Source organism: Dipodomys merriami, unplaced genomic scaffold (assembly GCF_024711535.1).
Source record: "Dipodomys merriami isolate MVZ:Mamm:240054 unplaced genomic scaffold, mDipMer1.0.p SCAF_6, whole genome shotgun sequence".
NCBI classification, from domain to species: Eukaryota; Metazoa; Chordata; class Mammalia; order Rodentia; family Heteromyidae; genus Dipodomys; species Dipodomys merriami.
The window spans coordinates 21,925,191-22,047,086 of record NW_027206179.1 but is presented as its reverse complement, the minus strand read 5'-3'; the positions used below and the strand labels follow the sequence as shown (position 1 = coordinate 22,047,086).

Below are 121,896 nucleotides of genomic sequence, written 5' to 3'. Positions count from 1 at the left end.
AATTCAAACCCTAGTGCCATAAATAAATATATTTCTGATCCCTGTACCAATACTTCTTTGAAAAGAAACCAGAAAAAAAATAGTTCTTATGGAAACCAAGTATCTTTGCCTAAGATTTAAAAACCAAAGTACACTAAATCTGCATTTGTTAAGCAGAAATTAGGAGTCAAATCAGCTTGTAGAACCCAAGGAGTTGAAAAATTAGAGTACACTCCACCTAGTCTAGAGTCATTTCAAAGCTAAACAAAGTGATTCCCCAGTGTTGATACATGGTGTTCGCAAGTTTAAATGGGTCCCACTTGGGAATCCAGAAGGTTAATATGTACTATTGATGAAAATGCCCATTAAGACAACAAGGAGTCATTCAAGAAATGTAAACCCATAATCAACGTTTAGATGACCTCAACTCCTCCAAGACCCATCAATATGTTTTGAATACAAAATACATAGTAGGTGGTTCTGTGCTGGCAAAAATCTTTACAGAGATCAATTAACATACTTAGGGCGAGAACTGATTGATGGAAATGTGAAGACACTAGGATTGTAACTTTTCTCTCTCCTACGCACTACTGAGGAAGCCAGGAAACTGGAGTCCTATGGGAAGTCTTGTTGATTACTGGCTGGGACTAGCACCCACCACTTACTAAACCCACCTCATCTTCCAACCTTTCAAGACCGTATAGTGGTTCCAAGCATGGACTTAGAAGCCAAGCTCATTGCATTCAAATCCTGCCTGTTCCACTTCCTGCCTCCATGATAACAGACAAGTTCGTGAACTCCCAGTTCCTTCTATGTGTCACATAGTGTGGTCATGAGAATTAAATAAGCTACTGTACACAGAACTCAACACTGTGCCTGTGCCATAAATCAATAGCTATCCTTGAAGCACAGGCCCAACTTTCAATGTGTGCCATTTGCAAGGAGTTCCTCTGTGTGTATCATTTCCCAGACGGGGCAGTCCCTCCACACAGCTGGCAGTCCTGCTCTCTGGACAGTCAGGTCGATCGCCTTGCAGCGGAGTTGGGTAAATCAGGGCCCCAACACTGGTTTAGCTCAGCGGACAGCTCAGCAATTTATACCTCACAGTCATGAACATCCCAGACTACTATTTCTTCTTTGCACAATGGAATGCATACATTGAATGAGTCTCTAGAGGAGAGTAGGAAAGACAGCTGGATAAAATATTACAAATATTTCTTTAAGCACCGTGGTGCTCTAAGGAAAGGAATGAATGCTTAGAGACTGAAAAATCCAGATAATTATTTAATACGAATTAGCACCAAATCTACATTCTGCTTCATGGAATCTGCCCGACTTCAGTAAACTAGAATTTCCACGGGGCACACCAGACACAGGAAGATGGCCTGTGGCAGGCAGAGAAGCAGACCGAACTGGGCTGATAGCTTGATCTCCAAATGGCTGCTCTGACTGGAGGACAGGTCAGTCCCCACTAGCCTATTCCAACATTTAAGGGACCACCAAAAATATCCAGAGCTCAAAGAATAGCTCTAGTGTAAGGATGTTTAAAATTTTAAAAAGGATGTAAAAAGTCCAAGGTGAACAAAAATAACAAAATTATTAGTAAAGATTATCTGGTATTTATTTAATATGCATCCTAGGCATGGGCCAACGTCACTAATAAAATAGATAATTAATATATTATCAGCACAATGGGACGTTGTCTGCCCAAACATGCAAAAGTATCATACATAATAATGTACATCCATTTAAGATAAAATAAATAAGATAACGTCCACTTATGATAAAAAAAAATCTCTTGGCAAAAGCAAAGAATTTGCTTATACCAATAAGAGATACATATCTCTGTGAACATAACAATTAATGGTAAAATGTTAAAAAGAATTTAACATCAAGAACAATGCAACTTGCAAACCTAATTGCTTTAATTTAACAGTGTAAGGGAATCCCTTAGCTTGTAGTGTAGTACAAGAAAAGGAAATAAAACCTATATTTTTAGGAAAGAAAATAAGCCAATCACATTAGTTCCAGATGATTTAGTATTTGGTGTGGAAAATCCCAAAGAATCAACAGGTTAACTATGTCAATTAGTAAGTGTAGATATCAAATTGCCAGGATTGGCACTAATATAAATTAAGATCATCACATTTATTGCAATGTGTACATACATCCATTGTAGCAGCTTGAGGAAAGAAAAAATATAGTTTTTCATTGAGTAAGGCTAATTGAATGGGGACCGGGTATAAAAGGAGTCCTGTTCAACAGGGTCACTGGGGAACCCAGCTGATGGAGAGACCTGCCCCTTATTCAGCATGTGACTTACAAAGCTGTCTGGACGTGAACTTTCACCACCAAACAAGCAGGGGGGTTTGTATATCAGAACTCAGTGGTGAGAAACGTATCTACTCACATTCCTTTCTCAGCAGTCACTGTCCACAGCCACCTGAAAGGAAGGCTGGGAAAAGAGAAGCAGTTTTAAGAACAGCGAGGTGGTCACTGCCACAAAATAAATAAAAATGATCTAAGCATACACAGGAGCAACTTCAATATCAGCTTAAGCACAGAACCAATGACATCAACAAACATGTAACCCATCTTGGAATTAACATGACAAAAGATTTGCAAGTGGTTTTTGAAAACATTGCAACTTTGGTGCTTTTCTTTTCTTTTCTTTTCTTTTTTTTTTGGGGGGGGAGTTGGTTTGCAGTACTGGGGATTAAAGTCAGGGCCCTGAACTTGCTAGGCAAGTGGTTATTTTCTAGGTAGGGTCTCATTTTATGCCTGAGCTGTAATCCTTCTACCTGTGCTCCCCCAAGGATGACAGTGTGTGCCACTGTGCCAAACTGTGGTGCTTCCCTGTAGCTGGGATTATAGGAGTATACTATCACTCCCATCACTCATTGATGGAGTCCAGTGAACTTTCATGCCCAGGCTAGCCCACACTGCTCATACTGGATGTTCACCTCCCAAGAAGCTAGGATTACAGGGTTGAGCCACCACAGCCATCTTCATTTTCACACCTAGCTTCATTTTCAACCTGTTGGAAAGAATTATATAAGTAGAAATAAAAAATAAAGCAGCACAATTAATATGTTTTTTCTCCTTTTATGTATAACTTTAAGGCAATTGAATCAAAATATTAATAAAATTGTTTGAACTCTATGGAAAAGCAAAGTGCTAGGCATAGCTAAAAACACTTCGAAATGAGGATCAGAGTATTCTTAACTTTACCAGGGCTAATTAATACATGGAGATAACTATGACAGTATGGAATTGAGAGTGTTAGAAAAAGTCAGCCATGGAACAAAATTAAGCAGCCCACGCTAATAAGAAAATTTTGATTCATGACAGTGATGGATGGATACTGAAGAACAACACAGGCAGAGAAACTGTGCAGGAAATAGTACTCGAGCATTTGGTTATCCAATGGTTATAAGAGAAATGAAGTTGAATTCCCACCTCTTACCATACATTAAAAAAATCTTCAAACCTGATTAAAGTTTGCATACAGCAGGGCACTGGTGGCTCATGCCTATAATCCTAGCTATGCAGGAGGCTGAGATCTGAGGATCACAGTTCAAAACCAGCCCAGGCAGAAGAGTTCATGAGATTCTTATCTCCAATTAACTAACAAAATGCTGGAAGTAGAGATGTGGCACAAGTGGTAAAGTGCCAGTCTTGGATGAAGAATCCTAGCAAGAATGCAAAGCCTTGAGTTCAAGCCCCTGTACTAGCGCGCGCGCGCGCACACACACACACACAGAGTTTACCTGTGAAGAGCAAAATTATAACTATTTGAGAAGCTAGTAACTCACATCAAGAAGTAGAGTAAAGGAATGGTAGATGTTTAAGCTCCTTTAATGAAAGAAGTAAAAACACAAACTAAAAGAATGTATCTGATATATTTATAAGACATAAAAATTAATGTTTAAATATGTGAACAACTCCTATAAATCAATAAGAAAAGAGACAACCTGATATAAAAATGAGTGAAAGACATGAACAGACATTTTATAAAAAAGAAAATATAAACATCCCACAAACATGAACAATTCTCTACCTTATTAATCATCAGGTAAATACAAGTTGAAACCACAATGAGATACCCTTTTACCCTTATAAGATCACCACAAGATTCAAACATTGAACAAAAAGTGTCCTAATACTGGGATTTTACAATGATTTTGTCACTTGAGTGATGGACATTATTAGCTGTTATATGTGACCATGGGCATGGGTATATGTCTGGGGTATAAGCCCCACTTACCAGCCATAGGAGAAGCCAAGAATGGTACAGGAAATGTGACCAAGTCTGCCTGTATCAGTAGCTCATGCCAAGGCTGAATACCATCAAAAACAAGAACAGGAATGGCAGGTGAGGAAGATTAAATGTGAGCCCTGAGCAAAACCCTTTACCTCTCTGTGCCCTTGTTTCTTGCATCTCAAAATGGGAATGAGATTGACCATTTAGTGAGCAGCTTTTCATTACATTGGTAGGCATCACTGGAGAGGAAGGTGGAACTTCAATAGGACTGAGGATGGCTCAACCTGGAATAGCCCCCACACAGAACATTTAACCTTGGCATTATCATAGACAGCAGGTTTTGCTGTACATTCGCCTAGCCATGCCTGTGCTCTCTTAGCTAGAATATGTCATGTTCCTAACGACTTTTTGTACAAGCTAAAAAAAAAATCCCACACATCTATGTCTAACTTCCAAGCCGAAGTGGAGAAAATGAAGTCGCTACTATTTTAAAAGCTAATTACTAATAAAATACTTTCAGATTTACATTTCCTGTGAAATAAAATTCTGCCTTGGAAATAAAGTTCTCTGGGAAAACTGTTCAACAACACCTTTGTTCCACGCAGCAATTTTTCCCTTGGTACAGAACACACTGTACCCAACTCAGAAAATGACTGATTGAATTTTAAAGGGGAGACGATTCAAATGTATAATTGTTAAAACACATTTAAAAGTATCTGAGAGGCATAAATGTGGGTGATCACTTTCATTTTTGGAAGTTTTATGGTGAGTAGATGTTATAGAATATTGATATATATATATAGTTTAGAGTCTAAAGTAAAAGATAATAAAAATTTGACCACAAAAAAGTCTACCTTTGAATTATGGGGTTTAAGAACTCTTCAAGGCATTGAATGGCATCGTGGATAGAATGTTCCTTACTAATATTATAAATGACTCAGTGTTTTTTTTAACTTTGGTACTTTTCTATGTGATTCTTTTCAGAAAAGAGAAATTATAGATAAGAAGGTATGTTTGGTGTTGATTTAATTGAATTGTGTTGATTTAACTGGGGTGAAGAATTAGAATGCATTTTCTTCTCTTCTCCCCTTCCTGTTAACACCATCTGTATTTTCTCTGCTCTAATCTGCTCTTTTTATTATAGAAACCTATTATGCAATGTTAACAGGCCAAATGGGCATGATGGTTGATGTCTATACTCCCAGCATTTGGGAAGCTGCAACTTCCAGGTTAACCTCAGCAACATAGTAAAAACTTACCTCAAAAAAAAACCCCACAGGGCTGGGAAGGTGGCTCAAGGGTAGAGCACTTACCTTGCATGCTCGAGGCCCTGGGTTCGATTCCTCAGCACCACATAAGCAAAAAGAAAAAAGCCAGAAGTGGCACTGTGGCTCAAGTGGTAGAGCGCTAGCCTTGAGCTGAAGAGCTGAGGGACAGCGCCCAGGCCCAGAGTTCAGGCCCCATGACCGGACCCCAAAAAAAAAAACCACAAATGAATAAGTAAATAAATAAGCCACAAATCAGATACAGAAAGGTATGAAGAATTTGAAAGAACAAATGTGTATGTATCTACCTCACAGCTTTCTTACCAACATATTTCAAACTCAGCCCAAATCTCCATACACATCTTGATTCTACAACTCTTCCTCCTGAATTAGCACAGTGTTGTTTCCCAGTGTCTTCACCTAATTTTATTTTGTGAGATGCATCTCCTCAGACTACATGGACGTTATTTTGCATTTTTAAACTTTATGTAAACTGTGGTGTGGAATAGGAATCTGCAACTTGCTTTACCCACTAAGCATTATGTATATGAGATCATTCATATACATGCATATAGTTCATATTCATCCATTTTCACTGCTGGATAGCATTCCACTATATGAATATTCTTGTAACATAGGTCCCTAACTCAGTCCATTACTATAAATGGACATAAATTGTTCAGATTTTTATGCCACATCCTCTCCTTAAAGGTTATATTGACATTTGTATTTACCTTTTTGGTCAGTATGGTGGTGATTCATTCCCTTTTCTCAATCACTAATGTAAGTAAACTTCTTTCCTATAAGTTACTAGATATTTGAGTTTCTTTTCCTGAAACTTGTTCTAGATACTTGTTCAATCTCTTTAAATTTTGGGAGCCTTTCTTCCCTTCTTCCTTCCTTCTTCCCTCCGTCACACCTCCATCTTTTTACTTTTAACACTATCAAGGTTATCAAGCTTTTTATTTATGGTTTAATAAATTCTTCCATAGCCTAAGGACATGAAGATATCTTCCTATATTTTTGTCTATAATAATTTTACCTTTCAAATTATTCTACTGAGAATTGATCACTATATAGAGAGTAAATCAGGAATCCAATTTCATTTTGTTTTTCCCTTGATGATAATGAAATATCCCAGCACCATTTATTGAACACCATATCTTTACCCACAGGTCTGCACACCTATTCAGACATAAAACAGTTTTCTTTATGTATATGTCCAGATTTCCTACTCTGAAAGGAATTTCAGTTTTATTTTTACTTGAGGTGAGCCCTTATCACTTCTTTCCCAAAGAGTCAGTCACTGGTAATTTTTCTTAGAAATATATAAAAATGCTTGTTTTTTCTCTTGAATGACATTTAACTGAATAACTAATTAATTTTCCCCTGCATTGTATAAGCCATTGCTTTGTCCCGGATATTCACAATCACAGGAATAGCACATAAATAGGCAACTCCTCATTAAACTTTCTCCTTTATACATAATCTTAATCTCAGAAAGTATTGGGTTTTTTTTCTTTTTATCTTTTGTATATTGCAATTTTAACATAAAATACCTAGTTTTGAATTTATTTATCTTTCCTGGGGAATCTGTGTGCCTTTTCAAATTCAAGATTTTTTAAAATTAACTCTAAAAAGTTTTAAATAATTATATGTAATACTGTTTCTTCGCCTTCCTTCCTAGTCTGTAATGTCTGCCAACTATATACTGAAGCTATTCATTTAACCCCGGTCACTTTGTTTCTTTCTTCCTGTGGTGCATTCCATATTGTTTCACCATATTTTACCTTCCTCCAAGTTCCTCTCCATCTGCATCCACTCTATGATTGAAAGATCTCTATGTTGATGCTTTTATTGCTCATAGCTTAAAAATGTCTGCATCCTTTTCCTTCTGAGAAATCTGCATGCTCTCCGCCTCCAATATCCAGTTCTTAAAATAAAGAGCCTGCTTCTTCTTGTATTTCTTTGAGCACTTTGAACACAGAAAGTCTCTGAGAATCTGCCTTGTTTGGCCTTCCCATGCAGGTGGATCTCCTCTGGGCTTTGGCCTTCTTTTGAACGTGTGCTCGTCACCTTTGGCTGTGGCATTTCTGTGGGCTGCACCTGGGAGATTCTTTTCCAGCCCAGTGTCCAGGGCACTCTAGAACCTTTGCAGCTTTTGACACCAGTGGGTCAAGCGGTTCCTGGGAGCCTTTACTGGAGGCTGGTTCCCCACTAACACCAGCCAATTATAGATTTGACTCTGACCCTGAATTTCTAAGACACGCTTCCTTCCTGTCCTTGACTTGCTAAAACATCCTTCCTGTCCTTCAGGTCCTTGATCTGGAATCTCTTGCTCATCCTTGGTAATACCATTCATTTCTTTGGAATAAATAGTAATAGCACTGTGTCTCAACTTATGTTCACTATTTTCCTTGAGTTCCTAGCCGCCATTTTCATGTGTCTAGATAGAAATTGGACATAGTTCAGTCCAACTCATGTAACCTTTCCTAAAAGAGGATTCCCAAAGGCCACTCATGAAATGTACAAAGCTGAAATAAAGTTCAAAGTCCTTGGGTGATAGAGTCAAGAAAAAGAGCGCATACAACCATTCAGAGCAGCAGAAAGAAGCATTGGTCTACTTCCATTGTCTCCATACTACTAACTGACTCAAGGATCTTATCACCCAAGCCACTGGGCAACCAGTCCCTTCTGCAGAATGCCAATTCAGTGATTCTGGGAGAGTCAAAAAAAGGAATCTTTAATTAGGAGGATTTCACTGAGCTTAAAGAGGAAGAAGGTCAACCAAGCCACTATCAACCAAGCCACTAGGCAATCAGCTTCTTCTTCAGACAGTATTTTTTTAAACAAACTGAGAATCACTTTTCTTGCTTCTAGATAATAAAGTCCATTCTGGCACAGCCAGTAGAAATAAGCCAAAAATCTCTAGAAAGTAACCGTCTCTCACTACCTCAGGAGAATAGAATTCCAGCTTCTTTTTTAAGCCACACAGAACAAAACTTACCAAAGGTCTGGCAAAGCTAGCCTTTTCTGGGCAGATTCTATTTACAGAATCAAGCCCTGCTCAGTGTAGCATTTGAGGTCTACTCAATAGACAGAGTCAACCTTTATCATCTTATTCTCCCTGATAGCTCCCAACAGTAACAACTCTAATTGATCGGTATTAACAAAACAACCTCTGAGCTCTTACACCTTCTCATCTGACCTTCTTCCTCATTAAACTCAGTGAAACCTTCATTATTGAAGATTCATCTTTTGACTCTTCCAAAAATCTCTAAATTAGCATGACTCTCTCCCTGCCTTGTCCTCCTACAACATTGTATTTAAGTTTCTCTCTAATACTTAACCACTGTGTCTTATATTCTTAGCCACAACTTTGCTTCTCCTGTTAGACTGCGAATGTGTTTTTATTAGCTAACAAGACACACAGTGCCATCTTCATCAAAGATTCCCAATAGACAAGCATTGACAAATCTGCATGCTCTCCTCCTCCTATACCCTGTTTTAAAATGGAGTTAATTGAGTTGAGTTCATTGAAAACAAGAAATGCAGATCTGCACTTTTACTACACCATTATGTATTTTTAATCTTTCAGACAATAACTCAGTGTTATCACTAAACTAGGCAGCAGGTTGAAAAGGAACTTAATCTTGAGTTTCCTTAGTAGTTTTGAAGAAGATACACATAAGTGACATCTTCCTTGGCAAAGGATGGGGAACTAAAGGCCACAAAAGGTAAAGATCCCAGAACAAAAGGAAATCCTGTTTCTAATGTCTACAAGTTGGTGGGGTTGCTGATCTCCCCTGCTGTTTGTCATGGGTAGAGAGAAGCCCAGCAGATGTTATGATAGTAGGATAAAGCACCATGAAACAGTGATCATACCAAAGGGTCAGCTGTCTTCTTGTTGAACAACAGAAAGTTGGTGTCTGTTTAGAGGCAGTTGTGAATTTGTTGCATAACCATGACTCCTCCATCTCCTGTAGTCATTTCCAGTTCAGCTGATCACTTCTATAGTAATCCCAGGGCTTCAAATACCTTTCTACTACTCTCAGGAACAAGGATATCAGAGCAGAAGTTTCCATTCCTTTCCTCACCAAATTCGAAAGCCAAATCATTCTTGCTTTTCAATCACTGAACCACAGATATTAGCTGAGGTCTAATAGATATGCTCTAAGCATTGTGCTAAAAACTCGAGGTAAAGTGGTGAGAAAAAGTAGACGTGACTTCTGATCTCCTTGGGTAAGACAGACACCAATAAGAAAATTTCATGGATGAATGTAAATTTTGATGCTCTGAAAGAAGAATTGCAGAAAGGATATGAGACTATAGAAAGGATATGAGACTATAACAAAAGGACCTGAGCTCATGCAAAGACTTCAAAAATCCCCAGATTTAGAGGTTAAGACAGTGTGTAGTGGGGGATGCTCTAGCACAGGGAATAGCACACCCAGAGACCTTACTACATGAGAAATGCTGTTTAGGAATCCTTCTGGGAAAAAAATAGTTTTAAAAGCCAATCATAATAATAACAGTACACCATCTTTCCCCTCTCGTTTGTCATTGCTAAAGGTTCTGACTCTACAAAGCACTGAGTTCGTACAAGTTAGTTGTATAGCTGTTTGGAAAGCTTGAAAATGACTCTTAAGAATTGGGGTAATCAATATAAGTTTATAAGACATGAGAAGATATGAAGAGCTGTGTAGGTCCTGAAACTAAGTTCAACATCATATTCCCTACCCCACGAATCTCCTTTTATTCTGCACTTCTGAATGAAGGACAGCTGACCCAAAACAACCTAGAAAAGACGCCATTATCAGTTCTTCATAGCACTTTATCACCAGACTTCTAGACAAAGCTAATAAAACAATCGGGTCCATTTGGGGTCTTAGGATAGAAACAATATAATGAAGGGGAAAAATCAAATTAAGAGCATACTAGTAAGTTTGGGCACAACTAAAATCTTCATTTTTCAAAATGTCTAGTTTGTTTCACTGACTAGAAACCATAGGGAACAACTGGAATTGGAAACCATTATTTAACTCAATGTTTTTCCCTGCTGGCCCACTTGTTCTAGTTTCTGCTGGGCAGGAGTGATACATTAATATCCTCCCATAATTCTGGCACCTGAGAATGGTACAGTATTTATTAATTCACCTTTCACTTAAATTGGTTTTTCTTTTAGCTGTATTGCCTCCAACATCAGGGCAAACCATATCTATGTTTTTAGCATAATGTCAGATGGGGTCAAACCTCTACTTCAGGAGTAGGGCTTAATAAATAAAACTAATAGCTGAGATTGATTACCCATTTAGACAGCAAACTACAAAACCGAAGATGGATCATGTAATTTGCAACTGTGTGACATGTATTAAATTTCCAGACATAAGATAAATAATTCATGGAAATAAGCAAGAGAAGAGACCCAAGGATAAAGTCTGTGGTTAGCCTTTTATGATAGTGAAATAAATGGCAAATTTCATTAACTCTTAGCTTAGGATATCCTAGAAATGCATTTACAGATTACTAATTGACACTGGGGTTATAGACTAAGGAAATCCTGTATTTGTAGGTTCTTAAAAAAAACCTGGAGACTTTTTAAATTAAATACATATCTAGGCTCCTCTTCCTCTAGAATGTCTGTATTTTTTCTTAAGTTAACCTATCATGCTGTGATTTCAGGAGCTGATGGAGAGACAGGGAACCAGGTATAAAGAACATGAACACCAAATTCCTTCTTCAGAGCCTCCTGAGTAGAACCTGAGTGGGAAAAATAGGGAGTGATTATTGCATTGCATTTCTACACTTCCTATGCTTAAATTTGCATACTTCTAAGTGACATAATTAGATTGTCCTCCAAGTTTTTTATTCAACTGGTAAGAGGGATAATAAGCTTACCTCTTTGTAGAGTCACTTCATGGTTTAATTAGATTTGAGGAAGCCAAGCAAATCCTGATTCCTCTGCAGAAGATATGGAAAATAAGAGACCAAGTGGTTGTTTCTCCAAGCCTTTAAATGATAATACCCATTAGCCCAACTGTTGAGATCACACAGTGGCTAGATTACTAAGCCACGGAGGAAAGATAGGTGTGGAACACATATCTTGGCCTAGAGATGCAAAGGTGAGGCATGCCAGGCTAGTTGAGAACTTACTTGTATTAGACACAGTATTGGACACAATGCTGTGGTCAGACAAATTCTGAGTGTCTGTCTACAAGGCAGTAGATTCGATTTTTCTAGAATGTTAGAGAAATGAAGAGACTCCCAGTCTTGTTGGATTTATGTTTGTAGGAGAAGGGGGTAGATGAATGAAGGGAAGAAATGGGAGGGAGAATGTATTCATAAAAGTCAATGCATATCCTACAAAATTAAGAAAATGGAAGGGAGAAGTGGGGTTAGGAAGGATGGGGGAGAATGATGGAAGGTGTGACCCTGATCAAGATGCAGTATACTCATAAAGTGCTCCATTAAATGGCAATTCCTTTGCACAAATAAAGACTGAAAAACAGAAAAAAATGTTTATTAAGGAACTTTAAAAGCATAAATGATAGATAGTTCAAGGAAATGAATAGAGGAGCCACCGTCAGGGTAAAAAAAAAGAAAATTTGGTGAAGAAAGCATGCCAAATTTAACTCCACATTGTATTCACCTGAACCTGCAATAAAAGCAAATGCTAAGATAACTGAATGAATTAAATCAATAAAGTTCATTATTTAAAAAATAAAGATGGAGATTGTAAACAGTCAAGTTGATTGTTTTTAATCTTTAGAAGGTAAGTATTATTATTATTATTATTATTATTATTATTATTATTATTATTATTATTATATTATATTATACACAAGTAAACAAAGGCACTGGAAAAAGTTTAATGATTCCCTGCCCCAGCCTTACACACACACACACACACACACACACACACACACACACACACACACACACACACACACACACAAATACAAGATAAAGACACAAAGGAAGCTCAGCTGTCATCTTTACCTCATTCCCTACCCTGTGTATTGAGAAGCAGAGTCCTGACGCCCAGACTGTCCTCAAGCTAAGTTTTGTTCCTCTCACAAGATTAAAAAGAAGCTAATGAGGCTTTACCAGGGATGACAGTTTGAATATTGGAAATGTCTGGGGTTTTGTGTAAAAGCACTGAAATGAATTCTGAGTGTGCCTTTTCTTTAGGAACAGCTGCTTAAATGTTCCCACGGATGAGGACTCAGCTATATAACCCAGGCACCTTCACTACATATGGGTGGGATCAAAGTGATCTTTGACAATTTTCTGTGAACATTAGAAAGGAACAATGAGGTAGTACTAGGGTATACTGGGGTACCTTTAAGCTGAAGCCCGGGTTTTGTGGTGATGCCAGGGATAACCTTTGAGCCTCTTCCAGCAACCACAACAATCTAGGGCTACTCTTGAGCCCAAAGACCAATGGGTACTCACCCCCAATGGGTACTCCACTCCCCATCAAATCTCCAATGTCAAGTTTTTTATTGCATCCTCTCCTCACCCCCCCCCCCACTGCCCCATGAGTTGCTGCCAACATCGCCATCTTCATCTCCCAGTCTTGGAAATTCAAACAACTCACACTTGGTCATTTGTTGGGTATCAAAGTGTCCCAAAGCATTTGCCTTATTTCCACCTTCCAGAGACTTAAGTTGGTGTCATCTATCTCAGCCACAGTCGTAAGCTGCACCTAGCAGAAGACTTAGGGAAAAGTGAGATTGTTCTGTTTCTTTTTTCAGTGACCGTGCCATGTCTTTTCTTTCATTGTGACAAAACACATATAACATAAAAGCTACTGCTAACCATTTTAAGTATATAGTTCAATAATATTAAGTACTTTTACAAGGCTATACAGCCACTACCACTATCTCCAAAATTCCTTCATTTCCCCAACCAGAATTTGGATAGCCATTAACACCAATTCCCATTTCTCTACCTTTCCCCAGGCCCTAGTAACCTCTAGCCTACTTTATATTTATGAATTCTCCTGTTCTAAGAATTTTGCTTATTTGTCCATTTGTGATAGGCTTATTTTACTTTATATAATATTCTTCAAGTTTGTCCATGTTTCAGCATGGGTCAAAACTTCTTCGTCGTGGCTGAATAAATACCTCCTTATCTAGATACATAAGATTATATTCTGCTTATTCCTTTTTCTATGGGTAGACACTTGGGTTGTTTCCCAACTTGTCTTTTGATGAGGTAGTACTGAGGGTTACTGTGAAAATCTTATCTGTCTTTATCCTTGCCCCTTCTCTCAGTACTATTAAACAGTGAGGAACAGAGTTTGACTCTTAGGATGCGAGTCCTTCAGGGAACCTGAACAAAGTTATTTGGCATCTCATGTACTTGGCAGACTGATGCTTAATTTACTTTAATAACCTTCCAGTATGGATTTATTCACAATGTAATCTGACACTTTTTAAATGCCAAGAAAAGAGAAAAAAACAATATTGGGAGTCTGTGCAGCAAGGGAGTGAAAAAAACAAAACTATTGAGCGTCTGCACAGAGAGGAAAAAATACTGCTGGGAGTCTGCATAGAGAGGAAAAAATACTATTGGGAGTCTGTGCACATTTCTGCTCCTTGAGTCCTCATCCATCCCTGTCGGAGCCCAGCCCTGCATAGACTGTCCAGTCCTGTCACCGCACTCAGAGAACCAGCCAGCCAAACCTACAGGGAAATCACAAATGGGAACCTTGCATGCATGACTGTTTGCCAGTGCTTTTCCACACTTTACATTCTGTCAGCTTTTGTCAGATGTCACAGTTGAGGCACCAAGTCCTAGAATTAAAAGTATCAGATAAAGTTTGCTTAAAGACAGTGGAACCCAAGGGATGGAGAAGAGCATAGTCACCCCTAGGAACCCTGACACTACAAGGGCAAGCACATATCTGCATCCTGACCTGCACCTCATGTCCTTAAAAGACTGCATCCCTGAAGACCAAACTTTGTGGGGTCCCCCACATCCCTAGTCAAAAACAATCACATCTGATATATAACCTTTAATAATTATTTCTGGGGTTAGATTTGGATTGTAAATGACCTCCAAAGTCCCATACCCTAAAGGCCTGGTTACCAGCCCAGCACTATTGGGAGGAGGACTCTTTAGGAGAAAGAAGAAAGTTAGGCCAATGGAGGTATTTCCTTGACGGGCACACATAGCCTCTTCTTCCCTCCCCCTCCCCCTACCTGGCCACTATGAAGTGAGCAGTGTTACTCCACCATGTGCTCCAGACATGAAGCTCAGCTTTGTCGCAGACCCCAAACCTCTGACCATTGCTTGACACCCTGAGCCAAAGTAAACCTTTTCTTCTCCTGAGATGCCTATTTAAGGTATTCTGTCATAGTACCAGAAAGCTGATGAACTACCCATAGTAAAATAAATAATCCCAGTTCCTCCTCCAAGTTTAAAATCTGTAGTCTCATTGCCCTCAGAGCTGTGGCTTTAATTCAAGTTGTGAAATATTTTAGGGTAGGAGACTGTTTCGTCTTATTCTGTTTTCCCAGACAACCGGCAATAGCATGATGGAAATCCAACACTGGTTTTGGTTTCCTTTGTGTTAGCTCTAATCATGACAGGCATTAGATTGGATATCATAAGAGGTCTGAAGAGAAGGAGAAGGCAAATCTTCACACATACTGAGCTATCAAGACTGAGCTGATAAAAAAGAGCCCTCAGCCTCATTCTAAACATTTGTAAAATGAGAGATACTAACAAATATAATTATTACATCATGGAGGACAGAATGAGAAGTCACTGAGTACAGAAATAGAGAAGAAATTCCACCTAGGGTTGAAAATAATGATTGAGTTTGAGGCCATCCACAGCAACGTGGAAAACTTACATAAGTCCGGGGCCCAGGAGTGAAGACAGAGTAGAGTTTTAGTACCACAGCATTCCCTCCTCAGTCAAAGAGGCCAAAAGCTATTCCAAGAATCACTGAACTCCTCAAAAACCTGTAAAAACTATTCTCAACAACTAGCTTCAGAATCCCTGAGTGTAAACCCATAAATAATGTGATGTATTTATCATCTGGTTTATCTGGACCAGTCCCAAGGATTGCTACCCTCGGTTCATTATTAATAGTGACTCTTTTGACTCTCAAAGTTGTTCAAATTCAGATGATTATTGATCTAAGAGTTTCATCGTAAAATTTGTTTAAAATGTTCATCTAAAGCTATTTCAGAAATGACAGCAAATTTATAAATATGACCTAGACAATCATGCAGAAGACCTGCATCACTCTTGCTGCAGTAAAACGATGCAGAATTCCTAGCAGAAACTCTGCCTGGTTTTGGTATAGCCAGGTACTGTTTGAAAGAGGAGCTAGATCATCTATATTACTTTTTGACCAGAAACCTATTGTATATAAAAAAAAACAAAACAGAAAACGATAAATTGAAGCAAACCACCTCCTTCTTCTGTATTTGTTGAATAGTTGCCGGGAATTCTCAAATCCTCCTAGACTGTCCACCCTGTGGAGAGCTGGCACCAGCTCTAGGCCTGGATGTGTGAGATAAGACAAAGCCCAGGCCTCACTCTGCATGACCTGGCTATTGCCTGGAGCACCTTCACTACATTTTGTTATTAAATCGGCATGAGAGAAAATATTTGCATCATTACATAGGGACAAAGTGTCACCTCCAATGAATTTGGCAGGCCACATAAACTAACACAGCCCCACAGCAGCTCTGAAAGCCATTGGCATCCGCTCTGTACAATTAGGTTCTTAGAAATGCCTGGGTCACACAGTATACTTACTGCTGACAAAATGGCAGTAGAATACCATCCATTTCCAATGTAGACCAAATGGGATGTAAGGGAATGCATTCTAATAGAATGACGTTGACTTCGTTGGGAATCTGGTTGCAAGTATAGACAACTACTGGCATTAGCTTAAAGAAAAAATTAGCATATGGTTAGAGAGTAGAACTCTCATTTGCTAATAATAGAAAATGCAATTGATCCCCTTGTAAGGTAAAAGAAAACTCCCAGGAATAATGAGATGCCATCTTTGCACCTAGGTAGGCTACTACTGCTTTGCTCTGACTCTAGGAATCTACTTTTGTACATTTCTCTGTAGACTGACAATCTTGTGTTCATGAACACAATTAGAAGAGGCCTCAAATGTCTTTCCTAGTATCACTGTCTCATATTTCCTAGTGCAAATGCTCAACCCTCTGGATTCCAGTTCCAAATTTCTAAGCAGAAACAAATCTGATCAATCCATGAGGTACCAAGGCTTAAGCAAAGGAATACTTCCACTATAAACCCAGGTCATCTGGTGCTGTCAAAATGCACAAAGGAACCTACAAAGACAAATAAACAATCGTGGACATTTTAACTTAATGTCTCAAGTTCCAAAGATCTTATTTTCCCCAGTTACATTTGGAGTAAGTTGGGCATATGGACATACAGAAGTATCATGTTCTGAGTAGGTAGTAATACCATTTTAGCACATTCAACTGTGCCTCTAAAATCTTCTGCACAAAAGTAGATCAGATTGTATAATTTGTGTGCATCACACCAAAGCCCCCTGGTGTGGGGTAGACTCACAATGAGAAGGCAAGCATCCTTTGTCCTCCACCCTCTCTGCTGTCATCTGGAAAGTCTTGCTGGAGCCTCTATGCTCTTTCTGTGCCACCTGCCATCTCTTAGCTTTCCTGGCCTAGCTTCACCAGCTTTCAGGATGAGATGAAAGAGAGGGTCCGTAGTAAGGAGATTGAAAACACAACATCTTGTCAAGTCTTGCCACTCAGATACTCTTGATTTCTCTTATTATGTCTATGTGAGTGTGTGGTGCTGGTAGTGGGGCTTGAATTTAGGTCCTTGTGCTTTCACTCAATGTTAGCATTCTACTTCCTGAACCACACCTCCATTTCCAGTTTCATGCTTGTTAACCGGACATAAGAGTCTCATGGACTTTTTTATTGGTATTGTTCAGCAATATTGGATTTCCCGTCAAGGCAACCATGATGTCAACTTTTAATGTTACCTACTTCTTCCCTATATACCTTGGTTTCTTCATTATATCTTAGCTGAAGTGCGACTTCCTGAGAAAAACTTGTTTGACCTTTATTTTTTTCTCAAATTCTTTATTGTGATTAAATGATTACATAATTTCCCAAATTTCACAGTATTGTGGGATAGTGATGCTTAGTTACTAAGTCACAAACACATTTTAACTTTCATGGAGCAAGTTTTCTATCGTGGCCTATAACATTTATGAGTTCTATGAGCTTTGACAATACAGTTATTTCTTCCACATTGGGTGATCTGTACATTTCTTTTGTTTCGTATAGCGTCAGCTGTTCCCTCTTTCCCACTCATTCCCTCCCTCCCATCACTGAGTTGCTTAGTTTGTTTTGATCAATGTCCAGTGCAGCTGATGGGTCCCAGTGTTGTATGTTTTTCCCTGATTCCCTCTAGTTCTATGTCGTCCTCCTGGTTTCCCTCTGGTACATATATACCATATATGTGATCAGCAGCATGGGGTTATTTAGTAGTGATTTGACCAGATGAGTGGAAGTTCTTTGTTTCTTAAGCCTTGTTAACTTTGTTGTATCACCTTACATTTTGGATTTAACATCCACTTATCAGAGAGACCATGTGCCGTTTGTCTCTTTGCTTTTGGCTTACCTCTCTCAACATGATTTTTCTAGCTCCATCCATTTCCTTGCAAATGCCATTATTTTGTCCTTTCTAATGGCTGCATAATATTACATTGTGTATAGATTTTTGGATCCATTCATCTGTGATGGGACATCGGTTGTTTCCATATCCTGGCTATTGTGAACAGTGCTGCAATAAATATGGAGGTGCATGTGTCCTTGTATACTAGTTCCTGTTCAGGATAGATGCCTAGAAGTGGTATGGCTGGGTCATAGGGGAGGTCAATATTTAGCTTTCTGAGAACCCTCCAAACTGCTTTCCAAAGTGGTTGTATAAGTGTACATTCCCACCAGCAGTGTAATAGGGTTCCTCTTTCTCCGCATCCCCTCCGGCATTTGTCGTTGGCTGACTTTAGAATGTGGGCCATTCTGACTGGGACAAGATGGTATCTCAGGGTTGTCTTTATTTGCATTTCCTTTACAACCAGGGATGGTGAGCATTTCCTCATGTGTTTCTTTGCCATTTTTATCTCTTCTTCTGATAAGTTTCTCTTTAGTTCCCTTGCCCATTTAATAATTGGTTTGTTAGATCTGGGAGGGATTAGTTTCTTGAGTTCCCTGTATATACTGGATATTAACCCCTTGTCTGATATATTGCTGGTAAATTTTTTTCCCAGTTAGTTGGTTGTCTTTCTAGCTTGGTTGCTATAACTTTAGCTGTGCAGAAACTTTTTATTTTGAGGTAGTCCCATTTGTTGAGTCTCTCTTCAATTTGTTGCGACCCTGGGACTCTGTTCAGGAATTTCCTGCCTGTGCCTATAAGTTCAAGTGTCTCTCCTACTCTGTCTTGCAGTAGTTTCAGAGATTCAGGTTTGATGTTAAGGTCTTTAATCCATTTTGAGTTGATGTTGGTGCATGGTGATAGGCTGGGGTCCACTTTTAGTTTTCTGAATGTGGCCTCCCAGTTTTCCCAGCACCAGTAGTTGAAGAGGCTGTGTTTCTTCCACTGTACATCTTTGGCTCTTTTGTAAAATATCAGCTGACTGTAGGAATGGGGTTTTATTTCTGGATCTTCTATTCCATTGGTCTTTGGGTCTGTTTTTGTGCCAGTACCATGCTGTCTTTGTTATTATGGCTCTGTAGTAGAGTTTGAAGTCTGGCATCGAGATCCCTCCCATGTTGTCTTTTCTTGCCTAGAATCATTTTGGCTATTCTAGGTCTTTTGTTGTTCCATATGAGTTTTTGGACTGTTTTCTATATTTCAGAAATGTACGTCATTGGCACTTTAATAAGAATTGCATTGAATTTGTATATTAATTTTGGCAGTGTGGCCATTTTCACTATATTAAGTCTGCCTATCCAAGAGCATGGAAGGTCTTTTCATTTCCTGGTGTCCTCTGTAATTTCTTTCTTTATGTTTTTATAGTTTTCATTAAATAGTTCTTTTACATCTTTGGTTAGGTTAATTCCTAAATATTTTATTTGGGGGGGGGGTTATTGTGAATGGGGTTGCTTCCTTTATTTCCCTCTCTGTTTGTACATTGTCAGTGTACAGGAAGGCAACTGATTTTTGTGGGTTGATTTTGTATCCTGCTGCTTTGCTGAAGTGGTTTATAAGTTCTAAGAGTTTGGGGGTTGGAGTTTTGGGGATCATGAAGGAATAGTATCATGTCGTCTGCAAAAAAGGGATAGTTTAACTTCTTCTTTCCCTATTTGGATCCCTTTAATGTCTTTTTATTGCCTATTGTACTGGCTAAGGGTTCCAGGACTATATTGAAGAGGAGTGGAGACAGTGGGCATCCTTGCCTTGTTCCTGATTTTAGGAGAATTGCTTGTAGTTTTTCCCTATTAAGTATAATATTGGCTATTGGTCTGTCATAAATGGTTTTTATTGTTTTAAGGAATGTTCCTGCTATTCCTATTTTCTCCAGAGCTTTTAACATGAGTGAATGTTGTATCTTATCAAGAGCCTTTTCCAAGTCAATGGAAATAATCATGTGGTTCTTGACCTTGGATCTGTTGATGTGTTGGATTACATTTATTGATTTATGTATGTTAAGCCATCCCTGCATCTCTGGGATGAAGCTTACCTGGTCATAGGTTGTAGTGTATGATTTTTTTTATGTGTTTCTGGATTCTGTTAGCTAAAATTTTGTTAAGGATCTTTACATCTGTGTTCATCAAGGAGATTGGTCTGTAGTTCTATCTTTTTTGTTGGGTCTTTGCCTGGTTTGGGGATAAGTGTGATATTGGCATCGTAGAATGAGTTTGGGATAGCTCACTCTTTTTCTATTCCTCTGAAGAGCTTGAGGAGTATCGGTATTATTTCTTCTTTAAAGGTCTTATAGAATTCTGTTGTGAATCCATCTTGTCCTGGGCTTTTCCTTGTTGGAAGACTTCTGATTGCTTTCAGTATCTCATTGTAAGATATTGACTTATTTAATTGATTTATTTCTTCTTTACTCAGTTTGGGCAACTTGTATTTCTCTAAAAATGCACCCATTTCTGCTAGGTTTTCTTTATTTAGAGAGTATAACTTTTGAAAATAGTTCTTTATAATTGTTTGGATGTCTTGGGTATTTGTTGTGATTTTTCCCATGGCATTCCTGATCTTGTTGATTTGGGTTTCCTCTCTTCTTAATTAATCTTGTCAAAGGTACGTCAATTTTATTTATTTTTTCAAAGAACCAATTTTTTGTTTTATTAATTTTATTTATAATTTTCCTATTCTCTAGCTCATTAATTTCCTCTCTTAATTTGATTATCTGGCTCCATCTAGTAACTTTAGGTTTCATTTCTTCATGTTTTTCCAGCAGATTTAATTTCAACATGAGATTATTTACTTGGTCTGTCTCTATTTTCTTGATGTGGGCACTGAGGGTGATAAATTTGCCCCTCAGGACTGCTTTTGCTGTGCCCCACACATTTCTTTGTGATGTGTCTTCATTTTCATTGGAACTTTCATAGGAACTTTTTAATTTCTTCTTTAATTTCTTTTGTTACCCAGGTGTTGTTTAGAAGTGTGCTGTTCAATTTCCATGTATTTGAATAATTCTATGGTACGCCTTGTTATTGAGAATTAGCTTGATTCCACGTGGTCGGATAGAATACAGGGGATTATGTCAATCCCCTTGTGTTTGCTTAAGTTCCTTTCATGAAGTATGATATGGTCTATTTTGGAGAAAGTTCCATGAGCTGCTGAGAAGAATGTGTACTGTGTCGCTTTAGGGTGAAATACTCAGTAGATGTCAGTTAGTTCCACTTGAAGTATGACCTTACTTAATTTGGTAGCTTCTTTGCTAATCCTCTGGTTGATAGACCTATCCTTTGGTGATAGTGGGGTATTAAAGTCTCCTAGTATTATTACATTTGGATCTGTTTTATTCTGTAGGTTTGAGAGTATTTGTTTAACATATGTGGGTGCTCCAATGTTTGGGAAGTATAACTTGATACTGGTAATATCGTCCTCTTGGATTGTTCCCTGTATTAATATGTAGTGTCCTTCCTTGTCTTTTTGTATTGATTTTAATGAAAAGTTTATTTTGTCAGATATCAGGATAGCTACTCCTGCTTTCTTACTGGGGGCATTTGATTGGTAGATCCTTTTCCAACCCTTCACTCTGAGTTTGTTTGTATGTTTGGCTGAAAGGTGGGTCTCCTGAAGGCAACAGATGGATGGGTCATGTTTTCTGATCCAATTTGCAGTTCTTTTTCTTTTGATTGGTGAATTAAGTTCGTTAATATTTCAGGTTATTATAGAGAAATGCATTGTGGTTCCTGTCATTCTGTTTTCCTAAGTTTTTCTTCTTTCCTTTCCTCCTGTGCTTACTAAGTTAGACTTCTATTAATACCTGTCTGGTATGGATCCCCGTTCCTGGTTGCTTTCTTCAGGTTGTGTTCCCCTTCTTAGTATTCTTTGTGATGCTGGCTTATTGTTTATGAATTCATTTAGTTTTTCTTTACTATTAAAAAGGTTAGTTTCTCCATCAAATGTGAATGGTAACTTTGCCAGGTATATCAGTCTGGGCTGGCAGTTATTGGTTCTCAGGGCTCGAATCGTACTTTCCCAGGCCTTTCTTGCATTCAGTGTCTGTGTGGAGAGATCTGCAGTGATTCTAATTTTTTTCCCCATTGTAGCATAGCTCCTTCTTCATTTTTGCTGCATGCAAGATTGTTTCCTTATTATTCAGAGCTATCATTTTTACTATAATGTGCCTAGAATTGTCTCTCCTGCTCGTTAGGTGTTCTATATGCCTCTGTTATGTAGGTAAGATGTTCTCTTTTAAGATAGGGGAAATTTTCATTGATAATCTTGTTGAATAGGTGTTGCATTCCCTTGCTTTGATATTCCTCATCTTCGTCCACTCCAATTATAGGAAGGTTAAATTTCTTGGCATTATCTGCTTGCTCTTGGATTTCCCTTTGACATAATTTAAGTGATTTTTCCATATCTGTGACTTTTTGGTCCAGTTGGTGCATTCTGTCTTCTGTATCTGACACTCTAAATTCCATTTCATTCACTCTGTTAACTATGGCTTCCATTGTGGTTTGAATGGAGGAAATGGACTCATTTATGGATTTGGTGTTGCTTCTCAAATTACTAATCTCACCTCTTAGTGAGGTGTGTACTGCCTCTATTTTTGAGAGCATCTCCTGTTTGAAATCCTGTATCTCTTTTGATAGTTTGTCCCTGTGTTCTTTAAATTTCTGATCTATTCCTCACTTTAATTCTTGAGTCATTGCCTCCAACATCTCTTGAATGTAGCATTTGTCTTCCATTCCTGCTTTGCTTCCACTGGGGTTCTGCCCTGGGTAGCTGTTGGCTTTTGGGGGTAGCTTGCTATCCTGGGTGTTGATAAACCTTGCAATTTTTCTCTGTGATTTTCACATGGGGATTCAAGGATTATTGGAGACTAATCTGAAATTTTGTTTTGGTCAATAGGTATCTGTCTTTGCTTGGTTGCTGTTTCTGGGTTGGCAAAGAGAGTCTGTACCTGGTCTGTTGGAGGAGAGGCCATCCTCCCTTTGCTAGTCTGACCCATGTTGGGCTCTTGGCTGTCTGCTATAGATCACTGGTAGTTCCTGCCTTTAGAAGGACTGAGGGGCCTAGTCTCATGGACTTTTGTGCCTGGGCTGGCATCAAACCCTAGCTGTTAGATCTCAGCCTCTTCAGAAGCAGGATTACAGGCACAGGACTTCAGTGCCTAGCAGATGAACTTAATTTCTAAGCAACAAGGAAAACTCCTGGAATTTCAAGGCATACAAGACACTACTGTATCAAGGGCATGTTTAAGATTTTATAAATTTCCCTAATATTTTTTAACTTTAATGACTCATATCTTAATGACTCATAACCTTAATGAGTCTTTTCAAACTCATCTGCCCTAGTGATTTGTTTTATTAGTGTTGGTTTATATTTTTTACCTAATTAGGATAGTCATACTGGCTATTTCTTATTCAGACATTGACGCAATTCTGTTAAGAATAATTTCACAGGCAATGAGATTGGAAATGAAAGTCTTTCTACAGCTTCTACCTTTTTTTCTGACTCAAGACTTTTTGTTTGTGTTCAAGTATTTGGTTAGGAAAACAAATGATTACCTGAAATATGGGACATAGTTGTGGATCAAGTCTATGTGATTGTTCTTTGGAGAGCAACACATTTCATTTGTCATCATTTTATCTCATTTAAGATTTAAGTTAATGCTAAAAAAAATCCATTGATGTTATGTACTATAAAAGTAGAAATAATTTCTTTAAATAAGGAGAATTCAATGATTTGAACATCGTTTAATGCCATTTAAAATTTTATATTTAATCTCATCCAACCAATAAGCATTGAACAAATGCCATTGATTAGGCAAAGCATTATAGGAATTAGAAAGATGAAACATTGTAACTTCATTTCTCTACTCCATAAATACCCAGTAGTCTGTATATAGGCTAAAATGGCAGAGAGTTAATTATAAGATAGTACATATGTAATATATTCAGAAAAAAGGCATAAAGTATTTAGAGGCAACAAGAGATTAATTCTAGTGCAAGAGACTCGTTGAAGAGGTAGAATTTAAACTAAACATTCTATTTAGAATATGTAATCTCTTTATTCAGTATCCTATGGGAATTTTCAAGATTACTACTTAAGTATGATCTTCACTTCAGAAGAAACAGAATATTGTTAACACAGAGGGTGGGGGTGAAGAAGGGATTCAAAATGTTAAGGTAGAATTATGTGGCACAGGACACAGTGAAAAACAACCACTCCATGTTGGCAGCAACCAGACACACCCAAACTTATTGAGACACACAGACGAGCAAGATATAGTAAAAAAAAATAATAATAATAATTTCTGTGCCACAAGATTTGGACACACCAAATACATTGCACTTACAAGACTAAACCATACATCCATAAGCATATAAAGAGAGGTACTCTGAGTGCAGCGTGGTCTACAATTGCATTATGAAGCACTCTGGTGCACTCTTCATTACCTCTGTCAAAGAGATTGCCAGCTGGTAAATCCTCGATTGTCCCCAGATTGCTTAGAGAACACCTCCACCCCTCCCTATTACTGACTTTTCCCACTTCAAGGTGTCTGATCATATCACCAGAACATCTCCATGACCAATTGGTAATCCTGTATCTGACTATTCCAATGACTCCAAGTTATACCAGGATCTTAACTCCCTTCGAATTTCTGTAACCTAGTTATAATTGTTTACAGTGTGATGTGTATGACACAGAATTCAGTGGGCTTCCATGGCCTGATTGTGCTCCCTTTGGGCACACCTCATATGCATGCCTCAAATCCTGATGTATGACTCTTTTTTTTGTTTGCCTTAATGACCAGGTAAGCACAGTGGAAAGCCCTAAGGCTGACAGAACAACAATACAATTAAACCTCCCAACTTCAAGTTAAATGGGGGTTTAGTAGGAGGAGGATTTTCCTTCATACTAAAAGACTAAAATCCTGTGCAGAATTTCAGGAGAGCAATTAACAGAAGAGATGATTTTTTTTTAATCTCCTGACTGGTTTTCACCCCTTCAGGCCATCAGTGGGCAGTCATCTTGCATGAGGCAGACAAACTCTGAGAGACAGAAGCTTCCTGGGGCCTAAGGCTATATTTATATGATGTGGAGCTCCATCCTCTTGAGTTTGGGTGGAAATTCTCTTCCTTTGTTTTTTCTTCCTTGTGTGGAAAGAGTAAGATGTTGAGAAGCCAAGTAATAATTCATTCAATCATTCATCCATTCATGAACATTGTATGCAGTTTTAGGTGTGTTGATAAAACAAAAGGTGAGCTAAGTACTGCCAAAATAGTCCTACTCGTGCAAGACAATGGAGAAATTTTGTCGTGTTGATGTAAAGACACAAGTCTGTTCTGACTACACTTGAGGAATCACAAAAAAAATGAGCAATAAATTCTATTTCTGTAATATCAAGGTGTGTTAATATGCCTACTATAGCTTAGCTTTAAAAAATTACATTAGTACAGAAAATAGCATTATAAATACCATTACAACCATTTCTTGATTAGAAACTGTGTAATAAACTGATTTTAACAAGTTTTTATTATAATTGCTCTACTATTATAATTGACACATCTATGGGTTTTGCTCCTCAAAAAATGCTTCATTTATCTATAGTTTATTATTCCTAACAACCTTTCTGTTGGAGAGATTTTTCTGTAGCAAGGTACAAAAATGATATTCTCAGGAAAACACTTCAAATTACATTATTTACCAAAAAGACCACCTTTATATAATGCTTATCTATTGAAATGTTTCTTTTCAATCAAATCACATTCACTTACACAGAATGCTTGTCAATAACAAGCTGCCATGAATAATAACTGGTTTCCTGCTTGTCTTCATTTTTTTCCTGTTCCTTTTTCTTTCTACTTGTATTTGTGAACGTTGAATCCCTCCTCAAGTGCTTCAGCCTCAGTACTTCTTGTGACAATTCTTTCATGACACCCACATTACAAATTGCTCATTATTTTGAATAATGCCTTAATTTCAAATGCATCCTCACACCACTACTTTTTCTTCTGGATGATGTCTAGGGAGTTGAGGTTCATTTCTCTGCCAATTAAAGAATTGATTTGTCACGTTATGTTCACTTTTTAATCCATATCTACCTAACCAAGGAAGCCTCATTCTCCTCCCTGTTACTCTTATCTATGTGCTTTATGCCTTTTATATTCTTGCTTGGAGAAAACTGGTTTCTGACATCTTCCTAAGTAGCATTAGTAGAATGACATTGCTACAGTGACTTAAAAAATTAAGATTTCTACTTGCTTCACATCTTTGTTCAGCTTTTGTTTGCTTACAACTTCCCTACTGCCCCATCCAGCTTGGCCTTTGGCCATTTCCTTCAACACATAGCTCCACAGTAATTTATTTCCATTTTCCCCCCACTTTCCTAATCACTAGTAATTAATGTATGAATACTACATTATCAACAAGATAGTGTGAGTTTTGATAATTGTTCAATTGTTTGGTTAGCTATCTTGTTTGATTTGATTACTAATGCTTTATTACACACCTTTCCTAATCTGATTTTTCCATATTAACATTCATTATAGCTATTATTTACAATGTAATTTGATTGCTTAAAGTCTGTTCCATCCTGCTAATTGGGCTAATTGTTTACTGCTTTATCCCCAGAACTAAGAAAAGTAGATGCGCTAAATGCTCAATAAATCGAATATTTTTACATATAATTCAGGATATCAATAGAATGGAAGAGCTCACAAACACTAACTGATTTTTACTAATTTTATTTGGTAGTACTGGGATTTGAACTCAGCAGGCAAGCACTCCCCTACCCCAACTTGCTGATATTTTTCTAAACTTTATTTTGTCTGGCAATCCTTACACTCTCTCACAGTTGGGATATATTTGGCTTCCAACTGCAGAAAACCTGACAGAGACTGAAACCAATAATGTACTTAGCCACAAGTCCAAAGGTGGGCATTTCCAGTGTTGGGTTGACAGTTCAATGTCATCAACCAGGACACAGGTTATTTTTGTCCTTCTTAGTCATCTGAGTTTGGCTGGCATTTCGCTTCCACCATAAGGTATGACAGCTCAAAGACGGGGCCCACTTTCTCAGATACTAATGCACAAAGCAGAAAGCAAGGGGAACAGTGTCTAATATGGGGATAGCGCCTCCCTCTTATCGGAATAGCAGAAGTCCCCAACTCCAGAAACCTTCTTCTCATTCTAAAGAGTATAACTGAGGCATGGTATGAACTTTGGGCAGAGGGGAAAGCATTGCTTCTCATTCACATTAGATTCTTTTGCAAAAGTACAGGGAAACTGCTGGCTAGGTAAAGGAACACTGTGTTCATTCTTCAGCCTTAAGTGAATTACATCAAAACTCTGTTTCTCTCAGAAGCTCAAGCTTCTTCAGACTACCTCCTTCCAGCATTTCTGTTGAAAATTTTGCTTTCACAAAGTCTGCTTTATCAACAAATCTTTTTCTTTCGTTGACCTCTTTGCATACTCAGTAGCTACATTCTAGTTCCTTTTCAAAAGCACCAAGGAACATCACATTTTCTAAAGAAAAGCCAGCATATTTTGTACTTTCTTGTCAACTCTTCATATATATATATACACATATATATTTATACATTTCTTTTTCTCAAATGTATTAGGAGCTTTAGAGGCCAAGAACATCTCACCTGTTCCCTTTAGAATTGCCAGCAGTGTTTCATAGGTGCTAGCTGTACTTGACACGTCCTCCTTTATGATGAAGCAGAGACATCAGGCATCAGTAGGGAGCAAGAGGCATGGAGGTTTTACACTCACAATGTACTGGTCTTATTACAAATGTCCTCTACTAACCTGTTTGTATTAAATCCTGTGCATCTTTGCTTCTTGATGCCCTCTGAGAGTCCCAGATCACAATTCATTTCCCACTTCATTCCACCCTTTTCAACATCTTTCACAGAAGGGAAGAAAGGAGCTGGGTTTCCATGGTAACCCAAGTGTGACAATTGAGGGTATCTGGATATAGGTGAGATCACTCCCTTTGGATCCAGTAGGGAGAGGAGAAATGAAGTTTTTCTGTCTTTATTTTCTCCCAGCAACACACTTGTATAACCAAAGGGACCCTGCAGTGTCAGTGAACTATCACATAGATTTATAGCTCTTGGGGAAAAATTCAATTTCATCTTATACTATTTTTATTTCTACAAACAAATGAACGAAAAATGTAATTTCTTATGTCTAAAATCTCTTTCAGAATAAAGTGTATGGTGGCATAAAAATAAACACAATTGGGAAATGAAGAAATGCTCATCTCCTATCTAAACCTAAAACATTCTCTGTCCTAACATCTTTCTTACAGCAGCTAATTGTCCAACCAGTCATATATGTACTGCTACAAAATCAGGTGTCTACTGTAATCCACACCAGAATCGGGTGTCTACTGTGACCCATGCCAGAATACAGAATAGGTAAAACATATGTCCTATGTATTGCTTGGGTTGTGAAAACTTCCTGCATGGCACTGAAAATTAAAACCTGAGGCCTAATAATATGAGAAACAAAAATGAACTACAACTATTCCATGGACTAGAGTCTTCATGCTTCTCCTACTTGAAAACTGTCAACAATGATGAAAGGTTGAAGAAGATAGGAAAACCTCACAAAGCTTCCCTACTCTCTATTAGGCTAGGCAGAGTCACTAGGTGACTATTTTAGGTCATTCTTCTGTGATAACTTTGTTTTCTCTTTGCCAGTACTGGAGCTTAAACTTAGGTTTACTTGCTGATAGTTGGTGTTATAACATTTGAGCCACACCTCCAGTCCAGCATTTTGCTGGTTTATTGGACATGGAGTCCTATAGACTTTTTCTGCTTGGGATGGCTTCAAACCACAATCTGCCAGTTCTCAGCCTCCTGAGTAGCTGTGACTACAGGCATGATCCATCTCCACCCAGTTCTGTGACAATTTCTATCAGATGCACCTCAATACAGAATTCCCAACTCTTTGGGATGCAGAAGGGAAAAGGTCGTTAAAGCTTACCTTTAGCACCCATAATCCTAATGCAAGTTTCTCAAAAACAATCTTGGACTCTTATTCCTCACGAAGTGGGAGGATTTTCATCTCCACAGAAATGCAAGGTACTAGTTTGGAATTCACTCAGCTTTCTGTTTGCTGATTCCATGAATTCAACTATTAATCTTTGGTTAGCCTCATCACACTCATGCATACATAGTTCTATGCAAGCTTTCAATGTTTCCATTCAACATGTTTACTACTAGTGTTTGTAGAGCATTTTGAGAACTATTCTCTGGATTTTTCATTAACTGCTGTGTTGCCTGATTATCTTAAGTGGGAGTTGTGGTTCCTTGACTAACCATTTTTCTTGTGTTTCTATGGCTTGTTCTGCCCATTTAGGAATGAAAGCAAAACTAATTCCACACCAGAACACAATTTTAAGACAAGCACTAACCCAGAGCCTTACAGTTGCACAGATTTTGTAGGTTCACAATCAGAGATAGGTATTTTCACTCTATCGCTCCTTTTTTGGAAAGTATATCCACTTCCACAGAATACAATTTTAAGACAAGCAACCAATCCAGAGCCCTATACTTGTGCAGTGTTTGGAGGCTCACAGAGATAGGTATTTTCACTCTCTCCTTTTCTGGATATGTAAGTAGGTCCAATACCACCACAGAGCACAATTTTAAGACAAAATCCAACCCCGGGACGTGTATTTGCACTGATTTCAGAGGTTCAAAATAATAGATAGGTATTCCCCTATCTATAACTGCTTTGCTTTGTCAAGGGAGGGGTATTATGTTGCAGGAGTGGGGAGTATATATAGTTGTAATCAGTGAGCAAGTCTGTCATGATGTTTAAAGCGATTTGAACCAAAAGGATAATACCAAGAGCCACTTTGGCACAGTTACACTGACTATAGATATAGTTTAGCTCAATGTCACACAACCAGGAGTGAAGGACCAGAAACAATGGAAAATGGGTTGGGGTGAAATTAGAGGAAAGATAAAAATTTAAAAATAGAAATACAAGGTATTAGATGGCTTGTGATGGATCTATACAAAGAAAGTCTGATGCTCCTTGGTCTAATCCTCAACACACCTAAGAATCTCTTATCACCAAAAGGAACAATTGCTGTCTTATACAAAATAAGAGCCATCCATATAGTTGAACACTCTACTTACCTACCACATCTCTTGAAACATTGATGAAAATGTAACTGACATGAAACATACACATAAATTATCTCAATTTTAATTCGCCTTCTTTACATTCCTTAATTAAGCTATGATACACTCTACTTCAATTCTCTTTAAACATTCCTGATTCTTCCTTTCCCTTACATTCTGCCTTCACTGCTGATTTTGATGGCTCTGATTTAACTCATATTGGTATAATATATAGAAATAATGACTGAGCAGGGCATGGTGTACATGTCTAACCAGTAATCTCAGCTACTTGGGAGGAAGACAGGAGGATCAAGTTAAGAGGTCCACTAGGGGAAGTAGCCACTGGACAAAGTGCCAGAGACTGTCTTTGATGAATAAGCTAAAAGCAAAAAAAAAAAAAAAAAGGACTGTGGGTATAGCTGGAGGTAAAGCACGTGAGGTTAGTGGCTCTGAGTTCAATCCTCAGAACTGATTTTTTTTAAAAAGGAAGGAAGGAAAGAAGGAAGGAAAAGATAGAAGGAGACAGGAAAGGAGGGGGGGAGAAGAAGGGAGGCAGGGAGGCAGGGAGGGAATGAGGAAGGGAGGCAAATAGGGAGGAAGAGAAAAAGACATACTTTCAGCTTTCCATATCCCTGACTCCTGGATGCATGGATTCAATCAAAAACAAAAATAATGAAGGGAGCATGACAGCTGATGAATCTGTACTGAACTTGTAGACATTTTTCTTGTTCTGTTTGTATTTTTTATATTTTTATTGTAAAAATACTGTACAGAGGGGTTACAGTTACATGAGTAAGGCAATGAGTACATTTCCTATTGAGCATTGTTACCTCCTCCTTTGTTTTTCCCCTACCATCCCTTCCTTCTCCCCCCAACTCCTCTCTCCCCCTATTATTTCTTTAACAACATAGAATAACTATTTGCATAACATTTACATTTTATTAGGTATGATAAGCAATCTAGAGATGACTTAAAGTATATGGGAGGATTGCGTAGGTTATATGCAAATATGCCGTTTTATATAAGGGATTTGAGCATCTGGCAGATTTTGGTGTAGGGAGGTGCAACCTGGAAACAATCCCCCACAGATATGGAGAGATAACTGTATGTTACTGGGAAGCAACTATAACTTACACTTTAAATCTGACAGGACACTTGCCCTTAATTATTTTAACGGAAATTGTTAAGTGCTATAGCTAGGCAATGCAAACACGAGCTATTCCTTTAATGCAAAAGACAGCGTGGCATGGTATCTCAGAGTACATTTCTGCAGTTTACTACCTGACAGGAATGATGGCAAAAAGAATCCTGGGTTTTAGAGGAACTCAGACCTAAATCTCCTCTATAATGACCTTGTGGGAAGAGGCATTGTAGAGAGGTACGACATGATCTAACATTAGAATTACATAAATACATTATTCTCCAAAAAAAAAAAAAGGTGAGGTAGTAATGACTCAGGGTGGCCAATCCTAGCAGAATATATTTTTAAGGACAGTAACTGTAATAACCCGTTACCACACACACACACACACACACACACACACACACTTCTGAGGTAGCAAAGTCTCCCTAAATTTGATGTTATGGTGTCTGTCCTAAGACCTAAATGAGAGAGGCAGGAATATTAGGTTTTAAAACTGAGCAAGTTAAACAAAAAGAAGAGTGTAGAAGTGTGTCTTCGGAGAAAGCACGCTTGGAGGACTTGTGCAACTTCTGCAGGATAGCTTTTTAAGGACCAGAAAATTTTCCCACCCTAAAGACAAAAGTGCCAGTTTTCTCCATTCCACCCACGACCCAGCTCATATCCCTCAGCTCCACTTCCATGCCCATCGTTTAGAAAGAATGCCACAGAGAAGACGTTAAAAGCAGGATTCATCATCCTTGTCTGCCAACGCATCCTGTCCTTTTGCCAGAACAGGGCACAGCCACTAAGCCCTTGAATCTCTGCCCCTCCAATTTTCCCCACCAGCAGCCCAGGGAGGCAGGGGAATCACGAGTTCTGATTGGCTCAGCCACAAACCTCCGTCATGCATTAGCTCTTCTGCGATTGGTTGGCAGAGAGTGCGCAGGGGGCAAACGCCCTGGCTGGCGAGATTCTGGGAGGTGGGTTGGCTCCCCAGAATCTGCGTCTAGAATTTTTATCGATTGGACGAAGGAGCGGGCATCACATGGTACGAGAACCCTCTCTATTGGTCGTGAGTGCTAGCATGGAGTCGGGGAATGTGATCTAATTGGCTAAAATGAACCCCAGTTTCCTAGTAGATGCCCCCGGCAGGCTGTTGCTATGAGATGTTCCCTCGGTCGTCGCCCAGGCTCTCCATTCTCCAGGTTTTCCATGTGGCTGGAAGGGCGTGGGAAGAGCTCCACTTCAATCACGCACCCGAGGGGGCGGGGCCGTGGCGGTGGGCGGGGCCACGCCGCCGTCACTGGGCGGGGCCCAGGCTTGCGTGGTGTCTGGGCGCCGCTGTCTAGCCCCGGAGCGGGCGAGAGCTGGAAGGGCCTGTTACCCCGCCCTAACACCCTGGCGTGGGAAACTAAGCTTCAGGTGTCTAGGCAGCCGCAGGCCGCAGCCTCGAAGCTCCCCTAAATACAGGTTCATGTCATTATGTCTCTAACGGATCCAAGAGCCCGTGCCACGGGGTCCCTGATATGCGCTTCTCTTGCAGACTCCCCGCCTCATCCAGCGGCCTGAATCTCACCCAGATCCCTCTACCGCTTCGTCCCCGCCACCTCCCGAGCGTGGGAGTCAGTCGGACGGGAGCGGGCCGCGCGCACGCGCAGTACCCGGGCCCCAGGTTCCGCCCGCGTTTCGGGCGGGTGTTAACGGGCGGATGCAGCGCGCCGCTTGTTTATCTCAGCGCGGACGGCAGCTTCCGCGCACGGCGCAGGGCCTCTCGGGAGCGCGCCCGGCGGTCGCCTAGGCGACGAGAGAGCAGGCGGGGCTGCGCCGTGGCCCCGCCCCGGCCCCGCCCCCCGGCAGCTCTGCGGCTGGGTCTCGGGCGCGCGCCCGGGCACTGAGGAAACGGCGGCGGCGGCGGCGGCGGGCGGGAGCTGGGCGTGGAGGCGCGAGGGGCGGGGCGGCGCGGGGCGGGGCGGTCGGCACTGCGGGGCCCGCGGCTCGGGCGGCTCCGGCTCCCGCTCACCCTCTCTTCTCCCCTCCGCCGGCGCCCGCGGGGCCGCATCGCCGCTCCCCCCCCCACCCCCCCGCACCAGCTCGGCCCATGCCCAGGGCCGCCGCTTCCTCAGCCGCCGCCCCGCCGCCCGCGTCCGGGGGCCCGCCGCGGCCGTGAGGTGGGGGCGGCCGCCGCGAGCGGCGGGGCTGCCTGCGGGCAGGGTCCGGGCGCCGCGCGCGTCGGGGCGTCGGTCTATGTCGCGGGCGGCGGCGGCGGCGGCGGCCGCGGAGGGACGATGCGCGAGTACAAGGTGGTGGTGCTGGGCTCGGGCGGCGTGGGCAAGTCCGCCCTCACCGTGCAGTTCGTGACCGGCACCTTCATCGAGAAGTACGACCCCACCATCGAGGACTTCTACCGCAAGGAGATCGAGGTGGACTCCTCGCCGTCGGTGCTGGAGATCTTGGACACGGCGGGCACCGAGCAGTTCGCGTCCATGCGGGACCTGTACATCAAGAACGGCCAGGGCTTCATCCTCGTCTACAGCCTGGTCAACCAGCAGAGCTTCCAGGACATCAAGCCCATGCGGGACCAGATCATCCGGGTGAAGAGGTGAGTCCAGCGGGTTAGGCGGGAGGCTGGGGGGGAGGGGGAGGGCGGTGAGGGGGGAGGCGAGGCTGGGCCCGGACCCGGGTCTCCGTCCCGTCCCGTCCCGTCCCAGGGGCCGCCGGAACTCCCGCGCGGGGCGGCCGGGCCGGGCGGTGGGAGGGAGCCCAGCACCCGCCCGGCCTCCACCACCCACCCTCCTCCTCCTCCTCCTCCTCCTCCTCCTGAGTCTCAAATTTGACTGCTTTGTTTTCACAAGGAGAAAAGAAAAAAAAATTGGCATCCCGTGAACCCCACACAGCACAGCCCTTTGTCTCTGGGATATCATTAGTAGCGCCCGTTCTGCAGCCCAAAGGAAACAAAGTTTAAAACTTGGCTAGGAGAAGAATTGGTGGGGTAGGTGGGTGTGGGTGTGAGGAGGAGAGGGGCGAATTTGCAGATGGAACAACACACACACACACACACACACACACACATACACAGGCACGCACACATGCAAGCTACCTTTGCAACGTGTGTGTTAGCAAAAACATTTCACACCCGCGTTCTACTGTAATGTCGATTGGAGAGGAAAGGATTTCATGCTTTCTCATCCCTCGGGTAGGATTTCCTGCTGCCAGGGAGTTCTGCAAAAAAATGAAAAACTTGAATTCAAGTCTGGAAACTTTAAAGACAGGTGATGAAATTCTTGGAAGACACGACAGGGGTTGCGAAGTATTGATGTGTGGCGCATGAATGGGATATTCGTATTAAAGGACTTTTTTTTTCTGTTTTTAATCTTTTAGACAACTTTTTTCTGCCTTTTGTAAACTAGCCATGTCCTCCCCCCACCAGCAAAGGGCATTCCTGAAAACTAGTTCCTTTAAAGGTGTGGCCCACACACTAGCTATTTTAAAGTTAATGCAAATAAGTTTTTCCTGATATAAATGTTACTATACATTTTGGAAGGATAGCTGAAGGCATAAGTGCTTTAAAATGTTTGTTTTCTCATTATTGACCATATCTTGTGATACTAAGCACTGAAAATGTAATAATACATTTTTCCAGAGTTCTAGTAAGTTTTATTCTGTATCACAATTACATCTTAATGCAGTTACTCATTAGTGCCACCAATAACTAACTCTAACTATAACCATAAGTCTGAAGACTTTTGCTGAAAGTTAGTTGTAAGTGTATGTAGCCTCTGTGACGTAGGTCTCTTTAAATTTACCTACTAATTTGAAAGGGCCAGAATCAAATAACTGGCATTCAGGAGTGCTGAAAAATTCCTTGTAAGTGATAGATCCTGCTCTATTTGAAATGAAAGGGAAGGCCCTCTCCCCATTGCCTTTCCCCAACTGTAATAACTGAATTTAAATTTTTCATGTTATTGTATTCCAGTAAGTATACAGTAAGTATTTTCATTTTCTCTGTTCTAAAAAATCTAAGAATTACTTTTCCAGTTTCATTTTCTTAATCATCTTATAGTTAAAGAAAACACTGTATATGCTTACGGACATTTAAGTGGTCCAAATCAATAATCCTCTCCCCACCACTCAGTTAAAAAGCAAACTGTAAAAAACAGTAGTCACATATTTGTTACATGTCTGTTGCAGGCCAAATACATCAAATGATAATGGTAAATCAATCTCTAGCTGCCCCACCTTTCACATTTCATGCATATATGTACAGCATAAATGCCTTAACTCAAGGCTCACTTCTTGATGTAAGCCCAAGGAAAAGAACCTGGCAAAATAGTGGATAGGTTAGTCCAAATAATGTTATAGTTTCTTTACTTAAAATGTGCAGATTAATTTTGTTATAATGATGGGTTAGTCTGTGTACTGGCACAATTTATTTGTATGCATCATGGCTTAGGAAATGTCAAATTCAGAAAATTGTACTTGCTGAGATACCATTTTACTTACTGGCATCGGTTCTTGATATAAAATGATAACTGGATTTAATTCCATATAAAATCCTTTCACATGAAAATTCTTACCTCCTATTTTTTTGTTTGGTTTTGGTTTTTGCTAAGATAGCATCTTGCTATATAATCCAGGTGTACCTTGAATTCATAGCGAATCCTCTTGTCTCTCTGAGTGCTGGTATTGCTGGCGTGCACCACCACACCCAACTATGTCCTGGTTTTTTTATACCTTGCTGTGACTTCATCATTTGCTTTCCAGTCTGTGACATCTTACGAACAATTTGAATCTAAAGGGAGACAAGATTGGCTATATATTATAATACAGTATACAGACTATAATATAGTGTAGTATATAAAGTATGCATTAATCTAAAGAAGGAATTCTCCAACTCCTCCCACTTAAGAATAACATGATTTTCAAGTAAGTGAATTTTTTTTTACCCTTTTGAAGATAATTTTTTCATTTTAAAAAAAATTTTAAGTAGTTGTTCAAAGGAGTTTCAACTCAACAAGTTGGGAGTATGAGTACAATGTATCTTGAAGAATGTCACTCCTTCCATTGTTCTCCTCCATCTTTCTGAATCCCACCCTACCTTCAAGTTGCATGGCTCCATTTGCCCACCCTTCCTCTCTCCATTTGTCTCCCCCCCCCCTCCTGCCTCACCCCCTTACCCTGAGGAACATGTTTTAGCTTCCTGGTAGTCATTTCGTTAAGCTGTTCCTTAGTTTTTAAGAGGAGAATCTTGAGAACTTAAGTTTTGAACAAACTAGTTGCGGTAAGAATTACTGTTTTGCCAGGCGCCAGTGGCTCACACCTATAATCCTAGCTACTCAGGAGGCTGAGATCTGAGGATCATGGTTCAAAGCAGAAAAGTCTTGAGATTCATCTCCAATTAACCAGTAGTAAACCAGAAGTGGCACTGTGGCTCAATCAGTAGAACGCTCACCTTGAGCTGAAGAGCGTAGGGTTAGTGCCCAAGCCCAGAGTTCAAGCCCCAGGACTGAACAAAAAAAAAGGAGTTACTGTTTCCTTCCATTTGCCTAGGGTGTGCTGCTAGCTGCTTTTACATGTTCTATACAACAATTGTTTGGAATATTTGGGATCATCTTAAGTGCAAAGACCAGTAAGTCCTTGATGGAGAGATTTTAAACCCTGTGTGACCCCACATGTCCTTTTCCATGCCAGTCCCATCTTCTAGCTTGGTTTGTGTACTGGCCAGTTCAATAACTACGTTTTGTCTAGATGAGTGATGTTTTCCACACATACAAAGTGAGCTGTGGAAGTGGAGGCACGGCTCAAGTGGTAGAGTACCAGGTTTGAGCAAAAAAGCCAAGCAAAAGTATGAGGTCCTGAGTTCATGCCTCAGTACCAACACCAAAAAAAAAAAAAAAAAAAGTAAAGTAAGCCATATAGGTAATGTAAAATTTTCTAGTAGCTAAGAAAATAAGTATTTTAAATAAATTTACCAAACTAATTTTTAAATTGTTACTATAAAGGTGGTATACAGAGGGGTTACTGTTAAATAAATCAGTTAATGAATATATTTCTTTTTAGACAATGTCACTCTTTCGCCTCTCTCCTAGTTTTTTCCTTCCCATCTCTACCACAAGTTAAATAGTTCATTTTCAACATTGCATCAAGGGAGTACCACTGCTGCGTTTGTCCACCTCAAGTTAATCTTAATAATGCATCTTATTTAACCTGCTACAATTATTGAGATATTTCTCCTTTTTTTATAGACTGTGCCTTTGAAATCTGGTATGTGGTATTTGTAGTGTTTGTTGATCAGTTAGCCACTTTCCAAGTGCTCTGCTGCTGTATTTGGCCTCACTCCACCCCATTAGATAGCACAGGCCTAAAGTAAAGTGTGTGTGGTTTGGGGCATGCCTGCTTATTTCTGTAAATGTCAGGTTGCTATCTATGTTGAGCGTGCACTTTCCAAAGTCTTAGAATTAAACAAGTGTTAAGGTGCCAAACAGTTCCTGGTATATAGAATTTATTTAATTTTAATCTAGCCTTCCTTCCCTCCCTTCCTTCCTTCCTTCCTTCCTTCCTTCCTTCCTTCCTTCCTTCCTTCCTTCCTTCTTTCTTTCTTTCTTTCTTCCTTTTTTCTTTCCTCCCTCCCTCTATCCCTCCCTCCCTCCCTCTCTCTTCCTTTCTTTCTCTCTTTCTTTCTTTTTCTTTTTTGGTGGGTCATAGAGCTTGAACTCTGGGTCTGGGTACTGTCCCTCAACTCTTCAGCTCAAGGCTAGCACTTTACCACTTGAGCCACAACACCTACTTCTGGCTTTTTCTGTGTATGTGGTGCTGAGGAATCGAACTCAGGGCCTCATGCATGCAAGGCAAGCCCTCTATCACTGAGCCACCTTCCTAGCCCTAGCCTTTTTTTTTTTTCTTTTTTGCCAATTCTGGGGCTGGACCTCTGGGCCTGCGCACTGTTCCTGAGCTACTTTTTACCCAAGATTAGCCATCTACCACTTGAGCCACAGCACCACTTCCAGCTTTTTCTGTGATTAATTAGATGTAAGAGTCTCACGAGCTTTCCTGCCCAGGCTGCTTCAAACCACAGCCCTTAGATCTCAGCCTCCTGAGTAGCTAGGATTATAGGTATGAGCCAGTGGCACCCTGATTGTCCTTTCTAATATTAATAACTTCTGCACCCTAACTTAAGCATAGCACTAAAGTATAACCAAACAGAAAATGGAGCTTTTTGTTAGGTTGTTCCTTTGTGTGTGTGTGTGTTTACGCATGTGTGTAGGTGTGCGCACCACTCCTGGAGCTTGAACTTGGGGCCTGGGGACTGTCCCTGAACTTCTTTTGCTCAAAGGAAGCGTTCTACCTCTTGAGCCACAGTTCCACTTACAGCTTTTTGGACAGTCTGTTGGGGATAAGAGTCACAGACTTTCCTGACAGGCTAGCTTTAAACCACTAGCCTCAAATCCCATCCTTCTGAGTAGCTGTGTTCTCACAAATTTAAAACTGGTACATACTTCCTTTAGTATTTTTAGTTATGTGCATGCATATACACACACAGTATCTTGTGTCAAAGCCAAGTGGATTAATGTGAAAATTCCTATTTTTTTCACTTGACTTTGGTTAAGGACACATCCACAAAGAAGACTGGTAGAGGTACAGAAAAGGTTTCCATCATAATCAAACTAGAATTCTTTCTTTGCTTCTTTCTTTCTTACGTATCCCATGGTCCTGGCTTGTAGTGTCTTAGAACATGCTGTTCAAGGCTTGTTGGTTCTTCATTTAGGTAAAACCTAGCAATCTTCAGTATGACCTTCAAAGCCTGGCCTACTTACTGTTGTAGGTCCCTGCCTTTGAAGTCCTCATTTTACTTCCTTGAAAGTGCCTTTCTCTGGGTTCAGAGTTCATTCCTACTCATTCCTTCACACCTGCTTAAAAGATTATCCTCCTACCATGGGGAATCAATCCCATGCCTCTTCCCAAAGTGAACCCATTCCTGTCCTCTCGTGCTGGACTAACTTCCAGCTGCACCTCTGCCCTCCAGACAAACCCAACATCAGGGTGCTTTATTTAGTCTCCTTCTTTTGTCTGTAGCCCTCATCAACCATTACTTGTTGGTATAATGATTCCTGTGCAGTCAGTCTTAATAAACTCCATGCCCTGTTGGCCCACATAGCTCCCAACAAGAAGGAAATAATAAATATGTAGGAATAATACACATGTCGAAAATAACAAATGAATAATAGGCTGAAATGGGAATATTCAGAAAGTATAGTATTTGTACTGTCATTTGGACTCTGTCCCCAAGCATGGGAATGTTTCAAGTTGACTTTGCAGACAAAAGAGAAAATCTACTTTTCAGCTCTCTCTCTTTTTGTGAGAATGCTTACAGCTGTGCCAGTGAGGGAAAAGGTAAAATTAAAGAGTAACCGTAACTAACTAGGAGTGTGAAGTCTTTCAGATGGAGGAAATGGCATGAGTATTGCAGAGAATATAATTTTTAGAGGTTAACCAGACTGGATTGGCTAGATTCGAATTTTATATAAAAGTGAGAGAAGTGAGGTAAAGTGAAAAAAATTTGAAGAGTTAGTTACAGAAAGTTAAAAACTTTGGGCTTGATCTGGTAGTCAAGGGCCATAATCAAAATACTACAGCTACAGTAATATGGAGATGGTATGATACATAGGCTGATGATAATAGACCACTGTTTTGTAAGGAGGAATAGTTGTAAGTATTGTAAATGTTGTGAATGTTGTAAGTAGTTGTAAATGTTGACATTTATATTTATATGTATTTATTTGAGGCATATTCTGTATTTATATGAGGTATAAAGATTCTGATTTAGTTTGGAGTCTTGGGTAAAGAAAAGAGAGGTGAGCCGGGTGCTGGTGGCTCACACCTACTCAGGAGGCTGAGATCTGAGGATCACGGTTCAAAGCCAGCCTGGGCAGGAAAGTCCATGAGATTCTTATCTCCATAAACTACTAGAAAACAAGAAGTGGCGCTGTGGCTCAAGTGCTCACCTTGAGCTGAAGAGTGCAGGGACAACCCCCAGGCTCAGAGTTGAAGCCCCAGGACCGACAAAAAAAAATAATAAATGGGTGAGAGTAATGTTTTAAGGGATGGATTCATCCCTGCAGTGGCAGAGTGAGAGGAAATGGTCAGAAATAACTGACATTTGGAACATTGGGTGAATGGGATAGTAGAGGAATAGGTGGGAAAGATCATTTCAGTTTGGGGGATGATAATGATTCAGAGATAGCTACATCTAACAAGTAATTTGAATATTTGAATAAAGCCTCAAAGGCCAGTTTTCTATATGGATATAAGGATCCAGAATCATGTGCATGGTTTAGAGGGTAGAAATGAATGGATATGGTTCGAAATAGGAATTAGAAACAAGTGAGTATACCTAAGAACGCAAGAGAGTTAATGTGCAGATGAGTAAACAGTGCAGATATATTGCATAAATAGTATAATTATCATATATTGCACTAAGCTAGACAGGGGGCATGAGGTTTTAAGATTGGAGAAAAAATGTGCAATGGAGCTAAGTAAAAGTTACAGATTTTTACAAAGTGATCATTATTTTTATGTCTTATAAGTGATCCAGCTAATTTCTCCTTCTCTTCTCAGTAAGTTGCCAAAAACAAACCACCTAAGACCAAGACTGAATGAAGCATGCCACCGATTGCTTCATATTGATCTCTGGCCCCTGACCAATTAGTGCTGAGTCACACAACCAGAGAATAAACTATATGATGTTTGTGCCACAGCAGTGAAACTTCTGGCACTTTGCTATCTCCTGCCCTCACACACACCTCCTTCCAGGATTCCAAGAACTTCTCCAGAGCTGGGCTTGCAGGATGTTCAGCCTAACAACCATGAGTCACTTTCTTAATATTAATAAATGTCATAAAAGTTGATGACTAAATCCTGACAAACGTAATTTAACTATGGAGAAAAGGTTAATGGTAAGACCTGTGTCAATTTAAATACAGAACCAAGATTTGAAAGCTATGAGAATTATGATTACAAAACAAAATTTTAGTATTGAAATCACTTGACAGTTTAAGGCCACTAGTTAGAAAAAAGGGAAATAAATACACTTGTCCTTTTTTTTAAATACAGGAATTTAGATGATTAAAATGTAAAAAATACTTTGAAAATGTAACTTTTTGTCACATACAGAACATTATTATTATTATTATTAGCTAATGCTAGATTTTATCATGGGTCAGGCCTTGAGTTGGATCCTCAGCACCACAAGTATAAAAATTTGTGCCACTTGATTTGTTTGGAGATAAGCATACACACATGAAACTGTCACCACATTCAGTGCTGTAGATAGACCTGTATGTCGCTTCTAAACATTTTGCCTTGTTCTGATTCTTTATTTTTTGTATGAGAAGAACATTTAACGTAAGATCTGTTGTCTTAGGAACATTTTAGGGATATAATACTGTATTCCTCACTAGAGGTACCATGCTGCACAGTACATCTCTAGGATTTACTCCTGTTGCAGAACTAGAACTTTATAATGAGTATAGTGAATCTTCTTTTATAATCCAAAGTTTTCCTGAAAGGGAAGGTTTCTGTTTTTGCTGCTTTCTAAAGTTAGAACATTATAATATAGTAGTTTTTTCTGCCATCTGAGTATTGGAAGTTTTAAATGAGATTCACTTTGTGGATGGTGGTGAGCTTTCTTTAGTTCTTACTATTCTGAGAGCACTTCTCTTTCTAGCTGAGGTGATTAGGAAAAGGGACAACATTTAAAAAGAAGCCTTAAAAAAGTCAGCATCTTGTGGCCTAGAAGCCTGGCCTAGTTATATTAGATAATGATCAATAAAATCTGTAATCAGATCAACCATTATGATTTTTTGAGTGGAAGGGGCCAAAAGTAAATAGCCAACCATTCTACACCTGAATAAAAGATACCAGCTCTCCTTGCATATTGATAACTACTCTCGCAAGAACGAATAATTCGAAAAGTGACATGACTGCCCACTGAATGAGAAATATTGAGGCCACCATAAGTGCATAGTGTTGACTTTCTATTATCTTTTAGGAAAAGTCAGGTAACTAATAAACATTAAGGAAGAGATAGAAAACTGATAAAAATGTTTCTAGATGACAGTTAACAGGAAGAGCCAAATTACAAAGTTGTAGTCTTTATTTGCTATCATTTTCTAGTAGCAGTAACACCTAAATGGTTTAATTGCTGTGGGAATCCAAGAGTTACATATGGTACATTAAAGTATGTTATACATTTATGCCTATTTCTAAACAAGAATTATTATAGAAAATCAAGTACATGAAGAGATTGTTTTTCAAGGATAATTTTCTTATTTTGCATGGAACAAGATAGCATTTTGTATTTTTGCTGTAATCTTGGTCATTCTAGTAAGGAAAGATGCTTCTTACCTTTTGGAAACTCAGAGGAGAGTATGGGATACATGTGAGTTAAGTATTCCAGTCTAAAAACTTGGAATCCAAAAAAATCCCAAATCTGAAACTCTGAGAACCAACATGATGCCATAAATGCAAAATTGCATAACACTCAGGTGTGTTAAAAAATCTTGTGTAAAATTACCTTCAGACAGTTTGTAAGTTGCATGTAAAACATAAATACATTTTATGTTTAAGTTGGATTCTATCCATAAGATACTTTACTGCATATGTATAAATATCCAAAATCTGCCATCAGAAATACTTGTCCCAAACATTTCAGATAAGGGATATTCAGCGAGTAGTTAATACTCAAGATTTTGTCCACACTGCTACATCTAGTTGGAACCTACTGGTTTGAGCAGATCTGTTACATTGGTCCAGAATGGTATTGATTCGTAAAATGAAGACAGCAAAAGCAATGAAGACAACCATAGTTATAGATATCTCAAGTCACTTAGTAAATTTACTCAGGAGAACATTGCAAACCTTAAGACATTTAACAATATTATTGCTCATTCTTGCCATCCCTTTAAATATAATCATTCAAATGTAGAAATCCTACATCATATTATTCAATACTTATTAGTGTTTTCTTCACTCGATGTCTGTTTTTCTGTATAATTGCTTGTAGAATTTGTTAAGTATGTCCATTTTTCAGTTTCAGTGAACTCAAGATATATATGCTTGAAATACAGAATTTTATTGTGCATACTGATCTTCTCATCTGTGAAGATAGTGTTGTGGTTAAAGCTGAACTCCAGCCTTTATTAGCTATAGAATTAGGAGCAAATTAATATTCTCTACATTTTAATTTCTTCATGTTGAATGTGGACAAACTAAAATAATGAGAAAATGAGTATAAAATGTTTCTTTACATAGAAATTCTAAAAATATCAACTAAGCTTAAAACAACAATTGCAGAAATGGACATGAAACCCAAACATTTATCTGACTATAAGGCAGTATACTGCATGTAATTTCTTAGGAATAGACTCACTTGCATTATTGTACATTGACAAATTATAAGCCTAGTCTGGTATTACATTTCCATTGCTTTTTCTCTTCCATTTCAGCACTTAACACAGTATGTTTTTAGAACTTACAGCATAGACCTTGAGAGCTTTAGCTTTCTTTTACAACTTATCCATAGAGACCTGATTTGGTAGCAATGTGTTTTGTAAGTGAACAAAGAATTGCAGTGGTTTTTAGTGAATGCTCTGGTGACCCAGCATGGTGATCCAGACCAGTAATCCATATACTCAGGAGGCTGAGCTAGGAGGACAGGAGTAGAAGGCCCTGCCTTTCCCTCCAGTCCCCATAAAGGATAAATGATAGTAGACCTTTTTACAAATACCAAAAACTACACATGGGATAAAAATAATTTTAACAGTCTTTATGGCTACTTATATATAGTAAAGTGTTGACAGGACATTTTAATAAATCAGTTCCAGAAAAAGTTTTATCCTTTTTTTTTTTTTAAATCACTGCCAACATCAAATAATCTAGTTTAAACTTCATTTGCATTGCATTGCCCTGGGCATTATGCAAAACAAAGTTACTATCTTTATCCTTCTGATATGCTAAAATGTACTATCTCTGAATATGTGTTTGACAGTGTTGAATTACACTGAAGTTCAATTTTTAAAACAATTTGATTTCTAAGTTTCAAAATGTCTTCCCACCAAAAACATCGCTTTTATTAGCCTACCTTTTCAGAGGGACTTTTTATTCATTATAGCTCATTATAGAAGGTTAGAAATCTGGGCTGGGAAGGTGGCTCAGTGGTAGAGCCCTTGCTTTGCATGCATGAGGCCCTGGGTTTGATTCCTCAGCACCACATAAGCAAAAAGAAAAAAGCCGGAAGTGGCGTTATAGCTCAAGTGGTAGAGCGCTAGCCTTTAGCTGAAGAGCTGAGGGACAGTGCCCAGGCCCAGAGTTCAGGCCCCATGACCGGACCCCCCACCCCCCAAAAAAGGTTAGAAATCTGACTCTAGAACTAGTGACAATTATGTATGTACTTTGAGATATGTCTTGACTAGGTAATTTGATGCTCACAGTTCTAGAGATGGGAATTCATATCTCATAAGGGCCTGTTCTTTATTAATGGCACCATAGTACCTCTTGCTGCCTTCTCTTGCAATGGAAAAGGCAGAATGATTCTGAAGCCTGTTTTCTGAGGGCACAATAGAATCTCTTCCCTGAGGGCCAGATCCTTCAAGGCCTAATCACCTTTAATTCTCACTTGGGGATTAAGTTTCCACATGTAAATTTTCAAAAGCCACAACTGTATATTTAGTACATTCTTATCTTCCCTAGCCAAAATACAGTTTCTCTCTTCCCACAAATGACCCACATAAACTTAACTTTCTTTTCTTTGGACTTTGGGAACTAGTAGTCCAAACCAACTTGGGCCATTTGGAATGTTGGTTGGTAAAACAAAGGGTAGGTGTCTCATTAAGACTTTTAGCTCTGAAATCCTAATACTATGCAGAGTAACACGCCTGATTTTGTTTTTTCAACTTTTTCTTTCTTTTCTTTACATAACATTGTCTTACTATAAGCCTTCGCAACTATGGTTCAAATCTAGTGACTTAGTAATATTTGAAGCAAGAAGTTAATAGCATAAGGAAAGACACTCCTGTCTAGAGAAGACAGTCATCTCCCTGGGTGTGATAGTAGGAAATTGTATCCATTCCCAAATCTCTCCACAAGCATCCATAGGTTTTAGGCTAAATGGTTCTATTTGACCATACTTGGCCAGGGAATGGAAGCCAGAGACAAGAGATAAAATAAACTTTTAGTACATTTTTGCAGCCATACCCTACAATTAAGATTCTAGAACTGACTTGTTAACAGATGGCTTGGTAGAATTTACAAGAGAATAATTAGCATTTCTGTAGTATTTCACAGTACCTGTAATACTTCGATGGATAATTCATGTAAATTGCTTAGTGCAGAAGTCTGCCACACCAGCCCTCTCCATACACTTGTTACCATAGTCTTTCTTAATATTATGCATTCACAAATAAGGACTCAGACCAGCCTGGGCAAAAAAGTTTGGAAGACTTCTGTCTTAATCAATAACTGGTTGTGGTGTCACATACCTGTAATTCCCACTACAGGGGAAGTGTAAATAGGAGGATCCAATCCAGGCTGGTGCATAAGTGTGAGACTCTATTTGGAAAATAACTGAAGGCAGAAAGAGCTGAGGTTGGGGCTCAAGTGCTAAAGTACCCTCCTTTTAGCAAGCCCAAGGCCCTGAATGCAAACCCCAGTACCTCCTAAAGAAATAAGTAAACAAAGGAGTCTGAGGCTTAGAAAAGTTCTGTGGCACTAATGGCATAGAACAAAGACTAATTTCTAGGTTCTTTAAATCCAGATCCAATTTTCTCTGGCATGTGTATACATCTTGATTTTAGGCACTAACCAAATTACAGTTGTCCTAGAAGTAAGCTTTGATGCAGGTGAGTGCCTATTTTTATAGGGTGGGTGTGGGGATAGCAAGGAGACTCTTGAAGGACTATATTTTAAGTTAATTGATAAAGACATTGCATATAGGATAGAGAGAGGTGAGAAACAGGTTAGACCAGTTAGGAGTCTATTGGAATAGCCAGGGTCTGAGCTATTTTGGAAAGAGAGAGGTTTGTAGTGGTAGGAAAATAAAGGACAGATATTCTTGCATCCAGTATTTCCTGCTCTGCCCTTCCCCTGTAATCACTATTCCCCAAGACCTGTGGTTACCGCCTCTTCTCTCCTGTACCTGATTATGATGAGAGACCACTGGAGATTTTTTTCGCTTACCACCCACTCCCTGTCTCACAGTGATTTCTTATGATTATCTACTTCAAGTGTCTTTTAATTTGGTGTTGGCTTAAATCCTGTCGAAATAGCTGTAACCCATCCTTCTCAGTGGGCTACCATGGGGAAGGGCATACCCTACCAGTGATGGTAACTGTAGGTACTTTCTTCACTGTGCAGTTGTTTCCTTTTTCCATATGTCACTTGTTCTTTCTTCAGATCTGAAGACCCTTTTAATAGATAGTGCCAACCAATCTCATGCCAGTAGACCCAGCCAGTCAAATGTAATCCATGCCTTTGATATGTTCTTCTCCAAGTTGTTTCTTACTGGAGAGAAATTCTTGTCTTGTTTGTGTCAAATCTTAGCTTTCTAGAAATCTGGATTGTGGAAATTTGTTGTTCTGGCTTTTTTTTTTTTTAATTTGAGGCTATTTGTGCTTGATTTTGAAAAGAAATATATTTGAGGGCCTTGAATATGTTAGCCAGGTACTCCACTGCTTGAGCCACATGCCTGTTCCCAAGTGAAAAAAATCTATAAAAAGTTAAACATTCTCCCAGGTGAAAACCCCTCTGTTCATAAGTTAAAAGCTTCTGGAAGTCTTAGTCCTGTAATGTCTTTTAAGTCTTCATTCAGGGTCAGCTCTTTTTATTTTTTTAAGGAATTGTAATAAACTTGAACTGTGTTCCAGATAATTGTGATTTTCATCCATGAACATTTTTGCCAAAGATCTAAAAAGAATAATCCAGCTATAAATTTTGGTAACAATTCAGAGTCTGCATCCATTCCTGAATGAATCAGTTTTTATCTTTGTAAGTGCAACAGTTGGGCCTGTCTTTTAATGCACCATTTAAGACTTTTAAAGACAGAATGCATGTTTTATGTCTGAATGCGTTCCTTCAGTTTGATAGATGTGCATTCTTTTTGCATGTGTGCAAGAAGACAGCTGCTTTATTTAGACATTTTTGCATTTGCTTTCTACATGACAAGGTTTTAGGCTTCTACTTTTGCCTATAACTAGCATATTTCTGTCATAGATAATCTTCACTTACGGTGACAAATGTAATTATCGTTGTATTTCCTCTTTTTAACACATATTGAGATACTTTGGCCTCTTATAGATCTGATAATGAAGAAAATGTTCGTAATCATCATTTTTGTTTCAGTCACATGCTGTACATTACTGTTAGTATTCCTATGCTTTAAGTCTTTCGCCAATTTTGTATATAAATTAAACAGCCCAAAACTTGGACAGAAATTGAAAATTGATGAGCAGTATTCAGCCAAGTAATAAATTGACTGATGAACCCTGAATTGTGCACTTACACTATATTTAAGTATCCACAATTTATTTGGGAGGTTATTCTTCTATTTCTCTTTTAATGAGGAAATTGTTCAGTTCCTGATTTTTCTGTTTCAACTTATTTTTTTTTAACTGAGGTACCTTTAGATACACAGCTAGAAGCATGCCCTGTGTATGCATACCCTCTGTATATATCAGGCTGTACATCCAGATGAAGATGTAGGATCGACATTTTAAACAGCATAGTGAGCTCCCTCAAGGTTCATTTCCAGTCACTTTAATTACGAAGATTGCCATACATTTGGGTTTTTCTTTTTCCTATTAAAATTGTAGTTTCTGTCTTTCAGTATTCTCTCTGGGCTATTCATCCATGTTGGGTATAGAGATAGTTCTAATTAATTGAGGTACAATATGTACCTCTGAATATCTTGTCGTTTCATCATCTATTTGGTTGATGAGCATGATAGTTCCAGATGGGAGCCTGCCAGGTAAGCTATTGTTGTACCAACCTTCCAGTTGATTTAGCACATATCCTTTGGTGAATGGATATACACTTTCTCTTGCTATATGCCTAGAAATAAACACAAATTCTTGCTACATAAATACATGTGTTGTCCAGCATTAGTAAATACTTCCAAATGGCTCTCAAAAGTAGTTACAACCAGTTTACTGGTTGCCCTACCTCCTGACAAACGTTCAATAATGTCAGTCTTTTAATTTTAGCTAATCTGATCAGATTCTAAGTATCTCATGGTGATTTTAGATTTTATTTCTCTGATGTATAAGGTTAAGCACATTTTTATAAGCTTAATGGCTATTTGAAGGTATTGAGAAATACCTTCAAAGCCTTTTGTCCATTTTAAAAATCCTTTTTTAAAAAGGATTTGTAGAAATGCCTTATAATTTGGATATGCGTCCTTTATCATATTATGTATCACCAACCCTGTTTTCCTGGTTTTTGACTAACCATTTCTCTTGCTTTAATAGGTTATTTTAATGAGATTTAATTCTTGTTTTCATGAAGTTAAGTTTAATCTTTTACAGTTAGTTCTTTGTGTCCTCTTTAATAGGTATTTGTCTACCTCAAAGTTTGGACTGGTATACTTCATATAACTTCTATTTCATGATTTATCCTCTACCTAATTTGTATGGGATAGCGGCCCGGGATCTTTTTTTTTTTTTTTTTTTTTTGTCTTTCTTTTCTTTTGGTCAGTTGTGGGTATTGTACCCTGGGGCTGGGCACTGTCCCTGAGCTCTTCAGCACAAGGCCAGCGCTCTACCACTTAAACCACAGCACCACTTCCAGCTTTTTCTGCTTATATGGTGCTGAGAAATAGAACTAAAGGCCTCAAGCATTCAAAGCAAGCACTCTACTACTGAGCCACCTTCCCACCCCTGCTTTTAAGTCTTTAAGCACTATTTTGTTATATATCATTAAGATTTTTCCAGGTACTGAATATTTTTGCTACTGTAAATTGTCTTAAATGCATTTTCTCATTGTCTTCTAATACACTGGAGTTCTGTATATAGGTTGACCTTGTAACCACAGCCTTGCTTATAAAACAAGTTTATAGGTCTGGGGATGTCTCCGAATGAGTTTTCTTCTTTAGCCTGTTAGTGTAGTGGTTACATTATTTGGCTTTTTAATATTAACACATCCTTGCAGCTCTAAAATAACTGCCATTTCATCAGGTTATATACCACGAACCTAGCTGAAACAAGGGCAGTGACAGCTTTAAATCCTTTCCTCTTCCCCCTGCTCTCCCAGACAACAGGGGCATCTCATCTTTATTTTTTAAATGGAAATGCTTGGCTTGAAGAAAATAAAAGAATGAAAGAGCCCCATTGTGAAACACGCATGCTACAGATGTAGCTCTAGAAGAGCAGTGTGCTGTTTACATGTGAGACCCTAAGTCTACTCCTAGTACTGTAAGAAGACAAGTTGAACAGTTTTTCTTTAACAAAAAAAAAAAAGTTTGAGGCAGGACCTCCCTATTAAAGCAGGTTGTCCTTCACTCTTGTTACTACTGCCTCAGCTTTTCAATTAATCGAGTTACAGACATGTGCCACTATACCTGGCTATTATTTTTCTTTAGAAAGACAAAGAATAGAGTCTTGCTAATTTTTGCCTATGCTGACCCCCAGCAGTCCTGTCTCCACTGCCTGAGTGACTGGAATGGCATCTATGTTCACTACACCCTGTCTTTGTTGTTAATTTTCCAAATTGGTGTTTTTAATTGTATTCTAGATATTAGTCTTCTGTCAGATGTTTGGCTGGCAAAACTTTTCTTCCAGTCTGTGAGTTGTCTTTTACTTCCATTGTCTCTTTTAATTTTACGTGATTCCATAAGTCACATCTTGCTTTTTTTTCCTGGGATATCGGAGTCTTTTTAAAGAAAGCATTGCCAGTACTGATACTATAATGATTCCCATTTTCCTCTACTAGTTGCAAGGTTTTAGATCTTACATTACCATCTTCGATCCATTTTGAGTGATTTTTGCATAGAGCAAGAGGTCTAGTTTCAGTAGTCCATATGCAGATAGTAAGTCTGTCCTGCACAATTTATTGAAAAGGCTCCTTTTTTTTGAGGGTATGCTTTTAACACCTTTGTCAGTAATCACTTTGCTGTAGCCATGTGGGCTTATTTCTAGGTTCTCTATTCCATATCTGATAGCATGTTCTTTTTGTTACTAGGGTTCTGGGATATTTTCAGTCATGTACCTTGATATCTTGAGCATTGCTCTCTGTATTCAGGATTATATTAGCCATTTGAAGTCTTTTGTGCTTTCATATGAACTTGGCTATTGTTGGTGTTTTTTTTTTAATTTTTCTTTAGTTCTGTGAAGAATGTCATTGTAATTCTATGAAGATTGCATTGTGTCTTTAGATCACTTTTTAGTAAAATGGACATTTTAATATTAATCCTTCCTATTCATCAACATAGGGGCTCTTTCCATCTTCCAATCTCTTCTTCAGTCTTTTTTTCATTGTTTTATCAATTTCACTTCTTTAGTTTCATTTATCCTTTTAAGTATTTATTTTATTTATTCATTTATTAAGGCTATTTTGAATGTGAGTATTTTCCTGACTTCTTTCTCAGCTAATTTCATTGGTGTATATATAGGGAGTGTTATTGACTTCTGTATGCTAATTTTGAATCCTCCTACTTTGCTGAAATGTTACCTCATTTCTGAGAGGCTTTTGGATTTTCTAAGTATTGAGTTGTGTCATCTGCAAATAGGTGTAATTTGATTTCCTTCTTTGCTATTCGCATTCTTTCATGTCTTTCTCTTTCCTCATTGCTGTGGCTATTTCCTCTGATTTGAAAGGAAATGTTGTTAGTTTTTCCCTATTCAGTATGATACTGGTTATGAGTTTTTCATTTATAGACTTTCAAGTATTTTTAGTCTTTCAGGTATGATCATTCTATACTTAGTCTTATTCAGGGTTTTTATCATGAAGACATTGAGTTTGCCAAAAGGCTTTTAATTCATCTATTGAGATAACCATGTTATTTTTGTCCTTGGTTCTGTTTATGGGCTCTATGTTTATTGCTTTTCATATGGTGAGTCATCGTTTTTACAATAAAAACAACTTGATTATGATGTATGATCCCTTCAATGTGCTGTTGAATTTGGCTTCCAACTATTTTATTGTGGATTTTTAGATCTATGTTCATGAAGTTTATTGGTCTGTAATTACTTTTGTTGTGTCCTTATCAGAATAATAGTGACTTTATAGAATGAGTATGTAAGGAAGGCTTCCTTTCCTTTCTGCTTTATAGAAGAGTTGAGGGAACATTGATTTTGATTTTTTTTTTTTCAGTATTAAGGATTGCATGTAGGGTCTTGTAACATACCAGGCAGGTGCTCTACTACTTGAGTCAGACTCTAGGTTGCAGTTACAACTAGTGTTAGTTGTAGAACTAACTCTAGATAGATAGGTGGATTCAGTTGTAAATCCATCTGATCTGCTTTTCTTCACTAGGAGATTCTAAAATAGTTTCATTTCATTGCTTGTTATTAGTCTAGTTAGATTTTTTTTTCATATCCTCTTAAACTATGTGATAAGCACTGGTCCTGCAGCTTGAATGAGGAACTGGGGTGCTGCCCCTGAGCTTTTGTGCTCAAAGCTAGTGCTCTACCACTAAAGCCACAGATCCATTTTCGGCTTTTTTGTGATTACTTGGAAATGAGTCTCTCAGCCTTTTCCTGCCTGGGCTGGCTTCAAACCTTGATCCTTAGATCTCAGCCTCTTGAGTTAGCTAGCATGAGCCACCAGCGCCCAGATCTCTTGGTTTAATTTTGAAAGATCAAACATGTCTAGAACCAATTGGCTTGTGTATTATTTTAAAAATATATTTTAATATTCCTTAGGTATTTCAGTGGCATGTATTAAAATATTTCCTTTTTTGCCTCTAATTTTGAGTCTTCTCTCTTTCTTTTGGTTATTTTGGCTAAGAGTTTGTAAATTTTCTTTATCTTTCAAAAGAAACAACTTTTCTTTAATTTCATCTCTGATCTTTATTATTCTTTTCTTTTATTATTTGGTGGTTAATTTTTTTTTTGCTTTTGTAAGACCTTGAGATGCATTATGAGGCTATTTATTTGGGTCTGTTTCTTAAAGTAGCCACTCATAGCAGTAAACTTCCCTATGAAAATTGCTTTCACTGTATCTCATAAGTTTGGGTAGTTTGTGTTTCCACTTTCATTTGATGATAAGATTTTTTTTTATCATGGGAATTTTTAAATTACTCCTCAAGTCCTCTTAATTTTTTAGTGATACACTGTTCATTTGAAAATATATTGTTCAATCTTTATGTATTTTATTCGTATTTTTTGCTGATGATTTCTAGCTTCATTCTATTATGATCTCATAAGATATAATAAATTATTCTGGTTTATTACATACATTAAGACTTCCTCTATGACCTAAAATGCCATCTATTTTGCAAAATCCTCAATTTGCTTATGAAAAGAATGTGTGTTCTGTCACTGCTGGGTATAGTATTCAGTACGTTACATCCATCTATTCTTTCTTTTAGTAGAAATAGGTATGTTGGAAGACCTCCAAGACAAAATTGAAGTTAGAAATGATTTTTAATCTTACTTAATAAAAAGTTTGTATGTGGAAACAAGATATATCCTTTAAAAAAACCTCAGGTAATTATAAAGTATAAGTAGAAATCCATAAGTAGTATTAATAGTGAGTTAACCTGATTAGCATTTGTGCAGATTTAAAGTTTCATAGATTACTCAGTACAGAAAGAGAAAGTAGTCACTTCTGTATAAAAATAATATTCTGTAAAAGTTAAGCCAAGAGGAAATTATTTTTAGTGTTTATTAAGAACTCTATGATTAATAAATGTTTCTTTACAAGTAGTGATTTTTTTATAATGTGTATACATGAACACAGTACAAGTGCCTTAGAAACAGCAGGTTAAATAGGAGGTATATGTAGTAGTTTCATTGAAATCTAATGTTTTTAGTCCTGATATAAAGCTGGACTTCTAAAATAAACAATACCTGTTAGTTTTGATTTCTACTTTTTCAAAACAATTTGCACTGTTTCCTTCAAGCAATGCAATACCACGCCCTTCATTATGCCACCTCTAAAATACTCAGTCACACACCCAATAACAATGTTTCAGTCAGTGATAGTCCACATATACCAGGGTATATACCACAGGATGTAGGTGGTAGTAGACTATACCATCTAGGTTTGTGAAAATTCACACTATGATGTTCACACAGTGGTAAAATCACCTACTAACATCTTTCTCTGAACACCTCCCCATCAAATGACACATAAAAGGGGGGCGGGGAAGAGGTGTATTTAAATAATTTCTTTCCACTGTTGAAGCTGTCACTCCAGCCCGAGTCACCACTGTCACTTGCCTAGAACACTGCGCCATTGCCTGCCCATTTTACTGCTTTACTCTTGTGCATGTGAATCCATTTCCTTGATATTAACCACTCTGATCTTTTAGCACATATACCACAATGTTTCCATGCAGAAAGATATTAGATGGATATTTTTCCTCTTCTCTGAATACATAGTCTGCTTTAACTTATGAAACGATATATTATCTAAGTCTTTCATCCATCTTTCACCATCTTGTTTTTCTTTGTTCTTTTCTTTATGCCATAACTGTGCTGGTCTCCTTTTGTTTCTTTTTCTTCTTCTTTTTCTTTTTTTTCTTTTTTTCTTTTTTTGGTGTCCTAGGTTTGAACTCAGGGCCGAGCACTATACCTGTGCTTTTTTTCTCAAAGCTAGTGCTCTACCACTTGAACCATATCTCCACTTCCAGCTTTCTTGGTAGTTAGTTGGAGATAAGAGTCTCACGGGCTTTCTTGCCTGGGCTAGCTTCAAACTGTGAAGCTTATCACTTGCCTACTGCCCCTTTACCTTAGCTGTTCATTTTATCTAAAATGGTTCCATCCCTAGGTTCTTCCCACTATGGTGACTTAACTTTTTTTTTTTTTTTTGTCGGTCGTGGGTCTTGAACTCTGGACCTGGGCACTGTCCCTCAGTTCTTTAGTACAAGGTGAGCATTCTATCACTTGAGCCACAGCACCATTTCTGGTTTTCTGAGTGGTTACTGGAGAAGAGTCTCTCAGACTTTCCTGCCCAGGCTGGCTTTGAACCATGATTCTCAGATCTCAGCCTCCTGAGTAGCTGGGATTACAGGTGTGAGCCACCAGTGCCCAGCTGTGGGGACTTAACTTTCAAGCCTCTGTTTAGTATCTTCTTTGAGGAGCTTTTTTTGCTCACTTCATGTAATATTGATCTATCCATACTAACTATAATGACTGCTACAGTGTCTAATTGTTACATGTTTATTATTTCCTTCAGCTTGAATATAAAACCTTGTCATGTCATCAGTCCCTCGTGCAGCCTAGTAGATACTCAAGAAATTAATGAAAACCCATGAACGCCAAATTCTTAGTGTTATAAAATGCAAACCAGCATTCAGACAAATGAACCATTTATGAAAGTAAAGGAAGACTTTAAAGGGAAAAGTTCAGTCTAAGCCCTGCATGATAATATTTTTCCGCTCAGTTCTGAGGCTTGAACACAGCCTCAGAATTCAGGTTGCATGCTCACAGCTAGTGCTTTGCTGATAACCAGTCTGGCGTTTTTGACAGTTAATTAGAAATAAGAGTCTTATAGATTTTTCTGCCTAGGCTGACTTCAAATCCCAATGCTCAGATCTCAGCGTCTTGAGTAGCCAGGATTATAGGCATGACCTACCTCATCTAGCTGATAGTTAAAATTTGATTTGTGAGGGGCCACTATATGTAGAAAACTACAATGAAAAACACAACAGAATTTAATATGCAAGATCTTTTTTGGAAAGTTATAGATGAGATTGAATTAAATATAGAGCAGCAATTTAACTAAACAAGCTAAACAGGATTAGGTATCATATGATTGAGCATCAGTGGACAGCTGTTTAACATCTCTAGTGGAGTTAAGTATGGAAGATAAAACCACATTGTTTCAAATGATTGGTGCATTTGATCTATATTTTTATTCGGGAGAATATTCTTTTAATGTCTGTGGGATCTGTAGTGATTTTACAGTTCCATTCAGGTATTTTAAATTTGTGCTTTTTTGTCTTGGTCAGATTGACTAGAGGATTATCAGTCTTACGGAGCTCAGTTAGTTTGGTTTACCTTCTTTTCAATTTTCTATAGCATCTTTTTAGTTTTAGGAATCATTAATGATAACAGAGAGTTGCATCATGAAAATTTCATAGATGCATACTTTGAACAAGTTTATCCCCTCCGTTATATTCCCCTAACTCTTCTCTGAAATCATTCAGTATTTGGTGGGATTCAGTGCGCTGTCTTTGTACATATAGATGTAATATACTTCCAACCTTACAGAAACATGTAACCCTAATCCTCATTTCCCTGTCCCCCATATTGTCCCTCTTTTATGTTCATGTCCCATTTTCATTATTATCATTAGACCTCAAACTGGGAGGTGGTGGGTTCACCTCTGTAATCACAGCTACTCAGGAAGCTGAGATCTGAAGACCCCTATTCAAACCCAGCTTGGGAAGAACATGAATGAGATGTTGGCTCCTTGTGTTTGGCTTACTTTACTCAAATAGAGTGAGTTTCAGTAAATAACTAGTTTTTAATTTCATTCATTTTCTACATTATTTTTCAGTTTTGATTTCTTTGTTTCTTGTTCTTTATGATTTCTTCTTTCGACTCTCTTCATTTGTCTTTGGATTTCCAAGATCATTTTTAAATTTTAAAATATTTAGGTACTTCTAATTTTTAAACTAGTTGAGTATTCTTAAACTGAAATTCAGAGTAGCATAATGTTGTCCAGAAAGTTTCAGATTTTAGAGGATTTGGGGTTAGGAATGCTCATATGTAGTAGCTTTTTAGATCGGGTCATATCTGAGTTATACCCACAGCTATTGATTATCTTGAGCTTTGAGGATTAGTCACATTTTCCTGATTCTTTGCCTGTTTGGTAATTTTAGATTGTATGAAACCTTTTGGCATTATATTGCAATTTTTATTTCCTTGCAGCAAAAAATCAACCCACTTAGGTTCTAACTGTAAACTCTATATAGCTCTCCTTGTCTAGGGGATGGTTCCCATGTGAGGTTAATTTTCATAGACTTCCTGTGTATCTTATACACACCGTAAGTTTGAGAGGCTAGTCTGAGAGTGGTTTAAATTATGGTTCAGTTCTCAAAACCTTTATTACATGCCTCTTATTTATTTAGATATGAAAGACAGTCTGTGATCATTCTCACAGAGATAAAATTAAGACTGTATTCTGTTCTCCTTTTCTTATCTAAGATATATTGTTTAATTTGAGCTAGTAGCCGAGAAGAAAATCTGTTTCATTTTTGGGAAAAGAAAGAGAACCAATTGACCTGTGAGAGGAGAGCAAAATGTCACTAATCACTGTACCTTATATGGGGACAAAGACAAACACTTAACACTAACGTTTAACAGAGCTGACAGAAAGGACAAACAGGCTGTCTTTGGATATAAGTTCTGCATTACCAAAGGTGTTCAGACATAAACTACAAAGCCATCTGGTGAGGTTGACTTGAAAGTGATTTTGAAGCATCAGGTGTTTCAACATTTTGCTTCAAGACTCTCTTAGAGGAGATTTTAACACTGTGGAAAGTTAAACAAGGGGGTTTAAAAAGGCTCCTTTTGATTCTTTTCTGATTTCAAAGAGAATTCTATTTCAACCTGCTTATGACTAAGAATATAACAGCATGATAAAATTCCTATGAAATATGGCCTTCTTTAACATGCTACAGCACCCTCAACAGAAAGTTAATGGTTTTGTCAATTGTGACATCTGATGTCTTGTCATTGATGAATAAATGAGGGGAAGGAGCCATCGATTGTGGATTTCTTCAGTGTTATATGCGATCACAAAGTCATAGGTGAGCCCAGGGCTTCCTAAACTGTCTGAAGCTCTAGGAATTCATCTTCAAGACTTGTAGAGGTATAGATGAGTATTTTTCATATTCCCTCAATCCCACAGAGTCAGAATCAATAGCTCTGGAGTAGGGCCCAGAAATCCGTATCATCTTAATGACTGACCAAGAATAAAATGTATATAAACACACATCTATCAACAGATACTAGGCCAATTACAAGAGAGGAGAAAACAAAGCATCCAATTCTTGAGCTGATATTTGCTAAGCTGCCTCACTAGAAGCCCATCAACATTCTTCAGCTAAGCAGTGTTTCATTCAATCCATTAAGCACAGCTGCTTAAAAGAGCTGGTTTTATTTATTCATACATTATGTAATCATGCTCGTGGATACAATAAACAGTATGGAAATTCATGTCAATAAAACAAGTGTTTGTCCACAGACTGTAAACAAATTAATTTGAGCCGCACCAGTCACTGTCTGCTGCTGGTCATACTCCTAAAGGATACTCCTAAAGGAATATGAAGAGCAAGAGCTGATACTGATCTGATTGATGCTTGACGTGTCAGCAGTGTGATGCCCTGCCTCTGACCGGATTAACACTAATACAAATTCATCTTGGAATTTTGCGTTTTCCATTTCTTACCCAAACAATGTGTTTAGAAAAGGGAAGAGAATGAAGTCAACCTCCAAATGTAGAACATGAAAACACCTTCTGTTGCCTATTGCTGAAGTGCCTGTTCCAGTCCTGCCATGAATGTCACCAGACCAACGTGACCTCTGGTGAGGCCACTTTTGGCACCCCAGTTTCTCCGTTGTATTTCACCTCCAGTGAATGTGTTTCTTGAATGTCTGGATCTTGGAGGAGATGAGGGAGGTCTTACAGGTGCGTAGGCCCATTTGCTATTACTGAGTCCACCAGCCGTGCCTTCCTCTGGCCCTCGCACTGACTGATCCTTGGCCCACAAGGAATGCTCTCCCTGGTACCTGCGTGGAAAACTCTACAGCCTTCACTTCTTAGCTCACATACCACCTTCTCAACAGGGGCTATGGTGATCTTACTGAAAATGGCTCCTGGGCTTCCAGCCTGCTCCCTGATCCATGTCTTGGGTTGGTTTGGTTTTTGTTTTTTGGTGTGTTTGGGTTTGTTTGTTTGTTGTCTCTAATAAACCTGTAATTTACTTACTCATTGGTGTTACTATTAGTGTCCTCTTTACTATCCTCTACAGTATACCATTAGTGTCCTCTCCTGGACTGTCATCACTATGAAAGGCGGAGAGACATCTTAGAGGTCTTTATTTATAGTAACAATAGTCTTTATAGGAAACAATATATAGTAACAATTTATATATATATATATATATATATATATATAGTAACAATTTATATAGTAACAATAGGTCTTTATTTATAGAAACAATAGTATCTTAGCTCTCAGCAAATAAATGTGTTAATTAAGCAAATGGCTCTTTGTTTACTGATAGTGATCAGTAAAAAACTATACCATGTCAGACGGTTTTCCCATGCAACCTGTAGAAATCTTTTTTTTTTTTTTGGTCGGTTGTGGGGCTTGAACTCTGGGCCTGAGCGTTGTCCCTCAGCTCTTCAGCTCTAGGCGGGCACTCTACCACTTGAGCTACAGCGCCACTTCCAGTTTTTCTGGTGGTTTATTGAAGATAGGAGTCTCACAGTCTTTCCTGCCCGGGCTGGCTTTGAACCGTGATCCTCAGATCTCAGCCTCCTGAGTAGCTAGGATTACAGGCCTGAGCCACTGGTACCCGGCTTTAGAAATCATATAGTTATAAAAACATCCCACATAATCACCTCTAAGCAATATTGTCAAATACTGAGTGGAGCTGCTTGGGTCTTGAGTGCATCTTTCCTCTGCCTGAGAATCAGCATGCTAATGGTAGCTGCTTTACTGATAGAATTGAAAATCTCTGCTCCTCACTGTGTGAGCCCTGTGAGCTCTTCACAAGGCTTTCCCTGCATTTTGGCTTTGCTCCCATACAATTCCTCTCTCTTCTACAGGTCAGACTGTTAAATGTTCTCAGAAGAGTGGTAAATGATAGGTGCTGCTCGTGGGTGTTGTAATTTTTTACTTTAAGAACACCTAAGAAATTACCTAGCCCAGCTCATTTCAAGAAAGCTCCGCGAGACTAAATGTATCTAAATTCACAGAAGTATCTAGAGTTCTGGAAGGGAAGCCCTCATCTGGTCTGTACCATATTGATCCATGTTGGTTCTTTGGTATTGTTTTTGACTGTGTGTCTCCAGCCCAGGGTTCTGTAGCACCCCCCTTGGTTCCCAGACTTCACAACTTCTCAAGAAATCTCTACCTTTCCTTTATCATTTCTGTCATCTTACATGGGGGCAAGGGGCATGACAGGGACAAACAAACACCCTGTTTTTACCTAGTCTTGACATTTTTCTTATTATCTCAGTTGACCTTAATAATGACCTTGTGTGCTGTATGGAAATAGATATTCCCACTTTTTTTACTGACAAAAAAATATGATACACAGTCATGCAGACTGTCATTGGCAGAACTGAAAGGGAAGACTCCAAATTGTACTTTAAAATATTTTCTACTATCTCAGTTTGTTGGTGTGCCAGGCTTAGGGCTTGAACTCAGGACCTGGGCCCTGTCCCTGAGCCTTGTTGCTCAAGACCTAGCACTCTACCACTTGAGCCATAGTTCCTCTTCTAGCTTTTTGGTAGTTAGCTCAAGACAAAAGTCTCAAGGACTTTCCTGCCCAAGCTGGCTTTTTGAACTGTGATTCTCAGATCTCAGCCTTTTGAGTAGCTGGGATTTACAGGCCTGAGCCACCAGTACCTGGCTGTCCTAAATTTTAATGCTAACAGAAAGACAAAATTGGTCACCATCTGGTATTCTACAGTGCACATAATTTTATCTCAAGATCTTACTCCGTTTTTTTTTTGTTTTTGTTTTTTGTTTTGTTTTGTCAGTTGTGGGCCTGAACTCTGGGCCTGGGTGCTGTCTTCTGCTCTTTACCTCAAGGCTAAGGCCATACCACTTGAGCAGCAGCGCCACTTCTGGCTTTTTTTCTGCTTATGTGGTGCTGAGGAATCAAATCCAGGGCCTCATGCATGTCAGGCAAGCGCTCTACCACTGAGCCAACTTCCCAGCACGTTACTCAGTTTTTTTTGTTGTTGGTTTTTTTTTTTTTTTGGGTCCAGTCATAAGGCCTGAACTCTGGGCCTGGGCACTGTCCCTCAGCTCTTCAGCTCAAGGCTAGTGCTCTACCACTTGAGCCACAGCGCCACTTCCGGCTTTTTTCTTTTTGCTTATGTGGTGCTGAGGAATCGAACCCAGGGCCTCTGGCATGCAAGGCATGCGCTCTACCACTGAGCCACCTTCCCAGCCCTCAGTTTTTTTTTTTAATCTGAGGATATTAATAATCTCTAGCATCTTGAGTAGAAAATATTACTGATCATAGATCTTCTGGTAGTGATTTTTAATGTATATTATAGAATATTACTAACAGTTATTAAATGCTACTCTATTTGGACCTATGGTTACAGTGTCTGGTTACTCTTTTTAGAATTGAGTTATAAAATGGATAAAATTACTGATTTGAAGTGTGTCATCCAACTTTAATAACACTATTATGCAAGTTTTAGAAAATCCATGTATTCTAATATTTCCTGTACTTTTCAAGTAAAAGTAAGAAAAATATTTCCTCTTTAAGTATAAGACATGATATAGTACTCTATTTAAAATATTCCTTAAAATATTCCTTAAAACTTACCTTTCACCTAATAATAGAAAGTGGTATCTTAATCACTTTTCTTATTAAGTATTGTTAGCAGATTTAAATTAGGTTTTAAGTTCTACCCAGTATTCTTAATTGTATTGTTTTTGAGTTACCTCACTGACGACATGTTAAGGTACTTGGTGATACTTTTTAGTCTAAGGAAATGCAGTTGTATCTTCTCGAGTAAGAAGATTAGAAATTGTCAGTGTCAGCTCCCAGCCAACCTCCTCTGTACCACCGACTCAGAGGACTCTGGTGCAGTTAGCTGGTACTTGGTGTTACACATAATAGTTTGTATGTGTGAATACCAAACTAAAATTGGGAAGAGCCGTGTGTGTGTGTGTGTGTGTGTGTGTGTGCGCGCGCGCGCGTGTGCGTGCGCGTACATGCGCATGCGTGCACGAGTGCATGCGCACTCAGAGCTGTCAGCATGTTCTCATGGCTTGGTACAGTGTATTACAGGTTCATACAGATACGGAGTCCTTTGATACAAGTTGGAGTTGTCCATCCATATCCTGTATTATGATGATATCAAAATTCTAGGTTCACCCTTGATGTTCCTTTCACTCATATTTAAGTTGTTATATGTTTTGCTCAATAGCATACTTCCTGGAGTGTGCCTTCAAATTGAGACCAGGCTTCGTGTGATCTATTCTTAAAAGAAAAAAAGTGAGACTCAATGGGAATGGTTGGTTTCCAAATTAGAGAATCATCTTGACAAAACAGTGAAATGGTGCAAGTGTTAGCATGACCAGCTACTTACTTCTCTGTTCTTCAGTCCTGAATGTTTCTTTAAAAATATGGAGCTATAAGAATCTTGCCTCAGGGGCTGGGAAGGTGGCTCAGTGGTAGAGCACTTGCCTCGCATGCATAAGGCCCTGGGTTCAATTCCTCACCACCACATAAGCAAAAAGAAAAAAAGCCGGAAGTGGTGCTGTGGCTCAAGTGGTAGAGCGCTAGCCTTGAGCTGAAGAGCTGAGGGACAGCACCCAGGCCCAGAGTTCAGGCCTCATGACCAGACCCAAAAAAAAAAAAAAAAAAAAAAAAAGAATCTTGCCTCAGTGAAGTAAGTCTTGGCTGTAGAGAGCTGCGCGCAGCCGCACCTTAAAGATGGCGCCCGCTTCCGCCCTCTGCCTTCCAATGGCGAGCGCTCTCTGGGGTAAACAACTCCTTATATGGCTAAGGCATAGAATCTGGCTTGCTTCCGCACACCTGGGCCTATTGATGGCTCGGGGTTGGCTACCCAGCGGGTACTTAAGGCTGTGTGGGATTCTCCCCGGGGTCAGAAGGTTGCTCAAAGGTCCTGAATAAACTGCTGAGAGAAGAGCTCGGTGTTGCGTCTTCCTTGCTGGTCGAGGTGGTCGTGACACTTGGCTATATAGTTTTCTCTTCTGACAGGTTAATTGTGTCCAGTCACATTTGCTCTCATTTACGTGGAGTTTTACTCTTTACCTTCTATATAAATCAGGTGTAAGGGAAAATACACACACACACACACACACACACTTAAAATAAAATCCCAGAAAGGACAAAGATCTTTTGAAATGATCTTCAAAGTAAAAGTAATGTTAATATGTATTAGTTACATTTCTTATAACCAGCAAGGTACATACAGATGTGCAGTCCAGAACTAGGTACATCCACACAAGGCATCTGTTGTGTCCTATGCTGCATGAAGCGGCCATTGTAGAGAAAATCATCTGTAAGTACCATAGTGAGCTAGGGCCTTCCTTGTTCTTTGTTGGTAGACTCACTACCTTAAACAGTCAGCTTTTTGAAAACATGTTTACTCAGAAACACATATTCTAGTTAAGAAGGAAAAGATGTCTAATCCTAGTCTTTTAAGGACCATACTTGTTTCTCTTGCAACTAGCAACTCTATAAGTTTGGTTAAAAGAGAAGGGTGAAGTCGTATTTGATCATTATCATCCCAGTGATTTCTGCTAGTTTTCTTTTTCTTATTTAGGAACTTTTTTTTCTCATTTAGAAACTAATTCTTATCTCTTGTTTTTTTTCTTAAAACATGATTGGTTTTTTATACTTACAAGTACTGACAAATGATGTTTACTCCGTAGAAAGAATCATTTCATAATCAACTGAAATTTCAAATAAGCAGGTTTGGGGGATTTTTTTGTTTTCTTTTTGTCAGTTGTGGGGCTTGAACTCAGGGCTTAGGTACTGTACTTCAGCTTTTTCACTCAGGGCTAGTGGTCTACTGAGCCACAGCTCCACTTCCAGTTTCCTAGTTGTTAATTGGAGATGAGAGTTTCACAGACTTTCCTGCCCCTAAGATCCTCAGATCTCAGCCTTCTGAGTAGCTAGGATTATAGGAATGAGCAAATGGTGCCCAGCAAATAGGCAGTTTTTAAAGCAGAAAATTTTAACCTAATAGGAGTTAGTCTGAGATTCGGAAAATAACTTTCCAAGTATATCTGAAAAGGTTAATTGATTTTTAAAGGATGCATGATTGATTAGTTTTTTTTAAAAAACACACCATTTAAGAAAAAAGTCTTTATTTTAAAAAATAAATAATGATCCATTCTGAGAACAGCTTCAGAATGGCTCTGATAAGTGTCAGGCCAACAGGTGCAGATAATTTCTCCCACAACTGAAGAGACCACTTATAGAAGGATATGGTGAAAAGAGAAAACCTATTTGCCCTGTCAAACTTTATGCTAACTGCCACGATCTGTGTGTGTGTTGTGTATTCTCTTGTAGGTATGAGAAAGTGCCGGTTATCTTGGTTGGGAACAAAGTGGACCTGGAGAGCGAGAGAGAAGTGTCCTCCAACGAAGGCCGAGCACTGGCCGAAGAATGGGGCTGTCCTTTCATGGAGACTTCTGCTAAGAGTAAAACAATGGTGGACGAACTATTTGCAGAAATTGTGAGGCAGATGAACTATGCTGCTCAGCCCGACAAAGATGATCCGTGCTGTTCAGCCTGTAACATACAGTAGCACCTGAATGTGGCTGATCTGGGCTGGGATGTGCCTAGCATCGCCTAGTCTGTTGCAGTTGGCAGGATGCATGGTATGAATCCACAGTGCCATGCAGCCCTTACTCAGAAACCATGTCTTTGAGCACAGTGGGGCTCAGTGACTACGGTCTTCACCATTGTCCTGTCTCCTTCATGCGTCTGCAACTTGAAGGCCCAAGCCATCGATCTACAGGGTGATCTCAGAAAGCGATGGTGGCCTGGCCACTGAGTTGACAAAGCAACTATTGTATAATTTGAAAATAATCATGAGAGAGTAACCAGAAGAGTTCCTATGACCACTTACAATTAAAATATTTTGTCGTCTTTAAAAAAAAAATAAGTAAAAGGAGAAATATTTTCCTACAAGAGTACTGAATTTCTGGAACTTCTAACCAGTGTATTCCGTCAAGTCGGACACCAGCTGGCCTGCCAACAGAACTGCGGGGAGAGCCTTCGCTCAGCTGCCACATTTCTGTTTTTCAGAATTCATGAACTGTAGATGTGATTCTAATTTGTGACATGAAACTAACTCATGCATCAGTTCTTGATAGCGTCAAAGTCAGAAAAGGTTGTGTGCAGATAGAGTCAGGCTTTAGAATTTGTTAAGTCACCTGCTTTGCCACAGAGAACAGAGGTTCTCACAGGGGTTTGATCAGAATTAAAGGCACAAACCCACCTCTCTTAGCCAAGCAGAGATGGTCTTTCTTAACAAGAAGGAAGCAACTGAGATGGAGAGTTTACCTAGCCTCCCCAGCACGGGCGATCTAGGAGATGACCTAGTACCATCATGTAAGGAAAACAAAGCCATGCTGTTCCCGTTTGCAGAAACCTGACAGGACAGGTGTCTGGCATTTTATGTTCATTAAAGCTGTAAATTCCTCCTCTGCCTTTAAGGGCTATGGTTGTGATGTGAGCCTTGGCTACTCTGCTTTGGAAATCCAGTTTGCTGTAGCAGAGCTTTATTTGCAAGGCATTAAAAAAAAAAAAAGAAGTTGAATAACCATGTGAGATAATTTGAGTTTAAAAGTAGAACGTAAATTACAGAGTGGAAGGTAAGGGACAAAAAAAAAACCTTTTTATCTTTCATTTTCCTGAAGAATTATATAAAGGTTTTCTTACAACAATTTTGCCCTGATTACTGAAGTGGCAAATAAGGCTGGCGTGAATATTTTGTTTTGAAAAGGTGCTCAAGCTCTGACATTTTTGGTTTTCATAGCCTAGCCGTGAAGTATTTATCATTTGCATGAGTAATGGCACAGGAAGAACCTATTCAGAAGTTTTACAATCAAGGGTAGAAGGGTTTTCACCTCACTTCAGTTATAAACGCTGAAGAGATTGTCTTGAGCCCGCCCTCTGGAGATAAATTTGGCCTTCAGAACTGCAATATCACTGAGCCTGCGATATACGTACCCCTCACACTTTCCTCGTTCCACAGTCTTGTGCAAGTAACCTCTGGTCTTAACGTGTGTAACTGAGGGAAGAGTGTGTGTTCGTGTGTGCATGTGTGTTTACTGTTTCTAAGAATTTGGCACAAGTCAGAGATAATCGCCTATCCTGAGAGTCTATACTGTATCAAAAGCTTTTTTTTTCTTTTAAATCATCTTCTAGACATCATGGCCATCATGGACAACCCCACCTCCAGCTGTTTAGTAATTGGCATTAAGCTTAAAGGATAAGGAAAAAGGTCAGTTATATTTTTTCAGAGATGAGAAAACTGAAGAAATAATGTGGGTAAAAACCAGGTCATAATTGTTAGAATCATTGAATTATATTTACAATCTTCAACACAATGTGTTTTTTTAATAATCTTCAATTAAATGCAATTCATAGGACAGTTTTAAGCAATTGTATTGAAACAGACTTCACTATGTAAATGTTGATTTGACTCAAACAAATCAACCATACAAAAAGTACAACTCACCTACTAAAGAAGACGTTTTTGAGTGATTTGAGGTTTGAAGCCTCTGACTTCTCAAAATGAGTCCAGTTTTGTAAGATTTCACAATTAATATCAAGTTATGACCTTGTACAGATTCCACAGTTTTCTCTCATGCCATGCTATGCAGACTTGAAGAATAGGTGAGATCACAAGAGAAAGGTCTGACAAAATGTAAGGTGGGAAAGTTATTTAAAATGTGGGGTTGGGGTTTGAAATACTTGTCGGACAATAAGGTGAGCTTTCCTTTGAAGATGTCACTAGGAATGATCAGCCACCTAATCAGTGTTTCCACATGGCCACAAATGCAGTGACCCTGTGTCAAGTCATACCATATGGGTGTCCTCCTGCACTCTCGGCCTTCTGGCATGAATCTAACTCGGTGCAAGCGGATGAATGTGTTTGCTGAGATAGTCATTGAAAACTCAAGAGCACGAAGATTAGACTTGTTGGCACATTAAAAAAAAAACAAAAACAAAAAAAAAAACAGTGTCTGTAAAGGAGAGTTGGTGACTTTAGGTCACTATTTTATGCCCTGATCAGACTAGCAACTAAATAAGTTTTTCTAACATGCCTTAAAAATATTATGGTTTGATCCAAAGACCCATTTTTTCTTTAGCTATCGTGATAAGGTTTTTCTCTTTGTTTTTTTACTTTTATACTAAGGCAGCATCTTTTTTTTTTCTTTTTCCCTTTTAATGTTACAACTTTTTTCTCTTAAGCTGTGATAGTGGTGGTAACTTGATGCCTTTGAATTTGTTCAGCTTACTGGGAAGAAGCCAGCATTTGTCAGAAGTATTACATAAAATCTTTCCTTAAACTGTTGAAAGGTGCTCCGATGATTCTTCTCCTTCGGTTTGTAGAATTAAGACTGAACTTTTCCCTCCTTCACTGGGTTGCCATCACTTTCCATGGTGAAACTACTGATTTGCTTTTCGTGTAAGGAAATATTGCCTGAGGATGTCTCGTATTTGTTTTCCAGGGTGAATGTTGTCAGTGTCTGTGTGCATATGAAAGTGTTGTGCATAGTTTATTGATGTTGGGTTGTTTGTTTGGTTTTCTGTTCTCCTTAGCTCTTTGTTAGCACTGGTTAAGCTTTAATTGTCTCCTTAACCAATCAAACATTAAAGACTATAGGGGTCTTTTTCTTTCCTTTTTTTTTTTTTTAACTTGTCATTGTGCATCTATTAAATCTTGATCAGGGTTTCAAGAATGACTACAGTAGGTTTTGAAAACAGACTTAACCATTATTGATTTGAGGTCTCCCAGAGATACAGTTCACAGTTAATTGTTGAGCTCTAATACAACTGACCATTTCAAATTTGAACAACAATTTATTGTTTTGTAACAATGTCAGTTGTTAAATCTTGGCATTTCCATTAAAACATGAATTGTAGTTAGAACTTGATGCAAATTCAACAGTTGTATTTGGAGTTAAATTATTTTAACAAATAAATTTATTTAATGAAGCTCTGGAATTTGTGGGGTTTTTTTGTGCACCTTCATGAGTGAAGTGTATCTCTTAGATACTGAAACAGGAAGTGCATTTCATGAATTTCCTCCTTTGCAGGCAGATATATCAAAACTGAATTAAACTGAGGATTCAGCAGAGACAAGGGAGGCTGAAAGGTCCTTTCAAGTCATTTAAAAACAAAAATGGCATGAGAAAGATTAAAATCAGTCATAAATATGAGCTGCTCTTAAAAGAAAACTTCTTTGATAGCTGATACCCAAGTTAGCAGACTTACTCAGTATAACTAACATAAACTAGCAGTTTGCCTTGTGGTCCTGCAACATCACGGAAATGTGGCAGTGTCCTGCCAGGAGGCTGCTGGAGCTGCCTTTGTATTGGGTCATGTGGGATTGAAGGTGCCAGAAGCTGAAAGTTGCTACTCTGCTGGGCTGCAGGGCCTCCTTGTTCTATATGGGGCCTTGTGAACGTCCACAGATGCTGTTAATTGTGCCCAGCCGTCAGCTGCTCTGATAAGGGGCCCATTCATTCCCTAAGCCAATTTGAAGGGTGCCTTTGCCGATGTGGCCTTCAAACTCAGTTGAAACCCCCTGGCCACATTCCACCATTTGAAAAAGCTTCATTGTTTGAGGACATAAGGATAATTTAAATGAATATAACAGAGGCACTGTAGACCGAATCTCAGCTAGTTAAAGGAAAATGTGCCTAGATTTTGGTAATATTGGCAGATTGGCTTCAGACTCTCATACCTATAAAACTGTAATTTCAATTAAGAGAATTTCTTTGAGGTAGGGAAGTATTTCAAGATTCTCCTCAAGTTGTATACTTCATAGCTCATAGAGGTCCGTGAATGAAAATATAAGTTGTTGAAGCAGTACAGTGTCATCCAATTTGGAGCCCCACTGACCTAATTTAGGGCCTAATTAGGAAACCCTCTTATCCTTGGGAAGTTTAGGAAGCAGGGATCTTCTCCAAGTTTTGGGGGGCTATGGCTCAAAGAAATCTCTGTCCTATGAGTTTTGAAGCTATGCTCTGATTTCCTATTGGAATAACATACAAACTTGTCAGTTGTTCAAATCTCTTCCCAAACCAAACTTCCTGAAAAAGCTGTTGACCCAGGGCTTCAGAGAAGAACAGGCAGGAATGGCTGTGCTACTGAAATGTAGCTAGTCTCTGGTCTTCTAGGACAGTGGCTTCTAGAAAAGGCTAAATTAGGAGAGCCCACTGGCTGGTGGCTTATGCCTGTACTTCAAACTACTCAGGAGCCTGAGATCTGAGGATCACAGGTCAATGCCAGCCCAGGTGAGAAGGTCTATGAAACTCGACCTTGAACTATTCATCTAAACCTCAGAAGTGTAGCTGTGGCTCAAAGTGGTAGAGTGCTAGCCTTGAGCAAAAAAAGCTCAGAGACATGCCCAGGTCCTGAGTTCCAAGCCCCACACCGACACACACCGACACACACACACACACGCTGAAGGAGAAAGCTTCAAGGAAAAAGACCTGGTGGTAGTCTTGAAAACCCCTCTCATAGTTGAAGGAGTTCTACATTTTAAAAGAATACATCCTTTCTCATGTTATTCCATCTGTGGAATCCCTAATGGTCCTTTAGGATCATGGTGTTCTCTTTTCTTTCTTTTTACAATAGTTGAGCTGAGTCCTGGACAAAGATTGTCTGACATATCAGCACATCTGAGCACATGTGTGGCTTAGAAAAATATAACTAAAGGTAAAAATGTACCAGATCTGAGCAAAATAGCTACCCCAGTCACTGGCTTTTAATTACATTTGGATGAATTCTCCATTGCCATAGAAACCGTCTTATCCTTAGGAAGTTTAGGAAGCAGGGATCTTCTCTAAGTTTTGTGGTTTTTATGACTCAAAGAAATCTCTTGTCCTACAAGTTTAGAAACTGCTGTAACTTCCTGTTGGAATAACTTACAAACTTATCAGTTGCTTAAAAACAGTTAATATGGGACTGGGAAGGTGGCTCAGTGGTAAAGCGCTTGCCTTGCATGCATGAGGCCCTGGGTTCAATTCCTCAGCACCACATAAGCAGAAAAAAGCTGGAAGTGGCACTGTGGCTCAAGTGGTAGAGTGATAGCCTTGAGCTGAAGAGCTGAGGGACAGTGCCCAGGCCCAGAGTTCAGCCCCCACAACTGACCAAAAAAAAAAAAAAAAGTTAATATGAAAGACATAATGTGTTTCTCCTTGTTAGCAATTCTGCGGGTTGATCCCAGGGTTTCTTGTGTGCCAGGCAGGCCCTCTGCCATTTGATTCTCATCCCCAGCCCAGCAACTATTTTCTTTGTAGTTGGGATGATTTGGTAAACAGCTCTCTGTCCAATATGGCAGCATATGTATCTAGTTGTTTATATTAGCTAAAATGAACATTTTTAATACAATTTATTCAGTAGCACTAACCCATCTTAAGTGTTCAGTAGGGACTGTATCTGACAACACAGAGAGAGCAGTTGATTGTCACAGAAAAATCCATTAAAAAGCATTGAGTTCTAATAAAATCTGTTCACCTCAACCCTATTCCATTTCGCTTAGTTGAAAACCATCAGAAACAGTCCATCTGCAGAGCTAGCTTTAGGGTATGTAACCTGCGCACTTAGAAGGGAACAATGCTCAACTTACCCTTGCTGCATTATTGTAATTCTCACATTCTAGCAATTCTCAATAATTCTGAGCAAGTGACCCTGAATGAATATTCCAGGCTCCTCAAATGATGTAGCCAGTCCTGTACAGAGGGAATGGGTGGTGCTCAGCTGTTGAATTCTTCCCCTTTTCTTGCAACTGGTTCTTTTTCAGCCTCCTTTCTTGAAAATAAAAGAAGAATAGTTGGCACAAGGGATGAAATGCAGGTGTCTGGAATCCTTTAGGCCAGCTCCACAGAGAACCTCACTGGGGATTCAGCTTTAAATCACATCTGTTCTCAGGAATTGTAAAAGCGTAAAACACAGCCCTTGGAAACTGCAACGCTAAAGGAAAATGTGGGTTTTCATAACGGGTCTTCTCCAATATGAGTGCTGACTTTCCCACAGTTCAATCCCTTCCCCGGAGCCATCCTTGCCAGAGCGCATTTGTAAAAGCTTTAGCCTGGCCGTTTCTTCTTCGTTCATTCTTTCAGGTTTGAAACCATTTGTTCCAAATAAAGCATCTATTTTGTACAAGACTTTGTTAAATGCCTGAATTTTTTTAAAATTCTGTAGCACACACTTACTGTTGCCATCTGGCAAGTTTTGTGCTGCAGTTAACCCAACAGGAACAGTAGAGGAGGACAGCAAAGCCAGTGGAGCAGATCATCATCACGAACTCATCAGCTACAGGCCATAACCAGAGGAAGAAGAAAGGTACAGTTCTGACTGATTTAAGTACTCTGTCATGAAGTTTTCTTCCAAACTAAATTTGCTTACCTTTTTATTTTTTTTCAAAAATAGTAGACCAGCTGAGCACTGGTAGCTCACCCCTGTAGTCCTTAGCGGTTGAGATCTGAGGATCTTGGTTCAGAGGCAGCCCAGGCAGAAAAATCCATGAGACTCTTATCTCCGTTGACTACCCAAAAAGCTGGAAGTGGAGCTGTGTGGCTCAAGTGGTAGAGCACTAGCACTAGCACCACCACCACCACCCCAAAAAAGAATAAAAGAAGCAGCCAGGGGAGGGAGGGCTGAAGAGTAGTCTTGACAAGTTGTCCTAAGCAATGGTCCACAGTGAAAGGTGCTAGAAATTCTTCAAAAACAGACAGGAGTCTCCAGGTGCTCTGAACTGGGCATACAATCAGAGTCCTTTGGAGGGGGCTAGTTAGCCCTAAATATTTCTACATACAGTGTAACAGGGCCATGACTGAATTCACAGTTCTAATCCTCAAAAAAGCCTAATTCCTGCAGTCTTAGGGCTAAAGTTAACTGTGAGTTTATCTGTCTGAGCACAGGGATCAAATATGTTCAGGATATAAGATCAGTCAGAACCCACTCTTCCTACTCCTCAGTAATTGTCAGTAGAGCCAAGATAGTGTACTGGGTGATGCACCTTCATCTCAGGAGTTGGTTTCTTACTAATTCAAGAAAGTTTGACTTTCTCAAGTCCTGGTCTGAAATGCTATAAATTGTGGTTGGAGGTGGAAATAGCATGTATAATGGAAAATAATGGAGTGTGAGATAAATCTAATTAGGAAAAGCCAATTATCTTACCTCTGAAGACTGTGATGCTTAGGGAAATGAATTGAATTTTAAAGTTAATTAGGCAAGAATATATTGCCCCGTTTGTTGAAAATCTTTCTAAAATTTATGCATTCAATTTCTAAGTCACAGTACTTACAACTTGGAGGGATCATATACTTGTTTCTAATTCCTCATTAAATTGCCCATGGCAAAGCTGAAGTCTAAAACTGACAAAATGCCAAAGTCAAGGTGAAATCTCCAATGATTGCGTTAGCCCAGTATGTTCACCATGATAATCATTCCCCACCCCCACATCTACACATAAACTTAAAGGCAAACTATTGGGGATAGTCCCAGGATAGTTAAGGCCAAAAAAGAAATGTCCACTGTGATTGTCCTGCCACCAATATCTGACATTGTTCCAAAAGCTGAAATGCAACAAAGCAAAAATGATATAAAGACATTAATAGAAATTTTTTTAAATTGTATAACTATTTGGGAAACTTAAGAAAATCAATTAGAAAACTATTGTAATTAAGTGCCTACCATAATCAATTAAAAGATAATTTTTAAATATTCATCTCACTGAGCTGGGTACCAGTAGCTCACATCTGTAATCCTAGCTACTCAAGAGGCTGAGATCTGAGAATCACAGTTGAAAGCTAGGGCACAAGAATCCATGAGCCTCTTATCTCCAATTAACTCCCTCCTCCCACCCCACCCTCCAAAAAAGCTGGAAGTGGCACTAGCTTTGAGCACAAAGGCTGAAAGACAACATGAATACTGGCACACACACACACGAACGCAACCCTTCTCACTCTATCACAAAAGGGAGAAAAGCAATTTTTTAACAAAATGCTTACCTTTTCCCAAATAATTATAACCTAATAAAATTCATCTGAAATTCATCCAATTAATCTGAAACACAGATTTTTTTTTTTTTTTGGTCAGCCGGGAGCTTGAACTCTGGGCCTTGGCACTGTCCCTGAGCTCTTCAGCTCAAGACAAGCACTCTACCACTTGAGCCACAATGCCATTTCTGTTTTTTTTCTGGTGGTTAATTGGAGATAAGAGTCTCACGGACGTTCCTGCCAGGTTTGGCTTTGAACTGTGATTCTCAGCCTCCTGAGTAGCTAGGATTACAGGCATGAGACACCAGCACACGGCTCCTGGAAACATAGAATTTTATATCACAGTTTGTATCTGAATTTCTAGATTAAAAATCAGCTCAAGACTTTACAGGATTATCAATTTAAACATCATTTGCAAACCATAGTAAAAACTTTTTAAACTTTATAAAGTTGTATATACCCCTACAATAACAGTGTGTGAAAACAAATACAACAATTATAAGTACAGGAAAAAAATGCAATACATTGAGAATCTCCTCTATTAGATTAGAGACAAATTAGTTTAGATTTTACTAATTTGGATATATATAGGAGGCTTACATTCTTTAATCTACTTTGTTTTAAATACTTTGAAAAGTATAAATAAAGAAGTGTATAACTTTGATTTGTAGGTATTTGTGTTGCAAAGGCATGTTTATGCCCACATGTGCATGTGTGTGCGTGCACACACGTGCACACACACACACACACACACAACTCTAAAAAATCAGAACTCTCCAAGGCCTGGATAAATAAGTAGCAGAGCATATTATCCACAGTCATTGTCTTTACCTCTTTAAAATGATGGATAGCAGCCAGAGTAGCAATGCAAGAGGAATGAAAAATACTTAATACAAATAAAATATTCAGAAATCTGTCAAGATTAATTTAAGAGAGAGAATCAGCATGAAAACCACAATGCAGTTTGGCACTGATCTTTTTGGCCTTGTAGTGCCAGGCAGAGAGACAATTTTGATAGAGAAAAGCTAAAGCATTCACTGCTGGCACAAGGAGGTAAATTTTGGTCCAAGGTTGTGTGAGTTCATCACCAAGGGTGGAGGAGAAAGAAACATTTGGATTTGGCAGGAAGAGTTGTAGGGTCTGCAAAAGAGGAGGTCTAGGCAATGAAAATACTGGCTGTGTAGGAAACCCAAGCCAGTCTGGGCATAAACATGCAAAATGGGGCTGGAAGTGTATCTCAAGTAGTAGAGCTCCTGTCTAGCAAGTTCAAGGTCTTGAGTTCAATTTCCAGTACAGAAAGAAAAAAAGGAAAAGACTGAAATGATCACACTCCTAGCCATTTGCAACTAGGAAGGGATCAATGAAGCATGAAGAAAAATGTAAATATGTCTGGCTCACATCCCAAAACCAGAAGAGATCACAGGTTTATGTGTGTGTGTGCATACACATACACGTATACATGTATGTGTATATACATATGTATACTGCAAAAACTTCAGTAATCCAAAGAAACTCTTTTTAATGCAATGATTTCTTACTAAAAGTTAATGCAGAAGATTCCATTATAGATGAAATATCAATTTTTGTTGTTCTTGGTTATAGGGCTTGAACTCAGGGCTTGGGCACTGTCCCTGAGCTTTTGTGCTCATGGATAGTGTTCTACCACTTTGAGTCACAGCTTTACGTCTAGCTTTTTGGTGGTTGATTGGAGATAAGTATCTCATGCACTTTTCTGGCCAGGCTGACTTTGAACTGTTATCCTTAGATCTCAGCCTCCTTGAGTAGCTAAGATTACAGGCATAGGCCACTAGTGCCCAGCTGTGAAATATCAATTTTTTTTACATAAAGATAGGATCACTATTACAATAAACTCCCCCATCCCCAATTTACTTTCCACAGTTCCAGATAACAAGGCTTAATGATAGTCCATAAAGATTAAATGGAAAACAATGCATAAGTTCTGAGTAACATGATGAAATCTCTGGCTGCCCTATTCCATCCATCCCAAGGACTGATTTGTTCTTTTACTCCATGTGTCCATGTATTTGGTTTTCTGCGATTTTACTCTGGTGCATTTGGCTTGTGAATTTCTTTTTATACTGTTTTGATTTTGAGTCTATGGGTCCCTATCTTTCAGTAATCTCAGAAAATGTTGCTTTTTAATTCTAATTTTTCTCTTTTATTTAGGATTTACAGAGTATTGTCATCATAACCTCTGTTTCTTTCAATAGTTTTGTATTCTTTCTCTCCTTCCTTCCTTCTGGATATCTTCTTTTTAGTCAAAAATTCTGTTTTCAGATATGCTTAGCCTGATATTAATCTTGTGAACTGAGTTGCTAGTTTCAGCTCTCGGACGTTTCATTTCTGGACTTCTGTTTGGTTCTTTTACAATCTCATGTACATCCCTTTAATACCTTATGTTCTCTGCTAGCATTCAGATGTTATCTTTCATCACCTTAAGAGAACTTATTGTTAAGATGTGTCTGATAATTGTAATGTCAGGAGCTCTCTCTTCCTATGGCTGGATGTTTCTGTTTGTGTTTTTAAGTTGTTATTTTTGTGTGACTGATTATCTTTATATACCAAATATTGCAGCTGGAAAAAATACATATTTGTAGGAATGATTCTGCCACTAATCACTGGCCTCACATATCAGCCAATCACAGGCTTCCTGGCCTAAGGAGTACTTACAAGCCTCTCATCACACTGATCACAAGCTTGCTTTTGACTCAGCCTGGCCTGAGTGAGAATAGCTTCAGGGTGAGGAGGGCTATCTAGAGTTCACCAGGACTTGTTTTACCTGGATTGAAGTCTCTCACAAAAGAGACTGAAGAGGCTGTGACTAGAAGGAGGCCTTGTGAAGCAGGCATTGTGGCCTCAGCCCCTGAGGCTGCCCCTTTCTGCTAGAATGTGGTTTCTCAAGGCCTCTCTGAAGTGTTGCCAGGCCACCTCAACAGTCTTAACAGTTGCCAAAAGAAGGACTCTCAGCCGACAGCTCCCCACTTAAAGAAGCTCAGTACACAAGAAGGGTCTGACAGCTGTCAATAAAGTCAAATTGGCCTGGCTTGCTAAAAAGCTTAGATTATTTGTACAACTAATAAACATAAGACAGGTAAACATAAAGTAAGTCTTTAGGACCTAACACTGACATTAACATTCTTCACAGTACTTAACAGGTGTTTAAGTCCTCCCTCAGGGACTGGAGGGTCAATCTGTCTGTTCCCCTTCCTACCCTCATCCATATCTTGCTCCACGCTACCCTTCAGATGCGTGCCACAATCCCTTTGTAAATTGCAGACAAGATGATGCTGCCTCACTGCTTCGCCATCTTCATTGTTGCTTAAGACAGAAACACCTTGGCACTTCAAGAGATTTCCTTACCCCTTGGCTCCTGTCTTTGTTCCAGTTTTATTTCCTACAATTTCACTGTGTATTTGCAGAAGAACTTGCCTCTTGCCTCTTGGCCCATTCTTTCTATGGATCCAAAGATGGACTATGAAGGATTGGCCCCCTCCCTGTTTTCCCAGGTGCACACAGACATCAAGCAAGCCACCTGGTGGGTGCAAACTGCCTGACACAGGCAGGACAAATCCACCTAAGCCTGGCTGGAACCATTCCATGGTGGGGCCAACCCCCCCCCCCCCAGACCTAATGGCTTTCTCATTAACCTCTGCCTTCTTGCTCAGACCTCGTAAAAACCCAACTCCTGTCCCAGCTCTTTGCACAGTCTCCAAGCCCATGGGAAGGCTGAGCCCCTTGCTGTTAAAACTCAATAAACAGTCCTCAACTGTCGAAGATCCAGTCTGGCCTGTTTCCTTCCTTTCTGTTCCATTTTCCTAACATAGGCCTTTCCAGAAACCATTCAATCATACCACTTGGGGAAACATAAACTATGGTTTTTCTCTCTAACTTTGCAAGTGTTGTCTATCTCCCTAGCATCAAAGGTGAGTCCTTTTCCTCTTGTTTCTCATCGCTTTTTCTCATCCTTCAAGATTAAACTCAGAGATGATTCCCTGTGGGAAGGCTTTTCAGAGGTGGGCTTGCTCTTTCTCCTGTCCTCACAGGACCCTCAGGGGCTCGCCACCCTTTCTGTTACCACACCTCTCAGAAACAGGAAACAGGTCTTGCTAAATGTTTTTCTGTGGGAACAAAGCATAGCAATTGGTACCTAATCAGTGGACACAATGAGCTAGATTTAAGCCTCATTCTAGGGTTCTTCCTACTCTAGCTTACTGCTTACTTCATGAATTCCAACTGAAACTAACTGAATTGCTTCATTGTAGAATTTTAATTGCTCCATTGTAGAAGCATCTGCAATTCATAAAACAACATCTGTAATATCTGGAATTGTCTATTCACCATTGGAAAAGAGGGACACTCTTTGGATAGCCAAGAACCTCATTTATTCGGTATGCAGCAAATATACTTACAAATACATACACACATTCACACACAGTTAACAATCTAAGAATGGTCTGAGTAAGGAAATATCATAAAATAGACACTTATCCTAGTGTTTCCTCTCTGTCCTAGTATTAACATTCCTCAGCTTAATCAGTACTCTGGAAGTCTTCCTATGTAGCTGGTGCTATCCTCAGGTATGGGCGGGGCCCGCACTCATGACCCAATCAGGGAATGCCCTCACCTTTGGGGCTTCTCCCTAGGAAACAGATCAGAACAGTTACATAATTATAGACCCCAAACTACCAGAAGCACAATGAAAGAAAAGTGTAGGATGATATAAAATCAGATTTTTATCTAGTCTAGACAGTGAGAAAATCTTCCAAGAGAGGTCTAAAGAAAGTGTAAGGTAAATTAAATAGGTAGGTTTAATTAGGTAGCTGATGAAGGAACACCACGCACTATTCAGGCAGGAAGAGAACTTTATTTACTGAACTGCATGGCGGAGAAGCACAATGACCCCCCATCCCCACCCCCAAGGATTTATGTAGAGCAGGGATAGGAAGAAGTATGGCCTGGTGGGAAAAAGGTGTAGACACACTGGATCGGAAGTGATCTCAGGGCCTGGGAGGCGTGACCAGGGGTGGCCCAAGATGTGACCTAGCAGGAGGTGGAGGTGACTGCTTCCAGGTGTGCCAGTTACCTAGGTAACACAGGTACTGGGTGGAAACAGTCTTGAGGTAAGGAGGCACATGGCCTGGGGTAGACCTTACAGAAAGCTCTTTAGGAAAAGTAGAAGAAAACAAAAGGGGAGTATCAATGGGAGGAAAATGGCTCCAGGGAGAGGGATCAGCATGTATGTAAGCTAAGATCATTCAGATGGTGAGGGTATCTTAGGAAAGGAAAGCAGCCAGTGTGGCTGGATGTCAGGAAGCCGGAAATGGACGAGAGCCAAATTGTACAGTGCCATCTCGACCAAGTTGAGGAGTCAGATCCTTATCCCGAGAGTGTTGGAGACTGTCCACAAATATTCCTTAAGTCAATTTTATTGATCGAGCTGAAAAGTAAAATTTTGTGGGCTGGAATCCATACAATTTTATGGAGTGCTGTGACAAACATATAGTAGTATCCAGTTGATAGGATGGTCTTCAATAACTTCCCGTTTTCCAGCCTCCTATGGGAAGAAGCATATTAGAAAATTATAAGAAGCTGAACATAAGTTTAAGTCTTATGGATGGTATTATTCTGCTCTGGGGAAATGGGACAGAGGAGGCTACACTTCCTTCCTCCATTACTTTTGCCTTTAATACACAAGCAGCCATACCACATCTCTGAGACCATGAGTATGAAGATCTAAGACATAGAGGGGAAAAAAAGAAAGTACAAAGATAGAACAGCCAGGGGCTGGGAAGGTGGCTCAGTGGTAGAGCACTTGCCTTGCATGCCAGAGGCCCTGGGTTCGATTCCTCAGCACCACATAAGCAAAAAAAAAAAAAGATAGAACAGCCACAGCAAGTTGGCCTGTTATTTGTTGTTGTTTTGTTCTTTGTGGGTTTGTTGCAAAGTAATTAAACCCCAAGTTGTTTGATAACTTAAAGTTTTCCTGAGTTGTTTGTTGGCTTTTGTTTTGCTTTTCCAACTAAATCCGCTCCTAATTGGGGTAGGATTGAGAAAACTTGACAAGAAGGAAAAGTTCCAGGCCACACTGGACAGTCCCATGTGACCACCCATGGAGGCCCATAGGTTTGGTAGAAGAAAGACCTTTTTGTCCTACTGGAAGGCAAAGGTAGAAAGGGAATCAATCAAGGATAATTAGATTCCACATGTAAACATCAGCCAACAAATGAAAAGTGATGCTGCCCTGCAAGTTTCCCCTGCTTTCTACAGGCCTTGCTAGGTAGTAATAGGAGGATTGAGTCCTGCCTTATTCCCCAGGTTCAAGCAAAGCACCAGGTGTGTGCTCACGTGCTTGGCCGCAGGCAGGTTACTCCGACCTTGGCCTCTAAGAGACAACAGCCCCCACACACCTGCATTCCACTATGCTCCAAGGACATCGCCCTTGGCCTCCAAGAAGACCACAGCCCATTTTTTATTCTCAGCTTCCTTGTTAAGATCAATATTTATCAATATATAAGCCCCACTCCAAACACCAGTCCCTGGCACAACCTCCACACCTCACTGTTCCTCAATAAACAGTCCTTGCCGGTGGAGGAGTCCCACCTATTTCTCTTCCATTCTCCTCCATTTTCCCAACAGTGACGAAAGAGCAAGGTGGAGACTTGTTCCCTGAGGCCAAACTCAGGATCTCCCTCCATTGCCCAAAGTCTAACTCTTGATTCTGCATGACCTCTCCTCTGGGCAAGTGACCTTACCATCAAAACGTCTAGATAAAGCAGCCCAGCCAGAAAGGACAGACCCTTAAAAGAGATGTGCTTGGCTGGCCTTAGGGGATGGGGGTCTGGGATCCTAACAGCTTCTCATTTGCACATATCATTAATATCATTATAACAGAATGTATTGTAGGAATGGGCATGAGAAGCGGAATTGTATGGGTGTGGGTGTGGATGCAGTTGTGTGTGTATGTGTGGGTGCCATTTATGGGTCCTGAATTCAGGGCCTTGGCACTATCCCTGAGTTTCTTGTGTTTAAGGTTAGCCCTCTACCACTTAAGCCACAGTTCCACTTCTGGCTTTTTTTTTTTTTTTTGGTAGTTTAGTGGAGATAAAGGTCTCACATGACTTTCCTGCCTGATCCTCAGCTCTCAGCCTCCTGAGTAACTAGGATTACAGGCTTGAGCCCCCAGCACGCAGCTGAGGTCGAAAATGCAATATAACCACACCCTACCACAAAAAGCATCTGTCACAAAGGGCCCCACCTGTGGGAAAGACCCTAAAGTGCTCTCCTAAGCACCCTCAGACTATATTCTAAGCCCTAGCCCTTGGGGCCTTGGCCCTTTCTTGCATAGGCCTGTTTTCCTGCCGCAGGGTACACTTGCGTTTCCCTTTTGCTTTAATAACTCTGCTTATTTCTCTTAACTCATGTGTTTCACTCAGTTCTTTGTTCAAGACACCAAGAACCTGGACTACCTCCAGAGGGAAACTACCACCCAATAGCATTGCTGTCTGATTTGTGCACAAAAGTACTTTTGCTGATGCCTTGTGAATCTGTGTTGCTTCCAGTGTTCTTGCCTGCAGTGCCTTTACTGCTCTTCCCTCCATATCCTGGCCTATCACTACTCACCAAATTGAAAATGAAACACCAATACCTTAGACTTTTTCTACTCATTTTTAGACACCTTCTCAAGCTCGATAACTTGTAACACGTGGTGTGTTTGATAAGACTTTAATAAAAAAGAAATTCTCTTTTGCAGCTGTCAGCTTATTTAAAATGTGAAAATCTTTAGTTTACACTAGCAAAACAGTACATGCCATTGCAGAAGAAGGAATGAGAAGATGTTTTCCTCTCGTTTCAAAGAATTCCAAATTGAAGAATCCATTTGTGCTGACAGAAGACTCTTGAGCAGAGGTTGCTAAGGGTCTGTGCTATTCTATTTACTCTCGTGTCCTGGGAAACAACAGAAAACACACGAAGGTCTCGATGGGAAAATCAGTTACACTGCAACTTGATTATAGCTACTGTCCTGTGCTCAGGGAGATGGGAGAGGGTCAAGCTCACAGCAGAACTTTCTCCAGTGGCTTGATGTAAAATTAAATGTGCTTGGGGAAGACATCTGTCTTCTAGCCTGAGCTGTCTTTCTTTCTGTAGCACTTCCACAAATGTGAGGATGAGGTTTGCTTGTTCACTGCTGCCTCCTTCCTCCCTGGCATGAGCGGTGGGCACCACCGAGGAGGGATGCATCCTATGCTCACGACCTAAAAGTTGAATTCAATCCTCTTTGGGAAATAGGGCCCAGTAGAAAAATCTCCACGAAGCACACCAGAACATTGTGCTCCAGAATGGATGCTGCTATGGGAGCAGGTCCCAACCACAGTAAAGAAAGGATCTCCTTCAACGGTACAACTCATTACTGAGGCTTACTACATTAACAATGCCCTCAATACATTTTGTAAAGATTACCTAGTTTAATTCCCACATCCGCTCCTATTATTAGCCCTGTTTTCAGATGAGGAAACTGAGCCTCATCAGTCTCTATTGCAAAAAATGGCCTTTGACAGAGGGCTTGATGAGGGATTTAGCCCACTAAACTGTCCCCACAGATCTGAGGGTTGTGCCCAAACCTCTCCAGATTCTGCCTTCTTTACTGTCTATGAGGCTGCCTAAGGAGTCAATGTGGCCCTGAGATTCAGAGGCATTATTTGCTGTAGCTGGCCAATGCTGCCTCATGAGTTGGAGCCCGTGGCCTGTTTGGTGCCCAGCCCCACACACATCTCTGCCGATGGGCTCCCATCTCCTTGGCATCCACTTCTAAGGCTTCTGCTTGACTTTTTCCTTTGGAGAACACTGCATTCTGAGAGCTTCACAGATGCTGTGCTAGAGGCTTTTTGAAGTTTCTAGAAGTCTCTCCCACAGTCTTTCTGCCTCTGACAGAGGCCACAGTAATGGGCTGAAACCCACGGCATCAATCAGAGGTCCTGCAACTGCGCAAGTGGGTGCAAATGAGGGTAACCTAGAAAGAGTTCAATTGCACACGTTTAAATTACAAAGCTGAGGGTGGGGTGTAGGAGATGCACTGTGTAGTACCGGAATCCAAGCTGGTGGCAGTGGCTCACTCCCCAGCCCCACACCCTAGGGAAAATGCAGAAAGTGCCTGTGCATGTAGAAGCCAGGCATGGTGAGGGGGAAGGATGCCGGGCAGGAAATACCCATCCTCACCCTCTTTCCTCCTTGATGTCTCCTGCCAGAAATCCTCCTGGGCTAGACGCAAAAGGAAGCAAGAGGGGGTTGGGATTCCTTTGCTATAGGCCATGCAAGTCAGCCTTGAAGGAAAGAAAGCAGAAAGGAGAAGGGAGAGATGGGATCTGCTGGTCAGCTAAACTATTAATAGAATAGAGCTCAGGTGGCATCCACACCAGCTATCAAAGGTAAAAGAGATTCAAAATGGGAGGGAGGGCGTCAGGATAAACGCTATGAGGAGATGGCCCCATTCTCTCTATACCATAGTAACCTCAAGCAGAAAGTAATATCATAGCCTGTGGCTGAGGCTCAGTAGGTCATTTTATTCTCTGCTTTTTGCACTAAAGAGTATATAGGAAACATCTGGAGGCAGAACAAAGCCATTGATATGGAGACCTAGGGACAACCTCATAGATCTGATGTTACCATCAGAGACAATTGCAAAGTAGCCTGAACCTTTCATCCTGACTTGTTCAAGCAGGGTAAAGAAAGAAACTGGATAACTTTCATAAATCTTGGTATAAAAGGTATCTGGAAATTTGAGAGCAAAATGAAGTTTTCTTGAGTTATATCTCTAACATTTGAATGCAATCACAGCATAGCAAGTAGAGCAGGGGTGGGCAACTAGCAACCGTGTCTGTCTTGTAAATAAAGTTTTATTGACACATAGCTAGGATTATTTACTAGCGTAATGCCAATGGTGGCTTTCCTGATACAAAAGCAGAGTTTTGAAGTTGCAGCTGAGACTATGTGGTCTGCAAATCCTTAAATACTCATGTCCTAGGTGCTAATTTACAGGTATTTTTTACAGTGGAATGATATATGGTGACATCATGATGGGTTGTAGGTAACCATGAGTTGAGACTTACCACTAAGCTCACACTTGAAATAGGCAGTAGCTCTGTTGGTCTTGTTCAAGAGCTCAGTCCTTGTGCCTAGCAGAGGGTTGGAGCAGAATAGGTGCCAATGAATATTTGTAAGCTAAACAAGTGAATATGTTCTTCTCAGCAAAATATATGTAACGCTAGAAAAGTTAGACTCAACCCTACCATCCTCACAATGGAAGTTCCCTTTAAAAAGACATGGAATTTACTACATGTTTTTTTTTGTTTTGTTTTGTTTTGTTTTTATTGTGAAAATACTGCACAGAGGGGTTACAATTACATGGGCAAGATACTGAGTACATTTCTTATCAAGCATTGTAGCCTCCTCCTTTGTTTACCCTTCCCATCCCTTCCCAGCCTCCCTCCGCCCCCCCAATCTTCCCCCCCCCACCAAAGTTATAAAGTTCGTTTTCAACATGACAACTTGTACTTCTCATTGTACTACATGTTTTTATAGCATTTTTCCTATGAATAGCTTTGGAGCTCTGCTCCTTATCTGCCCCTTTACCTCAATAGAAAACTTTGAGTTGAACTTGTTTGGAGACTTGAGCCTGGTTCCTAGGGCTCCCTAAAGGATGGTTGAAGATTTGATTCCTACATCTCTTCTTTCATCCCACATTTGCCTGGAAACCGACACAACTCCAGTGCACGGGATGGGAGTGTAGGCTTTCCAGGCCCCAGACCCAGATCTGAAGTCAACAGGAATTAAGTTCAGAATTTCCTGCAGCCTCTACACTCAGGGTTCTCCACAGCACAGCCTTCGGGGGCTCCAAACATCTGTCAGACTTCCTGTCATTTTCCTATGGATTTTCTGCCCTTTCCCACACTGGAGGGGAGGGGCAGGAAGGGGGTAATGAAAAGAAATGAAAGAAAGATCTGAAGAATGGAAAAAATAAATGGCATTCCTAGTTTTGCTTTTTTTTAAAGAGAATTTTCTCTTTAGTCCCACTCCAAATTCGAGTAAAAGTTGCCTAAATTATTCTTCAGCTCGCTAAAGATCTATCAACAAAACTCATTCCTATCGGGCTGGGAAGGTGGCTCAGTGGTAGAGTGCTTGCCTTGCATGCATGAAGCCCTGGGTTCGATTCCTCAGCACCACATAAGTAAAAAGAAAAAAAGCCAGAAGTGGCGCTGTGGCTCAAGTGATAGAGCGCTAGCCTTGAGCTGAAGAGCTGAGGGACAGCACCCAGGCCCAGAGTTCAGGCCCCATGACCGGACCCAAAAAAAAAAAAATCATTCCTATCAGTTCCCCAGTTAAGTGACTTGAATATGACTTTCTATCCAAGTGGTTCATTTGGGTGACACAGGCCCCATTTGGGAGCAGTAGTAACTCTTGTTCGCTTCTTGTATTTATGCCAAAACATACTACATTTAAGGAGGGCTTGAAATTCCCTATGGAATTATTTTGCAATGTTTTAAATATTTGCCTATTTTTTCCCACAGGAAACTCTATAGTTAAGTGCACATTTCTAAATCTATCCTTGGTGTTATTTCTCCCAGAGTTTCTTTCCAGAGCAAATCTTTAGTCAGCTTACTTGACACATTTTCTCTTCTTTGTCTCCTCATAGCAGGGCAAAATACTTCCTTGTGCATCATATGGTTTGAACAATGGCATCTGTTCTTCTTGCATACTCAGCATATCTGAGTTATTGTCTCTGTCTAGACTCCGCCTGAATTTACTCTTTATTTGGGGCAAACATGAAGTGGACCAGTCCAGAAATAAAACCAACAAACCAGCATTGCCCTATCTATCCTCAGCATGTAAACCAGTGAAACACATGTCCGCAGAGATGCTTAGTTTCCCATCCTCACGGGGGACAGTCCTGTGAGCCATCAGCTGGTTGAGAATATCTGCAGGGATGAGAAATATGGGGAAGAAGTCATTCTTTATGAGGAGCCAAAGCCCAATACCATTCTCAAATCTTGGACAGCTAGTCACTAGCCTTTGCTGTGGACATTGGCACTTCTTGAACTTGGCAGAGATGTTGTATTCCCTTACTGCTCCTTGTGATTGGCTGTGTCTTCGTTTAAGACCAGAGCAGAACTCTGAATTAGAAGGTGGGGGAGAACATCAGAAGCACATACCACAGCTGGGTATAAAATGAGTTGCCACTGAGCTTCTGTACTGATGGAGAATCTGCTCTGTGTGCTGAACATGGAGCTAAACATGACTGTCCCTCTTCCACAACTTCAGACTGTGACGTGATCATGACTGGGTCTTTCAGAAAGATGACCCTAGAATTGAGCATTCTAAAACTTGAAAGGTCACCATATAGTGATTGCCACTCTAGATGCCACAGGCTCTTTTGAATTGTAAGGAGCATGAAGTTTGGAAGGGAGGAAAAGATTGCTATAAAAACAGTAGAAACACCAGGTCGAGGTCAATAGTGAAGTAGAAGTCAGGAACTAAACACGAACTCAGAATTAGCTCAAAATGGAAAAAGTGGACCTGGGAAAGGGGACAGAAGGGAAGAAAGGAGGCTGGGACTGTCTCATGAACATTTATGATGCCTGGTCTTCAATTGTAGGATATCAGGTCTGGCGATTTGGGAAGATCATATTTTTCAAGCGACTTGAAACCAGATGGAAAGACATATCTAATAGTTTGCATAAGACGAGAGGGCCAGAACTCCACGTGTATAATCCAATTGGAAGAAAAGCAGTGGACTTGGAAGGCAAAACTTATTTCAACGAATCATGACGTTTAAGTGAGAAAATTAATAAGAAACCAGGTACTAATTAGTCTCAATTTTTCCTTTTCTTTTCTTTTTTTGTTTCTTTTGAAAAACTTAATCTCAATTTTTAATTATATGAAATAGGGTGATTAAAAATAGTTGGTTGAAAAACATGAAATTGCTAAATTTTTTAGATTAAAAATAGTTAACTTGAAAACTTCATGAAATTGAAATTTACTTTATAATAGGTCCCTTTAAATATCCAGTAGCAGGGAAAGTGAGGCCCCACAGAAAGTCTCAGTAAACAAATAAACAATGAGCCACGAATAGGAGGGACCCGGAAGTGATTTCTGTAGCAGAGGGCTGGAAAAGGGACCTGTGAAAGATCAGTTCTTTCTTACAGGAGTTTGCCTACCAGAAAATCGCATGACTTTCAGTCTGGGGTGAAATTCTGGAGAAGATCAGCTCTTTTAGGGGCTAAAAAGGACATTGTAGGATAAGAGGAGGACATTGTAAAACTTACTTCAATCTGCAGCCTCTTATATAGCAACTTTTGGTGATCTTCATAACAGAACATTTGTCCCGGAGACATGGGAAGAAATTAAAAATCCACAATGAAGTATCACTGAGTCCATTTCCACCTAGTCAAGAACTAATGAGGTCTGACCCTTAGTTTGGATAAGATGAGACCTACTCAGGGAATGCAGTTGTCTAGCCTGAGTAAATTTTGTATCTATGCTTCTTTACCATGGTGCAAGCTAAAGATCATGTTTAGGAACAAATAAGAACATTTTAACTATGCTAAGCAAAACCTTGAAAAAGAAATCTCATTGCATAAGAACATTCTCAGGACACCTAGTGAATATTAATGATGACTCAAGGGTAAACTGTCAATCAAAATGATAATGGTTGTAGAATGAGTATAATTTTTAGCTCCAAATTATGGGTCCCATCAATGTGTTTGCAAGCTTTTCTCTACATTGGCTCTTTTTTCTAGAAATTTCTCCCCTCTCTCTATTTCTTTGCTACTCATTGATTAACAACTCATCCTTTACGGTCTGACTCCAGGTTCACTTGGAGTGAAGTCCCACCAAGAGTTACTGATGGGTCCCCTCAGGTCATATTTGTTTCCTTTGTTTTAAGTTTGGATGGCTACCCTTTTAATTTTTGTTTTTATTCACATGATCAATCAAGAAAAGCAAATTTTTTTTTAGAAAAAGCATGAGCCTATAAAGCAAATGAAAATAAATTTTAAGGCTGTACTTTGATAATATGCTTCTTTTTTTTTTTGTCTGGTGAGGGCTTGAACTCAGCGTGTAGGCCCTGTCCCTGAGCCTCTTTGTGTTCAAGACTAGCACTCTACCACTTGAGCCATAGCACCATTTCTGGATTTTGAGTGGTTAGTTGGAGATAAGAGTCTCACTTCTCTGCCTGGGCTAGCTTCAAACCATGATCCTCAGATCTTAGCCTCCTGAGTAGCTAAGATTACAGGCGTGAGTCACCGGCGCCCAGCAGCATGCTTCATTTTTAGCAATAAAATAATGTCCAAAAATGTCTTATAAAAGAGGATGTAAATGATCCCATTTGTGTATTAAAATATGCATGGTTAGGTATAATAGACACATGTTTACATAAGCATAGAAAACATCGGAAAGGACATGCATCTGGTTTCCATATGCAATGGCATCAGGGATGTTGGGAAGACGGGGACTTTTACAATATTAATCATGCCTTCACCGCTTGATTTTATTCTTAAACGAATCCTCTGATTAAAACAAACATATTTACCAGGCTGGGTTTTAGAAAATTCTACTTCCTTCAAGGTCAGCTACATACCAAGAACTGACAACATTTACTTTTCCAGATGAGATGTTTCTTCAAGCAGGTTCTCTGGGGATTTCATTAGAAAGTGTTCGTCACACTCTGGGGTGGCCCAGCTCGCCAAGCCCAGGCGTACTCAGGAAAAACCACAGTCCATAGCCTTGTCTACTGATGATTTGTGAGAAATGAGGCAAGCTTTCACTTGTGGGGATTGTGGCTCCAAAAATCCAGGACAAGCAAGATCGTAAATACAACAGTTGACATAAAGCCCAGCCGCCACTTCCCAAGGCAGGACATTTCCCAGGGCTGAGATACGATGGCCCATAGCTTCTATTCTTCATCTTCTTTCTCCCAAATTGTCCCTTGTATTTTATCTTTTCTTTTCCTCCCCACCCCCCTTCTCTTTCTTTCTTTACACTGGGGATTGAACACAAGGCCTTAAACTTGCTAGGCAAGTGTTCTACTATATGAGCTACAACTCCATCCCTTTTTTAGTTTGCTTTTCCATTAGGGTTTCTCACTGGTTTTTGCCCAGGCTGGCTTTGAACCATCGTCATCCTGCCACTACTTCCTCAGTAGCTGGTACCACAGTCTTATATCACTATGACAAATTTCCTTCTATTTTTCAGCTACGTCTTTAACCCTACAGTTCCTTTAGTAACAAACTTTCTATCCCCTCAAAGGCCTTGGTTTTACCTTTGTATATCCAAAAATATCAGAATTTACATTTAAAAAGACCCTACTGCACTTATCCCTTCAGCCTGAGAAAAATGAAAATATAGATCCACTTTACTTCTGATTATGGACCATGATTCTGTGAAATAATGTATTTATATTAATGTAAGGTGGCTATTTAGTTGATGAGACAGTAGAACAGGTGATAAAACCCTACATTTTATTTCTGACCCTGTTCTCTTCTTTGTCCGTCTGTGAATTAGGATATTAAATGAATAGCAGTTCTTACAAGTTCTTAGGTGCATCCATCCAGAATTTTTAATTAATGCAATTCTTATTTCAATCATTATTGCTATAGAGACCCAGTCTGACTGAAATACCATTTCTAACAGTACTATTTACTGCAAATTCACTATCAAACCACTGGTATTCGTTCTACTATTATGTAGAAATTACTCCTGTCAAAGATAGCTTCAAAGTAGGCACTTACTAATGGGAAGTGTTGAAATTATAAGTTCCTCTGTATTCGCATTGGTTCTGACCAGCTTAGCATTATCATTAACAGTGACTCCTAGAAAGGCAGCTGCTGTGCAGCTTCTTTTTGTTCAGGGAGAAGTAAGGTGACTGCTTATCTCATCCTTCAGATGCTGCTCTCTCAGAATAGAAGGCAGAAAGGAACCCGGACCACAGACTGTAAACAACTCTATTCTCAGTGCAGTTCCCCTTCCATTGAAAACCCAGTGTCAGGAGTAAGGAAGTGGGTTTGTGGGGGGGGGGGGGGGTTGTGTAGCAAGTACAGGCCCTGGCATGCACCAAAAGAAAGAACAATAACAACAAAAAGAAATGAGGAAGAGATAAGTTTTTTCTCATTGAACTTGTTTCTCTGCTCTCCCTCCCTTCTCTCTTCCCACCCTCTCCCTTTTTCCCCCTTCCCCCCCCCCCCAATTTGCTTCATTCCTTTCAATCCCTGTGCTCTTCCTTAGCTTTCTTACTTAGGCTGCCCCTCTACCACTTGAGCCACATCTATACTTCTGGCTTTTTGCTGGTTAATTGGAACTCAGAGTCTCAGGAAGTTTTGGGTTTTTTTTTCTAAATTTAGATATCATTTACTTTATTACATGCATTTTTTATTTTGATATGAAATCTTAACTGCTTCCCTCTGAGTTTTCTTTTTTTCGTCCTTGCTATTATTAAGTAGCTGTGCAGAGGGTTACAATTCTATAAATCAGATTGAGTACATGTCACCCTTTCCTTTGTTCTCCCCCATTTCCCCTTTCTGTCCCTACCTTCCAGTTACATAGTTCCTTTTTTACATAATGTACACTGAATATAATGACTACATTTGCTCATCCTCCCTCCCTTCCTGTGCCCCTCTGGGGGACTTTTCTACACTGGCTGGCTTTAAACTGTAATCCTCAGATCTCAGCCTCCTGAGTAGTTAGGATCACATGAATAAGCCCCTAATACCTGCCTTCTTATAATATATTTTTAATCTATAAATATGAAAGGACATACTGTTTTACTAAGAGATTGTTTACAGGAATACACTTCCAGGGAGTTTCTTTTGTAAGAAAGCCAAATCACAATGCTTGGGGGAGAATTTCAGTTCAACCAGTCTGGTGAGGAGAGCAGTTGTAGACAAATGTGGAGCAGACCATGCTGAAGACGGTCCTCCACTTGAGAGCGCTGAAAAATGTTCCTGCAGCAGCCCTAAAGCCAGGGAGTGTGAATTGGTGGGAGTCAGCTATTCATGGGTCCTAGCCCAGATTCAAAGCAGGAAGTGGCTCTTATCACATGTCCCTCCCCTGACCACAGGGCCAGATGCTGAGGGAAGATAATGCAGCTGTTGGAGAGAAAAGGCAGCCAGCACTTCCTGCTCATGGGCAACAGAAACTTGCAGTCCAGGAAAGAACCACACAGCATCCCTTAACTAACGTGCAAAGAAGCCACGGTTCTTTGGGAACCAGGTGGAAGCAATAGCTACACTTCCAACAATATTCCACGGGAACTCTCAGAGGCTATCATCAGAGGTTGTCTAGAGATGGGGGTTGTTTTGTTTCTATTTTTTAAATACTGATAGAAACTGGGAGAGAGTGAGGAAGGGGAACATTGTCTAAAATGATATGTACTCATTATCTGGAACTATACTCCTTACCTGAGGTACTCCTTACCTGAAACTCTTACCCCTCTCTGTACCATCTTCATAAAATTGGGGAAAAATACTGATAAATAATCTTACATGTCTTTATTGTGTAAACCTTGAAGTTTTGAGATGAATATATATTATATAATCATTAAATCTAGATAACTAGTAAGTGTATTACTACACTTTGCTGTTTTTGTGGTGACAAAATTTAAGATCTACTCTTTCTACTTTTTTTAAGTATACAAGGCATCATTATCAATAGATTTCTTGAAACTTCTTCTATCTAACTAATTATGGATGCTTTGTCCAACATCTTTTCATCTTTTCCTTCCCCTAACCATCCTAGCCTGTTACCTTACTTACCTCACTTACAATAGCTGTCATCAAAAAGACATCGAAAAGAAGACATGTTGGCGAGGATGTGGAGAAAAAGGAAGCCTGGGATATTGTTTATGAGAATAGAAAACAATATGGCAGTTTCTCAAATAATTAAAAATAGAGTGAGTCCCTATGTTCCATGACTTCTACAATTAGGTCCATATTGAGAAAAATGAAATTAGCATATTGAAGATAAGATATACTCTTAGGTTTATGGCAGCAATATTTATAATAGTTAGGATAGGGCGTCAACTGAATTGTGTGCAAATGCATGAGTAGGTAAGAAGATGTGCTTTCTCTATATATATATATATATGCTCACACACACACACACACACACACACACACACACACACACACACACACATAAACACAAGGGTACACAGTTTAAAAAGGAGGAGCTCCTGTCATTTACAACAATATGGTAAACCTGGAGGACATGATATTAAAGGAGACAGGTCAGGCACAAAAAGACAAATACCACAGGATCTCACTCCTGTGCAGAATTGGAAACTATTGATCTCTAGTCACAAGATTGAACTTCTAGTCAACAACCTTTGAAAGTCCCATTCAGTGCAGGATGACATGAGACAGATGACATGGGAATTGTGGAAGAGAATTTGTGGCACTAGAAAAATTCAAAAGAAAAAGAGATCCAAGCTATACAGAATAAAGACCATCCCCCAAAGCATAACAACTAAGAGGTCTGCCTAGATTTGATTCTTTTTCAGAACGGAATATAGTATTGTGTGTATACATACACACACATATATATACATATATATGTGTATACACACATACACACATATGTCATATGTGGGTTGGATAAGTACAGATGTCTACATTGTATATAGGTATATAGTGTGTATAGTTATACATGCATATTGATATCCAGTTTATTGTAAAGATATTCTCAAAAGGTCCAACCCCTGCCCCCCACCAACCCCAGTAATGGCCTCATTTGGAAACAAGGTCTTTAGGTAGATGAGTCCTAGAACCTTCAGAGAGACTATGCCCTTGATTGTAGACTTAAATTCTCTAGAACATGAGATAATAAATCCCTGCTCTTTAAGCCACCTAGGTTGTGTCAGTTTATTATGGCCACCCTAGGAATGCAGTCCTTTGACTTAAATGCAAAACTGTCACATTCACCAAAACCAAATCACATAGACTAAGCCCATGAGCACCCTCTGGTCAGCAAAAAACAAGTCCTCCAGAGAGCACCTCACAGAACGCTCATCACAGCCAAGGCTTAGTGCTGCAGTTAATCATCCCTCTGCCTTTCACCAACACTCAGACTTGGAAAGAAAATGGAAGTCCTCCTCCAGGCCTTCTGCACATGCTGATTTCTTGCTTTTTACACTAAAACACAGTGTGTTTTGTCTTTCATCATCTGTGTTAATATGGATGGTATGCCCTTGAACAGAGTTTTGATGGGCAATCATTATGTATGACAAATAATAAAACAAGACAGGGAATTATGTCTTGGACCTCAGAAGAAAACACAGGATGGCTTAAACATGGTCTCAGGTCCTCCAACAAGGGCTCCTGCACTGAAATTTATTAAGAGGACAGAGACTTAGCTCAGTTCTGGTGTTAGAGGTGTGGTTTTTGGAGGTACTTAGGATTATATAAAATTATTTTGGTATAATCACCATGACTGAAACTGCTGGCTTCATAAGAGGGCAAAAGAAGACCAGAAGAGACAGAAGTATTGTTCCTCTCTCTTGACTTGTGATGTATACACAAAGTCTATCTGCAAGACCAACACCAGATGCAGGTATATAAGCAAGGTATATAGGCTAAGATCTGAGGATCGTGGTTCAAAGCCATCCCAGACACAAAAGTCCATGAGACTCTTACCTCCAATAAACCACTAGAAAACTGGAAGTGGAGCTGTGGCTCAAGCGGTAGAGTGATCACCTTGAGCTGAAGAGTGCAGGGACAGCTCCCAAGTCCAGAGTTCAAGCCCCATGACCAACAACAACAACAAAAAAAAAACACCCCTATTTTTATAACCTGTTGGTCAATTCATAACATTCTACCTGAAAGTCGTCCATTGGCACTCACCGTCTCTTCAGCCTGCTTCCCTAGCAGCAGCTGCCACCCTAGGCAAGGGAGCTTTAACTCTATCGATTGCCCACTAAGGTGGGTTTCTAAAATTTTCCAAAACAGGAGCACCCATGTCCATTACCTCACACCTTTAACTTGCACCTGTAGATCTAAAAAGATAGGATGACTGATAGATGGACACAGATATATTGATATAGATATATTCTAACTGCTTTCTACCATATGCTATTTCTTATTCTTCTATTTATACTTTATTCAGATTACCTTCCACTATAGTCTGACTACCTACTACTTTCTACTTAATAATTTTAAATTATGGATAAAATGAACCAAATCCATCATTTAAACACATGTAAAAGTTCTGAGTAAAGGAAGGGATTCTCAGAGCAAAATCAAAAACCAAAAACCATGGGGAGAACATGCTACCCAAGGCTTCCATGAGCAAGAGGATGTGTACCTTCTCAGGAAGTGGTGGGTAAAGTGGCCACCCACTTTTCATGATCCACAACAGAATCATGTGAACAGCAGATGTGTGCTGTAATGGGTGGGGGTGGGGACCATGCAGAAGTCCAAACCCAGCTCACAACCCAATGGATGAGTCGCTACAGTTTCCTTGGGGAATAGCAGGAGAAACTAAAGATATTTTCAACCAACCCCAAATGGAGACAGTCTGTCACACCGATGTTTGATAAGAAAAATCCTAAGATGTTTTTCAGATAAAAGAGAACAACCTGACATGGAAAATCTGAGGTCAAGAGTAGAATAAAGAACAAAGGCCATAGCAGATATGGGTAAATCAAAGCTGATGTCGATGGAGTAAAGCAGAACTTAAGTACTAATTGAGCTGTAAAAACATGGCAAGAACTAAAATGCTTGAAATTGGCATCTTAGTGAAGAGCGAATAATATTCCAACTATGGAGAATGGGATACATAATTTCCAAAAGAGCAGAGGTTTTTTAAAAAAAGAAGAAAATAACAATCAGTTTAAACAAAGGGAAAAACAGCAAAGAAATGAAGTATAATATAGGAAGAACAAGCAAGAACACATAAAGTACCTGGGAAGGGGGGATGGAGAAAAGCATAATTTCTAAATCTAGTAACTATAGTAATTATAAATGAACTTAGTTCTTCAATCGGGAGATAAAATCTTACAAGGTTGTGTTTATGAAGTATAGTTTTATGCTTTTTACTAGATGCTCTGCGAGAGGTAAATGGGCTTAGTCAGGATTTCTCAGGATAACTTCCGGAGGGTTTGGAGCTTTCCAAAGACTGGAATTCAGCTCACTCAGCACATTCATGTAACTTTGAGTCATGGACTTCCTATGCCACATTAAGTAGCCCTGAGGCCCTAATGAAACAGGAACCATGGTTGGATAGAATGTGAACACAGTCTGTGAGTCTGTGCTGGGCTGGCAGACTGTTGTGCTTTTGTGTTGCTGCTGTTGCTGCTGAGTCTGTACATAGGAGAGTCTGTGCAGAAAACCTGACTGCTCTTCTCACCCTGCCTGGCATCTTTCACCCCACTACCTTCAAAATAAACCTACCAAGGAGGCATGGATTCCAATCTTAACAGCTGAGCTTTCTTCTCTCAAGTGCAAGGTGAACAGAAAGCCTCACTTACGGGCATGGGCTGCATAGCTTTGTCTTCATCTGATAGGAAATTCTAGCATCTCAAAAATACCTTTCTTCTTTTTAAAGACATTTTTGACAGTACTTGGGTTTGAATGCAAAGTCTCATACTTAGCTTGGAAGACACTCTACCACTTGAGACATACCTCCAGCCACTTTTTGCTTTCATTTGTTTCAGAAAGAGTCTCCTCCAGCTTTTGCATGCATGTACTACAAGTATGCTTCACCATGCCTGGACCCTGTTCTTTTTTTCTTTTCTTTTTTTTTTTTTTAACATTTATGCCGAAAAGATTTTTTGGGCGGGGGGAAACAGCTGCCCAAACTCCTCCATATATTTATGAAATCTTTAATCATTTGGTCTTTTTTTTTTTTTGGTCCGGTCGTGGGTCCTGAACTCTGGGCCTGGGCACTGTCCCTCAGCTCTTCAGCTCAAGGCTAGCGCTCTACCACTTGAGCCACAACACCACTTCCGGCTTTTTTCTTTTTGCTTATGTGGTGCTGAGGAATCGAACCCAGGGCCTCATGCATGCAAGACAACCACTCTACCACTGAGCCACCTTCCCAGCCTAATCATTTGGTCTTAAGATACTCTCATCTGTCTCATCGCTTTACCCCATTTTCACAAACGAAATGCCTGATCTGTTTCAGTGACACTGTCCATAACTTTCTTTGAGTTTAAGACTTTCCACGTGTTCTTTGTATATCCCCTAAATTCCTCTCGTTTGGATCAAGGCTTTCACTCGTGGTCCAAACCCTCTCATTAGGTTTCAATGCATTTTTAGGTGAAACCAATTAACTTTTGATGAGCTTCAAATGGTTTCATGGTATTTTAAGTAACAACTGTGACTTCAATTAAAGCTTTAATTTTTTAGTATATGCTCTTCACCTGAAATCCTGGTTCCTTTCAGCAAGCAGATTGCTCATGTGTTTCACTTTAAGCTTCCTCATTTTCCTGTTGCAGCTTGGACTAATCTATTTGAGCTTCTTTATTTATTTTACTGATTCCTCAGAGGTCAAACATATGCATTTATTTGATTATAGAACAGGCTTTCCCTTGCCTGGATTTCTACATTGTGTGTGTGTCTTGGGGTTGGTGACCGTGTTGTATATTTTTCCAACAGAGTCTCATGCACGCAGCTGACTGCCCTGCCATCATTTTTACCCCTTCAGCTTGGAGACAATGCCAACTTGGTTCTTATGAATCAAAGAGAATCTGGCACTGATTCAAACCATAGGTAATATGTTACTTATGTTTGATGTTACAGCCAGCTATCAGCAAACACTTGTAGCTATGATGGAGCTCATTTCTCCTCCTCATCTTCCTAAATTCCACAGAAAGACTGTGAGTTTTACCATTGGTGATAGGATTTTTGTCATGGATTAACTGAGCAAGCTTGGGAAAATCTTTTAACTTCTTTGAGCCTTCCTTTTCTCTTTTGAGTTATTATCATACCCACTACTGTAAAGATTAAATGTGACAGCACATGTAATAGGACTAACTAACAATAATCTGATTTAAACAGATAATACTGATTATGTCAACTCTCTGTCACTGTGATAAAATATCCAGGGATAGCCACTGAAAAAGAGAAGAGGTCTATTTTGGATCCTAGTTTCAGAGGTTTCAGTCCATGATCCCTTGGCTCCATCACTAAAGGGTCGTGTGGTGGAGGAGCTGATCACATCATGGAGACCAGAAAGGTGTGGGAGAGGAGCAAGTGACAAGAGTTACCCTTCAAGAGTTACCACGGGCACACCATGGTGACCCCCCAACTAGCCCTCATCTCCTACAGTTTCCACCATCTCCCAGGGGTCCATTCTGGACAATAGGATGGATCCATTGTTGAGGTTAGAGCTTCCATGAGCCAGTTGTCTCTGAGCAGTGCTGCCTTCAATGCACAAGTCTCTGGGAGACCTTTCATATCCAGCCTGTAACACCGATTCTTCTTACAACTGAAACTGCCCCAAGTTAAGGCCTTCACATTCTGGAAGAACCAATTACTTTCCACTCATTCCATTAGGTGATTGAATAATCATATGTTATTTGGTTCATGTCTACCTTGTCTTTTTTGAGCAGAAGTCATGCTGATCAATGAATGAATAAACATGATAGAATAGAACCTCATGAAGTCACACTGGGAAAACAAAATAGAAACCAAGACTAGAATTCTTACAATTTCATGTCTACAAAGTGATAAATAGTTTTGTACCCTGTAAGAATTCTGCTCAAGTATTTCAAGGCACTGAGGAAAACCAGAAGGAGGCCAGGGCAAAGTTTCCTATGCTCTGATGATAGCATCTGGCAGATTCCTCAGGGAAAGATTGATCCAAACCCCCAGGTCAGGATTATTAGAAGCAGACCTTCCTGAGTTTGAGAATTTTTGTTGTTAACTCCTATTTGTTGTGATGTTTTATAGGAAAATCCCATGGAGACCTCAATTAATGGTTCCTTCCTCTAGAAAGGATTTGCTTTTTCCTAGATGCCCGGGATTGCTATTTTCAGTCTAACTAATTTAGAGGACTAATGATTATTTTACAAGCGATTAATATTTTAGGTATTTGTGAATAATCTCCTGTTTATTGTTTATAGTCAGAGAATACAGACAATAAATATGTCCTTTTAGAATGTCTGATGGTGTGTTTGATCAGCAGCTAAATGGTTTATTTCCACCACTGTCTGATGTGTATATTTGTCTGAAGCTCACAGCATTATCTATGTACCAACTTTTCAACAGGTTTGTTGGGATTATTTGAAATATCTCTACCAGTGCGGTAATTTTTACTATCTTGCTTCCTTATATAATGAGCCTTTATTCATATTTTAGATATTTTTTAACCTGGTATTGTACTAATAGAACTGCTTTTTCTTTTATTTTTCTATCTTTTTATAGAATCTTTTTATGTTCTATTATTTTCCACCTTTTCAACTATTTTATTTTAGTTAAATTTAGTTTTGAACAGCTTATAGCTATTCAATTGCAATCTTTCTAAACTTGCTATTTTTTAATTAAAATAAAACCACTCTTGTCGTTTACTTAATATATTTAATTTTTTCTTTATGTTTGTATTCCTTTTTCTTGTTTATTCTTTGATATTCTCTCAGTCTGAAAAAAGCAAGATTCTTTTCCAGCATATTTTCTTTTTTCTTTTTTTTTGGGGGGGGGTGTCCGGTCATGGGGCCTGAACTCTGGGCCTGGGCGCTGTCCCTCAGCTCTTAAGCTCAAGGCTAGCACTCTACCACTTGAGCCACAGCACCACTTCCAGCTTTTTTCTTTTTGCTTATGTGGTGCTGAGGAATCGAACCCAGGGCCTCAGGCATGCAAGGCAAGCACTCTACCACTGAGCCAACTTCCCAGCCCTCCAGCATATTTTCTCTGAGTTCCACATGGATTGTCTGCACCAAAACTCACTTTGGAAATTTGTTGCCAATGTGGCAGTGTTTACAGTCTTGGAGTCATTAAGTCATTAGGTCATTAGGAAGAATTAACATTCTTTTCGAGCTAGAAGTGGGAGCTGTGGCTCAAGTAGTAAAGTGCTAGCCCTGAACACAAAGATGCTCAGGGACAATGCCCAGGCCCTGAGATCAAGCCCCAGGACAGGCAAAATAAAACCAAAACAAAAACAAAAACAAAAAAATAGGGAGGATGGGAAGGAATGGGAAGGGGAAACAAAGGAGGAGGCTACAATGCTTGATAAGAAATGTACTCATTATCTTGCCCATGTAATTGTAACCCCTCTGTACAGTACTTTCACAATAAAATAAATAAATAAATAAATAAATAAATGACTATTTTTTTAAAGTAAAAAAAAAAATACATTCTCCCCCTTAGGTTAACTGGAGGACAGGTTGCTGTAAATTGAGGTTGGCTCCTGAGCTCTCTTCTCACATTTCTACCATTTTCCCACTACCTTAATAGAACCTATATAATCTGGTCGTTTAAGCCATTGTGTTCATTGCAATGCCTTATTTTCTTTTCTTCCTTATGTCAATGACTATGAATTTCTTCACTGAGAAGCAAGGTTGTGTCTGATGTATTGTAAATAGCCTTTTAACTGAAGGCACTTACCTTCTCTCCTGCCAGCCTTATCTTAGAACGGTCCTTGCTGCCCACGTGGATGAACTGTCTCCTTTCCCCTTCTCTTCGAACAAACCCATGGGTCAGCTTTGGAAGAGAGACAGAAACCCTGGCCACTTCTGGCACTGACACCCCTGGTGGACACAGATGTTATAGAAAACTTGAAACTCCTCACTCAAGATATACTCCTTTCCCACTCGCCTCCATTTCACTCCACTTCCATCTGTCCCCACCTGACTTCCCTTTTCTTGCCTGAAAAATGTTGTAAGGGAGGCACGCCATTTTCTCTTGAGCTAGGCTGCTGAAGGAGACTTGGTTTCTCTTCCCAGGTTTGCAGCCCAAATAAGATCTGTTTGTCATCGAGTTCACCTTTTTGCTCTTCTTCTTTTCTTACAGTGTCGCTGGTGATGAAGAATTGACATGCCATGGACCACAGGCCTGCTTTCCCCTCCTCATCTGTCTCAATACTGAAATGCTTCACAGGCTGAGGCATCTACTACCTATATTCTCAAGATTCCTCAAGTCAATACTTTTCCTCCCTCCAGATCTGTTGGCAATTATTAGACCAGCCTCTAGGTAGGCAGATGTACTATTCCCTTACAAAGTCATTATTTGCCTAGCCAGATGGTACAGGTAGATCTTTATGGCAATGTGTATCTAAAGATAAGAAGATTCTATAGACATATGATAATTATAACCTTGTCATGAATCCCCCCCCAATAAATACATAGCTCTTGCTTATAAAGAATTGAAAGAGAGGAAACAATTGGAGATGTTTATAATTTCCCTCCAAAGAACCTCCTACCATGACAGGGGAAATTAGAATCAACAAAACTTACAATCATAATCAACAAAACAATAATTGGACAGAGAGCTGATACCAATGGCTAATATTTTTCTCAGTGTTTTTCCAGTGAAAAATAGACATTTAGATGGGTTGATTTAGCAGAGTTGAAGAGTCTACTGATGTTAGGAAGTGACACAAATGAGAAGAGATCCAGATGGACCCATGGAAGGGGAGGTAAGGAACACAGATGGAGAGAGAAGGTTCATAGGCACCACAGGGTTGGGTTGAATCTTCATCCAGGAATCCAGGAGTAGATAATGGAGCAGCTTAGGACCTATTCCACAGGTGGCAGGGCCTGATTTCTGCTCTCTCCTGCAGGCACATCTGAAACAAATAGGTTAAAAACAGAATGATTATAGAATATTAAAGGAGAAACACCCTGCTAGTTTTAGGAATGAATCCTAAAATAGTTTTCTAAAGTAATTCAGGGGTCCAAAGCTAAAACCTCCTAATGTTCTTTGTGGTATCCTGTTTCCAAAATAAATGGCTGGTCTAAGTTTCACTCATTTAACAAAAAAATAAATAAAAATTAGATTCTGGATCCACTTCATAACCTTAAACCACTAGGATCACCTTATTTTATGAGTCATTGGGAACAATGTGTGGTGTTGTATAATGAATGATTATCTGTTTATAAACCACTGAAGGCTAAGATCCACAAAATTCCAAGAGAGGAAGAGAAATACAGACAAGAAGTCATCTGTGATGTATTAATCATCTGTGTGAACTTGACCTTGATAAAGAACTAATGGAAAGAGTCTGTGATAGATTAATCATTTGTATTTTGAGATTGTCTCTGATAGGGAACTAATGAAATCAATTTAAATAAATTAAATGATAACTAACAAAAATCATTTAACACATAAGTACAATTTCTGCAACCTTTTTTGTGGAGACAATAATAATTATCTCAGGCTGGAAATATAAGTGGCTCAGTGGTAGAGCACTTTCCCAGCATGCTTAAGCCCTAAGTTTGATACCTGCTACTGCATACACACACACACACACACACACACACACACACACACACACACACACACACACACATATAGTGTGTGTATGTATACATATATATAGTATAATTACAATAAGCCCAATAGCCCATATTATTCAGTTCATTAGCAATTAATTCTTTTTCTTAAGTTGTTTCTATCAGGTACTTTATAATAGTGATAAGAAAAGTACCCAATACAATGATGGCAACAATAGTAACCATTTTTAGGCATTCTGTCCTTCCATCCTTACAACAACAAATCAGTGAAGCAGATACACTTTGCTCTAATTTGGATCTTCAATGTCCTCCATGGCAGACCTCAGAGGGGTGCTATTGCTGTAGAATCTTTAAGAGATAAAACCTTGGAGAAGATCTTCAGGTCATTGTGTATAGGCCCTCAAAGGAAATTGTTGGACATAGTCCTTTTCTCTTCTGTTACCCAGAATGAACTGAGCTGTTTTCCTTTACCAAGAGCTCATGCCATGATGTGCTATCTAACCACAGGCCAAAAGAAACGGAGACAACCAATCATGTGCTCAAAGCTCTGGAACCATGAACCCAAGTAAACCTTTTCTATTTATAAGTTCATCTTCAGTACATGTCATAGATCAGAAAGATAACTAACACATACTCCTGACATTATTTTATAAAACTGTGAAAATACAGGTTTTCAGAGACTAAACACCTTTCCCACAGCATAGAGCTGAGACTGAATTCCAGAGTTCCAGTTCTATATCTGACACCAATAAGGATTATTTTCTCATTATATTCCCAGAATAATATCAATGCTCAAATTTTTTTGATGAATTTACTTTAAGTTAATTGGCCTGGTGTATACAAATCGCAAGTGGATTCTATATAAGTTGTTCTCTTTCTCACTCTGTTTTCTCTCTTTTCTTTTTTACTCTCTAATGTTTAAGTATATTCATCAAAATAATCTCCATCCACCTATTCCCATCCTCCATCCATCCATTTGACAATCTCTGTCGTATCTTCCTGCTAATGATACGGTGAGAAGCCACCAATGAGCCAATGGAGATTTGGCTTTTCACATAATGGAAAGGTTTCTGGGGCCAAGCTGAGACCAGGGCACACAGGAAAAATGGTTACCTGTTGGGCAGGCTAATCATTAGGCAAAAAGATGTTCTCCCTGAACAAAGAGAACAAACGCAATAGTCACTGCCATAGAGGACTCCTATGTTCCTTCCATATCAGTATTATGCTGTACATTGCCACACATTCTTTCCTACATGGCTGGGAGTGTCAGAACTATTATGTTTGTAAAAAATGAACCAGCAAAGGGATATTGGCTTTTTATCATTGTTGCTAGAAGCACTGTCATTTGAGGGCCCATGAAATTAATTTTTAAAAAAGCATTTTTGTTTTATCTGTACATTACACCATAACCTTCAGCATCCATTTCTGAAGCAATCAATATTACATGTTGAGGTAGCTGAAGAGGAAATGAATACAGATGGAAAGGAAAGTTCCCAGCTCCTGTATTTGGCCCTTTAATTCTTTCTCTCTGCAACATTGCACTATATATCCAGGCTTAAATGTTCTTTACATTGTTCTCTTTTAAAGACCTGTGAAGACTCAGTTCTTCAAGGCCTTAAAGCCCAAAATGTATGACACATAGGCAACATTCTCAGGGAAGGTAAACAATCGATTCAAGTAGCTATTGTAATTCTTCCAATAAGATGATGTTTTAGATGGGTAATCACATGTTACAAAAGTTTAACATACATACTATACAAGAATCATATAGATGCAATTTAAATTGTGCAATAGGAAATCAGAGGCTTAACAAATCATGTTTCATGTCAGTTCAAATTAACTAACAGTTGTTGATGACTTTAATTTTCTAACACCATTCTAGTAGCTCATTGCTATCATTCACACATCTCTAATAGTTCATAGGTTGGGCACTTCAGTCACAATGTAGCAATGCTGGGAGGTGGAGCCTGATGGGGTTCTTCCTTTATGGATGGCTGAGAGCCATTCTCACAGGAGTGGGTTAGTTCTCACAGGATGCTTTGTTATAAAAGCCAACTATCTCTTGTCTTCTCTGCCCATCATATTATGACACAGCAAGGAAGCTCTGAGCCACTGCTGTACAGATGCTAGGACCATGTCTATGGACTATCTGGCCTCCAGAACCATGAACCAGATATACTTTTTTTTCTTTGTAATTTACTACATGCAGTATTATGTTACCATAACAGAAAATGAAGACACTCATGAACTATATGCAGACAGAGATAGAAAGATATTCAAGGAACACGATGGTATATGCCTAAGAAGCATGGACACATACAACTATACGGCAGTAAGTGGGGGTAATAGGAGATAAATTAGATTATCAAGGATCACTGGGTTTATAACTGTTGGCATATCCCAGTTTGGTTATTTGTTTAACTGTGGTAAATAATTTATTAGGAACAAATCCAGGGTGCATAGCAGAACCCTTTAATTGGCTTCAGGGATCAAATGAGAGGCTGTTGCTGAGGATCAAGTAGGAGAAAGCCTGTCGACATATTGAGGAAATTACTGGAAGAAAGAGCCTCAGTGACCCAAGCCAGACAAGTTTGAGCAGAATGTTTCAGTGGCTGGAGTTTTGTAGGCTGGAGACATGTGAAGTAGACCTTTCAGGAAATGTGGCTGAAAGTTCTAGAACCTTGAATGGATCTTTTCATTCTAACTAAGACATGATGGGAGGGGGGTGTCAATATAGGACAGATGCAATTTTAATGTTTGAAATTTGTGTGGGTGGGCATATGCTAAGTGTGTGTTTGGCAGAGGAAGGAGATTAGAGAAAAAAGAAAAGAGAGAAGGTTTTTAGACATTCTATGGAACCTGGAAGGATGATTAGGAAGAGAAGAAGGCAAGGTAGCTTCCATGGCACCAGTTACCCAAATGCAATTTTTGAAGTATTTACCCTTAGGGAGGTATAAGTTATCCAGAACATTTCATGCCTTATTTTCCTGAACAAAAAGGTTCAAGGAGAATTTATTCTTACAACCAATGTTTAGATACATAAAATGTTACATAGCACTTTTTCGGTTAGTAAGATATTTTCAAATCCATTAATTCACCTCACCCTTCCAGTTACTTGCCGAAAGTCATAGAGCAAGAGGGCCACGTTGAAACCGAGCTACAACCCAGATTGTCTCAATTTAGAGCTCCCAGTGAACCAAATACTGGTTCTGATGTAATGACTTCAGGAAGAATGTATAGTGAGGGTCAATAATCTTTCTTCTTTCGGGAGCCTATTTTTTATTTTTTAAAATTTTTATTGTAAAGATGATTACAGATGATGTAAGTCGGGTCATGAATGCATTTCTTTCTGAACAGTGTTATCTTCTCCCTCATTTCTTCCTGCTTCCCTCACCCCTGTGGCTCCCCTTCCCCCCCAAAATTGTAAAATTCATTTCCAAAATAGTATCTAGTATCGTGGTTGCATTAGTTCACCCTTTGTCTCACTGTTTCTGTGATTTCCCCTTCCCTTCCCCAAGTCAGATAAACTAATATGCAAGACAAAGGGTATAGAAATCAAAAACAGTGACAACAAGGAATAAACCAGAGGAAAAAGAAATAACTGAAAACAGTACAATACAAAAATGCTTGCTTCCATTTCTTGGATTTATTTCAATAAGCATCATATCCACATTGCTATTGAGCCATTGTGAGCCTCTGTTAAGAATATCTAGAATCTTCCTTAATAGATATCCTGGAATACATTCTAAACACACACACACACACACACACACACACACACACACACACACACACACACACACACACACACACACACACACACACACACACCAGCCAACAGCAACTGAAAGGAAGTATTCTACAATTGACTTGCAGACTCAGTTGACCTCTTGGCTCAATGTCTGAAAGGAAAATTAAATGGTTTCTCACCTTCTCTGTAATGAGAGATTTTTTTTACCTAGAGAGCAGCAGTAACAGGAAATTAATAAATGCCTGATTAAGCAAGACCCTTTTAAGCTAGCTCTCAGCTGACCTGGGTTGCTTATCTAGAAGCCTCCCTCTTCTCCTTGTGACTGGGTAACTACTGCATCATCACTATCTTCAGGAAGCTTTATCACAAGAGATGACCTTTGTGTTAAATAGTTGGGATTTCTCGCACTGACATGGGCGCAAGGCGCAGCTGTCCCAGATGAGGTCAGCAGGTCCCTGGAGATGTTGTCTGTCTTCCCCTAATATCCTTCATCATTCTCATCATTCCTGTGAATGTAGTTGTTATCATCATCATTGTCACCATCATCATCATCGTCCTTAGCATTTTTTCCTATGATTGCTACCAAAATACAGAGATTACATTGAAGCAAGACCTCTGTCTTCTAAGGAAAAATAATATCTTAAATTCACAAACATTTAATAATTGGTTTCTTAGAAACTGCACAGATGAGGTCCTAATATGCATACTTAACTACCATTTAAAAGCACACAAAACTTGGAACTGGGTATAATTTTTAGAGTCATGCTTTGACATAGAGTCAAGTTCTAGATCTGACACTTACTGACTAGATGAACTTGGCCAGGAGCCTCGGTGTTCTCTTATAAAACAGGAAAAGATTTCCTTTATAACGTTTAGGGAAGAATAAAAGAGTTACTGAAAGTGAAGTACATGAGAAACATTTGAGTATTGGTCTTCATTCCTTTCCCTTATCTAACTATTCTCCCATTTTCTAGAATCACCAGCTGCCTCCCACAAAATATTTGAAAATTAAAATATCTGCTGAGAAAAAAATAACTTTGCAGGTGTCAATGTTATTTTTATTCTGCTCTGTGAAGACAAGATAGGACTGGACAATCTTCCACCAAAGCTTAATTAGAGTTTTTCCAATACTTTATTTGTATTTGTTTTTGCTTCCTTTGTTCAAGTTAGGTTTTTAGGCAACTAAAATGAGATGCTCACCAAGAGTCATCCTTTGTAACAGTAATGACACAAATTACATTGTTCTCCCAGGGTTTGAAACACCCAGCCATTAAATTTAAGTATGGGAGCTTGGCAATTCTTTTCAAAAGCAAAACAGCTGTTTCCCTTTTGCTTATTTTTTAAAGACTTTGTACATCTGCTCAAAGATGTACACACTCTATTGTAAACCCAGAGAACTAACATGATAAACACTAGCTACTGGCATGATCAACAGAGGATGAGCTACTGAATTTTATTCTCAAGGAATTGCACAGTGTCCATACATGAAGCAAGATAGTGCTTATACAATGTATTTGATGTTGTTCCAAGCTCTTGGTGATTAGTAAGTTGTTTTTAATTATTATTCTTTTTAAGTAATAAGTTGTTCAGTGCTCACAAGGTTGGGACCAGTACGATTCCCACTTTGAAAGTGTAGCATGGAAAATTTAACAACTTGCTCAAGAGGGCCTAAGTCCTAGCAGGATGGGCCAAAGTGAAGACTCAGGCAGACTGGCTCTAACACCCAGGGTCTAATAGGTTCTTCTACTTCCCATTAACTGACTCATTGAATCTATTTCATTCACTGATCCTTTATATTATCTCAGTCATTTAAGGAATGTCCTTACCAAGTCCTTGGGATTGTGTCACTGGTAAGGGCAGAATCCTCAAGTGAACGAGAAAAAGGTGGATCTTGAAAGGTCCATGTTGGCCTAAGTATCTGTGAGCAAAGAGGGTGCTCACATTGGGTCAGGAATAACTTTCATTTCACAAGCCCCTATGAGGGTTCTGACCCAACCACTGGTTCTACTAACAGCAGGAGAACTATTCAGTCCCACAAACACTGTGTGAAGAGCTCGTAAACATGGCAGGGGTGGAGGTAAAGAGAACTGTGGCAGGTTCCATGCCCCTAGGTCATTGTCTGCAGTAATGCCAACATCACACACAATAAATCCATGGCACAGTTACGTCTGGGACACAAGAGAGCAAATCAGGACCATCCAGCTCAATACACACTTGTTAAAGAAGGTTCCTGGACATAGTGCGTAACACATCATAGACATGAGTGAATTGGTGCATGCATGTAATCAAGGATATACCTTCATGAGACACGAAATGAGAAATAGACCCAGGAAAAGAGAATGAATAACACAGCTTACCTCCAGCTGTAGCTCATACATAAAATCCTTTGTGATCTGATTCTGATTCAGGAGGTCCAGACTGGAACTTGAGTCTGAGATTGACCAGGGCTGGTGATACAGTCGCTGTGGTCCATGGGCCCCTCCTCCCCCTTGAGGTACAAGGTGGTGATATGAGAAATGGGAATGGACTTCAGAAAGGAGAACACATACCTGGCCCTGAAAGGTGTTCAAGAAATTCTAAAGGGATAAGAATAGTAAGGTCTTGTTGCAACAATGAGAAGTACAAAATGTCATGTCAAAACCAGCTTTACAATGTCGGTGTGGGGGGGGGAGGGGAATATAATTGGTTGGGGGGAGGGGAGAGGCGGGGAAGGGAGGTGAAGGGTAAACAAAGGAGGAGGCTGCAATGCTTGGTAAGAAATGTATGCATTATCCTGCCCACGTAATTGTAACCCCTCTGTACAGTATGTTCTCAAATAAAATTAAAAAAATTTTAAAAAAAATGTAAATACAAAATTGAAATACTCAAAAAAAAAAAAAAAGAATAGTAAGGTCTATGAGTGTTTGGACAATGATTAACTCAAGTTGACTCAGTTTCACAAAAGCAATGGCAAACATTTGCTGAGTAACTTTCATAAGCTACTTCTTGTACAAAGTACCTGACAAACATCTTTTCTACTAACATAAGTTAAAACCCTAAATTCAAATTGGGATACTTTTGATTAAATATCAACTATAACCAAACAATTCTTTTGAACATTTTTAAAATAATTTAATTTTTTTTTTCAGGTCTGGTCGTGGGGCCTGAACTCTGAGCCTGGGTGCTGTCCCTCAGCTCTTCAGCTCAAGGATAATGCTCTACCACTTGAGACACAGAGCCACTTCCGGCTTTTTTCTTTTTGCTTATGTGGTGCTGAGGAATTGAACCCAGGGCCTCATTCATGCAAGGCAAGCGCTCTACCACTGAGCTACCTTCCCAGCCCCAAAATAATTTAATTTTAAATTAACTTAGTAACCAGAAAATGTTCGCAAGATGAAAACTGTATTGTGTACGTTAGAAACAACAGCTTTGTTCTCTTGACTCGTGAGTCCAGAAACATTTCTTTTAAATCCAGTAAGCCACGACTCACACCTTTCATGCTTGCTATTGGGCAAGAAATTAGCATTTGCTTGAGTATTAGGTCACCATCCCACAACTACTCTGTTGAACTAGGTCTAGATTTCTAATTTTAAATTCAAAATTACACTTTGTGAGGAACCTAAGCAACTCCATTTCACTTAAGACCCTCATCTCAGTTCTGCAACTTAACCCTTGCCCCACTTCAGCCCCAATGCCTAGAATTACGGTATCTGAAATTCAGAACTGCAGGTCGTGACCATTAGCTAAACCAGACACATTGCAGTTTAGTACCTATCCTCTTGAGACTCCCCTGTGGTGCAAGCCAACCAGTTTAAAGCCCCCTTGATCTAACCAACAACTTGTTTCTGGTCCAATCATACTATAGAGTTGTTTTATGATTCTCCCGCGGTTTGTTGTCATTTGTTACAAGAAGTTATGATGTATGCAAAGCCCCTGACTTTCCTAAAAAATGTATAAAAAGTGCTGTAACCCTGGGCTCGGGGCCTCTCAGTGTCATGGGCTGCTGCCATGTACACGGGGGGACCAAGCTCGAGTTTGCAATAAAGACTCCTTTGCTTTTACATTGGTGACAGTCTCTGGTGGTCTTTTGAGTAAGGATTTCCGAATTCGGCTTTACTCTGTCTAGCTAGCCTTAGGTTTCTGCATTGCCTAGAGCTGGGTTATTGGGAACTATTATTTTCAAAAAATAGCTAGAGAAGAGAAAAGGAAAGCAAGAAAGATAAGGGAGAAGAGAGAAGGGGAGGGGAGGAGGGAAGAAAGAGGAGGGGAGGAAGGCAGATGCAGCAGCAGAGATGTACTACCACATCTGTTCCCACAGAGAGCACTGAAGCAGTCTCCTTTTCTGTGTGTTGATTGCTCCTGTGTTTGTAGCATTTTCCCCTCCCTTTGGCCAGCTTATCAATTCCTCTAGGTGTTTCCACAGGGAAAGACAACTGCAGGAGAAGAGAAAAGGAAATAAAAACCTGAGACAGACAAAAGGAAAAAGCAGAAACACATGAAAGGAGGTCAGATATGGCAGTCCTGACTCATTTCTATTAAAGCCAAGAGTTGAAAACGGTCATACACGAGTCAGCCTGTGTGTGACCCTCATCCGTGCATTATTATGCTGAGTAGAATAGACAGCCATTGACAGAGGAAGAAAAGCCAGTGTTTGGAGAGGAGAGTGACGTGGGTTCCAATCTCAGAGTGATCATGACGACACGTGCTTTCGCATACAATCAAACCTACTCAGCCTCTTTCCTCTCTTTAAAATCAAGCAATACTGTAAAACACATTTTTTATCTTTGTTTTCACAACATCCCATCCTTGTGTTGTGGGTCTCAACATTTCTCACTTCCTTTTCTAGAATAAACCCTACTCCATTTTTTTTTTTTTTTTTTTTACAGTCATGGGGTATTCTCAGCCTAAGTTCCTAAAAGTAAAAAGCAACTCAAGCCAGCCCAGCCAGCTCTCCCACCTCACCGGCATTTGTAAGACACACCAGGGTCCCAGAACAACTGGGAACTGCCTAACTTGCTCATTCCATTCCTGCTCTCAAATCCCCTGAGTGTCCTGGGTTCTTGTTCTTCCTGAAGCCAGAGTGAGTTTGAAGGCTCTCTTCCTCTTTTGTAAAATGAAGCAGTGTGGATTTTGATTGCTCACCCAAGGATTCCTAAGTGATGCAAATACTCAAACAGCAAGAGTTTGTGCAGTTCTAGATTTAAAGCAAAGACTCCATATCTCATCTGAAGAATTGTTTGTTATTAGAGAATTACTTAAGGTTATATCATCAATCAATCCTAGGAAACTCACAAAGCATCTATCAATCAATCAATCTATCTATCTATCTATCTATCTATCTATCTATCTATCTATCTGTCTGTCTGTCTGTCTATATTTCTATCTTCTATGACTTATATGTTTATATACAATATATAATGTGTATGTGCCCTTTCTGATAAATGTAAGAAAAGCTTCAAGTTACTATGAAAAGTACTTTATTTGTAGTCAGATTTTATAATTATAGACATTTTGTTACAAGATTCTGTATTTTTTTTAAGATTAGTTTTGAAGTGGCATTAGGTCTACAGCAAAAATCAGAAACTGTAAAGTTGTGTATGTCTAAATATTTTGTTCTGACATCAATTTTTGCTATAAAATATAACATATAGCCCTGTAAAACTTCTAATTGAATATAATCCATTGCACAGGTAAGGAAATATCAGGATATCGTATTGATAAGAGGTTGTGTTTTCTTCAACATTTAGAAGCCTATTCCCCATTTCTGCAAAGCTCTTTACGTTTCCTGCAGTGGAAGCTAGGAATCATGTGCCTTTTTCTGTAAACACTGCTTATTTATTATTTATTTGCAAGATTTCAGAGGTGCTCTTCCTCTCAAGAGCTCAAGGTCATGTACAGAAGAATTCAGTCATTTCGGCCATAAACATCCTTTCAAGCATGAAGGACAGCAGTAAAAGGAAGGTCAAAGGCCAGTGTGTCTTAGTGTCTTAATTGGACCTAACCACTGAGTAGAGCACTGGAATAGCTTACAAGCCTACAATTTAACTACATGTAGCTATAGTTATATGTAATATTATATATATATGAATATAAATATATAACCTCAAGAAAAAATAATCAGGTGTAAAATGATCATAGCAGGATTTTCTACAGCAACCCCTCAACTGTCCATCAATAAGAACATAAATAAAAATTTACCTTCCTCATGTAACTGTAACCCCTCTGTACAGTATCTTTAAATATATATTAGAATAAAAAATAGGAACATAAATATACAACATGTAGTATATTCGTACAATGGAGTATAATCTAGAAATTTAGGAACACAAAAGCACTTGCATTATAAGAACCATGTCGGTAAATCTCTCAGATGTATGGAAAAACAAACCAGACCTAATTGTATACCCTATATAATTCCATTTAAAGAATAAAAGACAGCAAAAGTAATCTATGCAGTAGAGGTAGAAGTGACTGGAATGCAGGATGGGGGTGCTGAAAATGTCCCTTGTCTTCATCTGAGTTGTGTGTGTGTGTGTGTGTGTGTGTGTGTGTGTGTGTGTGTGTGTGTGTGTGTGTGTGTGTGTGTGTTACTGGGATTTGAACTCAGGGTCTTATGCTCTCACTTGGCTTTTTCACTCAAAGCTGACACTCTACCACTTGAGCCACACCATTCCAATTTTGATTATGTATCTGCTTACATAAAAGTCTCTTGAACTAAGATTTTATCACTTTACTATATAAGTTGCACATTAGCTATACCTCCCATCCCTTAGGCAAAGAAAGTTTAGTTCTCAGGGCCTTCAGATTCTGCTGGGCTTCACAAAAAGGCTTTCATGTCTTCTAAGATCAGAATAGAAGAAAGTAAATTCCATCCTAGCCTGGAGTATACCGTTTTTAAACCAACAGTCATGAAACACAGCTTTTCTTTTGCATGGAATAGGAAGCGAGTACACAATGATGAAAGTACCTCCAGTCTACCAAGGTCGCAGTGCAGCTCTGATACATTTGCAACACTTAGGAATGTACTGGTTTTATGGCACCGACTCAGTGGTAGAAAGCATTCGGACCACGTGCTCTTCTCATTACTCAGCCTGTTTCAGCTTTTAACAGTTCTTACCCCCTACCATGAAGCTCTTACAGGCTAAGTAGCCCTGTCCCTCTGTGTCAAGAGAAGGAAGGAAGCCTCTCTCTGTCTGTCTTTCTGTCTGTCTGTCTGTTTTTCTGTCTCTGAGATGTAAAGGCAAAGAGGGAAATAGATCTTACAGTCGTCAGCCCAAAGGGTTTGGATACAGGCTGGCGTGAAGAAGACCTTCAGGAATACCAGAAAGATGGCAGCTCTGTGTTTGTTACCCCATTCCCCACTCCAGATGCACCCCCACAGCATGACACAGGACTGCAGAACAGAAAGAGGGTCACAGACAGAGTATGATTTGGACTTTACTTCTGGAATACTCTTCACCCACTGCATTGACTCTATGGTTGGGGGAGAATGCCAGGGGACCAGGGGAGCCCTCTGTGTGCTGCACACCTGGCCAAGAACTGGAAGACTGACTCATCCTGAGAACCTCCTAACACCACCCCAGGCTTGGCTCTGCAGGAGCACACAGGTGTGTAAGGCTCCTAAGGGGTCCCTGTCCTCAAGGTGCTGCATTCCGGCTGGCAGGACAGGAGAGCTATTGGACTAAACTAGAGAGATGACCATTGGGTTCACTGGAAGCGATCAGACAGATCAAAACAGGTTCTTGGGGTGTGCTGAAACTTTATCCAAAGATGAAGTGAAATAGAATGGGAGACATAAACCTAAAAAACAGCCCCACCTAAATATTTTCATGGCCTTGGAAGAAATTACTTCATTTCTGCAGTAACTCCAGCACTCGATGGCTGGGGGCCAAAATCAGCCTCGCCATTTGTGATGACTATGACAACAAATTATTTACCTTCTGTATCCTTCATTCTTCCTCCTATGTAAAGCAGGCATTATAATAGCATCAACCCCCAGGATAATAAGGATTAAGAGTTATTGCTTGGGAATTCCTGACTAGAATAGTGCCTAGCATGGAGTGTATGTGAATGTATTCTTTCTAAATGATCATTTCTCATTATTATGTCTTCTTCCAGTTTCCTATTTCTAAATTGAGGCCAGGACTTACTAAGTGTCTTCAAATGATTCAAAGTATTGCTCTGATCTTCCTTTAAATAATCTTCCGATTGTCATATCACACAACTGTTTTATTAGTGCTGTGGGGTTTGGGTTTCAATTAAAAACCCTCTCTCCCCAAGGTCACAAATCCTGATATAATAACACTGGAGATTAAAGACAGTTGGTAGCTGAAGCACATTTAGCTTGTACCACTGAAAATAGCTCAAGAGAGTATACACGCATTGTTACTGAAAGGTTACTTTTTGTTTGGCTAAGCATTAAAAAAAAATCACTGTCATACCATAGCAACCAGACTGGTAATGATACAGAACAGGCTGAACTGATAAAAATATCTATGAAACTATCCAGATTGATGATATATCCTAAAAATAAGCTTAACAAAATAGTGAACGAAATGAATGGGGTCAAATTTCCCATACATGTCATTTCGTGTTTTATCTATTTATTTATTTTTTTACTTTTTGAAAGCTGAAATACTCACTTTGAAATTGATTTGAACATTGCCATCTGTGAAAGGCCCTCAACTGGGGACAATAGCAAGACACATTTGTAGAGCTAAGGCCAACATTCTAAGGGCAACAATCGGATAACATGTAGCCCGACATTTAGCATTTAGACTTCCCCATACTGAATCTTTCAAAGCTATATTTAGAAATAGCTGATGCTCTATAGAAAGCCCCAGCTTATTTTCCCCTCTCTGTTTTTACTTCTCTCTTCAAGATTTCAAGACAGATGAGCGAGGTTGCATTGCCAGTTTTAAAAGCAAACGGAATTTCCAATGGTAAAGTCTAACATTAGAGAAGCAAAACCCTTCTCCAACAGAGGAGCAGGAGGTTCTGACAGTGTTTGAAGATCCGTAGCCACCAGGCAGGCGTTCCAAGGACGTGAGCTGTGTGTCTGCAGGCAATCCACATTCTATGTCCCAAGGATACTGTGACATCTACAAGGCTGAGGGACTCCAAAAGGTATTGGGGATTTTTCTGGGACCTTGTCTTCTTGTCTTTGAGTCCATGGATGTGGGGAACACTTCTGAATCCCATCATCTTCATTCAGTCAGTTCACCCAACAAACATCAATTGAATTGCACAGATGAAAACTACAAGACGCATGTATGTGAGGAACTTGCAGTTTGAGAGAAGAAATTTAGACATGTAATGACATGTACACTTTTAGGATTTTCATATAATCCCCAAAAGTTATTAATGCTATTACTATTATAAATCTATATCAATACCATAAAATGTACATGTTGAAATAACATTTATACTATTGTCTAGTTTAACCTTACTATTGTAGGGAACATTAGAAGTCCTCTCTCTCTCTTTCTCTCTCTTTCTCTCTTTCTCTCTCTCTCTCTCTCTCTCTCTCTCTCTCTCTCTCTCTCTCTCTTCTCTCTCTCTCTCTCTCTCTCTCTCTCTCTCTCTCTCTCTCTCTCTCTCTCTCTCTGCTCCTCCTCCTCTCTCTCTCCCCCCACCCCCACCTCGTGCCTGTCCTGGGACTTGAACTCAGGACCAAGGGTCTATCCATAAGATTTTTTGCACACACAAAAAAAATGTAAAAAAAGAAAAAAAGATTTTTTGCTCAAGACTAGCACTCTACCACTTGAGTTCTAGCTCAATTGACAATAAGAGTTTCACAGACTTTCCTGCCTGCACTTTGAACCCTGATCCTCAGCACTCAGCCTCCTGGGTAGCTATTTTACAGGCATAAGCCACCAGTGCCTGGCTGGTTCTCTTATCTAACTGCATTCCTATACTCATTAATCATCTTCTCTTTATCCATGTTCTTTCCCCCCCAACCTTCCCAGGCTCTGGTAGCTGCTATTTCTTCTCTCTGCTTCTGTGAGAACAACCTTCCACATGTAAGCTAAATCACATACTATTTGTCTTTCTGTGGCTGATTCACCTCACTTAAGTCCTCCAGCTCAAACATGTTGCCACAGATGACAGAATTTCATTCTTTTTTATGACTGAGTAATTTTCCATTGTGTATGAAAATCACATTTTGCTTTTACATTCATCCACTGATGGACCTTTAGGTTGGCTCCATATTCTGGCTATTGTGACTAGTGCTGTAGCAAATCTGACAGTGTACATTGTCCTTTGATACTTCCTTTCTTTTGGATACACACTCAGTCTTGGGATTACTGGATCATAAAAATACATCTATTTTTAGTTTTTTGAGGAACCTGCATACTCCTTTCTATGATGGCTGCACTAATTTATATCTCCCTCCCCAAACCTGCCAGCACTTGATTAAACAACATAATTCCAAGTACTCTGTGACACATATGTATTAACATGAATTAGCATATATAACATGCAATAAATGCTCCATAAAAAAATCTATCAGCCTTTCAAAATCTAATTTGTACACCATGTTAATCTCAGAGCTCCTTGATTTACCAGTTCTATTTCCATTTCTTTGCAAGTATCTCAGAATGCCCCAAACCTGCTGTATTACCTGCTCTTTAGCCAAGAGACAAATTTTCATGCAGACATTAGGAGGTAAACATGGAAACCAACTAACCTGCATTTCCAGCGTTAAAAAAAAAATCCTTTCTGGCCCTACACCAGTGGCCTGTGATCCTAGCTACTGAAAAGGCTGAGATCTGAGGACTGCAGTTCAAAGCCAGCCAACACTGGCTAATCTCCAATTTACCACCAAAAGGCCAGAAGTGTAGCTGTGGCTCAAGTGGTAGAACACTAGCCTTGAGCAAACCTCAAGAACAGCACTCAGGCCCTGAGTTCAAGTCCTAGTACTCTCCCTCCCTCTCCCTCACTCTCTCTCTCTCTCTCTCTGTCTCTCTCTCTTACACACACAAATCAATTCTGTTCTCTACTCCATTGGATATACCCTTTCTTTAAACTCTCATCAAGTGCTTTAATAGCATGTTAAGAATTGAATATTTGCCAGTATTTGGTGCTAGTAAAAGGGCTTTAGCATATAATAAATAAAAAGTAAAATTTCAATGGAAATCAAAGCTAAGTCACACACTAAAAAAGACACAGACAAGGCATACTCAGATCACTGGAAGGGAAGAATCATTTTGCCATCACACTCGTTAAGTTCTGAGCTTAGCAGTGGCTCTCTGCCATCACAATCGGAGCGATGCAAACTTCTGTGCACACAATCAAATGAGACGTGTTGACTTTCAGTTGCTTCTCACTCATCCTTAGGTGCTTTCCCGTCTGTTTGTAGAACACCCATGCTGCTTAGCAATATATGTCCAAACCACTAACTACCATTGTGTCTACAGGTCAAATGCTTTGGATAACCAGTTCAGCAGAGCAGCCCCTTCCAATGATGCAGCCTCTCAACCCGCCACGGGTGTGAATTTTAACAACATACCACCCCATGCCAGGAGCCAGGAGCTGCGTAAACAAGAGACCTGGGTCCTTGCCGCTGCACATGAAACAGTTGCTGATGTCACATTACTTAGCACTGACTGGTAACACTGGGGCTCTTCCTGGAATCAGGAAATTGGACTTCTTCCTTCCCATTTAAATTCATTTATGGAACTGATATAAAGAGTTCAAGCTAGCCTTGCAATATACTTACAAACAGCCCATAGCCTTTGATGACAAAAGCCCCCCCCCCTCCTCAGAATGAGGACACTGCAATGGAGGTGTTTTGTCCTGCTAACTGTGTGGTAAATATTCAGTAGTTTACTGAAAAAGCACTCATTTGGACACTTAGGAAGACACATAAAAAGAAAGACATCCTCTAAAATGGGCAATCTGTATAAATCTTCTCACCTTAATAAACATGGGGAGAAAAGTCTCAAATCATAATAGCAATATTGGCATAAGGGATCATTATTTCAGTTAAATTCTCTGTAAAAGGAAGGTGTGTTCCTCAGTCTCCGGGCAGACCTGTCTACCAGTGGCACAGGCATTTGGGGCCTCTGCTATGACAAGCTGCCCTGAATCTATCTGTTCAAGCAGAGAGAGGCGCTGTCACTGGGTCTCAAGGACAGATGACAGTGCACCTGGGCAGTCAGGAGCAGCTCAGCGCATGGCAAGCAATTCAGCTCTCTGCAAGAGTGATTTCAAGGAGGATATTTTCAATTATCTGCTGTCTATGGAACCTTTGCAATAAGTTTAATTGGAATAGACAGAGTATTTGAAGGGCAGAACTAATAATACAGTTGATTGGTAATGACAGATAGCAAGGAAGCGAGTATACTAGTTAAGCCAAAAGTGCTTTTTGAGAATGGTATTTTAGAAAATAAAAGTTCTAATTATAATTTTCTAATATTCAAATTCTGGAGCATTAAATCATTCTCTTAGATAGAAGGTACAATCTAGCAGTTTTATAATTGTATAAAGACATTGACAGCACTGGAAATAAATCACTGGAATGCCAGGTTCCTGTAAATTGACAGAAACATAGGAAGTCCAAGTAATAGATTGGCTCTGATTTGTTTGTAAAACAGATTTTCCCTTTACCTACATCCATGGCTTCAGTGTGTTGTGTTGTATGGTTTGCTGCATTTGTGGTAATAAGAATGTACCTATAAATCAAGTAAACACACTGGATGGTTTAAAAAATACACTGGGACATGATAAATTATACAGGTCTCTAGACAGTCAAACAGTAAGACCCAAGGGGATATTCATAAGAGAGAATCACAAAGTCTCAATAGCTATGTGCATATGATCATATAAAATAATATTTTACAAAATGAACTCCAAGAAATAGAAACAAGAGATTTTTGTTGATGGTGGTGGTGTTTTTGTTGTCTTTTCCTTTTGTCTTATTTGTTAGTTTGTCTTTGGGAAGGTGAGGTAGCACAGAAAAGGTAGGACATGGGATGAAGAAATGCAGCAGTGGTACTCACTAGATACTGTGTTGAAAATGAACAATACAACTGGTGGGTAGGGATGAGAGGAAAAAACTGGGAGAGAGCAAAGGAGAGATAACATAGTCCAGAAAGAAATGTACTCATTACCTGACTGTGCATCACCTCTACAATAACAATAAAATATGTTTTTAAAAAAGAATGCACTATGGAGACACCATTCAATTTTCTTTCATGTTCTCCTTGTATGAGAGCAAATTGATTACAATTATGAATTTTCCAAGGAGAACCGTGTTGCTTGACTACCCTGTAGATGTGAAAACACAACTTCCATTCGCTGTCAGTGTGAGAAGGGATGGAGTGCATCCACATCAGTCCTTTTGGAGTCTTTCTAGGAAAGATGTCATATCAAAGAATTTTTTTCTCAGCAACTAAAATGTCACTGAGTTATAAATTATCACATTATATTAAAATTAACATATATCTCACTCACACATTCTGACACAGTTTTCAAGATTACATCGGGTATTTAAAAAAAAACATATACACATTGTGAGTAATGGGATCTGGATGGAAATTATTTATTCTGGTGTGTTCACTGGTGTTCCTGTTATTTCAGCTCTAGGTAATTTCATACTCATGTTTTTCAAGATTCCTAAGCTTACTTCTATAATTCAAAGTCAGACTTCAGGCAACTAAGTGAGGATAGAATGAAAAGGAGATAAAAAAGAAAGTTCAAGAGAAAGAGGAACGGGTGTATTTAAAAAAAAGAAAGAAAGGTGAATAAGAAGGGCACCAGACAATTAAAAAAACAAACAAACCATGAAAAAGAAGGTTGCCAGTGGCTCACACCTGTAATCCTAGCTACTCAGGAGGCTGAGATCTGAGGATCATGGTTCAAAGCCAGACCAGGCAAGAAAGTCTATGAGACTCTTATCTCCAATCAAGCATCAAAAAAGCCAGAAGCAGAGCTGTGTGGCTCAAGTGGGAAAGCATTAGATTTGAGCAAAAAGTTCAAGCTCCAGGATCAGCACAAAATAAAAGTGAGAGAAGAATGATAAGGTAACAATAGAAAGGAAGAAAGGTAATGCTGCAATTATTAGAAAAATATAACACTTGTCTTTCCTGGGGTGTGAGTTAAATGTTTTATAGCTCTTTACCACTGATCTTCCAAACGTTCCCTGGTTGGTTGACTATCCACACACCTTTGCCTATTCTCCATCCTTCAGTTACTCTATGCATGAAATAATCATGGCCCCAGGAGAGAAATTAGTCTCTAGACTGTGGATAGAACTCCTTCCCACAGAATACTTAGAGAACTGCTTTAATAGACTTGTGCATTCAAATCATAGATGAGCAAGAAAGGAGCCAGAGAGAGTGTGTGTGCAGTGGTGGGTGGTTTACTAATACTAACACTTAAGAGCATAGATTTTGGAATCCAAGACTCTAGGATTGGGCATTCTCTACCACCTAGTAGCTGTGTGGTCTTAACTGGAAATCCATTTAGCCTCTTTGAACTTTAACACCTTAATTTGTAAAATCAGGTGTGAAATTTGTTGTATGAAACACTTAGGACTGTCCTTGCATGAAGTAGGTATTCAATAAAAGGCAACCGTGGTATGATTGTCCAGGCCCCCTTGCCACACACCCCCAAACTCAGCAGAGATGTCAGGGAAGATAAGGGAAGGAGAAGGGCAAGCTTTCTGAGTCACCACCCAATACATGTCACTCTGGAAGCAAAGCCTGAAAGTATCCTGAAGAAATAAACATCATCCTATGCCAAATATTAGAAACACGTTTATCCTATAAGAGGGTGCTTATATTAATTTCCTAGGGCTGCAGTAACAAGTGATGACAAACTAGATGGTTTCAAACAGCAGACATTAATTTGGAGGGAGAAGTCTGAAATGAAGGTTTAGTCAGGGCCATGTTTCTGTCAAAACCTCTAGACTTTATAGACTCTACTAAGGTCTCCAACACAAAGGGAACCTAACACATTAGTGCTTCCTCTTATGACAGCCATATGCATATTCTTATCTGCATCAGGAGTCTCACTCTTCTGAAAAGACATCAAGTTTTGTCAGAGCAAAAGGGTCCAATGACCTATTTCTAAGTGTCTTAGAGAAACATAAAGGCCTCAGCTCCCTCCAACACACCCCTCCAGCCCCCTGCATCTCCCCATGCTGTGATTTTGCGAAACTGTGATTCATTGGAGGCTGGATTCTGTTGATTTGCTGAACAAAGGCTACTCCCTGCTTCCTGGTGTGATGTGTGTAATTACCAATATTATCCAAGTCTGCACATGCTATTTTTCTTCCTTTTGCTGCAAGACTGGAACAACAACGGCAAGAGAAATGTCAGGCAGAGAGGTGAAATTAAACACATCCCACACCCTGCTTTCATGGCTTCCCCAGCTGCCACAGAGCACATGGAGTTCTAGACCTTCACCTTTCCAGCCCCATTCACGCGGCTCACAATTCATCAACATTATGGCAGGTACCAACCAGTAGGGAAGGAGACTGGGACAAATTCAGGCTTCTGAAGAAAAAAGCTGATGCTTTTCCTGGAATCAAGAAATAGAAGATCAGGCCACATGCCTGATCCAATCTGAAGTCTCTTCTCTGAGGCTCATGAGCATTTGTCAGAATATCCCCTCTACAGAAAACAGAGAGGAACTCTGCTTCCCTCCATATTTGTTCAGCATCTCAGCTAACACCCACAGCTGTCTACAGGGCTCCATTGTTCCCAGGGTCTACGCCTACACAGGCTTCAGGGAGAGACTGATGTTTGTTAGATCTATTAGGCGTGTACAGGCTTAATGACCAGTAGATTAGAGGAGAACGGGCTGTGGATATGGAAAGATGCTACTCAAACAGACCTGTGAAAAAATGGCATAGAGGCACCTGAGAGAGTTGACATTGGATGTCCACTTTAACGCTTTGTTTCCTGGATGGTGAGTCTTTTCCATCATTCTCTGCAGGTCTGCAGTGAAGTTTCTTTGATATACTTTGGGTTTTTAACTAAGGACTCAAGACCTAGGTCACCTAAATTGAAGAGGTACAGAAGACTGGTAGCAGCGTGGAGAGGTGGCTGAGAGTACAAGAGAAAGTAAAGCTATGGTTCAGAGCCCAACCAGGGTCAACAGGGTGGATATGTGGGAGGCTTCCCTTCCCAGGAGCATTGTATGGATATTTGTTTGAAATGCAGCTCCATTCACCTGAGACACTTGGCACTCTTTAAAATATTGGTTTATACCAGCCGGGTGCGAGTGGCTCACACCTGTAATCCTAGCTTCTCAGGAGGCTGAGATCTGAGGATCACAGTTCAAAGCTAGCCCAGGCAGGACAGTCCATGAGACTCTTATCTCCAATAAACCACAGAAAAACTGTAAGTGGAGTTCTGGCCCAAGTGATAGAGCACTAGCTTTGAGCTGATTGCTGAGAGGCAGTGCCTAGGCCCAGAGTTCAAGCCCCAGGACTGACCAAAAAAAATTGCTCTCAGGAAACAGAGGGCTTTTGAAGATGTATTTCTCTTGGTGTCAGAAGCAGACAGGAAATTTGGGGACGTTTTAGCATCTTGTGACCTTGTAATTTCAACAAGACCTTGTGGATCTGATGGTCCTTCATAAGTAAGCATCTGTTTCCAGGCTGCTTCATGAAAAGCACAATCTGGGAAGAGTGAGGGAGCTCATCCCAGGGAAGCCATCAGGGGCACTGTCATAAGCCAAAATCAGAGCAGCTGCAATCCACACAGACAACGTGTGGAACCGTCTGGATATTTCAGTCAGGATCTCCAGTAGGTGAACCTGAAAAGCTCAGAAAAATGCAGTGGGCTCTAGGGCAAGTCACATTGCTGTGTAAGGAGATGGATGCTGGTCTACATGAGAAACTAAAGCTCCAGCCCTTGACCTGAATATGCTCACCTGTCTCTGCTCAGTTCTTCCATGTGTAGTTTAGAATTGGAGAGAGAGGTAGAACTTGGAATCTGATTCCAAGTAGGAGGCAGAGTTGAACCACATCTTGTACTCATTTTGGAGATTGCCAGATACCCTCCAAATTTCTAGCATGATTCCCAAACAGAAAGAAACTGCAATTTGGAAGTTTTTTTCAGATGTGAACACAGACTAAATATTGTAGAAAAAGCAACAGAGTAATAAGAGGATACGTCCTGTGAAAAAGACAGACCAACACTTACCAGAAGTTTGCCTCGGTTTCCAAATCCGTAAAATGGACCACTAATTCTACCGCTCTTGCCACACTATAATAGTGGTTCAGTGAGGTGAAGCATATGACCCATTTGACAGAAATGAGAGACAAATTTTTTAGTGGCTAAAACCTGTTATCATTACATTAAGAACTAAAGAGCAACCGTTTCCTTTTTCTAAACAGAAAAAAAAGGGCAGGGGGCAAGGAAAATTTTAAATAACCTCCAAGAGAAGAATTTTTAGCTCTGAAAACAGCTAGATTCTGCTAAACTAACAAACAGGAGTCAGGCTCGCTAAATCTCAGCAACCAAGCTCAGAGAAAGAAAGCAGATATTTGCTTTTGTTCCCGAGATTTTTAATACAGTGGATAATGAGAAGGCTGAGTTCATTATGGCAGCCAAGTCCTAAAAGACCCAGAGCACCAAAGATTCACTCTACGCCTTGTCTGACTCCCTGCTAGCTTTCTTTTGGCCATTAGGCCTCATATAATACATTCTAATGGCTTAAAATGACAGCATTTTGTTTACAAAATGACTCCATTCCTCAGGAAACCCAAGAGCCTGTACATACTAAAGGGGCTATTGCTAGAAAATAAAGTACATTCTGTGACAGGCATCCATTCCACCTTTCTGCCCTGTTACCCATTTGGGGTCAAATTTGAACATCTATCAACTCAGGAGTACAGCCTGATAAACACACAAAAGAATAAAGCTGGGAACTCAGTAAAGGGGAACCGAAGTCCAATGCTCGGCATTAAAACTAGGAAGAAGGATTTGACCCACGTTTTAAGTACTTAGTCTGACCAGGAGATGCAAGTTCTACGGTCATGTGGATGTGCTCTCTCTGTGGTGTGTTCAAATGTCTGTTATTCTTAGACCAGAGCAATACCAGGGCCCAAAATCCTCTCTCCTCTCACTTCTAATGACAGAAATGCAAACCACAAGTACAGTCATGTATCTCAGAA

General features: G+C 39.7%; 1 protein-coding gene and 1 long non-coding RNA gene across 3 annotated transcripts; one reads left to right on the top strand and one right to left on the bottom strand.

The window, feature by feature from the left end:
• Positions 1-24,784: 24,784 nt before the first annotated feature.
• On the bottom strand, positions 24,785-28,079 carry LOC138813499 (uncharacterized). The gene is made up of 4 exons (XR_011367821.1): positions 27,994-28,079; positions 27,831-27,891; positions 25,956-26,226; positions 24,785-25,331 (listed from the first exon to the last, which is right to left on the bottom strand). It is a non-coding gene; the product is annotated as an uncharacterized lncRNA (long non-coding RNA).
• A 5,530-nt stretch (positions 28,080-33,609) lies between these two features.
• Positions 33,610-106,995, top strand: Rap2a (RAP2A, member of RAS oncogene family). 2 transcript variants are annotated; one of them, XM_070002716.1, is made up of 3 exons: positions 33,610-34,048; positions 98,592-98,771; positions 106,913-106,995. In XM_070002716.1, the coding sequence occupies exons 1-3, from the start codon at positions 33,735-33,737 to the stop codon at positions 106,929-106,931; spliced, it is 513 nt and encodes a 170-aa protein (XP_069858817.1). In that variant the 5' UTR covers positions 33,610-33,734; the 3' UTR covers positions 106,932-106,995. The 2 variants fall into 2 exon arrangements, with proteins under 2 accessions (XP_069858817.1, XP_069858816.1); XM_070002715.1 differs by lacking the exons at positions 98,592-98,771; positions 106,913-106,995 and adding an exon at positions 63,905-67,576 and having other exon boundaries at positions 33,666-34,048.
• The last annotated feature ends 14,901 nt before the right edge of the window (positions 106,996-121,896 follow it).

Coding starts and splice junctions, on each gene's coding strand:
- Rap2a (XM_070002715.1), top strand. CDS start 33,735: ATGCGCGAGTACAAGGTGGTGGTGCTGGGCTCGGGCGGCGTGGGCAAG. Junction 34,049..63,904: donor CAGATCATCCGGGTGAAGAG/GTGAGTCCAGCG, acceptor ATTCTCTTGTAG/GTATGAGAAAGTGCCGGTTA.